The 127,515-nt window shown below is 47.4% G+C and overlaps 4 protein-coding genes across 4 annotated transcripts in view; 2 read left to right on the forward strand and 2 right to left on the reverse strand.

The window, feature by feature from the left end:
• The window catches only part of LOC125939921 (male-specific histamine-binding salivary protein-like), a 14,610-nt gene extending 13,878 nt beyond the window's left edge, over positions 1-732 (forward strand). The window contains exon 5 of the mRNA XM_049655452.1: positions 390-732. Coding sequence (XP_049511409.1) covers positions 390-544 — 155 coding nt within the window. The 3' untranslated portion in view covers positions 545-732. The remainder of the gene's footprint in view (positions 1-389) is intronic.
• Positions 733-14,053: 13,321 nt separating this feature from the next.
• LOC119463976 (solute carrier family 22 member 7) lies at positions 14,054-15,850 on the reverse strand. The gene has a single exon (XM_037724799.1). The coding sequence runs from the start codon at positions 15,848-15,850 to the stop codon at positions 14,054-14,056; it is 1,797 nt and encodes a 598-aa protein (XP_037580727.1).
• Positions 15,851-21,111: 5,261 nt separating this feature from the next.
• LOC119463978 (serine-arginine protein 55) lies at positions 21,112-50,798 on the reverse strand. Its single transcript, XM_049655453.1, has 18 exons — positions 50,641-50,798; positions 49,876-50,000; positions 49,299-49,369; positions 49,003-49,089; positions 48,360-48,431; positions 47,850-47,919; positions 44,770-44,843; positions 44,580-44,681; positions 44,280-44,450; positions 43,549-43,859; positions 35,679-35,738; positions 34,564-34,697; positions 33,529-33,599; positions 32,394-32,534; positions 31,058-31,130; positions 26,992-27,065; positions 23,452-23,571; positions 21,112-22,100 (listed from the first exon to the last, which is right to left on the reverse strand). Exons 2-18 carry the CDS (start codon positions 49,996-49,998, stop codon positions 21,860-21,862), a joined length of 1,995 nt encoding a protein of 664 aa, XP_049511410.1. The 5' UTR covers positions 49,999-50,000; positions 50,641-50,798; the 3' UTR covers positions 21,112-21,859.
• A 622-nt stretch (positions 50,799-51,420) lies between these two features.
• LOC119463979 (chromatin-remodeling ATPase INO80-like) lies at positions 51,421-107,666 on the forward strand. The gene is given in 34 exon segments (XM_049656082.1): positions 51,421-51,578; positions 56,561-57,045; positions 58,877-59,003; positions 61,929-61,984; positions 62,874-63,080; positions 64,721-64,774; positions 65,982-66,230; positions 67,759-67,903; positions 70,140-70,207; positions 71,691-71,763; positions 74,434-74,534; positions 75,059-75,172; positions 75,741-75,836; positions 78,560-78,765; positions 80,917-81,001; positions 81,932-82,135; positions 83,749-83,916; positions 84,637-84,736; positions 85,553-85,639; positions 85,753-85,803; positions 85,806-85,848; positions 86,909-86,992; positions 88,232-88,598; positions 91,310-91,441; positions 91,751-91,970; positions 92,675-92,802; positions 94,229-94,323; positions 94,817-94,889; positions 95,862-96,020; positions 97,426-97,528; positions 99,115-99,203; positions 102,025-102,183; positions 104,471-104,582; positions 107,325-107,666. Coding segments are annotated over 33 exon segments (4,770 nt in total). The 5' UTR covers positions 51,421-51,578; positions 56,561-56,568; the 3' UTR covers positions 107,663-107,666.
• Positions 107,667-127,515: the final 19,849 nt, after the last annotated feature.

Here is a 127,515-nt window from a genome sequence, read left to right on the forward strand (position 1 = left end):
GTGCTTGCTAAGTCTCCGACAGGATGCGCCTCACGATAGCCTGCACGTTTCCCTAGCAGCAATGTTTAATTTATATCGCCGCATGCCTGGTCCGTAAGCTTTTCTCCAAGATAATACACTCTCAAGCAAAATAACTTACATATACATTTTCTTTGGAGTAGTGTTGTGAACAGTATTTGTTCTTCAAATTTTATTTTTCACTGTCACCTAGAAGAAGGCAAAATCATAATTTGCTAGCAAGCAATTCTCCGTTTAATAATTTGAGTGCCGCTTACTAGTGTCAATGAATAATAAACTCTATTATAAAAACAAGTGTCAACTTTAAATCTCACAATATTGCTCATGGCGCCGCAACTGTAATGCACCCGCTTTCACCCAACCGCTTTCAGGATGCGAGCTTTGGGTCATCGAGAGCAGCATTGACAAAGTCCCTGCCTGCTGCCTCTTCATGTTTCGTCTGCTGTGTCCAAAGAATGTCCTGTACAACGTTTACGACAACACGTGCAAGAGTGTCCTGAACCGCAGAAAAGCACCGAGGAAATGAAGCCGAGGATACAAGAGACAGATGGAGGAAACTGCCATTCGCACATACACCTTATAGATATGCTCCGACACATGTATAGTTTTCTACATTTTACATACATTTTACGCTGACAAGTGCGGCAATTTGACGTGGTTGGCAGAATTGCATGGTGATAAATGAACGGCGCAAGGAATAACGCAGGCTCACACAATAAAGGGACAAAACAAACGTTGTCTTCAAACCAAGTTTCATTTCGAAACGCAGCTTATGCGGCTTATCCCATTTATCTCACACGTGCAAGTCAAAACGAAATCAAAACAAAGAGAAACTACAAAGACAAGTGAGTACCCCAATGTTTTGTATAAGAGTAGGCCAAAAGGCAATTTCATGGTTACAAGCATAACAACAGAAACACACAACCACCCACGAACAGATTCAATGCGTTTAACTAAATACTATAACACATTTAATGTTTTTATCGCGTTTTGCGGCTTAGCTATTTGCCCGGCAAGACGCGCAGACCCCCACTATGCGACCCGCATGACCCATGTATTTTAACCCACGCCACTGCGGACTACTCTGTCTCCGGGATCGAAACAGTTTTAAGCACACCATCCGGGGAGTCGCCCAGTTTTGCCATTACCCTATCTTCTGGATCGGCTCACTTGGCGAGAAATCGACTGAGCATACGGGCCAGACCCCAGTAAACAATTTGTAGAAAGGTTCGCTTTATTACAGAATTGTAAGCGAATGCATATAGGTACTCTTTCTGTTCCATCGCGTAATTCTCCAGAAAACAGAGGCGGACACCAACGCATCTATAGGGTTAGTACTGATTGCTCTGTATAATCATATTTGTTATATGAATGATGTGACGTTGTGCCAGCTACTCGTCAAAAAGCAGCTGCAGATATACGGTCACCATCCGCGGTCAGCAAATTCCGCGTCCGTTCGCAAAGAAATGTTCACGTTAGCATTGTAGAAAGGGGACCGCATTGTACAGCACACGCGCAAATATGGCGGTTGAACAGTGCAAGCTTTAGTCAGCTAGTGAGCTTGACCAGCTCGGACTAGAAGACCACTAGTCAGCTTGGAGGCTGACTAGTGCACCGCCACGGTAGCTCAGAAGCTATGGCGTTGTCCTGCTTAGCACTAGGTCACCGGTTGAATCCCAGCCGCGGCGACCGCATTCTGATGGAGGCGGAACGCAACAACACTCGTGTCCCGTTCATTGGGTGCACGCTCAAATGCCCCAGGCACTCAAAATTAGCCTGGAGCCCTCCACTATGGGGTCCCTCATAACCCGATGTATACTTTCAGGACGTTAAACCCCACAATCGAATTCTAAACTAGCGTAGGCTAGTGGTAGGATGGAACTCATAAAGGAACTTCTGAAGACGAAGAAGGGGTTTCCATCGGACAGCAGTAAGCAATAATATCCGCCAAGATTGACTGGTGACTTGGTTCTTTTACAAATTTGGCGCAGCCGACAGGATTGACTGTAGTCGGTACATAGCCCTATCGGGTATGTACCGACTAGCCCAAGCCTCTACGGTCTTACCGAATGTTCCACGCGCTCTTGAGGAAGCCCTGTTCTCGTGCTGTCGAGGAGCCTTTTCCTTTCAGAACAGAAGCGCGTCAAATATCAGATGAAGTGCTCTACATTGTCCAATTCATTGGACTATGTGCAAGATGGACCAGCAGCACGGTCGACCTTAAACTGCCACGCTGGAGTGGAGGCCGATCCTGTTCTTATAGGAGGTTGGCTTCCACGTGGCTGATCAGCAGGCTGATCGGCCCTGTAGGCCAGCAGCTCAGATGTTTCACGAAGCGGATTGGCCAGGACACGTCCGTAAACGGAAAGAAAAAAATCACTTATTGAAAATAAACACTCATCGGGTCCTAGTTTCTCTGGACCAAAATAAAGTTCTTGCCATGCCACGCCATATCGGCATATCAAAGAATTCAGCTGTGTCATGTACATACACGAATCTATAAAGAACGTGCCATGTGAATGCCCTCAGTACATGAAAACCTGACAGAGGTTGACTGATGCTTTTGCCCACCTCGACAGCCCAACCTTTGTATAGAACTGTTCATAAATGTTCACTTTTGCAATACGCGCATTGACATTCAACCACTGCGAGAAAAAAAATTCAAAGCTTGTGTTACTCATCAGGACCTTCCTTGCTTCGATCCCTTAGCAACAGGAAAAACACGCACTGACGTCATCGCTCAGGACGCCGTAGCACGCAGCACCCTGCTGCGGACACACGTGTTTCCGTGAGGGCACCGAATCCGCACTGGGAAATTACTCTCCTTCGTAGGCAGATCGGTTGTTAAGAAAGCTGGCTGAAATTCCTGAACATGTCGACGTCCCTCAACGTTCACAGATTCACTGCTCATTAATAAAAAGGCCCCTCGACAAGCATTGTCGGAAATATTGGTTATCCACACCGGTTACGTACCATACCGTGAACAGCGTTTCCTGTTTCAACCACACAAAAGAAAATTGATCAAGAGCGCCAAAAGGACGAGTTGGTATGGAAGCATGGCTAATTGGAAGTGCAAACTACTGGGACACAAGCGCTACGTCCCGTAGTGCTGTATAGACAGTAGCGCTGTGTTCTATCTTTCTCGTGCCTTTGGTTGTGTCCCAGTAGTTCGCGCTCCGAATAACCACACACAAAAAATTGGCGGCGCATACATCCTTTGAAAACGATTGGCGACATTAACGTCATTACCAATCTTTCCTATGATGAGTTTGTAGTTGGTGATGGCTATGTTTTATATTGAAAACTGAACCTGGCAACGTTCAACACGCGCACCATATCGAGGGAGGCTAGCTTAGCAGGGCTATTTGAAGAATTATCAGGTATTGCCTGGGATATTATTGGCCTTAGTGAGGTTAGGAGAACTGGTGAGGCTTATACAGTGCTGACTAACGACCACGTCCTCTGCTACAGAGGTCTTCCAGATAAGAGAGAATTCGGGGTAGGATTTCTAGTCCCTAAGGACATAGCGGGCAACATTGATGAATTCTACAGCATTAATGCGAGGGTAACAGTCCTCGTAATAAAGCTGAATAGGAGGTATAGAATGAACGTAGTACAAGCCTATGCCCCAACCTCCAGTCACGACGATGAAGGTATACCACAGTTTTATGAAGATGTTGAATTAGCAATGAGAAAGGTGCACACTCAGTATACTGTAGTCATGGGCGACTTCAATGCAAAAGGGGGGGGGGGGGGGGGGGGAGCCAGCAATTGGAAACTACGGCATTGATTCTAGGAAAGCTGGAGGAGATATGTTGGTAGAATTCGTGGAAAGGAATAGGCTCCGAATAATGAATACCTTCTTCGGGAAGCGCAGCAACAGGAAGTGGACCAGGAAAAGCCCTAATGAGAAACAAGGAATGAAATAGATTTCATACTCTCTGCCGATCCCAGCATAGTGCAGGATGTAGAAGTGTTAGGTAAGGTAAAGTGCAGTGACCATAGGTTAGTGAGGTCTAGGATTTCTCTCAATTTGAAGAGAGAAAGAATAAAATTAGTCAAGAAGAAACAGGCCAACTATAGAAGCAGTAAGGGTAAAAGCAGACCAATTCAGGCTGGTGCTCGCAAACAAATATGCAGCTTTAGAACAGGAAGATGAAGACGACATAGAGGTAATGAATGAAACCGTAACTAGGCTGGTCTCAGAAGCAGCAATTGAAGTGGGAGGTAAGGCACCAAGGCAACCAGTAGGTAAGATCTCCCAAGTAACAAAGGATGTGATAAAGAAACGGCAAAACATGAAAGTGTCAAGCTCGAGAGTCAGATAGAATTCGCTGAACTGTCGAAACTGATCAACAAGAAGAAAGTAAGGGATATTCGAAATTATAACGTGGAAAAGATTGAGGAAGCAGTAAAATATGGACGCAGCATGAAATCAGTGAGAAGAAAACTTGGCATAGGACAAGGAAAAATGTATGCGCTGAAAGATAAGCAGGGTAATATCATCAGCAATTTCGATGAAATAGTAAAAGCAGCGGTAGAATTCTATATTGACCTGTACAGTTCCCAGAGCAGCCAAGCTATTTTCATTCGAAGTAGTGAACAGGATACAGAGGATCGTTCTATAACTAGCGATGCAGTTAGAAGGGCTTTGAAAGACATGACCAGGGGAAAAGCTGCTGAAGAAGATGGAATAAGAGTCGATTTAATCAAAGATGGAGGAGATATCATGCTTGAAAAGCTTGCGGTCCTTTATACGCAATACCTCACGACTTCAAGTGTACCAGAAAACTGGAAGAACGCCAACATTATACTAATACATAAGAAGGGAGACGTTAAAGAATTGAATAATTATAGACCCATTAGCTTGCTTCCAGTATTGTATAAATATTCACCAAGATAATTTCCAATACAATCAGGGCAACACTTGACTTCAGTCAACCAAGAGAACAGGCTGGCTTCAGAAAGGGATATTCTGCAATGGATCGCATTCCATGTCATCAATCAGGTAATAGAGAAATCTGCGGAGTACAATCAACCTCTCTATATGGCTTTTATAGAATATTGAAAAAGCATTTGATTCAGTAGAGTTACCAGCAGTCATAGAGGCATTGCGTAATTCACGGAGTACAGGAGGCATACGTGAATATCTTAGCAAATATCTACAAGGACTCCACAGCTACATTGGTTCTCCACAAGAAAATTAGAAAGGTACCTATCAAGAAAGGGGTCAAGCAAGGAGACACAATCTCTCCAATGCTATTCACTACATGCTTAGAAGTATTCAAGCTCTAGACTGGGAAGGCTTAGGAGTGAGGATCGACGGCGAATATATCAGCAACCTTCGGTTTGCAGATGACATTGTCTTATTCAGCAACAATGGTGGACGAATTAAAGCAAATGATTGAGGACCTTAACCGAGAAAGTGTAAGAGTGGGGTTGAAGATTAATTTGCAGAAGACAAAGATAATGTTCAATAGCCTGACAAGGGAACAAGAATTCAGGATCGTCAGTCAGCCTCTAGAATCTGTAAAGGAATATGTTTATCTAGGTCAATTACTCACAGGGGACCCTGATCATGAGAAAGAAATTTACAGAAGAATAAAATTTGGTTCGAGTGCATACGGCAGACATTGCCAAATCTTGACTGGGAGCTTACCACTGTCGTTGAAAAGAAAAGTGTACAATCATTGCATTCTACCGGTGCTAACATAAGGGGCAGAAACTTGAAGATTAACAAGGAAGCTCGAGAACAAATTAAGGACCGCAGAAAGAGCGATGGAACGAAAAATGTTAGGCCTAACGTTAAGAGACAGGGAGACAGCGGTGTGGATCAGAGAACAAACGGGGATAACCGATATTCTAGTTGACATTAAGCGGGAAAAAGTGGAGCTGGGCAGGCCATGTAATGCCTAGGATGGGTAACCGGTGGACCACTAGAGTTACAGAATGGATACCAAGAGAGGGGAAGCGCAGTCGAGGTCGGCAGAAAACTAAGTGGGGTGATGAAGTTAGGAAATTTGCAGGCGCGAGTTGGAATACGCTAGCGCAAGACAGGGGCAATTGGAGATCACAGAGAGAGGCCTTCGTCCTGCAGTGGACATAAATATAAGCTGATGATGATGATGATGATGATGATGATGTTTTATATTTTATGATAATGATTGTGATGAGAATGATGATGGAAGTAACGAGTCCGAGACAGATGTGATATGTGCAATTGTAGAGCGGTAATCAGAGCTTGGCATATAGTATCTCTAATGGTTCTATATACATAGATACCTTGTGGTATGTACGCGTTTACCCACTGGCCCGAATTGTCTACTAGGCCAGACAGCAGTCAGCAGCAAGTTGCGTATTCGGACACATACCAAATGACGGATGTTGTCTGTTTGGCAAGACAGCAGCCAGCCCATATACCGAGTGGCCCCAAGCTAATAGACAACTGGGGTCGCTGCGTATGTGCGTGATCCAGACGTGATTGCACGAGGCTCTCGAACAAGTTCCTAAGAATGCAAATCCAATTAAAAGTACGGTTAATTATTTTTACTGAATCTAGTTTCTGACCGAAAAGTGGTCAGTGACAGTAAATGTGCCCAGAGAGGTAAGACGGTGATCGGCGCGCTACTGCGAGCCCACGTGCAATCAGATGCAAGAAGCCTCGCTCAAGTAAACGTCACTCATCAACTTGCCGCCCGAGCAGTATTTCTATTTTTTTGTTCCTATTTTCATCTTCATTGCCTGCTGCTGCGCCCAAAATGAAATTCAAGGAAGGGGACGCGGGACGCGCAGGGTTAAAGTGAGTAACTTCACTGACGCGAACGCGGTTTAATGGCTATCCAGTCACCTTTTAATGCAATTAGCTTTATTAAGGTACTTCACGCGCTTTCCGTGGCCTGTCAGTCTGTCTGTCTATCAGTCTACCCATCTATCTGTGTCTCTAACCGTCTTCCCACCATCTTGGGTCACTGGTTAGGTATGATGCGCTCCCGATTCCATGATCTAATGGGTAGCGAATCGGGGTTCTGTGCTGAAGGAACAGGGATTGAAATCAGCCCTTGCACCAGCTTGGGTCACTGGTCATGTGCCGCTGTTTGATGTATCTCTTTCGTGCCAACTTGGGTCCCCGAGTATGTGCCACGAAAGTCCCTCAACTCTTTGTCCATTCTCATATGACATGCAGTGCGCAATAATGGGCGTCTGACGTCATTAATAATCTAAAGGTGTTTATTGGGCTTTTAGGTGTTTAAAGGTGTAGTGAAGAAGAGAGACGCTAGTGGGTCGAGCGCTCTCGCTCAGCAACGGCTCTCGTGCTTAGAAGCTGTGAGGCGCAGCCGCAGGAACGCGCTGGTGGTGCTCAGGCAAAACCTCGTGCAGTTCTTGCGCTATGACGCGGCGAAGCGGAGGCGCAAAACTCGGCGTTGGCGCGTGTACCGGCTGCGGCTGTGCAAAATCCATCAATGAGAGTTGCCGGGCAACTTCCTCGCGGACGAACGCCTTCATTTCTGCGAGCAAAGCTGTCTGGTCGGACATGGCAGCCAAACCAGCGAGGTAGGTGTTCGTCACGCGGTAGAGATCGACGGGTCAGATATCGCTGCCTGCGGAGTTCTTTATAGCTCTGGCACAGTGTGACAATTTCGGCCACAGAGCGAGGACTTTTGGCCAGCAAAATGTTAAAGGCGTTGTCTTCTATGCCCTTCAGGATGTTTCGGATTCGATCAGACTCCGCCATGGTCGAATCGACTTTCCTGCATAGGTCCAGGACATCTTCAGTATAACTGGCGAATGAATCGCCTGGCTGTTGAGCTCGTTCTCGCAAACGCTGCTCGGCACGCAGCTTGCGAACAGCAGGGCGACTAAATACATTGGCGAGGGAAGTCTTAAATTCGGACCATGTCTGGAACTCGGTTTCATGGTTGTTATACCACAGGCTGGCCACTCCAGCGAGGTAGAACAGAACATGGCTCAGCTTGGCCGCTTCGTCCCACTTATTATGTGCGCTTACCCTGTCGTACGCCGTGAGCCATTCGTCCACGTCAGTGTCGTCCGCTTCAGTGTAGATAGGAGGGTCGCGATGACGAGGCACCCCGGGACACGTAGTGGGTGCGGGAGGAGGCGTTTGATGGGAGGCGCCTTGGGGCATGGTAGATGGTAGGGTGCGGGACCGGAGTTCCAGGATGATTGTCTGAGGGTACTCAGCACACTCCACCAATTCTAAAGGTGTGTATTTGGAAGAGCTCGGAGCAGCGCAACGTCGACGGGCAAAGCAGTCACAGCTTCTAAGCACGAGAGCCGTTGCTGAGCGAGAGCGCTCGACCCACTAGCGTCTCTCTTCTTCACTATAATATTAATTAAAAAATGTCGCAAGTTTCACTATCTCCTATCGCTATCTTCGTATCACTATCTTCCCTTCTTCGCTTCCACCAATACTCTAAACGTCTCTTGCTTAACTCTACTGATGAGCGGTTGATGCTTCCGTTCACTTTAAACCCAAGCGCTTCTGCCAGGTGTGCGTTACTGTTGTACCATAGTACGTGCCCGTCTATCATCAAGGCGACAGGAACTCCCATTGACAGGGGTAACAGTTTGCCAATACCGTCTGAACAGCACTAATTGCGATTTTTTCACGGGAAATTGTCAAAAAATGCGCTTTTTGCGAGTGTGCAGACGATTGCGCGTCTTACATCTTAGTTGCAGTACTCAAAGGCGCAAGGAAAGAAAATGGTTTGAATAAAAGTGGGGGTTAACTCGGCCTCAGGGGGGGGGGGGGGGGGTTACAACCCCGAACCCCCCCCCCCCGTCGGTGCGCCACTGGCAAGGCCCCTTGTGTCATCGTACAGATTTCTCATTCTAATTTCTTCCCATTCTTGCAAATCTCCATGGTCTTTTTGGTTTCATTGTCTGCATCCAATTCACTGTCTCTGTTTCTCTCACTTACGTTTTCATGACTTCTAGTTGTCTATTTTCACTTTCAATTACCTTGTAATTGGTTGCCCATTTTCTTCACCTCCTCACTCTGTGTCCAAGCTTTTCACTTACACATACTTGTGCTCTTGAGCCGCCCATTTATTTTCACAGATGTTCATGAGTCTTTCTTAAAAACTAATTTTGCTCTGCGCTTGTCTGGCTTCCAGAGAGGCCTAACCCATGTCACCCTGCACTGCCTCATTTGTGGTTTTACCCTGGGCTCCCAAAGCCAACCGGCCTACTGATCTTTGGCTTAACTTCCAACCCCGACAAGATGTCTGATTTTAAGCATAGAATGGCATTTGCGAACGTTGGCGCTTGCACCATTACTCTTTTCCAGATACCACGCACCACCTTTACTTTATTTTATTTATTATTTATTTATTTATATTTATTTATTGTATTTATATTTATTGTAGCCCCAAAGTGCTCTGTCTTGGTATTGCTGTATTCCGCACCCCCTTTATTTTCAGATTATCTTGGTGGTTACTCGAGTAATTCTTTCCTTTATGTAGTATTTAATTAGTATCATGTAGTATCATGTAGCCGAAGTATTTATATTTGCTTGGCTATGGGTATGACAAGCTGTTAAGTTGACACCACGTACTTACTCGTCTCTCCATTAAAGATCATAATTCCCGATTTCTCTGTGCTAAACTTAAGGCCTAAATTTGTTGCTGCGTTGCCACACATATTCGCAAGTGTCTGCAAATATCTTGCATTGTCCACTAGTAGCATTACGTCGTCCGCATACATCAGTCCAGGGACCTTCTGTTGCACCATTTGTCCAATGCGCATGTAGGCTAAATCAAAGCAAAAGTCACTTTTCTATGCTTTTACCATAAAGCGTGAACAACAATGGAGACAGAGGACATCCTTGCTTCAGTCCTTGGTGAATTTCCACAACTTAATTACTTTTTCGACCTTCCCACACCATTTGTACTCGATTGACTCCATCTCCCTAAGCAGCTCCACTAAATCATCATCTATGCCTTCGAGCTTAAAAATATCCCATAATAATTCCCTGTCTACGTACGTTGTCGTAGGCTCCCTTAATATCTATAAATGCTATCCATAAAGGTCGGTTCTGAGCTACTGAAATCTCTATGCACTGAATTAGCACAAACATATTGTCTTCTAAGCGTCTGCCTGGCCTGAACCCATAATGTAGTTCCCGCAGTACATCATTTGTTTCCGCCCATTTCAACAGTTCTAATTTTATGGCTTGCATTGCCATTCTTTATATCACCGACGTTACTGTAACTGGTCTGTACGAGCTCGTCCTTTCCTTATCACCTCTGCCTTTGTCAATGAGGTTCATCTTGCTTTCACGCCATCCAACTGGAATTTTCTTCGTTCTAATCACTTGCTCTATGGCATTGGTCAGCAGTGTCTTGCTCTTCGGACCGAGGTTTTTGATTAGCTGTATTGGGATTTCTTCGGGTCCTGCGGCGGTGTTATTAGGAACATCTTATTCTGCTCTTTTCCAGTTAAAAGTTTTCTACGCTAAATTTTGACATCTCTGGCTTCTCTGTTGCTGGATCTGTTTGAGTCTGAACTGCGCTTTCTTTTGTGCCGAAGTTAGCCCTAACAGTGTCTGTGAGGCACCGCAGCGCATCGTTTCCTTCGAAGATGTTACCGTCTTCATCCCTTATAGCCGTTTGCGAATTTTTAGTCGGAGCTCCGAGCGCTTTCTACATGGTTCCAGAATCTTTTTGGTGCGCGCCTTTGCCTCTTTTGTGAATGTTGTGCACCCAACGTTCACTTGCGCATTTAATTTTCCCTTGCACGAGCTCAATCGCCACCCTTTTCTTTTCTCGGTATTTGTTGCGTCTAAGGAGCACCTCTTCTTCGTGTAATCCCAACGTTTTGGCCATCCCTCAGGGACATGCTACGACATCCTGTGGCGCCGCCTCGAAGTTCGCGCGTGGCGCGTGTCTTAATGCATATTCAGACAAGATTGCCCGAATTTAGTATTTGACGCAGGTTTGATTCTGCCCAGCATCGCAGAAATTTTTTATTATCTTTTTTTTAATTGCGGAGCGGCACATACACAGTGGCACATACTTAGTGACAAAAGTTGGCAGTAAGCAGGTTCATTCAAGAGCGGGTAATACCCAGAATTATTTCGAACGCGGTTCCTTCAGCCCAGCAACCCGATGCTAATGCAGCAGAAGGATAACGTGCGGAAGTGGTTAGGATGTTCGGCCCTGAAGCCAGCTAAATACTGGTTACAATTCCCTCGGCAACGCGCTGCTTCTCGATTTATTAGTATCGTTCGAAATTCTTGCGTACCCGCGGACGCGTCCAGCCCGTTTCTTAGCTCATAATTGCTGTTCGCGGTCAAAATATTGTCACCCGGGTCTTTCGACCTTCCCGTGTGACGCCACCGCTCAAAGTACTGGGGGCATTCTTTTGCCTCGGATAAAGATTTTAAAAAATGAACTCAGACAAATCAAGACAATAGGAAGCAATGATCACAAAATGACGCTGTCGTCTCCCCCCCCCCCCCCCCCTAATAAACCTGTATTTACACAGGGCTGGTCTGGCGATATCGTCACTGTGTCAATTCTGCCAAGAAATGGAATCCAAAGAGCGCTGTTTTTTTTTTTTTTAATATGTCGCCGGTATAAATTACAAAGCAAAACACTTCTTGAAATTCGGCTTGCTAAGTTAGGCGTAAATTTAACATCAGAAACAGTACTAAGTTTCGGTGCCTCAGTACTGGGCTTTAGCCACAGGGACGTATTTTATGCCGTTTGTGGTTTCATTCAATCAACAAAAGGAATAAAATTTTAAAACCCCTACCTTTAACAGTCTCTTAGTGATATTTGAGTGTTCGATGATAGCATTAATATTATAAATTGTACTGTCTGTTTTCATTACTATAAATTGCACAGTAACTGTAGTTTCTAGAAACACTATGTAAAAGTTCAGGTGCTCAATTCTTTGTCAATCCTCCAGGGTGGGTACTAGCCATGTTTTAAGGACATCATCACCATCATCAAATCTGATCACGTGAGTGGCCCTGCTCCGAGCTTAGGCAGCGTGAAGCGAAAGGCGATGGGCTTGCGTGCGAAACGACAGCAATTTTCTCCAACCTCCTTCGGGACAACGAAATAGAAACGTCACGTGTCACTAACGGAGAACGACGTCTACAGCTTCGCCAATGTCCTGTGCTCACTTCTTTGCCCATGCGACGACCGGGCGAAGATGCATTCATCAGCTGCCGCGTTTCCGCTTTAACCTTTGACGTCTTTCTTCCTTTCATTGGTGCGGCTTTTTTTTTTTTTTTTTTCGTTATTAGCGGGAAGGAGGAGGTTAGGGGGGCGGGGGGTGCGCTAGCAGCAGCAAGCAAGGAACAAAGATTGCCAGTCTTGCGAGAAGCGAGACGTCGCAAGTGACGGGGCTCAAATTTCCACCGCGGCACTTACGCGACAATATCAAATCGCACGCTCCAGCAGACATCGGCGCGTGATGCTGTAGAGATAAGAAACGATGTTTTTTTTTTTAATAAAGAATAAAAAGGGGTTGGGTGGAGGGCGGTCGATATGCACGCACCGGAGGCATGTTGGGAGTGGAAAAGTGTTAGTCTGAAGCTGTTTCGTGACCGTCTCCTGCTCTTTCGGTGAGGGTAATGTGTCCCAAGAGGTACGTTTTACAAGCTTACCTGTGGTGCTGGGTAATCTGGTAAGTAACGATCGATTGGTAGAACCTTTGCTTGTCGTCCTACAGTGCCCGGCCGCGGACAACTCTCGGTCACTCGTGCAAGCTACGACGGAACAGAATCTCGGGACACGTTTCTCCTTTTAAGTGAAGCTTTATAGGGCGCGATCGGGCCGTCAAGCTCGGCTTGGCGGTCCCTACCTGGGACTAGCCGGGTGACACGGAGTCTCCCCTGCGCCTTCTCTGGACCTAAATAAAGTTATTTCACTCACTCACTCACAAGTGTCGGCGGTGGTGCTGGTGTCACGCTGAAAAGTGGGCCGATTCTGGTGGTATAGTGCGGAAATGGTCCAAGCTCAATGGTACATACCAGGGACCAAAAGGAAGAGAGAAAGAGAGAGAGAAAGCAAGAAAGAGAGAGTGGAAGGAAGAAAGAGAGATAGAGAAATAAAGAAAGAAAATCGCCAGGAAGGTCAGACACACACACGACAAGCTTGGCTTACCACCATTTTCTCGACAGGAGTAGGGCTGGTGATATTTTTTCTTTCTGTGTTTCTTTCTTTCTCTGTCTTCCTATCTGCAGTCGCGTAAATGCGACGGCCAGGAACCAAACCCGTAACCTCGTTTCCAGGAGAAGCATGCTGCATAGAAGACACAGTTGATACCACTCTACTACCGTTATACACTATACTAGACCGTTATACCACTCTACTACTGCCGCACATTGCCAGGTACCAGCAGCACGCGCCATCGCTAATCCACGCGCATGCGCATACGGCGTCCGATCGGGCTGTAACGGTAATAGCACAACAACAATGAGATAACCATGATATGATAAAAGCATCCTCTACTACGCATGCACCACTCGGATTAGATAGCATGCTTGCACCGGCGACTGCTGGCTGCGCGACACCGAGGAAAAAGTGCGCGATGCAGTCAGGCCATGCATTGTTTTGCTAATGGCGTGATTTGTCATTGTCAAACAAAGGTTATCGTTGGCTCTTCCTCACTGCTTATCCCGATAGTCTCAAAGGTTTTCCTTAAGACAACCCGGGGAAAAAAACACAAGGGCGAAATGCTAACTTCTGGAAAGTTAGCAAACAACCAGCAAAGCGTTGTGCTAAAACCAGTGATTTCTTCTTTTTTTATCCATGCGGGAGAAAAATAAAGAGGTGATTCACATTTTAGAGTAGTCTATACTACTTAGGTAAATAAAACCGTGCGAATTAGAGCAGCGTATTGCGCTACTCGAGCAGTCTACATAATATAGGTCGCAGTAATATATAAGTCGACCGTGACGTCCACTGACACATGCGCAACCACAAACACGTCGATCGAGTACAATACTCATGCTATAATTGTTCCTCTCCTTTGACCTCACCATCTCAGGTGCACGTTCGAATCACTTCGACTTAACGTGCGATTTCTCTCGACGGCATCTCGTTCCAGCGACTGAGAAGCTCTTCCGCGTAGTGGGCGAAGTGATCGTCATCTCCAACGTTTTCTTCATGTGCTCCACGTCCCGGTTGGTCATTTCGGCGTTGGGGCTCACGGTCGCCCTGGCGCACTCGACCGTCGTCGTGCGCGGAATGCCGCACATGGCCAGCAACGAGCCGAACAGCAGCAACGCTGGTAGAGCGAACGCGAGCTCGTAACGTCTCTGGCGGTTGAGCAAAAGGCCCAGCGGGGCCGCGCTGGCGGCGCCGAATACGCAGAAGCCGTAGCCGCCGCACACGGTCAAGCCGCGCACGGCGGTCGGGAAGAGTTCCAGGGAGTAGCAAGGAACAACGACGGCGGTGACTACGTACAATGCCTTCGTCACCACCAACAGAACCTCGCTGACGATCACCGGCGCACCCACGACTGCGACGCTCAGCAGGCAATGGAGTGCAAACAGCAGCGCCAGCAGTCCGGTGATTGTCGACAGCATGGTGACACTTCTGATCAGAACATTCGTAGCGGCGTACGCCAGGACCGCCGCCCCGAACGCGAACCAGCGAAGCGCCGGATCGTCTTCCCAGATCGGCGAAATGAGCGTGATGTAGTAACCGAAGACCGTCGTGAAATTGCAGGCGAATAGGATGACCGCGTGCTTTCGGATAGCCGCTTTGCCCAGCATGGCTTCCTCGGCCGCCGAGAGTCCCCCAAAGGGGGCGTCGATGTCCGCCTGCAGTCTCTCCAGCAGGCACTCCGTGTTCGAGAGAGGAAAGTGGTTCACCTCGGCCGCTGCCAGCATGATGCTTTTCGCTTCGGCGATCTTGGACTTTGCCACGAGCCAGCGCGGTGACTCGTCGATGAAGTAGAACGCTGGCAGCACCAACAGCGCTGGCAGGAGGAAAAGCGCCAATCTGAGCTGCCAGTCTAGCCCGGCGCGCTCCAGAACTGCCATCGACAGATCGGAAGAGAGCAGGCCGAACGTTGTGGCAAAGACGTTCATCATAGGCCTGTGCGCGTGATTGGATACCTCGAAGAGGATCAAGCAGGAGACGGTCATAGCGACGGCGTTGGATCCGGCTGCGAAGAATAATGTCGCTACAAACACGGGGTAAGCCGTGGAACCGCACAGATTGACCGTCGACAGCAGCATGACCACCAGTGACGGCACCGCTACAGACTTGCGACCGATGCGGTCCGCAAGGTATCCGGCTGCAGACACGCAAAAAGCGGCTCCTAAGTTCTGGACCACGATCATGACGGTGATGAGCAAGTGCCTCGAGCAGACCATGTTCCACGTGGACACCGCGCTCTCTTTGGGCCAGCGCTCTTCGTACTCCCAGTCCTGGCAAAGCACAGTCGTCGCGTTGTCGGGCTGCTCGGGATTTTCGTACATGCTGCATCGGCTTGGCTTCCCAGACGCGTCCAAAGGAATAGCCGCGTTCCTCCAGTCGGCCTTGGATATGTTGGAATGCGGCGGCCTCTTGCACCAGTGTCCGACGTCGGTCGAGATGAACGGCACGATGTTTATGTTGACTGCCGCGATGTACACGCAAATGGTGGCGATGAACAGCATCCGCTTCTGCACCATGCCATTTCCGATCGCGTCGAAACAGTCAAAAGACTCGCTCACGTACAAATCCTTGGTTGTGAGGTTCTCCGGGAAAAGAATACCCATGCTTCTTCGTTCCTCCTGGTTCTCTTCTTCTTCGCCCTCTCCTCGTGTATCGCCCCGCAACACGCCGAACTCGTCCAGCGAATGCATTGCGAACAAAAACGAATCTTTCTGTTTATTACTACCGTGAACTTCAGATAAAGGAATTCCGCATAAATGAAACTGACGCAACGGCTGTGTAATTGGAAAGATGGCGCGTACATCATATTGTTAGCCGAGCATATGCGCAATGATCTTTTTTTTAAGGTTATGGTTAAGCAAAACTGGAGTCTGGTACCAAAACTAACACAGCCCTCGCTGGCTGCTGAACAGAACATGAAATAGCATCAGTCCGATGACAATGTAGGAAAGCTGCTCAGTAGCCAAGCCTCTCCAGAAAAGGAAGTTGCGTTAGTTTCGATAGTGTTACAGTGTACTAGAATAGGGGTGACTAGACTAGAATACTAGAATAGGGAACTCTTCTAGTACACTGTAGATAGTGTTAATTACTGTACTAGAAAAATGGGGTCGTGCGAGCCTGCCGGCACTACTCGCTCTCGCTCGGCGTAACGAAAATTCCTCCCTCCCGTGCGCGACATTGAGCCGCGATTGCCGGCTAACCCTCGTACGCTTTCACTGTTCTAGAAGCTCTTCTAGTGGGCTTACGGACCCATCCTTCGTATGCTCTCCACCGTGCTCTCCACTGACGCGGCCGCTGTCGCCTGCCAATGCGCCCGCTTGAGGCGCTGCAGCAGCTTGCCCCTGGGTGCATAACATTCACAAAAGAGACAAAGGCGCTCCAAAAAGATTCTGGAACCATATAAAAGCACTCGGAGCTCCAACTAAAAACTCGCAAACGGCTATAAGGGATGAAGACGGTAACATCTACGAAGGAGATGATGCGATGCGCTACATCACAGACGTTATTAGGGATAACTTCGGCACGAGAAAAAGCGTAGTTCAGACAACAGATCCAGCAACAGCAGAGAGGCCAGAGAGATCAAAATTTAGCATAGAAAGCTTTTATTGGAAAAGGGCAGCAGAAAATGCCCCTAACAACACAGCAGCAGGACCCGATGAAATCCCAATACAGCTAATCAAAAACCTCGGTCCAAAAAGCAAGGCACTGCTGACTAATGCCATAGAGCAAGTGATTAGAACAAAGAAAATTCCCGTTTGATGGCGTGAAAGCAACATGAATCTCATCTAGAAAGGCAAAGGAGATAAGGATAAGACGAGCTCGTACAGGCCAGTTACAGTAACGTCGGTGATATATAGAATGGCAATGCAAGCCATAAAATTAGAACTGTCGAAGTGGTTGGAGAAAAACGATGTATTGGGGGAACTACAGAATGGGTTCAGGCTAGGCAGACGCTTAGAAGACAATATGTTTGTACTAACTCAGTGCATAGAGATTTCAGTAGCTCAGAAAAGACCTTTATGGATAGCATTTCTAGATATTAAAGGAGCTTATGACAACGTAGACAGGGAATTGTTGTGGGATATTCTTCAATACGAATGCATAGATGACGATTTCGTGGAGCTGCTGAGGGAGATATATAGAGACAACCAAGTACAAGTGGTATGGGAAGGTAGAAAAGGAAATGAAATGGTGGGAATTCACCAAGGATTGAAGCAAGGATGCCCTCTGTCATCATTGTTGTTCACGCTTTACGTCAAGGGTATAGAAAGACGACTGGAAAACAGCGAATTAGGTTTTGATTTATCCTACATGCGTAATGGACAAATGGTGCAACAGAAGGTCCCCGGACTGATGTACGCAGACGACATTGTGCTACTAGCGGACAATAAAAAAGATTTACAGATACTTGCGAATATCTGTGGGAATGCAGCGACAAATCTAGGCCTTAAGTTTAGCACCGAGAAATCAGGAATTATGATCTTTAATGAACACACGAGTAACTTCGTGGTGTCAATTCAACAGCAAGTAATACCCATAGTGAAGCAATATAAGTACCTCGGCGTACACATAAACGAAGGAAAGAATTACTCAAGCAACCTCCAAGATAATCTGAAAATAAAGGGGAGGCGGAATGCAGCAATAATGAAACACAGAGCACTGTGGGGCCACAATAAGTATGAGGTGGTGCGTGGAATCTGGAAAGGAGTAATGGTGCCAGCGCTAACATTCGCAACTGCCATTCTATGCTTAAAATCGGATATATTGGCGGGTTTGGAAGTTAACCAAAGATCAGTAGGCCGGTTGGCTTTGGGAGCCCACGGTAATACCACAAATGAGGCAGTGCAGGGTGACATGGGTTGGGCCTCTTTTGAAGTCAGAGAAGCACAGAGCAAAATTAGTTTTGAAGAAAGGCTCAGGAACATGGATGAAAATAAATGGGCGGCTAAAGTGCACAAGTATCTCTACATGAAAAGCGTGGACACAGAATGGCGGAAGAGGTCAAGGAAGTTGGCAACCAAGTACAGGATAATCGAAACTGCAAATAGACAACCAGGAGTCATCAGAAAGAAAGAGAGAGAAATAGAGACCGTGAATTGGATGCAAAGAATGGAAACAAAAAGGACAATGGAGATTTACAAGAATGAGAAGAAAGAAATTAGAAGGGAAAATCTGTACGATAACACAGAGGGCAGTGCCTTGCTATTTGAGGCTCGAGCCGGTTGCCTAAGGACGAAAACATATCGGAACAAATATTCGCAACTAGATGAGACATGTGCATGCTGCAGTAAAGATCCAGAAACCACTCAGCACATCCTGATGGAATGCGACGGGATCCACCCAGCGAGAACCTTAGGTAACGTGCAACTCCCAGAGGCGCTTGGTTTCAAAGTGGAAGGAAACATAAACAGATCAGCCGTAGAGATCAGCAAGAGACGATTGGAGTACTGGTGGAAAAAAAAGCAGGGGAAAAGATGGATACGACCTGATCTCTTAAAATCATAGGCAGCGGCACAAGGTAAATTTTTGAAAAAGAAAAATAATAATGAGAGGTATACAAAAATGCTAGATAAAGAACATGTATTATATAGTATACCTGATTAAATCAAGCAGGCTAGGTGACTACTTGTCGCCGCCCCGTTTCAAAGGGGATGCCAATAAATCATCATCATCATTATCTGAAGTCGCCAATCCGCCCGCCCGCTTCGCTGTCTCGTGTGCGGGCCCGGTTATTTGTTCTTCTAGGCGGCAGTGCTGGTCGGTTGGCTGCGACTTGGTTGCTTGCTGCCGGCTTCATTTCCGTGTAGCGCCTGTCAGTGAGTGTCGCCCACGTTGCAGACGTGTGCCCCGGGTAGGCGAAAATGCCTAACCGTCGCCGCAACTATTGTTTCGCGCCCGGGTGCCGTACGGGGTGCAGCCGCGTGAAATACGCACCGAAGGCGTCCTTATTCAAAGTTACGCGAGACGAAGAACGAAGCAAGCAGTGGGAACGGAGCTTGCACCGTGCAGATAAAGTATTGGATGGGACATGCGCAGTCTACGAGTTACATTTCGAGCAGCGACAGACAGGGCGTCCCAACTATCATGCACAGATATTTAAAAAGATGCAAATGATGAATCGCACCTCTCTCTCTCATATATATATATATATATATATATATATATATATACACGCACACACGAGAGTGAGTTTGCGCGCTATACTGGTCGCCGCCCTATCAGGACCCCTTCACCGCCCACTTCTTGGCCTTCTTGGTTGTGGGTATGTGCCACTGTAGGGGCATCATCATAGCAAGTGGGCGGTGAATGAGTGGGTGAAATAACTTCATTAGAGGTCCGGCGAGGACGCGAACTCGTCGCGCACCCGGCTGGTTGGTGGTGCGACTGTGGCCCAATTGTTAGAGAATCGAGATGCTGCCTTTTGTGGCCGAGGTTAGAATCTCGCCACCGGCCTTTCTTTGAGAAAGAACCCACTGAGCGAGAATCCGACCAGCGACCAACCAACCCAGGTGAAACCAGGGATGGCAAAAACGTTTCACTTCAAAAAAAAAAAAAAAAATGGACGACGTTAAGCTTCGCCTTTTAAGAGTGGAACGAGACAGCATTCAAAGATCCCCAACTTTTTGTCAGGCTTCCCGGCAACTGCAGGTTTCTTATCTGCACCTTCGCCTCGGCGCGCCGCTGCTATGGTGGCTAGAAGGGAGACTGTGCTTCTAGCCACCATACCCTTCTAGCCACCATACCGCTGCCAACGCGGCGAGCGCCATCTGGATGTTTTTGCAAGGAACACCGACCGGGGCGTGCCGCTGTATGAATGGTATAAATGCTGGAGAAGGGGTTTGCGTTTGAGTTGCCGCCGTAACAGAATTATGTTTTCTCATATATTCAAATTACAACGCCATCATACCTGTAGATTGTGGTTAAGTCGTAGGGACTATGGTCGTGCTTCAATTTCTCTGACGCATTTTACTTTGAGAAATCCTAGTTGTATATGCTCCCTACGGGAGCCCCGTAGGGAGCAGAAATCCCATTCAACAGCGCCTCTGCACCACGCGGAGGGCCTGCGTGGTGGGGGTGGTGCGGGACGATTACCATGGCTGCGGATGCAGAGACCGACGCCGGATTTCCTGCGACACGGGGTCCTTAGAGCTATCGCGTTAAAAAGAGGAGGCGGGCTCGTCGCGTCAACCAGACGTAGTCCCTCGGCTCCAGTGATGGAGATCACGGGGAAGGTACGTAGCTTGCGGACGCTACTCGCAGCACCGTCCGTCGCGACACATCTCATGGCGGCATGTCAACCATGGCATTCGATCTTTCACCTACTCCAATATCAAACGAATTTTAAAACTTATTTCGGTAAAACAATCCCTCGGGTGTTTTACAAGTTTCGGTGTATACTAAAATTTGCAATTGAGCCTTGCGAGGGGCCTATACAATCTTGCATCCAGTCACAGCTCCAACAGTCTGCTTTCTTGAAAATAGTATTTGCAGACACTTAACATTCCATCAAACTTTTACTAAACAATGCAAGACAAATTCTTGGTTCATTTAATAGAAATATTCACAGAACAGTTCTGAAGATTTGCACAGTGGAATATAATCTTGTTGGTTAAGACTTAGTCAATACTTAATGGGGAGGTAAATTACTTGTAAAATATGACTGTATGCATGGGTATGTCGAGTCCGGATTTTATACTGCTTATGGTGGCAGTTTTGCTCTGGTCAAATAAGTTGGAAGAAAAGTTGTACTGAATTACCACGAATGGATAAATTTAAGTTTTCATACCCCGTTTGACATATCTCATGATGACATGCCGTTTTCTACAAATTAGCTTTCAATGTCCAAGAACGTGTGATAGCAACACTTGCACCAAGTGGGGCACAGCGCCCAAGACCCTCAATGCCCAAAAATGCAGCGAAATCAGCACAAAAACGAGAAGTTTCTTGGGAGATTTTATTACACAGGTGCAAAAACAATCTTTTACAAAGAAAGTAACCTATTACATGGTTCACCCAATGATTTCTTTACAAAAGGATACGACAGACCTCACCTTTCTAAAAGGCCTTAGGCGGTCTCACATTTCAAAACAAAAAGAACTACTTTCAGACTCACAAAAGAAACTTCCTGATGAGAAAAATACTGGAACACAGTACGACTGCTTCAAGTGCGAATTTCTCCCCTCTGAACATAACTGAACCATGAACTGGGTAGAGCACGATAATTGGGAACCTGAATAACCTAATCCCTTTGTTCGCAAAACCTGCTACCGCAACCTAGAAAAAAAGGTCGAACAGATGGCTAGTTTCATTCGGAGTAAACCTCCACACAATCTTTAAGCTTGCAATAAAAAAGGGATCAAAACGGATGAAGCTGCGCTTTGTCACGCAGGGCATTGCAGCCCTTCATGCTAGCATTGATGGCAAGATCAAATTTGTGAAAAAAAGAAAAAAATACAGGTAAAAAATGGTTTCCACATTGTGCACAAGACTGAATGTTACGATGTTTTCCACTTCCCCTCTCTCTGAGCAGACAAAAATTGGTAGCAACTTCCACAGGCATCAAATGGGGTGACATACAAGAAATCATGATGAAGGCAACAAGAGCCTGGGCAAGTATAAAATCAAAGAGGCAGTCTGCTAAGCAGGAAGCATTGCTTCGTTGCTTGAAGCTGAGGGGAAGGAAAATGCAAAGCCCCTGCTCAGTCGGGGCTCTGCCGCTTGGAAGGGGGCGACTTGGAAGCCGAACGGCGCTGCGGCGACGTGCTCCTGCTCCTGGAACGGGAGCGGTTGCGCGGACTGTCGGAGCGGCTCTTCCTGCGGACTGGAGACTTGGACGCCGACCGGGAGCGAGACCGAGAGCGGGACCTGGAGCGAGAACGCGAGTCCGACGTCGAACGGCGGGACCGGGAACGAGACCGGGAGCGGGACCTTGAACGGGACCTGTAAACGAAATGAGACAAGTTGTTCTGCCTGAAAACCTGGCCTTGCTTGCTAAAACACACACTGTATTCACTCAGTAGGCAAAGTGGTGTCCAACGTCCTGATGCAGTAACCCAGCTTGTAAACAAAACACCTGTCTTAAACGAGCAAACATTTTTACGCACACGGAATGAAAAAGTGCTCGAAAGGCCTTCGTTGCACAAACCACCACCAGTCACCACAAACCACCATTAGTTACCACAAAACAATTGCTCCTTACTCCAAAGATGCCAATTAGATCGGATTGTCTCGATTCATAGGTTGGATAAAACTTAATCCTCGAGTTTCGCTTTCGCTTAGCCGAAACTCGAGGATTTTTAAGTGCTCTGTAGTAAAACTCAAGTGTTTTCAAGGCCATGAAAGTGAGTTTTACATGCAAGGTTCTGAAAGACAGCTTCGAAGCCTCGCTCCATTTCCCTCCCACTAAAAGCAGCAAACTATCTACCACCTCCCGCAACCTCAACAGTAGAATGGCTGCGCATGGAACGTGTGCTGCATGTTTCAAGACACATTCACAGCATCTGCACACTGATACCCACAACCAGTGAAGCAGAGCACTGGGAAAGATAAGCACGGCTCACATTGAGACAACAGGCGTGACTGGCAGGTCCAACAAGTCCCTGCCAAAAAGTCACAGGCCTGCGCGACACACGCCGCAGTCACAGCGTAAGCTGGTTGAGCGGCACTAGAGTAGCTCCAATTTTGGCACCACGCACAAGGTCTTCGCGGCGAAGTGTCTTCGCCTCAATTTTGACGAGAACGATCTGAACTGTCCGCCTGGCGTCGACGGCGAACTGCGGCTTGTAATGCTCTCGGCACAGCAGTCTTCTGAGCCCGATGATGCCTGGTTGTAGCCGCTCACGTAGCTCTACGATTCACTTCAGCAGCGGTTCGTACCTTGCGAGGAGATGCCATAACGTGTACCGAAGAGGTACCCAGAATACGTGGCGCACGTCGAACATCGGGATAGCGTTGATTGCGCCTCGTCTGAATCGCATCTCGTCGCACGCAGCGGTTGCAGGCACGTTTACTAGATAGCGCCACCATACTGGCGGAGGCTCGAGTCTGCGCCTGCGTGCGTGCCTATAGGGCGCATATAAAGGGAATTTTTCTTCTGATAGCAAGCGCTTGCGTGGCTCAGTGGTAAAGTATCCAACTCCCACGCAGCGGGCCTGTGTTCGATCCCGGCGGAGAGCGGGTACTTTTTTTCACATTTCCGGCGATATCGGTTACGGGGCCGGCGACGGCATCAACGCGACCAGAAACGGCTATTAGAATGAGCCCATAACAGCTTACGCTGTAAAACCCTTACCGGTTTGATGCTCGGCTCTTCTTCGACTCGTACAGCTTGATCCGGCGACCACTCAGGTCCGTGTTGTCCAGCTTGGCCAGGGCATTTCTCATGTCCGCATAGTTGGAGAACTCAACAAGCCTGTGTAGACACGGAAATATGCCGAATTGATACACTGTCTTACACCTCGAAGCACTGTATTTACAAGAATATACCGTATTTATTCAATTATAAGGCGAGGATGCAGTTGGGGGACCCAAGAAAACAGTACCCACACTAATATAAGGCGATATTCAGTAGCCGACAGATTATTTAGAGTCGGCAGGGATTACCCAAAATACTGCATTAGCAGCACAGCCAAAATGCAAAATGATGACCATGAAATAAGGGGAAGGGAGCTTCAACACGCGGAGTGCAGGTTAATTATACGCGAATTTTGCCTTTAGGTGTGGCTCCACGGCATCGCATCGCGCACTGCAAGAAGACTACATTGTCAGGCGAAATTCGCACTGCCATGAAGTCACAGCTAAAGACAAAATTCGCGTATAAGGCAGGGGTTATGTCGAAGCTAAGACTTCTAGGAGAAAACCTCATATTATATTTGAATAAATACGGTAAGGCACATTTTTTTTTCTCAGAATCTTTAGCCACAAAGCCACAAAAAAAATGCCATAGTTTCGCCTTAAGGGCGAAGCAATGAATGCGATAGCAACACAGCAATGTCATACGAAGTAAGGTGAGCGGCTTTGGTAGCAATGTGAATTGTAGTAAACATGAGCTGATTAAGTAAGCAGGTGTGCTGCGGCGTAAGTAGACCGACATGAAGAGAGACTCGATGACCACGAGAAGGCGCGAGTGAAACGGTGGTGTTGATGAGAAGCGCTTCCCGTGGGCAGCGCGTGCGAAGGGACACACCTGTAGCGCTGCACTGCCGATCCGGGCAGCATTGCATGTGTAGCGTGCGTTGGAAAATGTGACCCGACTATTATTACCAACTGAATGAACAAGCGTGGTGTGAGCGCGCACGAAGAAACACGAATAGATCACACTGAATGACTGCAGACGACTGTCAAAACGCTGGCAGCAAGCATACGCCGCAGCGAGCGAAGGTACGTGGTCTATCGCTTCAACGGAAACTGAGCGACTGTCAAAACGCTGGCAGCAAGCATACGCCGCAGCGAGCGAAGGTACGTGCGGTCTATCGCTTCAACGGAAACTGAGCGGCGAATGCACGGCGCATAAAGGTCAGAGCCGTGTGGAGATAAGAGACGGTGCGGACGAGCGCTGTTGTTGAAGTAAATGTGCCCCCCCCCCCCCCCCCCCGCTCCCTCCGGCGCTGGCTTCCTGCTTCCTTGCTTGCACGTGGGAGATTGAGTGCGTTCGCTCTCCGTGATAGCACGCGTCCCCGCACGCTTCCGCTCGGGCATACGGCGCGCGGCGAAGATTTTATCTATAGGGAACCTTACGGCGACGCCGACGGCAGAAATCCGGTTGAAGTGTCCATATAATTGCTATCGCAATAATAACTGCAAGCCTAGGGGTGCCCTACATAATTTCCTACAACGGCTTTTCTACGAGGCAGTTTAAGTTTTGTTTATATATAAAAGACAGACTTGTCTCAGTACACACAATGCATCTAAAAGGGACACTAAAGATGAACATTAAGTTTAACCTGCATTTGCAAATTACGCCTGTGCAATACCAACAGTCCCTCTTGCTCAGTCGTGCTCGATCGCAGAGTCGGAGACGCCTATGCGCGAAATGCTTAGCCACGTGTAAGAGGATTCCGTGTGCGAAGCTTGGTCGCAAGTCCACATCGCCAATGCTCGGAATGCCTAGCCACGGGTCTAAGACATCCACAAACGGAAGCACCGCGATGTCCTCGTAGCGCCCGTTTTGACATTCATAGAGAGCTCGCTAGGTTCAAAGACCGCAACGAGCCGAGCAGACGATGCCATCACGGAGCGAGCACCGAACCAATGGCAAACTGCGCTGGAGTCGCGGGGCGGGCACGGCCAATCGGAGACTCGGGAACGACCTTCAATCGTATGTTTTTTGTGTTCTTGTTTCTGCACGGAGGATAGCTGCAGCGGCAAATTTGAAGACTGAGAAATGCGCTTTCCGGCGAGACCAAGATGGCGACGCTCGGTTGTGCCGTTCCAGAGATATTGTGGCTTGAAAAACGCTGTTCTTTCGTGATTTCGGCAAAATTTTGCACCACCTTGGCTGATACAATTTTTTTAGAGCACTTCTACGTGGTTTTCGGAGATATTTCGGAATCAGATAGAAAAAGAGTTACAGAAATTGAAAATGTATGTTCAAGAAATCTGTATTTTGGCCATTTTTCGCTATGCGAAAGCTGCATCCACCCTTAAGCCAAACAAAACGCAAGAAATGAGAACAGGTGAAACTCCTGCCCCTATGCTACAGCACCAGCCTACTGCGATGTCATTTCGGCAGTACCTTCTCAAAAATTATGGTATGGTATTATGATATGAAAGGCCTGCATTGTATTCTAAACCGAAATGGGGCCATATTCTGAAACGTTCCACTAGGCGAAATTTCTTTTTTCGCTTTCAGGCGCGCGCTGATTGGCTGGTTGAGCAAAATTGAATGACGTCGGGCTCAACCACCCTATCAGCTCATCCAATTTTGCTAAAACAGCCAATCAGTGCGCACCTGAAAGCGAAAAAAGAAATTCCGCCTAGTGGAACGTTTCAGAATGCAGCCCCTGAACAGCTCAACCTAGCAGGGCTAGAAAACTTCTGCACCCAAAGTGACCTGAATACAACACCTTGAAATCCACATCACGTAGACATACCAGCGCTGCGGCTGCAACGCAAGATTCGAGAAATGACGAGTTCGGACTGCTTTCTACCCCTAGTAATCAACCGCAATAATCAATTTGGCTTTGAAAAACTACTTCACCTGCCTAAACTAACTGCTACTTAGTATCGTTTTAAACTGAAAGTACAACACAATCGTTCCTGCAACTGCGCCACTAGATTACAGCTGCCCAAACCCAAAAACGAGCCAGCAACCTTGCTTTTGCCAAGATGGCACCTAATTTTAGATTACGTTTGTTCAGAATTTCCCACAAATTACTAGAGGGCACCCAGGCACGAGTGGCTACGCAAGCTGAGGGTACCAGCGGCCCTCAACAGCATGGGAGTAACGGGACCCAGTACATGAATTTGCCGCCTAAACTTCATCCAACTTCAAATGGCATTGAGACTTTGCAAAGCGATTACATCCAAGAAAATGTGTGTTATAAACAGAACACTTTTGCAATGATTAGGGGTGCGTCTGCAAAGACCTTGCTATGTTTGAAAAAGCTACGAGTGCTTAGGAATTTAGAAAGCTAAAATGTAATAGGTGTAACATGACGTCTGAAGCCGCAAGCACGAAGATCAGACAAATCCATTCACTAACCATGCTTCCCTTAGTAGCTGAACGATTGCAGCGATGCACTTCCATCGAGCAATTTTTGTAGTAGACTATCGGTTTTGTCTGGTAAACAGTGACTAGCCACTACGAGAAGCGTTTTAGCACAGGACGTACCCTTCGTTGGGCCGGTTGCTGTGGGCATCCGTGAAGGTCACCTCGCCTGCCTGGCGCATGTAGTCCTTCAAGTCCTATGAGAGTCCAACCATGGAAGGAAAGGGCAGAGGGAAGACGGGCAGGGGGGGGGGGGGGGGGCAAATGGTACATACAGAAAGGTCAGTACCATGACACAGCCAAAGGTTTGTTCCTGAACGCATTTTTCAGCAAGCTGAACGAAGAAAAGAGAAAGCTGCTAGGCGCCAGTCATTCGGTATGAAATTCAATTATGCTCGTAAACAGTCAGCAAAGCGCTAAGTGCCATTCCTGCATTGTGAGGTCGGTGGTCGGTAACTGTCGACGTACTCTAGCACATGGAACACTTAACCCATGTGCCACGGGCAACGTAAGCAGTAACAATCCCAAACCCAACATTCTGCCATTATAAAGCTAACCTGGCAACTAAATACATCTGGAATGCAACCGCTACAAGAGCAGACTGATACTATTCGGTACTTTCAGAACCACGGGTGCTCAAGCACAAGGCTAATAAAAAGCTGACATTGGCATGATCACAACGAGGAGTCAGTCGCTTGTATCAGATTTAGGATCAGTGTTTTAGTGCACCTTTCGTTGAAACCCAACTTCAGCAACAGTTCATGATGCAACTTAGCTTTTAATGTGAATGCAATGCACTTCGCAGGGGAGCTTGGCTTTTCCCAGCACACCACATAATGCAAGCACAATGTGTAATACCAACCCAATTAATTGCTACAAGTGAAGGTTGGATCTGCACTAGAAAACTTGACTGCAGAACACCTGCATATAAATTATCTGCTAGCACAAATCTTCTGTCCCCCTTCCATTTGGTAGATTCCATTCAAGGAATCTCTTCAGCCTTCCCAATAACGGCAGAAAGATGTCATGTAGACTTACTTCCTTGACCTATGTGCATAAAAATGCATCTACGAGAGATACGTGCATGTATCTTTTGCAAGCATACTGCAGACTGTGTGTCTGCAAATCTATAAGCATAGATCTAGCACTACCCGCCAAGCAGATTGCATTGAAGTCTGCTTTTTGTACCTTGTGCTAACTACAAATATCGGGGTGCGAGAAAAGAAGCACAGTGACCGGAAAACAAGAGGCAGTTTTCTTTCTCTCGGGGTCCGTTTTTGAGTTCAAACTTTGTGTTTACTTTTAAGAGGAATCTCTCGAACAGTGTGACACAAGGGCTGCATTGCACTAGCTTTTGCTACCTAACACTTCCTCCACCTAGCACCAAGCCCAACATTTACCCTACAGAACTTTTGATACAGCAATTTAGAAAAAGTGTTTCTACTTCATTCATGAAACGTTCCAAGTCAACGAGGGAAAAAAAAAAAAGACTTGCAACTTAAAATACATTTCCCATTATAATGCCTATTTGATAGCTCTAGCTTGCTCCAGTGGCCTTGCGACAAGCTCAAGCTTAAAGAGTGCATCACCACCTAGTTACGAGTTGTACCCAGGAAGGTACAACCTATTCAATCCCTTTGCCAAGTAAACGAATCAGCCTCAGACTTCCCAAGTAATTTCCTAGTAGTGAAGTTAGTAACGAAGAATACCTACGTACCTGTGCGCTAGGCATAGTTGCCACGCACAGTCCTAAGCCACTGAAAATGTTCCAGCAATACCTGTTACTGCAGGTCCCGACCCGCACTCCCGCCCCTGGTCCGCAAAAGCCACCGTACAGTGCAGCCCACGCACAAAGAGAGAACAGCCCGCCCCAACAGCCGCGGGCCACTGGGGGTGGCCTCGGCTAGGGGGCGCGGCGTCCGGTGGGAGATTTACCTTTTTCGGGGGGAAGGGGGAAGCCGGGGGTGGTCCCGATCCACGGACCACCCCCCCACCAACCAGAGACCGAGAGAGCACACCCATTGCGAGAGAGACCACCCTTGCGCACAGAGACCACCCAAGACAGAGACACCACCAGCGCCAGTGAGAAGGTGAGACCGCGGCCGCCAGCAATGACGGCGCTGCACTACGGGCCGGTAGTAGCCAAGCCACAAGCCACAGCAGCCTTCCTTAGTGCATCCATCCATCCAACGAGCGATCCGTGACTGCCGGCTGTGTTTCTGACACCTAGATTGCATGGGGAAGCCAGCCAGAGGGCGGCGGCGCGGAGTTGGCGAGCCCTCCGAGGCCTGCCCAGCTACGGGCTTGCTTGCAAAAGCGTAGCCGCCTTATGATCCCTTGGCACACTGTAGCCAGCCACTGGGCTTGTGGTGGTAGCCACATCCGTAAACCAGTGTTGGTGTGCTAGACACAACCTCCTTCAGTCAGACGGCGACCTTCTTAGTTGAGGGGAGAGGGGGAAATGAGGAGAGTGATGCAGCAACAGAGAGAGAGAGAAACAGGTTGTCACTCATGAGGGCACGGGGAGCTGGAACACGGCTGAACGTCTCGGGCAATCCCTCCTACCGGCAATCGCTCGCCGAGTCACCATCGTACATGGCAGATTTAGATGTCATTGGTTTTTATTGAAATAACAAAATAGTGTTAACAGCAAGGTACCAGTCTTAATTATGTTCCATTGAACTAATACCTTCTGTTCTGTACAAGATTCATTGCAGAAATTTCCACCAAAAAAAAAAAAAAGAATGGTTCCCGCAGGAGCCCCGACCAACGCCTTCCCGCCCGCCAAGTGCTGCGGGCAACCAATTCGGAAAACCTTAAAACAGTTAAGTTCATCCGAGACAATCAACCGTGTTCTAGTTCACCACACAGTATGGTGAACAGTTACGATGTGAGCTGTTAGCTCGACTTAATGGCCAATTAAGTAAGATGTGACCACGTAAGTAACCCCCCATTCCCCCCTCCCCCTCATCTTCAAGGCCATGTGCATCTGCAGAACACAGTATGCGGCTGTGTTGTCAACTTCCCATGCTGTACTTCCATAAATTTGCCTCTAAAGTGGCCACTATCTTGGGTTAAAAGAAACAAAGCAGTCATATTGATAGCGGGAACCAAAGCCTAAACTTTTCTAAGTGGAAGACTATGAACAAGCACAGTTCCTGTAGAGTACCAAGACGCACGAAGAAACCAAGTGGCTCGGTTTGCTACAAAGCCCTCTTTTTTTTTTTTTTTTTGCAGTGCAACCAAACTGCAACTGGAAGCATGCAGCCAGTCGAACTAATTCTGGCCGTAGTCGCATACTTCAAAACCAAGATTTATTCCCTCAATTTTAGATTTAATGTTTTGAAACTGCACGGTGGGCAGTGATAAATTAATTTCAACATGAGGTTGTTTATCGTTCACCCAAAGCATAATACGAAAGCTTTTTTACATTCTGCGCAAATCAAAATGCTACCATCACCGTCGGGAATTGAACCCACGACCTCGTCAGCAGCAGTCGCTGAACCACTGCGGCCGGTATGCTTTGAATTGAGCGCAGGCTCTTTAACACAATGAATCCGGTCACACAACTGCAAGGCTGCCCTGTAGCACAAGCAACAGCTGCACGTACACGTACACTATCACAGCTGGTAACCTTCGTAGCTGCTATTTTTGTCTGCGTACAGAACGTTCCAGAACAAAGCCCTGTCGCTGCTATTTCAGATTCCGGCACAAACATTTTAGGAACAGCCCAACTGAGGCAAAAATTGTTTCACTTGGTCTCACAGGGCCGCATCTCAAGCACTAAGCTGCTATTCAAATACAGCCACAGAAATAACAACGGGGCCAGCCTTTTCTTTCCTTATTTAGCCACCGTTTTAATAAACCACTACCTGAATTTTAGGAGAAATTGGACAAATGCATTTCCTTCCTGATCTAAAAAAAAAAATGGGGGAGCAACAAACACCACAGCCGCATACAAACTGCCAGACGCAAACTTCAGCAGGCATTCCAAATTAAACTAGTCTGCGAGTTTCCCCTTTTTTTTTCTCCACCACCTAGTGCTCAAATTCTGCTTACAACTTGGTAGCAATTTTGTAAATTTTGCCCATTAAAGCGCATGCAACAAGAGCACTGTGAACATGCACACACAAGCTCGGATGGCGTGACAATGATACCTCGAGACAGTGCGGCTGCCTCGGTCATTTACCTGCCAGCTGACGTGACTGCTCAGGTTCTCGACGACCAGCTGGTAGTTTGTCCTCACCGGAGGCCCAAACCTACTGCTGGTACCAAACGGAAGAAAAAAAAATGGAAATGAGATGAGAACGCTGCATTGGGCACACACTGGCAACAGCAACAAAAAAAATTCAAGAGTGTAGTAGTGCAGGCCAGTTGGTGCAGCATTGTCGAGGATAATATAGTACAATACACAAGACAGAAAGCACAACCAAACAATGCAAGCACTAAAACTTGCAACTAAACATACACTGGTAATCCCTCACTTTGTCAAACAGTTAGGCATGCATGCCTGAAACATTCTTGATGTGATCTTTTTTTAATGTCTCATAGTAAGGTGAGTGCCTTATAAATTGGTTCACTCCATTCCTGAGATAGCTGCAGCTTACTACACCCGAGCGCAGAAAAGAAAAAAAAACCTGAAAGGAGGCTTGATAAGCAAGAAAAGAAACAAACCGGAAAGATGGGTGGCCCAACACCACCTTGAAGTTCCAGCAACAGCTCGTCATTACGCCATAGATTTCAACTGCGTCTGGCGGGTTCAGTTAATTTTTTATCAGCAAAGATAAACTGCACTGTATTTTTAAGGAGCCAAAACGTGAACTCTGAAAATTTCGAAAACCTTCCCAACGGCAGACCAGCCCAGATACGTCGAAATATTTCGAAGTCAGCAACGTCAGTGACTTACCAGCGCAGGGTTCAGGTGTTAAATTTCAGAAGAATGAAAGTTTGAACTCCATTTTCTCTAATAATCAACCAATTACCACAAAATTGATGACAATAGTGTTTTCAAAATAATTTACCAGTATTCTTTAGCAAACTGATTCAATGTTTCACTTTACCGTCTTTTAAAAAGGTTAATGCAAACAGACTTGCATCGCTTGACAGTTCAAGTTATAATCCAAATGGCTCTAAACAATGCCTTAGCCAACTTTATCCAATCCTGCTGTTGCTCTCTCAGTTTTCAAGCGAGGTGGTTCGAAAATAAAAGGCATGGTATAGCTGCAGCGGAAAAAGATTAGCACAAGTGACCGATCACCTGATCAAATAAATTGAGGCACACGACGCTATTGGTTCCCTAGCACCCCGAAAACGCACCCCCCCTTCTTTGAAACATGAATCATGTGGCAGCTTTAGATACCAGTGTGCACGCCAACAAGAGCGCCGCGTATCGCAATATCCTTGCTCCGGTCATCGGCCACTTGTGCTAATCTTTTTCCGTAGCAGCTGCACATGCATCCCACACAGTTTTGCTACCCCCTGTACAACACAACTACACTGCTATGCACGCTGTGACTCGTGCTGACCTGTCCCTGGCTCCGCCCTGGTAGCGCCCTCCACCTCCTCCTCCGCCTCCTCCTGGTGGCGACCTCCAGTCCCGTGAACCCGGTGCAAGGATCCTGCCCCCAGGTCCACGACGACTTCCGTGAGCCAGCTCCACGGAAACCCTGGCAACGACGGACAAGAAGCACAGTTATGCTCACTCCCTGCCTCCCTCTCAAAACAAGTACACACACACACAAAAATACACATAAGACCTACGACGTTATGGAAAAGATAGAGGGCACATGCAGCTGCAACCAGCCATGTTCCGGTAAATGCTAAGCTGTTGGTTTGCACACATTCCCGTGTGCGTTCTTTATGTTCTCGCTCCTTTTATGCACCTCTCCTAGCATTATTCGTCACCGAATTGCCCAGCATGCCCAGTTTATTTGTCCATGTCACATTTTGGCAAATCGTATTTCTCTGGCCAAGCCATCCAAACAATTACTATCTCTGCCTCATCTTGCATACCTATGTTGACCACACCTCGCCAGCCCGCCTAAGAACAGCCCACAAACCTGGACAAGCATTAAGCCTTACTGCTCCTCATTGCCTATGACCTTTGGAACACTAAACCTGCAACTCTATATCCACAGTAACGATATTAATAACTGATGTTCAATCATAGCTTGGCTATGATGGACACTAATGGCATACAGCTCTCTCAAGGTTATAAATGCCATCGGGACCGTCAACGACAATGGCCAGCGCTGTGTCGGCGTCTACGAAAACAGTGAGGCCAGGCACGTGCACCCAGAGCATACTCTTGTTCAGGCATAGTGTGCGAGGCTATTCCAGTAAGCCACACCATACCTCCTGCTGTCTATCCACTTTCAATGCAAACTGAAGTGCACACGCGTGCTCCTACACACACAATGGTTACGTAACGAGTAGTTGCAAATGACAGATAAGCCCATAAACAGCAGTGGCTATGCCAGATTATTTGAAACAGCCTAGCAGACGATCAGCACACTCAGACAATCAAACGCTCAGCATGTGTGCCTTGCCTCGCTACGTTTGCAGGTGCGCTCCACGACCCAGCGCTTATCAGGCTCCAATGAGACTTAAAACAGTGTAGAGATGCACATCAATCTCCCGTGCGCTGACCGCTCGACGTACCTTTCTCCAAGCAGCTCCTTGCCATTGAGGTCCTTGATGGCATCGTCTGCATCTCTGTGGTCTTCGAACTCCTGGAAACACCAGGAAAAAAAAAAGCATTTGTGACCTGTGCACTGCCAAACACGCACGTCCTTTTCACACCGGCTACCAGTTTTACGTGGAGGTCGGGCTGCACACTTTTCATCGCAAGTGAACCCTATCGGGATCAAGGTTCTCAACTACGACTGGCTTCCTTGCACAAGCTGCGAAAAGGAGCCATACCTTGATTCAAGAAATTCAATCCTGATCGGGCTCAATCACAATCAAAAGTGCACCGAGTGACAGCCACAGAAGATGCGGTGACAAGAGAGTTTAATTACACTAGATTTCCAATGCACGAAACACCAGCACACCATGGACGATGGGAACATCGATGCTGATAGCACAATCTTGTGCACCCAGCCACGACACATTGCATAAGTATTCTCGACGAAGAAATTTGGCCTATATACATTCGTGACAATTATGCTGCTGCAAAAACTTTCAAGTGGCTGCTATGCAAAATAGTCCCTTGATTTAGTAATACTGGTGTCACAGGGTCACTTCCGATCGCTATTGAACCCCATAGGATCGAATTTCTAGACCGCGATTGGCTCCTTTGCACAAGGTATAGAAGGAGCCTATCACGGTCGAGAATTTCCATCCGCATCCGGCTCGATCGTGATTGGAAGTGGCCTTGTGACACCGGTATCCAGCCATGCTCCAGCTTTCTTTGAATTAGTACGGAGTTCCTAGTCCCTTTTAAACGCAGGACAGGCGTTTTAGCTGCCACAGGAAAAAATGCATAGTTTTTGCTGTCTCACAGTTAACTTTTTTTTTCTTTTTTTTGTTCCTGCACTGTCGTTTCGCAATTGAGGTCAACGCTACCAGATGGCGCCAGCAGCGGCCCTGCTCACCGGGTCCAACGTCTCCGGTTTCGCCGAACTTGGCATCTTTAACGAGCACCATTGAACAAGAGAGAAAGCACCAGAGAAAGCGCAACGCAAAGCGACTCACCACAAACCCAAAGCCGTTCTTCAGGTGTATGTCACCGACGCGGCCGTAGCCTTTGAAGAACCGGTCCACATCTTTCTCGCGGACCTGATAGCTGAGGTGCCCGATAAACACCCGGGTCGTCATGGCTCCCTTGTCTTGAAATGAAAAAGAGGGTGGAAGTGCGTGCCGCAAGTTAGCGGTCAGCGCGACGGCTATGTGAGAAAAACAAAATGGCGCCAATACGGCACAGCAGAAGTGCTAGTCAAGGTTCGTGCAAGGCACGTCAACTCCAGCGCTTCGGGCGACTGCGCTACATACGCTGCGAACGGGAAAACAAGATCGCGATAACAGCTGCGGCCTCTCGCTAGACTTTTTTTTTATTATTATTCTTTATGCGCCGTAGGCCAGGCGGTCGGACGGGACTGAGGATGGAAACGCGGCGTTTTTTATTTTTTTTTTTTTTTTCTTGTCGCCAGTATTTTTCCAGAATGCAACTTGCGCCAACTGCTGTGAAGCTTTTGTTCCTTCTAGACCTTTTTTTTTTTTTTTCCTTCTTTCTTTCTTACGGGTTCGCTGGCTATTCGTGTCGCTTAGGTAGTCGAGAAAAGCAACTGGCCTCTCTCCCCACCCCCCTCCCCCCTCCCTTCCACTTCTTACCAAAGCGAGGTACTGAAAATTTGTGGGCATCTCAAGGAAACGCAATCTTCTTTAGTCGGCAGACAAGTTCGTCAGAGAGCTTTGATCGTTTCGAGGAACTACAAACTAAGCTCCATTAACCGCCAGCGTTAGCTATTGCGCATATGCCAAGTCAAGAATGGAAAACGGGAAAGTGGGGGTGGATATGAACGCAAAATCGAGAGCGCTCTGATCGATGAAATATTTGTAAATAATGCACAGTACAAGTCAACGACGGCGAAATCACTGGTTCCTGAGGAATCCAGCGATGCTCAAGGCACAAGGGGAAAAACAAATATGTAACCGGCTTCAATAAACAGGCCAACAGTGGCGACCCTACTAAGCCTTTCCGAGATATGCGTGTCCCGATTATGCCGCTGCACACAAGGAAATAAGCTACGCAGATACGGTTTCGCCAGGACACGGTAAGAAAGCGATCAGTCGATCAGCTCAGCACTTACCAGAACTTCGCGGTGCGAAATAGTTAGCGTTGCAGATGGTTAACCATAGGCCTCTCGACACTACGCAACAAGCAGCGACTCAGCTCCTTCCCAGACAAAACAGTCGTGACGTCACGCTGTCACCTGACAAAAATAACAACAAGAAAAGTAGCTGCAAGTTTCGTAAACAAGCACTCACTGCGCCAAACTTTTGAGAGCAGCAAATCGCAGCGTACCTGCGTTATTTCTGTGCGCTGAAAAGTAATGGCAGAATTACAACACCTGAGCGTGTTGCGCGTACGCCATCTCCTTAGGTGCTTATGGCCTCTAAGCTCGCTTTCTTTATGAATGGTTATCTCAGAGGCCATAACTCACTAGGTAGAGTTTCGCTAGGAGGGCCCTGTAATGGCCCTGTAGCACTTTGCTAAAAATCATCACAGTGCAGCGCTTCATTATAAAATTCAGAAAGTACTATGTGCAAAATTTTTATTACTATTTTTCCTTTCTTTCCCTGCTATTTTCAGCTGAAACGCAGAACGAGCGCAGAAGTTGGCACGACGAGTTATCTGTGACATCACGAGGAAAGCGGGAATTTCAAGGTGGCGTCGCCACGTACGCGTCTGTCGTGGACAGGAGCGCGTTAGTACTTACAAGTTAGTACTTACAGTACTTACTTACAGTTTAGGCCCAGTGAAAAACTTTGTGTGTAGGACATCCGAATCATGTCCCGATGTCCGAGCACCGTTTCGGAAATATCTGCTGGACTTCCTGTCTGAGATATCTTACCATGGATGCTCCAAGGTTATCCCAAGTGATCCCACTCGGCATAAATGCGAAAAGTGTCCTCCAAATGAGGCTTTGTTTTAAAGTTTTCCTCATAACAGAATTATATGTATTCTCGAATGGTCGAATTACAATTCAAAGCTATCATGTCTGCCAATCGATTGTACGTCGTACTTTGCGAATTTTCTGCTGCAATTTACTTTGAAAGGTTCAGTTAGATCAATGAACCACCTGCGTTGGAAGGCCAAGAAGAATGAGTATATAATGCGCTCGCCTGCGCGTGATGCATCTGTCCTTTATGCGTGAGTGTCACACGTACGGCGTGTGCTGTGAATGTGTAATAGGCTTTATAGCAAACAATGTACTGTAGTTCGGTAGCTTTTATAGCTGGGTGAGTCGGTAATTATTACTTACAGTGCGAACGAATCAGCGCTCGTGCTTCGTCTTTCTTTGTCTCTCTTGATTCGTTCGCGCTGTAAGTAATAACGTAAAATGTATACAGCATGTACAGTGTCGTCCACTCTTAGGGTGAACACGCGAGCGCCTGGCTGTGCTAAAGAACACTTTAGCTGTGCTCCGCGGGGCGCCACTGCAGCCAGCGCGGCCGCGCATCGAAGCAAACCTGCGCAGGCGCGGCAATGCCTGCAGACGTGGCTTCGTGTCGTCTGCTACAGTGCTCGCGCTCTCGGGCGCGTCGAGCTTTGCAATGCCGTGAAACAAGCTTTGCTTGCAGTGTCATGTACTTGGAGCAGCGAAGACAACCTTTCGTTTTAGTGTTACAACTTGGAGGCACGCTAAGCGGAGTGAACTTCATAACGCAAAGTAATTTCTGAGGAAAAGTACAATTTCGTAGCTATGAATTGATAGTATTAAAAAAAAAACTCAATTTCGCGTACGCAGTGCTACCAATTTTTTCGTTTCTTAAGAATCCGCAAGGCAACGTTCGGATGAACATTTTCTCGTCGGCGCTACTGAGCAGAGTGAGTATGGGAGCTGCGTGTGTATTTTTACAGGGAACGTGTGGGTCGTTCTCTTGCGGCTTTGCAGGCAGGCGTGCGACGTCGTGAGCGGTATCAGCCGCTAACCTAAAGAGAGTCGGAGTTCCGAATGTTTACTTTGAAACGTAGAGATGAACAACTACAAAGAAGATGCCCTGCGTCGAACTCAGTAAAATAGAAAATTTATTTACTCGTTTTATAGCCAGTAATTTGTAGTTTTTTTTTTTTTTCTCAAGTGAAAAATGAAGTGACACATTGGAGCGAGCTAATACAAAGGAGAATAGATAGACAGAGCTCCAGCGAAATATATTGACGTTGAAGTTTATTGACGAACGAAAATGGCCAAGCATTTTCCTGGCTGAAACTGAATTAAAATTTGCTGGCACCACAGAGGGACTTCGTGTGGACGTCGTCATTTTTGCTTCAGTGAAAAGTATTTGCTGTCGACTCGAGCCTCGCTGAGTGAAGTTAGGCAAGGTGCCGGGCCTGCTTTTTTCCCGTGGCAAAGCGAACGCGAGACGGATCGCAGCTTCACGGCAAATACGTTGTTGAGTGCTCATTCAATTTTAGTAATGGCGTCTCCGGTAGCGTGAATGATGGCCCACATCCTGCCTGGCATCTGAGCGGTACAGGGACTCACAAAGGCCGCGGTTGGCTCTAGCCCGTTCCCATTCTTCTTTGACAGCGGCCCATATAGCGCATCCGCAGAGAGTACATGGAGCAACCTGCGCGCCATTGACACTTCCGTGTTGGCCCACACGTTCTCAGTAATATTCAGGTCCGGAGATTGTACAGGCCACTCCAGAACTTCCCCTCGCCGATATTCCAGAAATGCCACAACCCTTCTGGACTTGTGAATCGGCGAGCTGTCACTCTGCAAAATAAAGTTGCCGTCAGGGAAAGGTCCGCCCAGAAGATATGGCAACATAACATCGTCCGAAGATTAAGCAGTACATGTCAGCGGTGAACCTGTTTTCAATCCTAACTATAAGGGTCCTAGGCCGGTGGCCGGGTGTGATGGCGCCCCAGACACATACAGAAGAACGGCCACTGGCTGCCACCCGCTGGATGAGTTCAGGCAAACAACGAAAGACAAAAAAAAGATTTTTTTTTTTTTTTTTTTTTTGGGGGGGGGGGGGGGGGCTTAACTTTCTTATGTATAACATGCACGATACAAAAAAAAAAAAAAAAAAAAACATTAAAAAATGTAGGCCTGTTCTGGCTTCCTTATATGTATGAACGCGCTCAGTAAACTTCTTTAAAAAAGCCACGAAAAAATCTTTAAACTTTTATTCCAACAAAAGGCAGTGTGTCTTCATTTGGGGCTCTTAACAACCATTGTACAATGAGAGATGTTTGACCTAGGTCCAGAACTGAGTTACGGGTGTAGGTAAAAATTAGCAACGCAATTTCATGAAAGCGTTGGTCATATAGTCATATTTCATGCTTACTCCCGAAAACGATTATCGCTCTGGCTTTCAAGACTTTGTATTTTAAATTTCAATTAGAGTTATTACCAATATCCGGAATAAAATAAACATAGGATATTACTCATTCGGTTTAAGCAGTGCACGCATCCGTAATTACATAGAACAAACTTAATCTACACGAACAATATTCCTCGGATAACATGATCTTGCCGACAATTGCCTGGCTGTCATACACGCCGCCTTTGGTCCCATTTTGTCAGGTGAAGACGACGTTTTTCCACTCTTCATTCCAGTGCTCATGTTCCAAACATGAGGCGCCCCTCTTTGTTTGCGGCGCTCACAATCGGCTTTTGGACGACTCTGCTGCTTGTGAGGTCCGCTGAATGCAGACGACGCTTCACTGCTGTGTCCAATACAGCCGACACCCCCCGCAATCTGTTTGATTTCTCTTACGGTTGATGCAGGAAAGTCATTCACCGCCGATACTATCGACATGTCATGATGTTCGGTAGTCACCTTCACACGGACCATCCGGAGAGCATCCTTGACCCTACGTTCAGGTTCTCTCCGCTTCAATAATTCTGTTCACTGTTTTCAGCTGCCTATTAGTGATACTTGAAATTGCGCTCTGAGAATATTCTTGAAGGCTTAATTCAACAATACGTCTCCTTTCTTTTTTCCGGAACGCGTGACATCGCCTGATCACACACTCGAAAATGTTCGCAGGGAAAAGAAATACCCTTCAACTGTAATCGCGTTTTTATCACCCCTAGAGCATGGAGACAAAAACTGTATAAAAGAATAATTTTTTTAACTGATAGTTTCGGACGTATAGTGTCGCGGTAGGACCGTCTGCTTCGCACTTTAGGGATATGATATATAGGGCGCGCAGTATTTTTCATCTTCAGCTGGTCAAATATGTGAGAGTGATGGCAGCGTAATACTAGCATATGAAATTCCATAGCCGATGTCCCAGCCGAAATGCGATTGCGAGCATCCAATACGCTCACGTGGCTAGTGTAAAGGCAAAGGAAGCGGCCCCTTGCTTTGTTACTACACCGATTCAGGAGAACGTGAAAACACGTCCGCTTGTTTGCCTTCTTTTCATTTTGCAGCAAAGTAAGCCCGGCGTCATCCCTGTTTCGGGCGCAACTGCCCCCCCCCCCCCCCCCCCCCATAAAAAAAAAAAAAAAAAAAGAGGGCAAAAAATGTCGAAGATCACGTAATTTTTGTCCACAGTGCCTGACAGCGTGAAAATATGAGAACAAATCAGTTGGAAAGACGACATACGTGTTTGTATTTCGAAGGGAACATTTTATTCGAGTCGATAAGGTTACGTTCGCTTGGCGTCTGCCGGCCTCCAAGTTGCGACACGAAAGCGAAAGGTTGTCTTCGCTGCACCAAATACATGGCACTGCAAGCAAAGTTTGTTTCACGGCAATGCATCACGAGCACTGTAGCAGACGACACGAAGCCACGCCTGCAGGCATTGCCGCGCCTAGGGTTGGTAATATCGATGAACGATTCATCGATTAAAAGTATCCCGCAAAAGGACTAATCTTCATCGATGTTCACCTTTAATTTATTCGACTTAGTCGATTAGACTTGTTCGATTAATAGTTTTCGAGAGTTTGACAGGAGTGGCGCGAAAGTTTTGAAACCGTACTGGAATGGCGGAGCACGAGCAGTGACTGTGCGGTTGTAGTAGAGCGACTGTCGACTGTTTTTCCGAGTGATGCCGAGCCGAACGCTTCCCCTTTCTTTACCCACACCGTACACGCCACCCAAAGCCGAAGGCTGAAATGCCCTCGCAATTCAAGGCACACTATATAGCAACCCAGTCGTTGGTCGCCGTGCCACTCCCAGTACACTAAAGACGTGGCACAGCATGTGCGCCAGTTTGGAACACGTATTTGACATAACGATGAAGTTCATGTCAATTCCAGCAAATCTGCAGCTTCCGAGCGTCTATTCTCACATGCTGGTTGTGTGGCCATTCAAAGAAGGTGTTGGTTTCACCCCCGAACATCCCAGCCAATTGACATTCCTTCCCTCTATAGAAAAGAGCACGTGGCTTAAAATCTTAAACCGTGGTTTTTGGGGTGGTGGTGGTGTTGCAGGAAGCGGGGTTAGCGGCTAGCCTGCATGGCATACATAGCCGGCAATTGTCACGCCCGAGCCTCCTACGAGTTGAGATCAGGAGTGTGTCACCAGGTGTCGATGAGCCCCGTGTCTCACGGGAAGGCAGTCAGCACTCGTTGCACTCTTTCCTGATTGCCGCGGGCCCTCCGGCCGGGGAAAAATGACGTCTTCAAAGGTCCTGTGCGAAAGACCACTTTTTTTTTTTTTTTTTTTTTTTGCAGGCTGTCGACCATCGCGTTTCTTTCTGGATCGAACTGTGTGCATAGCCAAATGAAATGTTCAATGTCGCCGATATCACCACAGAATGCATAGAGCGGGGAAGCGCAACGTCCAGTCTTAATTGAATGACCAAGCCGGGGTACCCCATACGCGGAGTCGGTTCTGATGCGGTAAAACAGCGTCGCTTTCTCGCGAGTATGTCCATGGATCACACAGGTTTGGTGCGGAGTCTTGTGGATAGCCCCAAATTGATTACGAATTGCATCCTTAAGAGTTCTGAGAAATGCTTGGCGCTCTCACTTTTGGGACACACGTCAGCGCTATAGGCGTGCAAGAGCGTCAGCTTTTTTGTTTCCTTCAATTCCTACGTGGGATGGGATCCAACGGAATTTTACGTTAAATTCCTTGCTCATTAGATCTTTGATCAGTACTAGAGATTGCCTTGTAAACTTTTCTACAATCGTATAATGCTGACTTTGAGTCCGTCAGCACCACGATACCTCGTGCAAGGCCGCGGTAAATGCGGCGCTTTGTACTGTTGTAGACGAAATTACGCAGTCCAGGCGGCCAGACCACGATACGTCAAGGGAGGGTATGCAGAATGCCGCTGCGCAGCTATATATCTGTGTACACACCGACCCATCTGTGCACGCTTGTAGGTGTCTTTGATACACTGTGCTCAAGTGGTCCAGTTCGAGGAACTTAGCTTCGGCAGTTGGAATGGTGTGTTAACGCCGGTAGCCGGGGTACATTGAGGCTGCAGGTAACGTCCGAAAAATACCATGGTGGGTCGAGACAACACCGTTTAGGCCATTCAAATCCTGAAAATCGGAAGGTGTTCAGCGCCGCGTGGAAATGGGAGTTCTTGCTCCGTCGGAGAAGCCGCCATGCCTTCGGGGGACTCGCCGTGCCTTAGTAGCTGCATTAACAAGGCCTGAGATGCCAAGAGGCAGAGTGGAAGAGACTGCTTCATTATAACCTTCTTGTTTGAAGCTGCCCGAGGAACTGCCATCGCCAAGCGAAGTCCCTTTCTATATACTGCCTCCAAGCGCTCGAATTGACTTGGTGATGGTTATATATGAGCGGCAACTCAGAGAATGCGGCTTGTTGTCAGTGCAGCGTTCAGTGTAAGAATCATTAACTCTATGGTAAGCATGGGCATTGGATCGTTTTCCCGACGTACACCTGCCAAGCGACGAAGCCACAAAACTTTCAACCACGCGCGTCGCCACAGTATCTTGCCGTCTATGGTGACGCCCAGGGGAAGAACACTAGTTGCACGACGAATTGGATGGCTTCTGATATCCGACGTCAGACGTGTTCACTTCCACCACACTCCAGTAATATTATCCCCGTGCATATTATAGTTGAACTTCACCTTTCACTTCTGCCATTTTTCTTATTTCTTGTTTAACTGTATTGAACAGGAATTCACTAGTACACTATGGACATGGAAAGTGTGACCAGACGATCGTAGTGCGAGGGGCGTCCGCAGCCTGCATTTGACACGATATCCATGTCCTGGCAGTGGATGTCCACAGATATTCATACGTAGTCTTTGGCGTCACCTTAAGATGTTCTAAGCTTGTTCTTTGGCATGCCACATCGGTTCATCAGCGTTTTTAACAAGCTACACAAGAACCCAAACTTGACTCGAGTGGTCCTGCGTGCATAGCCGATCGAAAGCTAGACAATTGCTTAAACGCAGCTTAATTTATCCGCTATGCCATTCAACTCCCTGCAACAACAATGACGCCAAAGGGATATCCTGCAGAAATCTACTGCCAGCACAGGCGCCATATTGGCTTGACGCGGTGGTTATGCTTACTATTTGCGTGAATTTGGTTATGTCAAAAGTTTTTCCATGTTTTCACTACTTCAGAGTCAACGGGGTATTACTGTATTTGGCCAGATTATAAATATTCAAAAAATGCCAAATAGCTCCTTAAAATACAAATACTACTTAGTGTTATATTCTATTTCAATATTTGCCCACACCCGACTGTAAAAAGAAAAACCTCATCAATTCCTGTGCACATTTCTCGCAGTAGCTGCAGTGAACTGCCCCCTTCAGGAAAATGCGATTTGCACAGTGTACAAGTACACTACAGTGCAAGGAAGTTCTGATAGCAATGCATTGTGCGACATACATGATGGGTTTATTACATGCCAGTAAATGAAATATACAGTTCACTATATACAATGTCCAGGACATGTAGGGGAGGCCCTGAGAACATGAAAGGGGAGCAAGGACAATGGCAAGAGAGCAGTGCACAAGGACTGCCTATGTTTAGTTGTGCAAACCGGTCACGTCACTTCAACTGCTATCATTGGAGTTGTCATTGTTGTTCTTGACGGGAGACTTCGACCGGGAACGTGACCTAGACCTGGAGCGAGATGCCGAGTGGTGGCGGTTGTTGGTCTCGGGAGACTTGCTGCGGCTCCGGGACTTGCTCTTCGACTTGGATTTTGACTTCGAGTGGGACCTGGAGCGTGATCGGCTGGCAGATCGAGAAGAGGCGCGCCGCTTTGGGGGTGCACTCCGTGAGCGGGAACGCGAGTGAGTTGGCGATCGCGAGCGGCGCTTGACGGGTGTTCGGGAATGGCTTCGACGCTTTGCACTCCGGGACCTGCACAGTTGAAAAATTTGCACCGATAAAAACTTCTGCCAATCTCAGGATGTCATAAGACAGTCTAACCACGCACTGCGGAGAGAATTCTTTCAGAACGTTGGCACCAGTTTTCCGCACAAAGAGTTGGTCCCGAAAGATAAGTCATCATTGAACTCTCTGCCACAGTGCTGCCACCTTGTGAAGCAGCACTTCCCACACAAGAATGCTAAATGCAATGAAGTACATACACTAGATACAAAGCACTGCTCCCGAAGTAGGTGCAGTAGCTTATGGGTCTACAAACGAATGGTGCCATCACTACACCATCCAAAGTCTTACCCAGCACCTCAATGTAGCAATGTGAAGCTTTGCCTTCGCCACAAGCACGCTAGACAGGACAACCTATTGTACGCTCCCTTAATGAGAACTCGCACAAACCTCGATCGACTGCGGCCACGGCGGGCTGCACTCCGGGACCTAGACCGGGTTCGAGACCTGCGCTTGACCGGGCTGCGGGATCGGGTACGGCGCCGACTCCTTGAGCGCGAGCGGGTCGGGCTGCGGCGACGCCGAGAACGAGAGCGTGACCGCGAACGGGACCTGCTACGCCTGCAACACAACCAATCACAAGTCAGAACAGACAGTGGTGGTACTGGAAAACAGTTATATACTAAGGGGGCGTTCGTGCAGGATAGGGGTTCCCAGGGATCAGGGGGCGTGAGCGCACTCACGAGTTACCTTTTTTCTTCGATGAGGCGGATGCGCCGCCCACTCAAGTCAGTGTTGTCCAACTTGTCCAGTGCATTCTTCATGTCTGAATAAGTGGCAAACTCCACAACCCTGCACAGATAAAAAGAGGTGAGCTACCTACAGACACCCGACCAAGCAATGCACGCCAAATGGCTCGGGAGGGGAGCAAAATGCGTACCCTTCATTGCGCCGGAGGCGATGGGCATCAGCATAGGTCACCTCGCCAGCTTGCCGCATGTAGTCTTTCAAGTCCTTTGCGGAGAAGAAAAGAAATGGACGACAAGATTACACACAGCTAGATTTAAAACCACTTACAACAGCATCCTAGAAACGCCACGCATGGAATACAACAGGTACCTTGATAAGCATCACGAAATGAACAAAGCACGTGTTGGATGGGTATACAGTTGAACCCATTTGCAATATTAGAGTGCCACAAAAATTCCATTGTTATAAGCAGGCTGCATGAAAAAACATAGGGGGATGGCAGAGCTGTTGCAAGAAAACTATAATGGTGGGGAGGACATGGCCCCTCCCCACCACCTTCCTCCATCCGGTTGCCAATTGCGCCGACTTAAGTTTAACTATGATGCCTGCGCGCTCCTTCCCGTGTAAGCTGCAGCTGTCGGCGTTGAAGAATGACACTGCTATAACAACTGCAAAGCGGGGTAACAGGTGGCAAGTGACATGCTAGGCATCACTTCGGTGGCCTCAAAAGGGGCCTTTTAAAGAAGGCCATTTCTTCTGGATTTCTCGAGCTGGCTGCAGAAGAAATGGAGATCACCACATACTTCTCACTGGCTTGCACAAGAAAAGCCAATGTCCGTCGGCTTTACTTGCTTGCCGACAACCTTCTCATGAAGGTCCCTCGCGAAAACAAGGCCCCAGAGGGACTAAATCATCTGCGGGGCCTCCTGCGAGGACGTTGTCAAGGCAGCCTGCCCTACCGTTTCCTCACTGTCACTATCCAACGCAAGCATGTTCGCAACAATCTACTGATCGGTTAGAAGCACTTTCCAAATGTATAGCAGTGCACTCTTTTCACCGGCTATGTCGTGCATTGCCGATGATCAGTGGGCAGATCACCTATCTTCCGTTTTGGCGGGGAGTTAAACAGCGCCGGGAATGACTGATGCAACAAAGACGAGCACGAGCGACAATCTGTCGGCAGAACTGCACAGAATGAGGGGCCAGTGAGCAATCTGGGAGCAGCACCCAGCGCAGTCCATAGTGTTTCGAAGCGTGGCGCGGCACAGCCCGTTCGTGTTCAGACGGGTGGAAGGGCAACGAGAGGTGCGCGTGGCTGGCGATGCGGAGAAGGCCGGAAAACAGCACATGGTGGCGTGCAGCGGCTCAAAATTTTATTTTCAAGGATTTTGCATTCCATTCCCTTTCGGCACGGTCACCCATTAGCCAGACTTGTAACCGATAATGCGGCATGGGGGCATTGTAGAAAGCGGGTTATTTCACCAGACAAAAGTTCGCTGTGCAGCAGCTTCTCACTCCTATAATGTATATTGGTAAAACCAGTATTGTTACACAAGTGGGTTCGACTGTATTGGCAAAGCTGCCACAGGCAGCATCCACAACAGTGATCCCCAGTGCACTGACCACAGCATGTGCTTCAGTTACGTGAGTGAATAATCTCAAAGCCCACAACCAAGTCTTGCTAGATACTGTGGAGCAGATGTGTGAATGCAGCCTGTGGCAGAACAGCACTGAAGGTTTGTACATTCGAAACACTGAAAGAAATGCTATCTGCCACTGAAAATAAAAGCATGATGTGGCCACCCGGTCCCAAGAGAAGCTGCAAAAAAGAACTGCCGCAGGCGCCCAGACGTCCATGGCTGGAGGAGGCTGTTCGCGGAGCACAAAGTGGAAGATTTTTTTCTCTCGAAAAGGTGAGGCGTCATACGTGATTTACCTGGCTCCGCCCCAAGAACCCAGGCCCAGACAACCAAGGCGGGGGGGTAGGGGGCGCAGCCAAGAACACCGAGCCAAGCCCTTCACACGAAGGCAACGCCACACCAGGCGGGGGGCCGCAGGCCTTCCCACAAAGGGGCTCTTCATCCACGGCGGAGGTCCATTGGCCAGGCCGCGCGCAGTCGCCCAATCAGAGAGAAAGAAGCCCCGCTGGCCGTCGCCACTGCCATCTACGGTAGGCCCCTCATCTTTAGTTGAGGCAACAACAATGCCCACACACGGCCCCGTTAAGCCAGTCGAGTAGGAAGAAGACGCCAAGGTCCCTCCAAGCGGTTGGTCCACCGCAAACACTCTAGGGGGGTCCACCACGCTCTACCGGTCCTCCACACCAGGATGGGGGGGCGCTCATCAAGGAGTAGTAGCCTTCATCGCAAGGGGGGTAAAGGAGGGAAGCCTGTCGCCCGATCCGCGGGTAGGCGGCGCGCAAAGGCTCGCTCCCCCTCTGAGCAGTGCGAGAACAGAACACACACACGGCCCGTTATTGCGTTGCTCGTCACATGGCGACACACAGCAGCAGCAGCCATTAGCCTCCACCAAAACTGTCCCCCTAGCAAACGGAGAACTTTGCAGAAACTGTTGTACAAGCAAAATTTGCATGTGTGCCCAGACATTGTCACGTGCGGCCGTATACTACGATCATTACCTTTGGGATTCTATTTCCCCAAATACTGCCCCAGATGGAAAAGTGAACCACGAGCAAGCCTAGCCTGGCGAATGTGTTCAGCGGATGCGAACTTCTGGCAACTGTTGGTGGCAGCCGAGCAGGGCCCGACATACGCAAGTTCCCATTATGCATTTACTAAATCTCTGGTGCGAGATGCATGAACAGTGCAGGAGATGGTGGCTATGGACGGTGTGTATTGTACAACAATAGCCATACTGGAGCAACATGGTGAGAAATACCACTGTGGGCGAGCACATGTGATGAAAGTAGCATTTTACTGCTTGGCGTTTCAATGTGTCACAAGATAGGCCATGTGTCAGAACGATCTAACCTTACCCGACAACAAAATTTGGGTGAAGGTATTGTAGATGGGATATTAGTGTTGATCTACAAACCTCAATGTGTTACTGGGACACTGCACTAAGAGGAAAAACCTTGTCTGGGTCACACAGCAAAATGCAGATTAGTTGCAAATACCGTAGGCTGCGCAGCCTCCCAACCTAGCCTGAAAACATTAAGGAGTCTGTCAAGACAGTTCTCTAAATTTCTTGCAAGAGAAAAACTGGCTACACAAATGTGGATTCAGCATGCAAACTAGCAGGAGGCCTTACCTGCCAGCTCACACGACTGCTCAAATTCTCGACTGTCAGCTGGTACTCCGTCCTTGTCGGTGGGCCATAGCTGTAAAAAAAGTGCAGTTCCCAATTGAAGACATCCTTTACAGACTTGAGCAAGCTTGTAGCAATTTCCATATGAAAAGACGAAGCTCAAATTGAACAGCATTACAGTATGAGAAGCATGGAGTGTGCCTAGTGAAGGCTACTAGTGCAGAAAGTGAAAAAAAAAAAAAAAAGTGAAAACGGGTGCAAGATGACATGCTACAGTGGAACCCGGATATATCGAACTCGCATATAACGAATTATTGTGTATAACAAACAGTAGCAAAATCCCCTTGAAAATCTGCATAAAATTTTTATTTTATATATCGAATTACCTATATATAAAAGTCATCCCCTTCAGATTTGATATATCTGGGTTCAAGTGTAGTTAGGTATGTGGCAAAGAAACATCAATGGAAAACTATGAAAAAAAAAAAAAAAAGGCCAAAGGTTAGCCCGAACCCTTTGAACTTTTCCCTTGGTGAAGCTCCTTTGCAAGGTTTTTTCGCAGGCCATGAACTGTAGGCAACATGGCTAGACAGAACATTTTCCACAATTAGCTGTAAAGCATAACGGGCAGCTCAAAATGGAAGGCACTTGGCTATGCAGTAAGCGGACCATAAAGGGAAAAAAGCTAGGAGGGAACATGGCAAGATGAGAGGCAGGGTGTCATTGCTAGAGAGGAAACATGGCACCCGGAACAGAAATCGCCACGAGGACGCTGAGAATTCATCAGTTGGAAGTTTTCCACACCACAGCAATTGGTCCCGAAAGATGGACATCACGTGAATTCTCAAACGCACTGAACATGCTGGCGTCGAAGTTCCGGCAAGACTTTGCACATGACCCTCCAATGCTGTTCTGCCCCTGCGCTCTAGCATTTATATAGAGAAACAAGGACATCGCGCATTGAATCCTGGAAACAGCATGCAATACATAGCTGCTCACGGCATCCGATGCTGCGATTCCGTAGTTTTCTGTATGACGAGGCTCTAAGACTGTCGCGTGATGCTCCCTCCTAGTTAATTTCCTTTCGTCCATGAAACCGACCACGCACGGCTAAATGTAAACGCGGCAGTCAGAACGACAAGGAGGGACCACAAACCGGCGCCTTGGCGGTGACCTGGATGCAGCACGCGAGCGGTAATAGTCTGCCCCACGCCGGATTCCACGAGCCAACTCCACAGAGACCCTGAAGAGAAGAGAGAATGATTGTGATAACCAACAAAATTCAGTGTGCCTGCTACTGCGATAATTGAGCGAGGGCGTATGCAGAACCTTCCTGAATACAAACATCTTGCAGCAAATTCCGACCAATTTAAACGCCCAAAATGGGATCTAGCCTATGCACAGTTCACATATAGCCCGTCAAAGTTGCATGACAATAACAAGACCACTTACCGGTCTCCGAGCAGCTCTTTCCCATTCAATTCGTACACAGCATCATCTGCATCTCTGTGGTCATCGAACTCCTGCATAAAGTTGAACGCACAAATAAGCGTTGCTGTCCCAGACTGCGAATGGAAATGCAAACTAAGCTTTTACATCAGCAACATTGTTTCCGGCAGCGTCAGTTGGACCCGAAAGATGATTGGTGAGCTCATCACAAGCAGCAGCAGTATCGGTGACCCTCTAAGTGCCAAACTTCCAAGCAACTGTAGACATTTACAGCCCTTTGTGTACACATATGTGCCGAAGCATTTTACAAGTTTCTAACCGAAGCCTACCTCCGCAGGTGCTTGAAAATCTGTCATCGCAAAACCGCGCGCCATCTGTATGCATGAATCGCTGAACAATCTTCTGCTTATTTCTACAGACGTTTTATGACTTAAGTTTACGATACATCAGATCGAACAAAGGCTTGTTCATGGCGCTTGCAACAGATGGCGCTGTCAGTGAAACGAGACGGTACTACCCGATTCGTGCCACACGCACAAAAGGAATCTTGTTTCGTACTATTCCAGGAACGCCTACTTACCACAAAGCCGAACCCGTTCTTGATGCTGATCTCACGGATCCGACCGAAGCCCTTGAAGAAGCGCTCCAAGTCACGCTCGCGGACTTCGTAGTTGAGGCGTCCGACGTAGACGCGTGACGTCATCTCTGTCAGCAGCACAAGACAAAAGAGGGGCAGGTCATTACTAGAGGGCGGAAACTGACATCCAAAACAAAAACGGTTATTAGGACGCCGAGAATTCCATCAGTTGGAAGTTTTCCGCACCAAAGCAGTAGGTCCCGAAAGATGGACATCACGGGAATTCTCAAGGCGCGCTACCGAACATGCTGGCGTGGTGGGAGTGGGTGGGAGTCCCAGCACACCATGCGCGCGCAGGTACTACACCACGCCGCATAGAAGCGGTTTATGCGGCGGGCAATTAGCAGCTCGTAGACACGTTGATAGAAAATTAGCCTAAACTATGAAAGGTTTAAAACCTTCGTTTTCTCACTTACAAGAAGCGCACATACGCACACGCGGACAAAGAGTCGAGCATTTCTTCATGCCGGCAGAAAAATTGAACTCTAATGATCGCAATTTGCCGTCGATAAGGCAACGGAAGCGCAATTCGGATACTATCAAATCCTGCAAGGTACTAGGGCAATAAGAGATAACGGAACAAGATGTCCTTGGAGTAACACGCTACTGTGTTAGGGTTAGCAAGGCAGCGCGCGACATGCAAGATGCAGCCTGTTGCGTACAAGAAAAGGAGGATCACAAAAATACACGCAGGCACCGTGTACTCACCCAAGCCGCTTCTGTCGGTGCGACTTCGATTGATGCCGCGGTCTACGTTATTTTTATACGAAGTTTTTTGGTAATATAATAGAACCGTGCTTAGAGCACGAGTACGCCGAAGGTCACCTTCCCACCGCACGCCAACTACGCCTCGCAGCAACGACGGGGATTACCGGATATCGCCAGGGCGGAGGTGATTTTGTTATATTTATACTCTCAACACCAGATGTCTTCAAGCGCGTTTAGTGTGTATCAAAGCGTCGCCTAAACTGCAACATTTTTAAAAAGCACAAAAAGACTCATCAATACATTTGAGTTTTTATTGTTATTAAAGTTGTAATATTTTTTTAAGCAGAGGACAGCACAATGCAAGCTGCTTCGTTTTATTATTAGGCTTATTGAGTAATATATCTATTATATATAAAAAAATATCCCAATAAATTAATGATAGCATCACGTTATAAACTCGAGGCGTTGTTTTATAAAAATAATCTTTTAGCTCCATCAATTTTAAAATTTTATTTAAAAAAACTAGCTTTATGACCTTAATTAAGTGTTTGTATTCTGCGTTTGAGGCTACGCGACAAAAGCGTCGCGTAGCGCTATTTGTTAAAAAAATCGTCTGCTCAAACATTTATCTCAAAATATATATTTTGACAACCTCATACCAAAATTAATTGCTCGCGTCAAAAGCGTCTCCCGACACAATTTAAGTTAGACCGGTGAAACACCGCGTTTAGTTTTTCTCAGCGGGGTTCGAGGCTAAAATGGATATGGCGTGTGCTCGGTCCGCTGCCGAAGCGAAGGCGAGGGGAGTCATGGGACCCTTTTCGCCCCGCATCTGCGAATCAGCCGCACCATTCCGAGATCGCCATTTTGTGCGCAACGCCAGTCGTCGGCCGCGATTCCATGGCCTCCCGGACAGCTTCGCCACTGCGAGCCAGCAAGTAAGGGCCGCTCGGCGTTCGAGCCCCCGTCTCGGAAAAGTGAACCGCGATCCGAAGGATAACCCCCCGCACCCTACCCTTCACTTCGATTCGACGCGCTGGCCAGCCTTTGATGTGCATCGCGCGCGGTTCTGGCCTGCTGGGTTTTCCGTTTCTTTTGAAGCACGTCGATTGGGGTGCGCAGCTAGCTTACGACGCGCGTCTCGGCTCACCGTAGGCCTAGACGGTTCGCGTTTCGGTTCCGAACCGAAGAACTCGAACTCCGTGTTTTGAAAAAAGTAGAGGTCCCCCCCTTCTTTCGTACCGCCGAACATGTGCGTTTCTCAAGCGGCCCGGGGCAAACCCCAAGTACCCGACACCCCGACTTTCCTTTATTCATTTTTTCTTTAATGCCGTTTAACCTCCGGCGCTGCCGTTCGATGTTGCACCGTTCTGAGGGTCACCTTTGCACGGAAACAGCCGGCGAGATATGTTGCGTGCCGGAGATCGTTGCTAGGCGAGGTCCTAACAGTCTACTCGTAAATGCCGGCAGCCGTGCTTGCATGTGTATTGCCTATCGCGCGACGTCTGTACTTTGCTGTGCGCGACCACGTTTTTGCTGGGCAGCGCTCGTGATATATCAGGTGCGCACGGGCACCTGGAGTGTTTCACCGGTTCGATCGAGTAAGGAAAGACACGTAGTTGTATGGGTGCCTGTCGCGACGGATGCCGATCCGGCAATCAATGACATTTCGCGTTGGGTTTGCGTAGCGCGCCTGCTTTCGGTTGGCTCGGGTTACGCGCTTTGCCCGCTTTTGGCCGACGACGCGAACATTTTCGGGGCGAGGCACGGCTTGCTGGTGTTTGAGGCGTGAGCGGCTTTCCGATCTGTTTTTTTGCTGTCTTTTTTTTTTTTTTTTTTTGGTTGCGACAGCCTCTATGACTTGGAGATCGCCTTTGGATTAACGTACGGGCTACATCGTGCCTCGAGATCACACCTGCATCCTGGGAGTCGTTTTCGTTGTCGCAAAATAACGAATAGAAAAAAAAAAAAAAAACGGAAAAGGGTGAAATGTTTTCGCACTATTAAACTTAGTCTGCCAGCCTAGCATGAGGGCTTGTTCGAGGATCTCGTCGAAATGCTCGCAGTTGGCCTCTGTGAAGCTGGAATGTGAAACTGTTAACGTGGGTCACTTATTGAAGACTGACCACAACAGCATGAATTGTCCATCTTTTCATCCCACTGCTCAACTTTTAATAGCCCTTGTACTCTACAGTTGTGCTGCAAAGCAAGGCACAATAATGCTTCCTGTAATTTTTTCTAATTGGGCACCACTGCAAAATAATGAAAAGTATTTAATCCACAAATTTAGCATGGGAACATACCTTCACACAGTCACACTTTTGATCGCGATCAAACCTGATCCGAATCAAATTTCTCGATCGCGACTGGCTCCTTTGCGCAAGCTGCGCTGGGAGCCCAACCGCAGTCGAGAAATTTTATCCGGATCTCTACGATTACTGTTCAGTTCTATGAACTAGTGACTTGTGTAATACCGGCGTCACATGACCACTTTTGATCGCAATCAAGCCTGATCCGGATAAAATTTCTCGACTGCGGTTGGGCTCCCAGCGCAGCTTGCGCAAAGGAGCCAGTCGCGATCGAGAAATTTGATTCGGATCAGGTTTGATCGCGATCAAAAGTGTGACTGTGTGAAGGTATTAATGCCACTGCGCACACCTAACCTAATGAAGCTCCCCCCAAACAAGTGTGGTCATTGAAAAGCTGACGAGGAACCTCGGGGTTCGCTTTTGCCTGTGTTCATGTTTTACAGCTGTGAGCTAGCCGCTCATGCTAGGCCATATCTGGACAGCGTGTGTGGCCAGCAAAGTTAGTGAAGCGCAAGCATTCTATTGCAGGACTGCGTCGTGTGTCAAGTGTGAAATGGTTGTGACGCTTAGAAATGAGGAAGCAGCAGTGTGGATTAGAGAGCGGGGACAGGCAACTGATGCTCTGTTTGGCGAACTTTAGTTGAGCCTTGTTATAATGCAGCTATATCCAACATCGTTCATCCATTCACATTACCTTACGGGCTCCATGAGAGCCTTGAGTGATGAAGCTTACAAAATACAGCAAGGATGACAAGTGCTCACATGTGCCAGGTGTTATGCGAAACTGAGAACCAGCAGCATATCAGTAGGACAGAGAAACATGAGAAAAAGGGCCTTACTCAATCTTAAACATGTGTAAATGTACAAACAAAAACTTTGAATTTTGTAACTAAGGAAAAGAAATCTACATAAAACTTATGACAACAATATAGTGATGACTTCATTATATCCCATATTTGTTTGTTCCATGCTGATATTGGCAAGAAACATTTTAGACATAGTTGGTTATAACTTTGGTTTATTATATTGAGGTTTGATTGGCAATCATTTATCTCTGAGTAATTGAATGAGCACTGAGAGAGGTGAAAGGCAGTCGGGAGCAATAGAACATTAGGTGTCGTAATGCGATCAGGAAATTTGAAGGCAAGGAACAACATAAAGTGTTTGTGCATAATAAGTTTATGCCGTTTTTCTACAATAAAAAAAAAAAAAAATTAGGCAGACCTGCTTAAACCAGTTCAAGCTGGTTTCAACCATTTATTTGCTGTGGAGTTGAACCAAAGTGAAAAAGGTGTCACTTTGACACTCTGATGGGAAATGGTGTTTATTGTTAGACGAGCCCAGTTATTTCAAAGGATTGAATGAGTGTCGTCACTGACAATATTGTCAGTGCAGCCGTTGCTCTTGAAGCTTAGCCCCGTGCTGGTTGTATTGTGTGAGACAATTCATAAACACCACCAAGCAAACACACAATATTTCTGGCTCTGAAATAGTGATACCACTTATGCACTATATACCAATCACATTCTTAAATTACCCGCACAGAGACTGCTTTCAGTTGTGTACACAAAAGAGAAAGAAATCGAGACGTATTATGCATACTTGCTAACGTGCTGCTTATCTACCTCCAATGGGTCAGCCGTTTGGCAATTTGTTTTTCTAGCAAACTTGAAAGGTTATACTGTGTAGAAAATAAATGGCTGCATCATCATCAGCCAAGTTTCTGTCCACCGCAAGATGAAGGCCTCTCACAGCGAACTCGGATTGTGTTGGCATACTCTGGCCTAAGCCTGTAGACTTCCTAATGCTATGCCATCCTGTAGTGCGTTACCTTACCCTTGGCACTCATTGTGTGTGCCATGAGTCTGCTTCGCTGGCTAACCCTCCTAAGGCCAGAGCCTGGTACACATGCACAAATACCAAAGAGGATAGCTGCCTTTATATCTCAATAAGCAGAGTCTCGCACCCGTAATGCGAAATGTGTGGGTTCAGCTCCCACCGGTGGCAAGTTGTCTTTTCGTCCATTTTCATTTCCCTTTTTCTTATCACTTTTACGATTTGATTAGGAACCTCAGTTAATCTCCTCTATGCTTTCCTTGGCTTCGTACGGTCGTGACTAACCATGGTCGGACCCCTTCGTTCCCTTCCCTCTCTGATAGACCACGTATTTTATGTCGTGCATGTTACATGAATTGCCCAATTCTACTACTTCTCAGATCTCAGTCAAAATTTCATCTACCCACGTTTGCGCAACCCGCTGCGGTAGCTTTGTGGCTATGGCTTTCCAATGCTGAATTCGACGTCGCAGGTTCCATTTCTAGCCGCAGTGGCTATATTTCAATGAGGGCGAAATGCAAAACCTCTCACTTAGATTTAGGGGCACATTCAAGAACCCCAAGTGGTCAAAAATAATTCGAAGACCTCCACTATGGCGTGCCTCATAATGAGGTAGCTGTTTTGGCACATAAAACACCAGAATTTATCTCCTTTAAAAAAAAAAAAGCGTTTGCTCTGTCAGCTATGCTGCGTCTGTCAGGGCTGCATAAGCTAACGAAAACACCATGTTGAACAGTTGCCAGCTCTCTAATGTCAAGAAGATCGCTGTGTGCGCTTCTCAGAGGGAAGAGCATCACTTGACGAATTGGTCAAGTTGGATACCATTCGTCTTCAAAACTGAGAGCACACGAAAGGAGCGAAGAAGACAAGTTGTCCTTGCCGAAGTGTTTTGGCTACTGTTGATAGTTACAAGGCTGCATTCTAACACTCGATGTAGACGGTAACCTTGCCGGAATGTTTCGGCTACTGTTGATAGTTCCAAGGCTGCATTCCAACACTCGATGTAGACGGGTAAATACACAGTCAAGCGGCGCCTTAAATCTCGTTCCAATTCTGACAACCGTGGAAAAAACATACAGCTTCGCGGAGTCAGCATCGAAGTCAAAAGCGATGCAGGCTACTTTGCTGTTCAAACAATATGGCAGTTGAGCAGAAGGCTTCAAAACTTGACAAGAAAGTCGTCTGCTCACAGCATAACGTAGTCATGCTTTCCGAAGTGCTTAATATAAGCTATGTTGTGTTTTTCATAGGTTCGCACGCACAGAGAGCTAGAATACAGTGATAATATGTGCTTTGCTTAGTTTTTTTTCTTGTCAATGTGAGGTGGTGTCACATTGCAGAGACGTCTTCCAGAGGTTCCATCATTTATTTTGTTGATAATACCTCAAAGGTCCCTCATCAAGGACTATACGGGTTATGCCCACAGGGTTTTGACGGGATTTCCATGGCGCGAGGTCCATTCCCATGACAATACTTGGGCGCAAAGCTGTCTTCTTAGCTGTCAACGTAGTCTGTCTCTCCTATGCTGGCTGGTGTTGGAACACACCCCACCTTTCTGTGACCCCTTCGTCCTGTGAAAAGTGACGAATAAGAAAACCCGACATGTTTGGTGACCCATGTCGCCGCTTCCCAGCTTACGCACCATTATCCTTCAAGACGAAGTAAGCAGTAGCTCATACTTTGTAGAGAGGGAGTGAGAAAGTTGACGTGTGTTTGAAAAACTTCGACTTATTCGAGTGCTGATAGTGTCCTTGGATGTTTTGGGTTTCCGGCAGGCTGACCCATGGCCACTAGTCGTGCGGCGGGAGGCAGTGGAGGAGACGAGCCGTCGACTTCCGCCGCGGATGACCAGCCCCCAGGGCTGGCCAAGCCGTTGCACCTGCAGCGGATCGAGCGGGCCGTCAAGCTCGACAACTTCATCAGCTTCATCCACAACTACTTCTCGACGCCCCTCAATGACGACGCCGAGGACACGGAGGCTGAGAGCTTGTCGGACATCGACGAGGATGGTGATGTGCTCAATGGTGGCGGTGGTGGCGAGAGCACCACCCAGTCTGAGACAGACCGGCGCGCAGAGAAGATGAAGCTGTACAACTTTGACAATGTGAAGAAGAGCCGGCGCTGGCTTAAGAACGTGCTGCTCAGCGACACTTCGTCCTCAGAGGAGGACAACTCGCCCACTGAGGACGACCTCCAGGACTGGCTGCGCTTCCACAAGCTGCGGCAGATCGCCAGGGCCGAGCTCAACGCTGACCCTGAGGTAAGGGCTGTACACATTAGGTGCTTGCAGCCTTTGTAACAAAGTATGGCTGAGAAAAAACAAAAATGCCATAATCTTCAAAGATATATGTGCATAGTGAATAGCTTCTTGTTCCCAAATCCTGCGGTGTCATATTTGGGAACGTAAAGGCTCATTTCTACCCTTCTCAGACCCTGTGTTCACCCTGAGAGACATTGACTTTCATCCTATGCAAAATTAAACAAGGAATGAAAACCTGAAATAGCTAGATTCAGGCGAGGGGGGGGATCACAAGTCAAGTTTGTAATAGTTTTGTGGCCACTGGTCTTTGAGAAAATTGATACTTTGTGCGAGATGAACCTCTGCATTGTCACAGATGACAAAAAATGAATGTGTAGTTCGTTTCAAATGCCATCAGATTATGTGGTGATCTAGGATGAAAAGTGAAGGCGAGGAACTGCTTTGTGACGCTAAACTTATCTATGTGTTCAGGCAAACAAAAGGCGCTCTTATGAACGAACTCAAGAAATTGACATTTTGTCCATATACATGGAGCTGCTGATGTAAGCATGTGCCCTACTCGTCTGATAAAACTAGTGATTTTTCATATTCGTGATTGACTGACTTTGGAAAGTGTGTCAATAGGATATTGTTGGGTCTGAGCAGGATTCGATAATGCTGCTGCTGACTTGCCATCCTGTGTGCAGCTAAATACTTTTTCAATACTTATAAGCAACTTAAAGCGTTAAAAAAGTTTTGCAGAAAATTGATGGCAGCATGCTGCTTTAATTGAATACAGTAGACTACTGTTAATTTGATCCTGGTCGGCGCCCATGCATTTCTATAGACAAAAATTTCGTTATTTCGATCTTAAAATTGGCTTTCGCCGGGTAATTCAAACTTGACCAGTCAGCACACATGCACCTGACCCCTGTGGTGACTCCGATAGCGAACACTTCGGGGGCAGTGTCTGTCTTGGTGGAGCTTACGGGACGGTGAATGCTTTGGAACACTTGTCATCTCTCGTCAAAAACAGCTACTTTCGGCCCGTCTTACAAAAATTTTCAAGCAATAACTGTAGCTCAGAATGTCTGATTGCTGTATTTACCCAATTCTAACGCGCACCTTTCTTAAAAGAAAAATTGGCCTTAAGTTGCCTGTGTGATGCAATCAGACACGAAACCAAAACCGCCCTTGCAACATTCGTATGCTTAACCGCATAATGCAGTGTATTGCGGCAGAGCTGACTTCAAGAAAACCGTGTGGCTAAGCTGCCTTTAAGAAACCGGCCGCTATTGTGCAACAATTTTTCTTGCTGAAAAATCGGGCGTGCATTAGATTTCTACTTTGTTTAGGAGCTTTAATGTCATTTCTGCGTTAGTTTTATACTTTGGACACATAGAAAGTGGGGGGTGTTTTGTTTCGGGGACGTGTCAGGCAAATACTGCCAAACGAATCAATGGTGTGTTTTGCCATTTTCTGTGCATCTTGCCTAATTCAACCCACTGGATAATTAGATCAATTTCGTCGGTCCCGTCAGGGTCGAATTAACGGAAGCCGACTCTAATATCTTGCAACCCTGCGTGTTCCCGCCGGCTCAGTGCTCTGGGCTGATCTCTAACGTTGTGCGCTTGGTGATATTAGATATGCCTGCACACTGTGGGGATGGAGGTTCACCTGGTCAGTACTCCCCTGAGATACGAGACCCCCCACAACGTACGGAGAACCCAAAACCCGTGTAACGAACTGTCAGCGGCTGATCTCCATAAATGAAGTGTATGCGTAATATAAGCGAGCTTGCGTGGTGATTGCCTAGCTCAGTTGCTGTTGTGTCTCTCCTGTGTCTGGCCAGCTGCGGCAGTACCAGTACTACGGTGTGGGCATGCTCTCCCAGCACGACCCGTTCCCCGAGCACCAGAAGGCGTTCCTGGGAAACAAGAAGAAGGCCAAGGAGAAGAGGGCCATGGAGCGGAAGAAAGGTGAGGGGGCGCCACCGTTGCGTGTCTCGCTGGTGGCTTTCCTCATTTCCGTTCTTTCTTTTAGCGTAATAGCATTGTTGGCGTAGTTAGACCAGTTTCTTTATATGTAACCTAACCAAAAATATGAGCCGATCCCGAAGATACGGCAGTCTATCCGTTCCATGGATAGACTGCCGTTCCATGCCAGTGGGCGTGTACTGCCACTGTGGTATGTGCCGCTCTTTAATGAACCTCTTTGATACCAACTTGGGTCACTGGGTGTGCTGCTGCTAGATAGCCTAGCACAGTGGTTCGTCCGCAAAGTCATTTTTGGGAGTCCCGCGAAACTCGCGCCCGCGAAATAGGGGTGTTCGAATATGATATTTTTAATATTCGATTCGAAAATGTTCGAATATTCGGTTGGATACAAACATTCGAATGAAATGAATATATTGCTGGCTGTGCGGGAGCAAGCACTATCTCAGCATCTGTTTCTTTTTGAATTAGGAATATTGGGGCGATACTGTGCTGAATGTTGGGATAATTTTGTGCTGCTAACGCAATTTTGCCTGTAAAGCACACTTAGCCACTAAACGCTTTAACTTTGTGGAAAAGCCAGCCTCTCAGTAGAAAGGGGCACGTTTTGGCAAGGACAGCTAGTTGGAATTACTCAATTTTCCAAGTCAACGTGAGCCAAATGCACAATGGTTTAGTATAATGGCTTACTACTCTAGTTTTGTACCATTGACAATGTAATTGCAATGTTCCATGATATCAGATTAACCCAACTTGCTAATGAATGCATGTGCATGTTGTTATTCGATTCAGTATTCGAAGCTAAACTATTCATATTCGGTTGCTATTCGAAAATTCCGATATTCGCAGACCCCTTAAAAAAAGTGTTAAAAATTGCGCGTTTTTTGGAGGCCGCATTTCAGCTTTTGACGCATTTCAGCTTTTTGTGTACTTGGATAGACGAGTTCTGCCCGAATTCTTTTTTTTTGTCATAAATATTCTAATTATTAAAGAGTTTCAGCTTATCTGCGAACTTCTTACTGTTTGTGGCTTACCGGAGCCCTGGATCCCAGTGGCAACAATGACAGCGACATGTTGTGGTGCTTTGTCCAGCCACAGTGCACTGAAAAGTGTTTCTGTGATATGCATGTGTTGTTGTCGAATGAAAATAAGAAAGGACTTGGTGTTAAAGGATTATGACCCTGTCACTTATGTCAAGCGTAAAATGTTCGGTTGTTGCAATACAGTTCTGCGTCTTCCTCCGTTTTAACTCTGCTCCACAAGATGGTGCCGCCAACTCGACTGTCTCTGGCAACCCGGTATTCCGTAAATGGCAACATCTTTACGGACAAGCTAGATCTCTCTATTGCGCATCATCTGAACTTTCTCGGTTTGCCATTTTTGGAAAACAGTACGCCCGCAAATCAAATCAACAGACCGCCGGCAGGGGTTGCCTCTGACGAGAAAAACACTTGTGTACCGTGTTTACCCGAATCTAACGCGCACCTTTTTTTCCAAGAAAATGTGTGTGAAAATTGCGTTCTTGTTACAACCGAAAATGAAACCAGAACTGCATTCATGCCGTTGGCATCAGCCTATCATCAGAGCCGTCAGAGGCAGCGTCATTGCCATCGAAGGACGGCGACAGAGCATGTTATTGTGAAGGTTTTGCTGTGGGTTCATCGTATGCTCAACTACGATCTTGAGTGGTATTCTTGGTCAGTCATTTTTGGTGATATCACTTTTGCGAGATTTCACACGACTCGGCACCGGATGTGTCGGTGCATATGACTGCCAGCGTTTCTGGCACGATGCCAAGACCAAATCCTGGCCACGGTGGCCACGTTTCGAAGGGGGCAAAATGCAGAACACACCTGTGTACTGGTGCATGGTAAAGAATCCCAGATGGTCCTAATTAATCCGGAGTCCCCCACTGCTGGTGCATGGTAAAGAATCCCAGATGGTCCTAATTAATCCGGAGTCCCCCACTGCCTCATCAAAACCCCATGATAAAATTTTTTTAAAGCTCGCTATCGGTTGCACAGTGCCAGAAATGCTGTTGGCCGTATACTTCTACAAGTCCAGTGCAGGTACGTTCCTGCAAACGTTGTGGTAGATCTCTAAAAGCATTTGCTCGAGAATACCGCTCCTGTGTGCTTGGTATTTGTGGCGAATGAAGCACAAATGGCGACGATAACACACCAATTTCATTATGAAAGCTCATTAAAAAAGCTTCAAATTTGTTCTCTGAAGATAAATTCTGCACATCTTTTTTTTTTGCTACTATATTGCTATATAGCATGCTATGCTTTTTCTTTTATGAATTTGGTGTGCATTACGTTAAGGTGCACTTTTATTATCGTACTTTACACCCTGCGAATATTTGGTGCACATTGGGCTTGAGAGTGCGCTAGAATCGGGTAAATATGTTGCTTAGATTAGTGTGCGTATTAGAGAATTCCAAGTAGTCAAAATGAACCCTGTGAGTTGGTAAGACACAAGACATTAGTGTAAACACAGAAAGAGGGCATCTATTGCTCATCATGTACATCAATGCCAGGAGCAAGGAATAATTGCTTGATAAGACATGCTGAGGAATTGAAGTTCGATTTATGAACTATGTATGGATACTGAGTGAATGTTCGCTCGTTCCGGATTCAGGGGTGCAGTCTCGTGAACCGAAGCACATATGAGTGATCGTGTTTGCCAGTGCGAGTGCCGTTGAAGGATTAAAAACAAAGGGGGAAAGGGAAAACCATTGCAGTTGCGTCCATATGCTGCCGAACGACTTTGTGGTGGGGTCTAAGCACAACAGAAAAAATAATATCATCTAAAACAAAAGCAACAGTGATGGTGATTTTTGAAGCCACGCTTGTCTCTTGTGGAAAACTGTAACTCGGTTCCTCCTCCTGTTCTTCTTTTCACTTGCAGCCAAGCTAAAGCGGATAAAGGTAGAGCCCGACTATGACGACGACTCGTTCAACCAGGTAAGCATAGTTGTTAGAGCCATGAGCGTGCATTGTTTAAAATAAAATTCAAAATACACCCCAAAGTCGTCATAGGGCATTACATTGAGGTGTTAAAGTAAATCAAGGATCATTACAGTGCACATTGAAACAGATAATGCTTGTGAAAATGAAACAAGAAAAATAGCAGTACATCGAACTTAGTGTTAACCTTAAATGAAACCATGTGAACAAGGAATGTTAAAATACGGTAAAAAAAAGTTACTGTGCCTTCATATTCCCTTCAGGTGCCAATTGGTTCTGTCGACTGAAAACTTAGTTTGATGACATTTCTTTCATTTTTGGAATCGTGAAAACTGTACAGCTGCAGAATCGATTAAGAATTTTCCAATTCTTCACTGTGCTTTGTCAAGTTCACAAGATGTGGGCTTTGTGTGAGAACTCTCTACAGGAGTGTCGCATATTAAGGTGTCAAGTATTTAATGTCTTGAATACTTGAAAAGCACCTACCCAGACTCTAGAAAAAAAATGGCTGATGTAAAAACATTGTGGAAAACAATGAAAAAAGTGAGCCTGCTACTGCTATATGATGACATACTCGCACCTAGAGCAAAGACCCAGCTGTCTACCTTCCAGGTCGTTGTACTGGAGCTCCTTACACAGGACCAATCAGTTATCTCCTGCTTGTGTGCAGGATGGATACCAAGAGAAGGGAAGCGCAGTCGAGGTCGGCAGAAAACCAGATGGGATGATGAAGTTAGGAAATTTGCAGGCGCAAGTTAGAATACGCTAGCGCAAGACAGGGGTAATTGGACATCGCAGGGAGACGCCTTCGTCCTGCAGTGGACATAAAATATAGGCTGATGATGATGTGTGCAGAGACCTTCATGACAACGTGCTATTCTTGCAGGACAATTCGGAAGGCGAAGCTGCCAGCCTGGACGACTCGCGTCGTAGCCCGGACAGCATGTGCGGTGATGGGCCGGGTCCCAACAACATGGCCGGCGGGGGGTCACGACCCCACGGTCGCAAGAAGAGCGCCGCAGCCCATGAAGCCTCCATGAACCTCAAGCGGAGGCGTCTCTGGGTGGCCCTGGCGAAGAAGGAGATCGCAAGGGTGAGTTCTCGGCTGAACGCTGCAGGTTACAGGTTTAAGTGGCTGATCGCGCATCAAACCCGGTTGATCACATCCACTCGAATGAGTAGGCAATTTAGACAGAGTAGTCATGTAGACCTGGTGCTCTTAAAGCCAGTTGTAACTCAATTTCACTTTGAGTAAATTGGCCTTAAGCATGTACAGTAAAACCTCGTTAATTTGGATTTCATGGGACCGAAAAAAATGTCCGAATTAACCGAATGTTGAATATCGAGGGTATCAAGATAACAAAAAACAAATGCTTGCTTCGTCAACACGCCTTTATTTACTGAACGAATCAGCAAATCCTGTTTCTATTTTGCACAAAAGCAGTGCGGACGCTGCAATGCTCGTCATCTCGTGACTGATCAGCGCTCGCAGCGGCGTAGGCCTTGTTTCTTCCTTCACTACGCGGCCGCGGCGCGCTTCTGAGACGCTTTTCACTGCGTGTCAATCCCGGTTATTTATTCAGCAGTGTTGCCAGGTCGCTGCCCATTGCGATGTAAACTGTGCTCTTCATCCTTGAAAGCTTTGCACTCAGTAAAAACGAAACTGCTCTTTTGCTGCAACTGCTGCGGACGAAACCGCGGCCACTGTCGACGCGATCATGGATGGCGACCTTGCGGTTCTGAAGGCGCGCAGCCAACGCAAGAACTGAGTCGGCCGATGCGCACGCCGAGATAAAGCGGAACTACTGCCGCAACCGCTGCGGACGATACCGCAGCCGCTATCGACGCGATCATGGATGGCAACTACGCAGTCATGAAGGAACGTGGCAAACGCGGTGCTATGCGCGGCGGTGAACACAAGAATAAAGGCTTTAAAGGAACAAATAGGCACGAAGCGTTTCGGTGTTGCCGTCATTCACGTATGATTTCTTCTGATGACTATGGTGATGCGGACTCCGCCGTTTCGTTTCGGTTGAACGCTAGCGCTGTTGTTGCTCTTTTGAGTCGCACATTTGCGGCGCTCCTTGCTCGCCGAGCTCCAAAAGTTGTCTGAATTAACGAGAGTTTGATTGCATTGAATAATGCATGCACTGGCTGGGACCAGAGGATGAGTCCGAATTATCCCATTTTCTGAATTAACAAGGATTTCTGATTTTCTGAAATAACAAGGTTTTACTATACTATGTAACTAGTGAAGCAACCTTGGCAAAGCGGCAGAGCTGGTAATGGCGTAATTTTCTGATAAGCGGCATATACAAGTAGACTGCACGCGAACCTGGTGGTTAGCAGATGTTACTTAAATCCCAGCACGTCTTAAATCTCGGCGCACCACAGGCAGTGCCTAATCTCGGACGTCATTACAAGTAGCCATGCGTTCTGGGTCATGCGTCACTTCCAGTAAGCGGTAAATATAACGTTTGTTTCAGCTTCGTTATCAGAAATGTCTACTTTTGCGAGCCTTTCATGTCGCATTCACTCGTATTTCACACAAATTTTTCCGAGAGTCTGTTCGATATCTGTGGTATCTGATACTGGTCTTTTTACATGGCCCCAAAATTTGTTTCCACTTGGCCTTTATGCAGCATTCCAAATCACTGAATTTATTACTTCCTAATTTTTTTTTCTGTACATGACCTGACCCTGCCCTTATGTTCACCCTCCTTTTGTTTTCAGGCGCAGAAACAGAAGGTCAATGCCCACAAGGAGATGTTGACAAATGCAAAGAAGGTCAGTGTTCTTTGCCTCACCCTAAAGAGTCACCCTCACCAAATCCAGTGGTAAAGTTTTCGCTGTGCTTATGATGGTCAATCTTTGGCCATCTTAACCCTTTGGAATTAATGGGCTCATGCCAGAGTCCCTAGACATTAGTACCTGGGCCTATCCCGATGGAAATACAATCCGTATATCGTTAGCTGGCTATCAGGAAAGCATTGGAGAATGTGGACCGATGCTGAAAGCAATACAATCTATCACAGCATTTCAAGGTATATGCTGACACGAGGGAAGAATGCCAGAAACTGACACACTCTGGCTTTCATAGACAACTTGTTGATGGGCAACTGTGACACCCACTGAAAAACAGGGGTATGTCTTTGGCCGAATGGAAACTGGCACACGAGAGCATGTGCTCTTGCTTGTGCTATATAACATGATGCACATGACATTCGGCTCAAAAGAGCTGCTTGACATTGGCACAGAACTGTGCATGCAAGTCGTGGCCTAATGGTATGACTTGGACCGATCCTAAATCTCACCATTGGGTGGAAACCTTTTTTTTTTGTATTGAAGAGTCTTGAAAAGATGTGTGTGACTGGAACCCATCGTAATGTGCCTGGGATGAGTCAGAATGCTTTGCATTGAACAGCAATTGACAACACTTAAAGTATGACCACTGCGTGACACGGATCTACGTGCCGCTAAGAAATGTGAACTCTTTATCACTGAGGCTTACGGACAGGGGGTGCTGGCTCGCGTTGCCCTACCTTAGCAATGCGAAAGCGTGTAAAATTTCGCTGCTGTTTTTCTTGATTTTTATCAGTTGGTAATAGGGATACCAAAGCGAGGGAAAGGTGCATGGACCAGGAGCTATGTTCTTGAAGCTGCCGTTTGCAGTAACCGAGTTGACGGAGTCAAAGAGCCACTGGGGTGTTCACTGCACAAAGAATTTATGGGCTAGATATGTGGCTATCCCTGTAACAACATGCTCAAAGTTTTGGAAACGAAAATGAAGCTTGGGATAAATTTACCCACTTGCAGGAGGGGCCACAAAGTGACAGCAGTGCGCAGTGGCATTTCAGTGAAGACATATCTTGAGCATATGTAGACATTCGTTGAGTTGTCTGACTGGGGTCGCTAGGTCTTCTGAAGGGGGGGTACGTAGCACTGATTGACAGGGTGGTTTGTTGAGTCTGTATCTTTCTTTCGATCGCTTCAGCTTGCGGTGGCATGCCAGCGAGAGGTGAGGCGCTCGGCGCTGGGCGCCCAGAAGACTGGTCGGGACGTGGCAGGGGGCCGCGCCCGGCGACTGGCGCGGGAGATGGCCCTCTACTGGAAGCGCTACGAGAAGGTCGAGAAAGAGCACCGCAAGCGGGCCGAGCGCGAGGCGCAGGAGCAGCTGCGCATGGACATCGAGCTGCGCGAGGCCAAGCGGCAGCAGAGGAAGCTCAACTTCCTCATCACCCAGGTGGGTCGGAGCGCCGTGGCATTTCCTTAAAAGATCTCTAGACGGTAGGTACCCTGGCGCCGGTGTCTGTTGGAATGGCGAGCAGGGCAGTTCAGTCAGCGCGGCAGTAGTGGGCAGTACATGGATGAAAACGGAAGTTACCATATTTATTCGAATATAAGGCGAGGTTGGTTTCCCATCATGTTCAGCCTCAAAGTCGCCCCCCCCCCGCCTTATGCGTGAATTTTGCCTTTAAGTGTGGCTTCACAGCAGCGTGGGCCGTGGTGCCGTGAAGCCATACCATAAGGAGAAATTCACACTGCTGTGAAGCCACACCTAAAGGAAAAATTCTCATGTAACCCGCACTCCGCGTGTTGAAGATCCCCCCCCCCCCCACCCCCCCCCCCCCCCCTATTTCATGGTCGCCATTTTGCATTTTGGTTGTCTTCAGTATTTCAGGCGATTCCCGCCGAGTCTCGATAATCCGTCAGCTACTCTGTATTGCCTTATATTGGTGTGCATACTGAAGTTTCTTTGTTGGGTCCTCCCAATTGTACCCTCGCCTTATAATCATGACCACCTTATAATCGAATAAATACGGTAAGTAGCCAAGGAACGGAAATTTAGATGCATGCGTTGCCTGAAGCGACATTGCGAAAATGGTCGAAATAGGGACTGACCAGCTTGCAGGCAAGCATGTGTTTGCGAAGCAAGGCATTGACAGGATTTGTTGGCCACTTGTGAAATAAAGCTTGCCGAATCCAGTACTTCACACTGCCGATTATTCGGACACTTAGGCAGTCCTCGCCGAGTCCGAATTATTGGTTGGCGACTGTACTAACCATGATTCCCAGGCTGGGCTGAACGGCCGTGCACTTGCACCTCCTGCAGGTACTAACGCCAGAGTTCTCGCTAATAATTTGCAGAGGAAACTCGTGGTTCGTACATTCTTATCCGGGCCCATATTTTGCAAGGATTCTTTTTGTCCATCCTCACTGAATTGGTGATACTGGCCATATCAGCGATGCAGCTTCGTGTAGGAAAATGGCGAAGGGCAAAAAGAATCGCCGCAAAAAACTTGGAAATTTACGACACAAAAGGCAGACAAAGCTTAATAAATAGAACCACAGGATCATCTGAAGTCACATCGAGGAAGATTAGACAAATCTGTGTACTAACCATGATTCCCATGGTAGTGGAATGGCTGCAGCATCATAGTTTTCTTTAGTAAATTTGACAGGAAATTCTACGGTACTGATTTGTCAGTCTGTCCAGTGTGCTATGTCAGCTTGTTCAATGCTGGAGTTGAATGCGGGCCAGTTGAAACGTATTGCAGGGATTTCTTTAATGCAGCAAATTAATAACTTCAGTACGGCTATGCGGACAAATGCGGACATGTGTAGGGGAAAGAATTTTTCAACAAATCTATGAAAGAAATTCCTGGTGTCCAAAACTGGTCCGGAGGCCTCCGCTACGGCATATGTCACACCCCTTGTGTCGCGTTGGGTTTGCTGGACTCAATGAATCAATCAATACTGATTTACCCCAGACGGAGCTGTACGCGCACTTCATGAGCCGCAAGATATCGGGCGGCGGACCGGATCTCCGTCAGGACGAGATCCTTCAGAACCTGGATGAGTCGGCTTCAGGCTCGCGGTCCAGCTCGCTCCTCGATGCAGAGGATGACGATTATGGTGAGTTCCGACGGCGGGCCTCGTCAACATCACGCCCTTGGGCCGCTCGGTGCTTTTTTGCTGACTGAGCATTGTTCACATAAATGCCGTGGGCATAGAGTCTTTTACACTCTAACCCAGAAGGAAGTGTGGTAGTGTCCACATCAAGTTTCCTAGGCAGTGAAACGTCATTTTATCCGCTAGGTATTGCGCCTGAACAACCTTGGTTCTTTCTTTGGTCTTCAGGTGAATGCAAAAACAAAATAATGAAATTGATGCAGGAAACCAAAAGTTATTTGCTTTACCAATTTAAAATAAAAGCCGACAACAAAGAGAGAGTCTACCTTTTAGCACTTCACTCACCCAGTGACATCTTGTGCTGCTTCCAATCAAAACGCAGTTTATGTTCACGTAGGGGAAGCTGTCGTCCCGTTGTGGTCTCCCCACGAAAACCCGCAGCCTTGTTTTCTGATAGGCACCGTTATTATGGTTAATAATAGCCCCATGCGCCACACATGTTAGTACAGCATTGGCAGAGATATCTTGCTGCGGGGGGGCAAGAAAAAAAAAACAAAGAAATTCAGTACAGTAGGTTTCCGTTAATTTAACTCTGGGTAATTAGATTTTTTGATTAATTTGATCCTATCTGAAGGTCCCAGCCAGCGCCCATCCATTTCTATGGGCCTAAACTTCCGTTATTTCGATCTCAAAAGGTGGCCTTTGCTGGATAACTCGAACTTGATTGGTCAGCTTGGCCGCAATAAAGCCGTGTGATGCGGTGAAGCATATGCAATTTATTGTGGGGAAGCGTATCAAGAATGGAAAGGGGCTGCTGTTGCGGTATATAGTACGCATTGCTTAATTATACAGGCGTGCACGCGCAGTCTCCGGTCACATAACGAGCACCTAGATGCCTAATAAGCCTACTGGCAGCCATTCAGAGCTGTTTCTGTTGTTGCTGTGGTGATTTGAGCCCTCGTTTCGTGTCTCGTGTATGAGACCTTTAACGGGGCCTAGTATGCGTTGCTTAATTATACGTGTGCAAGCGTCGTGCACCAAGAAGCGGACAAAAATCATCTGCGTTTTGGGTAAGCTAGCGAAAAGGAAAGTGCTAAAATGGAAAAAACTGAAGTCGAGGGGATGTGTAAAGCCAACAAAGAGCAGGTGTCTGTCTATTTTACTATCGTACTTTAGTACCAATTTCTTACGACAATTTAACCGTAGCTAAAACTGCATAATCAGAAGCCTTTGTACTTGAACGTTCTAACTGCTTTTATATTATTGTTTTATGTTCATTTGCTGCAACCCACTCCCCTCTTTAATGCCTTTGGCCCTGAGGGTAATAATAATAAATAAATAAATAAAACTGTGAAGGACTGCCAGTAAACATATGAGGTGTCTTGGTGCTCGTGTTGTGACCGGAGATGGTGCATGTGCATGCGTAAATTAAGCAAGACGTGCTGTGTCCCATAAGAGTAGCACATTCCCTGCTTGGTGTGCTTCACTGCAAAACTTGTGGCAAAGCTCATTTTAAAGGCAATACTGCCAAGTGAATCAACGGCGTGTTTTGGCGTTTTTGCTGCCTTTTGTTTAATTCAACCCGCTGGATAATCTGAATAGTTTCATCGGTCCCGTCAAGATCGAATTAATGGAAGTCTACTGTATGCACTAATAGAAAGGTTTAGCTTGTCCGGTAATCGGGTAAGCGCGGGCGGACCGGGCGTTGGGGCGGAACCGTAGACGGTGAGCGGCCTGTATGGTGCTGCCACGTGGTGGCGCAGAGCTCAAACAAACCAAAAACAGCTAATATTGCAGTAACCAAGTGTATTCTACTTTGCTGCTGGTGTACATTATCAGCAGCAACACAATTACGCTACTGCCAAAAATTTACACCACCAGGGAAGTAGAATACACTTGGTTACTGCTATATTATCTGTTTTTGTCTGTTTAATCTGCGCCACCAGGTGGCAGCACGATACAGGCCACTGACGTTTACGGTTCCGCCACAACGCCCCAACATCCGCCCATGTTTACCCAATTACTGGACAAGCTAAACCTCTCTAATGATATTGCTGCCAACGCCTTTGCACAAGCACATAGTAGATAGAACATGGTGGTCTCTATTATAGTTCTGTGTGCTGTAGATGTCATGAGCTTTCGCAACATGGGGTGTCACCGATGTTGCTGTGTCACTGTTCATCCGTGTCGTCGGACTATCCAACCCTTCTGCGCCCATGTCTTGTCTCCCCGCTTGCAGATAAAGAAGTTGTGAAGGCACAAGCTTTGAGGAACGCAGAGGACGCATATAGGGCACACCAGGCTAAGGTAAGCAGCTCAGTAAATCACAAGCGTGGTTCGGGTGCGTGTTTTAATGCAATTAGCATTTTCAGGGTACAGTCAAACCTCGATATAACGAAGTTGTACTTGCATCGAAAAACTTCGTTATAACGAGAATTTCGTTATATCGAGGTTTCTTTAATTTATTGAACTAAGATGAAGAAATAAAGATAGTTCGTTACATAGCAAATTTCATTAAATTGAGGTTTGTTATATCGAGGTTTGACTGTACTTCACGCATTTTCCGGGGGCTGCCTGTCTCTTTGTCGGTGTCGCTAACCGTTTTCCCGCCACCTTGGGTCACTGGGTAGGCCATGGTCTAGTGGTTAGCGCATCGACCTGCGGTGCTGAGGGAGCTGGGTTTGAAACCAACCGTCCGGCCGATTTGGGTCGTGAATGTGTGACATTTTGGTATGTGCTGCTTTTCAGTGAACCTTGTTCACCCCCATCTTGTGTCAGTGGGTACGTGCCGCTCTTTAACGACGCCGAGAAATACTTAAAAATTTATCCAGTGCTTGGGGGAAGCAAACCGAGATCATATATATTGATACATTTTAGTGTGAATTTGTATTTACTCACAGGGTAGCCTGATCATGAGAAGGAAATTTACAGGTGAATAAAACTGGGTTGGAGTGCATACGGCAGGCATTTCCAAATCCTGGCTGGGAGATTACCACTGTCGTTGAAAAGAAAAGTGAACAACCATTGCATTCTACCGGTGCTAGCATATGAGGCAGAAACTTGGAGGTTAGCAAAGAAGCTCGAGAACATGTTAAGGACTGCACAAAGAGCGATGAAACGAAAAATGTCAGGCCTAACGTTAAGAGACGGGAAGAGAGCGGTGTGGATCAGAGAGCAAACCGGCATAGCCGATATTCTAGTTGACATTAAGCGGAAGAAATGGAGCTGGGCAGGCCATGTAATGCGTAGGATGGATAACCGGTGGACCATTAGGGTTACAGAATGTATACCAAGAGAAGGGAAGTGCAGTCGAGGACGACAGAAAACTAGGTGGGGTGATGATGTTAGAAAATCCGCAGGCGCAAGTTGGAATCAGCTAGTGCAAGACAGGGGTAATTGTAGATCGCAGGGAGAGGCCTTCGTCCTGCAGTGGACATAAATATAGATGATGATGATGTATTTACACAAGCGCCATGCGCATACTTCATGGCGACACTGCTAGATGGCACAGCTTCAGTGGGAAGCGCCGTGATAGGGGCCCAGCTGCTACACACCTCGTACATGGTGCAGTTAAATACGCATCCAAATCTCCCGTATGTTTACCTTAGCTTAGTAAAAAACTAAAAAATATATGATCTAGTTATTGCTGTTGCCCAAGGAGAGGTGGTCCTTATGTGGGCTTTCTGTAATGCCGAAACTTGGGAGTGACCACAGCTTATAGTCTGGGGATTGCGGTTGAGACGCACTTTGATTTGTATACTGCTTTTGACACTGTTCCTTTGGGTTGCAGACCGAAGGATTCGACGCGGAAGTGAAGTGTCTGAAGAGTCAGACAAAGAAGGGAGCATCGTCGCAGAACGATTGTGAGTTTCTGTTTTCTTTGATTTTTTTTAAAGCGTTTCAGTTTTGTAGCTGAATAGTGAAGCAGTGACACTCGTGTGAAACCTTTTGCATTCATCACTTTTGTGAAATCTTTCACCGGGGGCAAGCTTTTCCGTGGTATAAAATTTGTTGTGCAGGCTCCCCTTGTTAAGGAAGTTTATGGTCTATGTATGGTTTATGGTCTATGTATAGCAGTTGACACTGCTGGAGCTACTAAATAGTGCAGTCGTAGAAGGCTCACACCACACGTTTCACAGTGCGTTTCTTTTTTTTAATTTGTGGTGCTTTCTACGGAATAACTGCTTCGTATATTACGACAGCAACTCATGTGCACGAGGTTACTTCTATTGACATATTACTTGAGAGCCTTTGGGCTTCCAGTACGTTCCACACTGTCTTTTGGTCACGAGCGCAGGTGGTGCGCTGTGGCCAGCTGATCGCAGAAGCGTGTCGCTCTGCTCGTTTCGTGGTATATGGGTTCAGATCTCTGACGCCTTCCATGTTATAAATACAGTCAAACCCACTTATAACAATACCGGTTTTAACAATATATCGGTTATAACAATGAGAAGCTGCTGCACCGTCAACTTTAGTATGTTTTCTATGGTGAAATAACGTGCTTGCTACAATGCCCCCATGCCGCATTATTGGTTATAACGATGAAGTCTGACAACTGGGTGTCCGTGCCGAAAGGGTATGGAATACGAACTCCTTGAAACCAAAAAAGAAATTTGAGCTGTTGCACACTGCCACGCTGTTTTGCATCCTTCCCTGCATCTTCAGCCTCGCGTGCCTCTCTTCCGTCGCCCTTCCACCCCTCCGAACATGAATGGGCGGCGCCCATAGCTCTACACCGCGCCACCCTTCGAAGTTAGAAAGAACCGCGCCAACTGCGCTGATAGCGCTGGGCTGGCGGAGCGCCTCAAATGTGCGACGCAATAGAGCTAAAATGGTGTTAGTCTCCACCGAAAAGACGACCGAAAAGATGTGACGGAGTTCGCATCGCCATACTCGATCATCAGTGAAAGTTGTACTGGAATGACAGCAATGCTGGAACGCTTCGTGCCTATTTGTGCCTTTAAAGCCTTTATTCTTGCGCTTACTGCCACGCATTGCACCGCGTTGGCCGCGTGCATTCATTACTTGCGTAGTCGCCATCCACGAGTCGATAGCGGCCGCCATTTCGTCCACAGTGGTTGCGGCAAACAGGAGTTTCGTTTTGACTCGGTATGCACGTCGGCCGCGTGCCTTCATAACTGAGTAGTCGCCATCCACGATCACGTCGATTGCGGCGTGATCGTGGATGGTGCAAACAGTAGTTTAGTTTTTTACTCAATGCGTAGTGCGTGCGTGGGCCCGTGCGCCTTTAGAACCGCAAGGTCGCCGCCCATGATCGCGCCGACAGTGGTCGCGGTTGCGGCAAACAATGGTTTCGTTTTTACTCAGTGCAAAGCTGTGGAGGATGAAGAGCACTGTCTACATTGCGATGGGCGGCGACATGGGAAAAAAAAATTATCGGGATGTGCGGGCGGTAGTGAAATGCGTGTCTCAGATGATGCGCGCCACGGCCACGCTGTGAAAGAAGTCATGAGCACGCCTTCGCCGCTGCGAATGCTAATCAGTCACGAGATGACGAGAATTGCTGGTTCCGCACTGCTTTTGTGATTGTGACAGAAACAGGATTTTGCTATTTCATTCAACAAATAAAAGCGTGTTGACGTGGAAAGTATTTGTTTATTCTTTTCTTAATACCCTCGATAATTAGACATTTGGTTAATTCGGACATTTATTTCGGGCCCGTGAAATCTGAATTAACGAGGTTTTACCATAGCAGTGCCATTCTTGAACGCCAACAGCCGCAACTTGTTACACGCGATCAGAGCGCGCAGGATAGCAGAGTTAAACAGTTAAATGAGTCAACACAATCGGCAGCCTGATGGAGGAAGGTGATGGGGGAGGGGGGCAGTGGCCGCCCTGCCATTATAGTTCTGCCATCCACAGCTCTGCCATCCCCCTATTTTAATTTTTTTCTTGCATCCCGGTTATAACAATTATCGGCTATAACAATTTTCGTGGCACTTGAATGTTGTTATAAATGGGTTTGGCTGTAGTTCACATTTCGTGACACAAAAGTATGTTTACATTGGATTACACGAGGCGTACCTACATTTTTATTCCATGTGTGACACATTAGCAGTTAAAGTCTACTGTTGTTTCAAGCTGTTCTCCTTTTTTTGTGTGTAGTAATAGGTCGGCATGTTAACAGTGAAGTAATGAATGTGAATCCATATTCGAGAAAAAATGTATATTATTCTTCGATTCTGAAATGATTCTTAATGTAGCATCTAGAAAGTAGGCTAAAAGAAAGTGAGAAAATGATGTGTGATGTTGTTTAAAAATGTGGGTAAATGAAAGCATAGGCAAATGTCGAGCAGCGAGTGAAATTTGAAAACAGTGTTGTGCGTCGGTGGAAATAGCAGTGAAGAAAACAAGCGAACATTGTGTGACTTTTGCTCATAAGAGAACATTCATTTGTGTGTTAGTTAGTCTAACTGCAGCTTAATTAGTCTACGACTGCAGTTGGGCTTGCGTGTTATGTACACTCCGATATAGCTGCTCTGTTTGAAAGCTGTCAACTGCTTCATTTCCAGTGAACGAGGACTTCAGAGTGACGGCCGACCCGAACCTGGCAACCGAAGACATCAGCCAACCGCACATGTTCGAAGGGAAGCTGAAGAGCTATCAACTCAAGGTACGATTGGAACAACAAATAACGTTGCTCAGAACATAATTTATTTCCTATTTGTCAATACTTCGGCATGTGGATTTTGTTGACGTGACATCGCATTCTGCAGCGAAACCATGTTTGTGAAACATTAGCAGCAAACTGCCGTAGACACTGGAGTGAGGGCTGCACCCTCAACTCAGCAGCCCGAAATTTTAACAAAAGGTTAGAAAAAACAGTATGCAGGTTCCATACACTCTGAGAGTCAACATTATGCGAAACGTTTTGCAGGTAGCTGGCTATCCAGCCCCATTTCGGTTACTTAGCAGAGTTATCAGAAGGACCAATGGGTTTGTGTAAACCAACTTGACCGGGGAGAATGAGGGGGCCCTGGCACATTCTCGGTGTGTCGCCCAGTGCCAGAGTTGCCTGTTGTCTGTGCTGTGCAAATGCTCTCGCATAAGACGGTCGTCGTAGATGGGTTCTGTTGGATTTGTTCTTCGTGAAACTGCATGCCGAGTGCACTGACGTTTCTCCGTTTGCTCGCCCAGGGCATGAACTGGCTGTACAGCCTCTACGACAAAGGCATCAACGGCATCCTCGCCGACGAGATGGGCCTCGGCAAGACTGTGCAGACCATCGCCTTCCTGGCCGCACTAGCCGAGGTTTGTTCCCATTCAGCTGTTCCCGCGCATTTTTCTGCGTTTTAGCGTTTTCGCAGGGGGCACTTCAATCCCTCTTCACACTGTTGAAGCTACTCACCGGTGCAAAATATTACGTGTGAAAGTTGTGTAGATGCGTCACAAATGGCTTGTTAGACGTTTTTGTTACTGAAACTGGAAAAAAAAAAGAAGCTGCCATTACTGCTCACTGGCACTGACACATGGCTCAGATCGCCTGACTCCTTGTCATGACCTCCGAAATTGGTTACGACCCGCGGCACGCCAAGAAATCTTCGAGGCGATGGTGCTGGGACTTGCGTCATAGCAGCTATCTGCCATGTGCAATGTCATTTGTCGAGATGTTGGTTAGAGGCTGCTAATAAAGAAACTATACTATTACCAGCCCCATGGCTTTGCCAGGATTGCTTAACTGCTACATACTACTCATTTATTACTAATTTAGCCGAAGTGAAATTTCGTTACAGTTGCCTTTATGTTAGAGTGATACCTGTCAAACGGTCCACAGCAAGTGGTGTTCCCATTGCTTTTGTTTTGTGTGTGCCAACCGCAGGTTCAGAACATCTGGGGTCCGTTCCTGGTCATTGCCCCCGCATCCACCTTGCACAACTGGCAGCAGGAACTAACCAAGTTTGTTCCCAAGTTCAGGGTGAGTGTGAAAGGCAGGGTTATCTTGGCACACTGCATTGTGGCATTGACCTTTTAACCCCCAAATGAGGATAAAAGAGAAACGTGCGCCGACCAAATAAAACTTGTACAGTAGAACCACGCTGTTACGTTCCTGGGTGCTGCGTTTTCCCGGCTGTTACGTCGTTTTCGGCCAGTCCCGGCACAGCTCCCATAGAACGCAATGCATTGGACCCCACTGTTGCGTCGCTACTGTGGGACCGTTCCCGCATCATATGTTCTGAAATGCATCCCCGCGCCGGCCCGAGCGGCCCTTTTGACTTTTCATGTCACTTGGCTTGGTGGCTTGACGATGGGATTGGCCGTCCAAAGAGCCGGGGGCGACACCTATGACGTATTTACGGTTTCCGCGAGCAAAAGTATGGCCTTTGAGATCCATGTTTGCTATCTAAAGATGCTGTCTATGACGTGTTGTGGCAAGTTGTGGCCCTAAAATTAGTTTTGGCGCATAAGTGTTCCGTATAAAGTCCAAGGGCGATAATGCCGTCGCCGCGCACTATATTCTGTATGTGTGAGTGAAAGCGTGCGAGGGGAGCCGACGACTGCGTCTAAATCTCGCGCGCGTCAGCAAGAAAAGCAGAGAGGGAGCTCGCCTTCTTCCGTTGTGCTCGAGGCACTAGCGAGGGGGGAGGGGGGGGGATAACTGGCGGCGTTGTACTCTGGCTAGCTACCCTACTCTGGCATAAACTGTTTACTGCGCGGCGCTGTGTGGTCGTGCAGGCGGTATCTTGAAAGCGATCTGTGTTGAGGGCAGAGTCTAGGCGGTGTAGGTGCGTTGGTGGCTCGTAGCTTTGTGCGTGCTGTGTGTTTTCGGCGCTCAGTTTGCGTTGAAGCGATAGACAACAGCACGAAGGTCACTTCGCTCACTTCTGCAGCAGTGCTTCTTCACGCCAGCGTTTGACAGCGCGGGTCCACACTCATCGAGTGTGATGTGTTCATGTTTGCCTGCGGGTGCTGACACCGTGCTTGTTAATATAGTTAATAAGCGAATGTTTATAAGTTTATACGGACGATAAAACTACTATCCTTACATTGTATAGCTGCTTACTAATTTGCTATCGCAATCGATGCTTCGGCTTTTGGGCGAAACTACGACTTTTTTTTCACACGTAAGAATTAAAATAATATTGTGTGCAGTTCAACACTACTCTCATTTCTCAGTTTTTTAATTTCTCGGCGCTTGCATTTCCCGGCTCTTACATTTTTTTTTTACGGAACCATGAAAAACGTATTTACCAAATTTTTTATGTAGTCATTACTTTTCCATGTCATTCTGACTCTGAAAATATATTACTCGACTGATTTCTAGTTAGTATTTAAAAAAATCTAAATAAAGCTTTTCTTGAAGGCAGCTTTCGATCAATGCCAACCGTAACTCTTTTTTGGTTGGCTGAACGAGTGGGACTCGTCCTTGGCGATATTGGTACAACCTCTCACGACAAGTACAGCTCGGGATTGGGGGTTTGGGGGTTAAAGGGCCTTTCACCAGGTCTGGGCATTGCAAACCGACAAGTGTGGTGCATGGATAACGCGGTGGCAACGGTGTCTGTGAAGTATCGAGCGGTTGCAAGGCTTGAAAACAGCTGGGAACTTAAAACGAATGCCTCAGGGCCCTTCCTCTCGGGAGAGCCTCGGTTCAAGCCAGGGAGCCAAGGTGACAAGCCCAAGTGCCTCTACGCGAGACTCGTTGCCTGCAACGTCACCGATTATGGCATGTCACCTTGTCCATTACAGAACTCACAATACTGCCACTGGGAGTGCATTGCACAGCTAAAGGAGAAAGAGAAGAAAAAAAAGGGGGGGGGTTGTTTTTGGAGTGAATTTGACGTGGCCCCTCGGTACCGGTATGAGAGTAGGCAGGGCAGGTGTGTCACTTGTGGAAGCTAGTTGAGGCGGAACGTGATTGTGTCTTTGTTAGCAGCGAAGCTTACTTCTCCTGGCAGCATGGTAATGCGTCATTTCAATTTCCTCTATATCCTCTAATTTGAAAAATAAATGATTGCAGTAAAGCAATCAGTGCCTTACAACTTCCAGCGTATAACCAAAATTTGCAGCGGGGCCTGGTGAGGGGCTCTCTTGTGAGGGACCTAAGGAGCTCCTATCTAAATGGGAATGCAGAAACCTGTTTGCTCGACATTTGCTGCACCAAATCTGAGAAGGCTTGTTGCATTTAAATGAGAAAGCTAATTTCTGACTGTGGGGGGCAGATTTTTTACTTAGGCCATTTATTTTTTTTTACAGAAATTGTTGTAATAAGAGAACTGTAAAAATCTGCAGCATGAAGTTTACACCTCTGTAACTTAGCAATAAGTAGCGACGTCACAATTAGTGTGACGACATCACAATAAGTGTTGTTAACACATAGACGTCACGACGTCAACACTATGTGTTGATATGTCTAAAGCAGATAGGACTTATGTGATGCACACTGCACTTTGTGTATCTGTGTGATTATTGGGCAATTTTCGAATTTGATGTGGCAATGCATTTCTAGAAAGGGAACGTGCTCCATCCAATGTATTTCTCATGCTTCAAGAATCGTTGACTCAGAGCTTCTTTAAAATGCAGCCAGAGGAACAGTACCGCTGCTCGTGTGTGTGTTTCTGGTATACGTGCGTGCGCAGGCGCAAGCTGAAGCTTGGTCCGGTGTGTAAAGAGTTGGGACGGGGGTGCTCGTCTTCGCAGGTGGTGCCCTACTGGGGCAACACGAGCGACCGCAAGGTGCTGCGCCAGTTCTGGAACGGCATGCACCAGCTGGGGGGCGAGCGGGCCTCCTTCCACGTGGTGGTCACCTCGTACCAGCTGGTGGTGCAGGACGTCAAGTACTTCCAGCGCATCCACTGGCAGTACATGGTGCTCGACGAGGCACAGGCCATCAAGAGCACCTCCAGGTGGGCGTCTCTCTCTCTTTTTTCTTTCGGGACTTTCAACGAGCTTGCATTCCGGTTTCTCACAGTACTACGTGGAAGGAAATCTGTGGCCCTTGTCCGGGTGCAAGTTTCACTGTTATTAAGCCGAAAGCCTTAGAAGATCGTGTGTTTGAGTGCCCTAATTAAGATAGTTAATAAAGGCACTTGAACCGACATTTGGTGGGAGTCGAACCCGTCAAACCCTATACCTTTGGTGGGAGAGTAACAAGTAACGGCAAGTAACAACGCATTTGAATGAAAATCTCAAGTGACTTAATGAATGTCTCGTGAGCGCGCAGGCTTTCGCCTTCATCCTCCGTAGCGTATGCTAAAGCAACTGTCAACTTCTAATGCGATTAGCACTCTTTATGAACTTCACAAGCTTTTTCGGTGTGTCTGGACGTATGTAACCTCTGGGCGTGTAGCCGCTGAGCATGTGTCCGAATGGACAACTTGGGTCATTCTCTATGTGCCAGCAGGCGTGTGGCACTAGGTGTGTGAACATTCTCGGTAAGTGCTCCAGAATGGTTGTGCGCCACTATGTAGACAAGCGGCACAAGAGGTGAAATTGGCGACAAGTTGGCTGCAATGAAGTGAGAAAGTTGGCTTCAAAATCAGCCGAGCTTGGAGAAAGAAGTGAAATGAGCGAAATTGGACCAGAGCGTGCGTTGAGTGATGAGTACCGAGCTACAGAGAAGTGAAGAAGACGTCGGTAACAAAAAATTTCTTAAGCTGGCTGCACGGAAGTGAAGAATTCGGCAATACGGTGTGTCGCTACATCTCTTCAGTGGTAACTGCAATAATGTCGGCATTCATTGTCAGATGGGTTCTGCCAGAATTTTTATTGCCACGCTGTCTCACTTTCTGGTGTTTACGTTGTGTGAGGGCGCATTGGTGGCGATGATTGACAAAAGTAGTGTCGCCGACTGGGAGTTGCGACCAAGGGCTAACTGTGGTGACGACATTCTCACCAGAAAGCGTGACATACCAATTCTCAGAATTTGTTTGAAATGGATGCACCTTGCGAACTCATCGGCTGCAATTCTTAAATTGAAATGTGTGACGAAGTAATTTGTTGAAAACTTAATTAGCGAAATGATTTAAATTAGTCAATTGTGCATTTGGACTTTTCGTGCAAGTAGTGTGTTTTTTTAGTATATTCCTGCTCAAAGACTAAAATTATGCTGCTTGCCACAGGTAATACTTAAAAATTCTGTGTAGTCTAAAGAAGAAATAACACCCTCTATAGACGTAGCCCTATTGGCATGGTCTACAGTCAATGACTGAGTTTTGAGATGCCCGATTTTTTGGACATGACTGATAATTCAGACACCTGATAATTCGTATGCCTTCGTGCGACCACTACGTACCTCATAGAGCCAATGTATGAGGACGGCTGAAATTTCGGATGCTGAAGGCCTTCGCTGTCTGTTTTTTAAGACTTCTTGCCATGACAACAGGTCCAAAATAGTATTAATTGAAGCCACCACTGACGCCATTTTGATTATCTCACAGCCTCGAACCAGAGCTCTCGCATGCCGATCCGCTGGCAACCGTGGCATCATTTTCTGCGGTCGTTAGGCCTAGCTGCTTCGACGTTCGCTATCAGGCTTCCTGCTGTTTGGTGCCGCATTTTTAATTAAAGGATTTGCCATCATCATCCTCGCCGATGGCGTGGAAGCATGAAAAGCGCAGCAAGTGTCTAAAGCGTTCCATAATGTCAGTTCCCGAAAGTAATCTTTGCCGCAATACAGCGCTGTTACGCGGTCAAGCATATGCAGTGTATTCGGGTGAAGCATACCAATAGTGCAAAGGGCCCACTGTGCTCCCGATCTCTCCACAACTATACACCCGTGCACCCGCAGTCTTCTATCACGGTATGAGCACCGAGACACCTAATAAGTGTACTGGCAGGCCTCTAAAGCTATTTTGGACATGGCTGTAGTGATTTAAGCACTTGAGAGCAGTTAAAGGCATACATTAGTTTTTTCAGATGTTTTCACAGTCCCTAGGGAGTCCGAAAAAATGGGACGTTGACTGTATAGTAAGAGGCGACTAAGGGCCTCTTGCTCTCTACTTACTGCAAATGTTTCGAATTTACAATCATGGACATGTGTTTTTTTCTTTGTGCAGCGTCCGGTGGAAGATCCTGCTGTCGTTTCACTGCCGCAATCGGCTGCTCCTCACGGGTACACCAATCCAGAACACCATGGCAGAGGTCAGTGGCCTGGATTGGCGTGTCGCGCGTACTTATGTCACGTTTGGCTGCCAATAGGTGGTGTCCAAATCCATGCCCCAGCGAAGGCTCTCTCTGGATTGCTGAAACAAATCTCGAAGGCAATGCTTTTGCTGACTGCACATGCTGGTGGAAGCGATTGCTGTAGCTGGAAATACGGCGGGCTCACCATGTTTTGGAGAACACCTATGCTGTAGACATGAGCGACATTTCGCACCGCCTGCATTTTAAAATAGCGTTTGAACAACTTACGTGTCTGCATCTTTTCATTTAGATATTTGTGACTTAGGGTGCAAGTAATGTTCAATAGCCTGTCAAGAGACTGAATTCGTGATTCGTAGGCAGCCTCTCATCGCTGTGCTACAGTGCATTTACCTAGGCTAGTTTGTCACAAGTGATCTGAATCACGATGGGGAAAGTTCCAGAAGAATAAAGATTGGTTGGCAGGCAGTGTAAAGTCATGATCGGCAGCTTACCATTATCCTTGGAAAGTGTACAATCATTGCATTCTACCGATACTTACATACGAGGTAGAAATTTGGAGCTTAACCCCACTGCCGTGACAAATTTCGAAATTTTTTTTAGCAGTGCGGAATTTTTTCTGAAACGTATGATACCAGGAAGGCCTATTGCATTTTTACTGGTCTTGTTGAAAAAAATAGCAGGAGTCATTGTGTATTATGTATTTGTCAAAATCCAGAATCCAGAAACCACACTTATACACATGTGCAAAAATTGTATTGCTTCACATGGGCAAAAACGTGTTGGTTCTCCAATTTCAAGAGAGGCGTGGAGTGTCACTTGATGAATTGAGTCTTTGTAACGCGGGCAACCAATCATAATCTCGCTGCTACATGCTCGATTGTGTCTCATTCCCGAAACCTCTTGACCGTGCCCGACATTCCGATGCAGCTGTGGGCCCTGCTTCACTTCATCATGCCAACACTGTTCGACTCGCACGAGGAGTTCAACGAGTGGTTCTCGCGAGACATTGAGAGCCACGCTGAGAACAAGTCCACCATCGACGAGAAGCACCTGTCCCGCCTACACATGATACTCAAGCCCTTCATGCTGCGCCGCATCAAGAAGGACGTCGAGAACGAGCTCTCGGACAAGGTCAGTCTCTTGGCTTGCACGGTGCGCGGCCTCCGTTGAATGAGCACTGGCCATAACAGCGTGTACTGCCGACTGCCAAAGTTTTTTGAAGCACGGAAATCGTGAGGAAACTAAATTTTCTCATGGCCTTGCCATGACGCCTGTAATTTAGATTAGCAGTTGGGCGGTTGTAGCTAAAAGAATTGACTGAGCCTTTTGATTAGCAGGCAGCTGCACATGCTAAAACAAAAGTTTTTCCTCCCCCATGTTTTGAAAACTTTTGTAGTTAAGCCCAAACCGCATGAGAACGATTTTGTGCGCGACAGCGACGAGCGACGACTTCGAGCGACGAAACGGGCCGTCACGTGAACAGGGGCCGTATTCTGAAACGTTCCATTTGGGCGAAATTTCTTTTTTGCTTTCAGGCGTGCGCTGATTGGCTGGTTGAGCAAAACCGGAAAAGAAGTTGCGCCACCTAGTAGTTCTGGTGTACGTCACTTTGATGTCACGGTGTCAGTGGGTGCTCTCGGCATGTATTGAATAAACGGACACGCCTGTGTCATACTGCGGCCGATACATTCGTATTGAATAAACGGACACGCCTGTGTCATACTGCGGCCAATACATTCGAAAACAACACACCCAAGCCGCTCTGCGCTCGCACGGTGCGCCCTCTCGTGTGTTTTGCGAAGCGTTCGAGTGCGCGTGTTGGTAGTGCATGCTGACGTCACGGGTAAGCAGCCGGTTCACATATTGAACGTGACTTTTGCCTAGGCGAAATATTGCCGAAGTGGAGCATTTCAGAATACGGCCCCAGATCGCTTGTTCTTGTCGCTCGATCGCTCAGTTCTGGAAATCTAAAATTCATCGCTCGTCGCCCGGAAGTACTAGCGCGAAGCCGGAACAGGATGTACTATCGACCAGAAAAGTTTATGGACCAAGGGATCTGACAAAAAACTGAATATCTCTGCAGCCTCAAAACGCAGCGTGGTATTCCCATTTCCAGCCTCTACTGGTATATGCGAACAACATTGTGATGTACGGTTTTACTGGCTACTTTTAAAGGCTGCTTGTATATTTAGCGTTTTCTGAGATCCCGTGGTCCGTAAACTTTTTTGCTCAAGTACTACCGATTGTCGCACGGAAAGAGCAAATAACCTGATTTTGATACGTGCAAGGATAAGAACCTAGTGTAAGACCTTTAGAAATATTTATGCTGCTCTTTACAGTAAAACACATAAACTTATATTAATAAAGCACGCGTCACGCCAGTTTTGGCGCATATTTGCTGCCCTCATACCGGCAACACTGGGGAGACGTCGCTCAAAGTCATTGCTCGCGTGTGGCACGACTTGTAGGCGACAAGCGAACACGACAGCCATCTCCATCACGTCGCTTGTCGCTGTCGCGCGGAAGATCGCTTACATGCGGTTTATACTTTAAGGTATGCATGTGCACGTTACCGGAAGATCTTGCTTCAAGAACCCAATTGGGGGAGCCCCGACTGGGCCCCCCTGATTGGGTGCAGAAGGTTGTTTGTGTGCTGTTGCCATTGTCTTACCAGTTCACCGTCACGGGGGGCATTGCGAGTGACTAAATTCAAATGGCCATCGTTTCCCTCTCCGTTTTTGCAGATTGAGGTGCAGGTGTACTGCTGGCTGGCGCAGCGCCAGAAGGCCCTCTACCAGGGCCTGCGCAACAAGATCTCCATCGAAGACCTGATGCAGTCGTCGGGAGCCGCCTCGTCCCAGGCGCAGTCGGCCACCTCCTCTCTCATGAACCTCGTCATGCAGTTCCGAAAGGTCCGTGTGCACATGTACTTCGTCACCTGTTCACTTATAAAGGGGGCGAAAGGGGATGGTCAACAGTCCTAACCTTTTCATGGTGAAACAGTTCACGAAACGAAGACGGACAGAGGAAAGAAAATGCTCACCATGATGTGCTCATCAACAGAAGGGTTTATTGCAGTCCGTGGAAATAAATAGCAATAACGACCAAGCATGTGACAGCAAGAGCTCTGTCGGTCTTCCCTTGCTGCGCTGTTTTAGCGTTAATTAAGGTCGCGTGGAACTAACAAACTAGCCCAGTGTTGGCATGCTTCTGTAACATTGCAGTGTCCCTCACCTTTGCCCCAAAGGCAAGGTTAAAGGTAACCGATTTATGGTGGCTTACCTCTAAATGTAAATTTTTGTGCTGGAACTTTCAGAAGACGAATTGTTTTAAAACACTTTTTCCTAATTTACCTGTTAGTCCCATATTTTGTCATTACAAACCTTCTCCTGTTGCACACTCTACAAGAACTAATCTCCGACAAAATAAGAGATACAGTGGTGTCACTAGTGGAACCTGAGGTATTGCTCCTGCAAAATATGCAAATTTCAGTATATAAAAATGCATGAGCAGTGCAGGTTTTAAGAAAACTATTTTTAAATGAACATAGTTTTCTTTACTCTTTTTGTTTTAGTTGGGTGTGCGGAAGTAACGTGAAGCTCATTTTGCGTGCCCCGTTCCCGTTCTTGCAGGTCTGCAACCACCCAGACCTGTTTGAGAGGCGAGAAGTCCGCTCGCCGTACCACTTGAAGGGCTCCACGTTTGAGCTGTCTCGATTTCTATTCTCCCGGGGTGAGTTGTCGAAATAGGTGCCCCAGGAGGCTCACGCCACGACTCCATTTTAGCGCTTCTTCATGCTGGTTTAAAGAATGTTCTGTCAGTTGGGGTTGTCTGGGTGTGGTGCTTCTTTGTATTGTGGGGACGCTCAACTATCTCACGTCCCCTGGCATTTGTTTTTCCCATACGATGCTCTCATCTTTGGATGCTTGGCTTCTCTGCGTGTCGCATGTGGTACCGAGAATCGGTGTCACAGTTACGTAGCCGCAGTGAGAGATGTCACAAGCGCTGCTGTGCTAGTGACACTTGACGGCCTAAAGAGCCTGGGCGTGAGACAGCCTTGCTTCTTCCTCTTTTTTCGTTCTTCTTTCCTTCTTTCTTTCTTGTTTTATGTTTTATTTGTTTATTTATTTATTTTTGCTGAGTGTTGGAGTGCATCAACAGACCACGTGATTGTCAGTCCACTTTGTGGGACTATCTCATGAAAGGGTGGATGTCTTTGACATTTTGCTTTGGAATGCAACACGGGTGTATGGTAGGACCCTGTTGACGTGTTTATCGTTGGACTGCGGAAAATTACAAGTGCCATGAAAGTGGAAGAACTGGACATTGCTCGCCTGTAAGCTTTTGAGCTAACGAACCCCTGATGAAGGCAAAACAGAGGCGCACGCCATGAAAGAACATTTGTGTGCTCCTTCGTCTCGCATGCAAACCTGTCACGTTAGCAGTGATTGGTTATTCTTTCCCGACAACCGAGCACGAAATACACTTGGGTTCTTCTCTATTCTTCCTATGGTCACCCGGTCACGCATGCGACAATGATTTACACAGGCGTCCTAAGTGGCTGGAACGACCACCACAGCCGATGGCCCAACATCTTCCACCCGAGCCACGTTCACCACTCGATTTTCAAGCAAGGTGAGCAGCGTGGAGGAGCGTCTGCCGCGTGCGGCAGAGGTGTCGGCAGTGTCCAGACGTGACGCCTAATGCTTGCCGTCTGCCATTGCCTTTTTTTGTTTTACATTTCTCAGCAGAAGGACGACCCGCGAGCAGCTTCTCCTTCTGCCGGTTCGTCGGCCTGTCCCCGCGGAACTCGCCAAGATCATGCTGTGTAGCCTGCTGGAGAGGTGTGTATCGTTGCCTTTTCATTCACTCGCCACTTTCGTATCCGTCCACTTGATCGCCTTGTGGCTGTGTTATGGCTGCTTGTCTGTCTTGGTTTCCGTCTGCTTGTCCGTCTGCGGTTACATTGTGTACAGCTTGTACATTGACCTGCATTTTCATTATATAACAACTTTGTGAGGGAAGGTTTCACATGTACCTCTGATTCGTGTCCATTCAAATAAAAAATCATAAGTAATTTCTGCATTCTCCACAGTGGTTCAGCATATATGGTGTTCTGCTGCTGCAAGCACAAGGCCAAGGGTTTAATTTATGACTGCAGCAGCCATATTCTGAGTGGGTGGAATGCAAAAGTGCTTCTGTACTTAGGTGCAGTGCTCGGCGATTGAAACATTGACTCTTGGAGTGTGTGGTTGACGGTGATTTTTGCACCACCGATGGCCTCTGGGGAAACCGATGGGCAATGCATTGTGGGGTACGATGAAAGCAAGAGCCTTAGTGATGCATTGTGACTGCATTCGGTACCCCAGTGACTATTCAGCACTCACCCGTGGCGCAAGAAGTGCTGGCCTCCGTCGAGTATCGAGTTTCAATCGCCGAGCACTGTACGTTTAGGTGCACGTTCAATAAAAGCACAGGTGGTCTGAATTAATCTGTGTCCCTGTGCAGGTTGTCTATCGTAGCCTCTGCATTGCTTATGGGATGCTACACTCTCAGTCAAATCAAATCAAGTTGAACAAAACTCACGACATCAACTGCATTCAGTATTGGGCCCCTAGATGAGGAGGCATGTGTCCTGCTAAGTGGCACATTGCTTTTTTGTAGTTGGTCATAGCCTGCACGCGCTTATAAATCACCTAAAATTTGGCCAGGTAATTTTGTGATGCAATCCTGGCAAATTAGATTTAGTTATTGTGTCCTTAACAAATATGACTTGCGGTGCATGAATTTTCTTGCAAAATAGACACGCTCGAGGCAATTCCTGCACACACCTATGGGCAGGCCAGGTGGTTCACAAGAGCTAGATGCTTAAGGACCGTTGACCTAGATGGATGTCACTTGCAGGTTCCTTGCCATTGTGAAGGAGCTCAAAGAAGCACAGCGGAGGCACCACTGCTACGTCTGGCATAGGCACGACAAGGACTCTAGGTGAGGTCTTCTTTTCTTTCTTTCTTTCTTTCGTTTTTGAAGAAACAAGGGACAGCAGATAACTGGCAACTGTCATGCCCAGCAGTACCCGATAAGCCATGCTCAGATGGCGAGACTGCTGATATTGTCCATCTATTCTAGTGAAAACAGTTTCTAAACAACAGCAAAAAAATTGTCTCGATTAGCACGATTCTGCCACTTGGGGCGAATTTACTTGGGGAGGCAGGCATTATTTACCCAACAGAGCAAATCGGCAAATTAACAATATTTCAGTGAAAAACTTTGTATTTACTACGGTGGCATCTCGTTGATAGGAACTTCACGGGAACCAGAAAATAAAACATTCGAAAATCGTACTCTCTGAAGCGAGCTCCAAAAAAGCATGAAAATAGGCGTACTCAGTGACACTCAATAGCTAAGGTTCGTGTGGCATCGAGTGATACTACTCTGCACAACACGTTTTGCGGAGTAGCATCACTTGACGCCACACGAACCGCAGTCAATGAACTTTTATTCAACAACGTTGAAATAGTTCATCACTTAGCGCTGACCTTTTTTCTTTTCAATGTCCGTAAAAAAGTTCTTCTGGAAGTAAAAAACAAAATAAAAAGGAATCTGTCATTTCTTGTCGGCGTGGCCTCACTGCCGCAGCAGCGTTTTACCGCCGGCGCCGTGCTGCGTGCAGCTTTACTCCAGTGTGGCTGGGGGCTTAACACGTTCGTGGGTCATCGGAATTTTATTTGAGTAATACACTGAAATATAAAGCTACGAGTTTTAGAAATACCAAGAAAAGCCCACTTTTGCAGCCGTATTATCCAATTTCAGGTGAACACATGATTACAAGAACCGTATGAAAATATGTTGCTCCTATGGGACGTTGGAAAAAAAAACAACATATTATACCGAAAAACTTTATGTAGATTCGTATCAAAGAGGTTTAACTCGTTGTGGGACGTGTCTCACAATAGCGGAATCGAGGCCTGCCAGGGCTGGAAGTCACCTTTTAGGAGGAATTCTGAGTCTTGACTCCAGTTTCAGGATATCCCATCATCCTTCAAAAATCTATCGCGAAATACATTTCCGTTCTACTTAGTTTTGCACCACAGTGCGTGAGAGAAGCTTCTAAGGAAAACATTGAGTGACATGCAAATGTATTGCGCAGTAACTTTTGTCACATCTTGTCCGCAGTGTTGTAACGGGAATGTGTCCCCTCCCCCCCTTTTCACTTTTCGTCGACAGCAAATCCAGCAGGCGGGTGTCTCCCCAAGACTTGCTCGTGAGCCGGCACACCCCGCTGGGCGCCGCATCGCTGGCGCAGGGAGGCACGCTGAGCCAGCTGGTGTTCGCCACGGACCGGCGGTGCTACGGCTTCACCGACCACCGCATCCATGCCATGGCCGAGACGACGGCACACCGGGAGATGCGGCGTCGCAAGCTCCGCAACCCGCGCCACGCGCACCACCATCACCACCACCACCATCACCATCATCACCACCCCCACGGCGGCGACGGGGCGACTCCCAGTGGCAGTTCGACAACGGCAGCGACTGTGATACCGACCTCTCCAGTTTCGCAGCCTGGTACGAGTGGGGAGGCCCAGTCTAAGGTACGTTGAAGTGGTGGTAGTGAAGTGGTGTCAGTCAGCTCTTGAAATCACACTAAAGTGAAACAGGGAAACAGTTTATAGATGGATAAAAATTTCTTTCAAAAGTCTATTTTCGTTGATTTCGTGGTAATAGGTTAGAAAAAGAAAAGTTGGGGTCAAAATCACACGTTTCGAATTTTGCGCCGGTACATCAGTGCTCGGTACGTCAGCATGACATCACACTTTTCGAAGTGTTTTTTTTTTATATTTGGGCCATTGTGGCTGTGTAGAGGTTCTTGAAACTTGCTAAGTTCAGTCTTTGGTTCTTTTAGAATATCATGCAGTACGTCTTCACCGATAAAAAGTTAACTAGCCCTGAGCAGACTCCGTCAAAATTCATGACGTCATGGCACGCTGCTGCAGAAACTGTAATGCAGCATTGCCAGCTGTCTTTCTTTATTTATGCGTCTCCCCTCTTACTAAGCCTTCTGTCACGGTAAGAGTGGATTTTTTTTTTTGCTATAGTTGAAGAACAATTCACTGATAAATTTAGACTGTTTCTCTTTAGTGTCCTTTTAACCTCTTACAGCCAAAATTTTTCCGCTTGAAAAAAAAAAAAAAAAAAACATTTGAATTGCCCTCAAAGGTATGCAATGTTAGAACATCAGAGATTAGTTTTGTATCATTTGCTGTCAAAGGGTCTCTTGGGACTCTTACAAAAAAACATAAGAGGGCGTCCTCTGCAAATTAGTGTCTTTATGTCTGCTTGCTTTTTCACTGCATGTCCTTTGACTCAGAAGGGGAAATAGGGAGTTTTAGTGTAGTGTACTACAGTGGGAATCTCGATGATATGATCACGGCTAATACGAATTTCCGGATGATACAAATTTTCTTGTGGTCCCGGCCGAGCCCCATTACTTTGCAACGTGCTAGAGAACAGTTGTTACGAATCGATTTTCGACCCGCGTTGGTTGATACAAATAAACGCCGCCCCACCAACGGCCGCGAAAGAGAACAGCGCGCAGTCACGTGCTTTTTCCCTTTCTCTTTTGGTGCGGAGGCGCAGACGCGGCGCCGGACAGCGCGGAGGCCTCGACTGGGCGCGAAGAGTTTGAAGCGGTGGCGGTTTTGTTGCTTTTGTGCTTTTCTTTTCGTGCTTTTCCCCACGCAGTCGTGGCGAAGCGCGGCCGCCGCAGCGAGCGAAGGTTCGTGTGGTCTCTCGCTTCAACGGAAACTGAGCGGCGTAAGCACAGCGCATACAAAGGTCAGAGCCGTCTGGAGATCGCTTCCAAGATACTGTGCGCGTGACAACACCGACAGCCGGCACAGGCGCAAAGTACAAGAACACATTTGTTGGCCCCCCCCCCCTCCCTCCCTCCCGCGCTGCCTTCCCGCTTTGCTCCTTCTGCGTGGGAGATTGCGTCGCCAGTTACCCTTGTGCCCGGTTGCAAGATACGCATTCGGTGCCGCAGCACAGCGTCGCCCCCCCCTCCCTCCCTCTCATACCCCCACGGTCTTTCGCGCGACGGAAGTCGCGTTTGCTCTCCATGAACGCGCGCGTGCCCCGCGCGCTTTCACTCGCACATACGGCGCGCAGCGACGATTTTATCGCTCTTAGACTCATGCTTCACGTCTCGTGCTCCTCCTCCGCATCGTCCTCGTTGATCTCCTCTCCCATCGGTGGGCGCACCTCGTTGAGAAGCGTGCTCGCTACCGCCCTTGTCAGCGAGATTTTCCCGCGGAAGCCGCATTATAATCGGTATTTCGTCTCGCGCAGCTGCACTGTAAGAGGTATGCGTATACATGAAGTGCTATGGGAGGGTAAACGGGAGTCGGAAAAGGCCGCGTTGTAGCCAGTTCTGCACTATAAACAGTTACATTATAAGTAGTCTATACTGTAAATGCTTTTTACGTGCGTGTGCCTGAGTGAGTTCACCTCTGACTCTTTAATTTAGCTAGTTTTAATTGTGTTTCGGTGTTAGAATTTCAGCTAATACGAATATTTTTCGTGACCCCGTGAGATTCGTATCATCGAGATTCCACTGTATATGCAAAACCCTTGCATACACTGTAATAAAACAGGCTAGGTCCAATGTGTGCATTCATGGGGCTGAGTAAAGAACTTTGCTTATTACGTACACCTGCTAGATATCACATGAAGCATTGCAGGCTTTCTGCATGGCTTGCCGGCAAGTCTACGTGGGCGGCGGCCAAGGAACCACTTTAACTTGAATTTGCACTTGTTACTTGCTTTTCATGGAAATCATATTAACTAGATGCTAAAATCAGCTTTCGTTTCATCTTGTCTGACTTCATAGACAATTCACAGTAATGTAGTCAGATCTGACACGGAAATATCTTCGTTGTGTTCGATATGACTTATTGTTGCATCCATATGATTGCTACAGGCTGATATTGGCAGGAAGCTTTTTGGATACCAATATTTGACTGTATTGGCAATGATCGAGCCCTGTTCCTTAAAAGTTGTCTGTTTTGATGCTGCTTGGCCTAACGAAGGACATCACTATTGCCGTGAAACTGTTCAGATCTCTGTCTATCAGATGTTGCCACTGCGTCTTGCATCGACCGCTTGTTGGCAGCGCAAGGTGCACTGCCAAAAGCCTTTTTGTGAACATATGTGCTGCAGGTTTGTAGTCGTATCGCGTGCATCTGCATAACAAGCGAAACAGTTATGATGGCAGTAAAGTTGATTTCCCCTGGCCCTATTTCAGAAGCCGTCGCATCCTCCACCGGCAAGTCCTCCACCACTGCCCGAGTTCCCGCACCGGCAACGACCGGTTCAGGTTCGGAAGTGCATACCGACGGATCTGCCTCGGTTCCTGGTCTCCTGCGTGGCGCCACGGGTGAGCTTGCTTTCTTACTTGGTTCTTTCTGCATGTCTTGCTGACAGCACTGGTCACGCCAGCTGCTGGTGCCTTTGCAGAATACTGTCAAGAGTGCACGGCATGCTTGCAGGGGTAGTTGTAATAACTTGGACAGACGCTAGCGCTTGTGTCTGTCCTTGTTATTCATCACTTGTCTCGTTCTGCGTGGTATCAAAATTGGCACGTGGCGCTCCCTCCTAGTCTTTTTCCTTCTACCATGCTTTTGGAGCCATGCTTGGGAACCGGCGGTTACGAACTGCCGGCTTATGTCGGCTGGTGGCTGCACAGGTGACAGCAGAGCCCTGGAACATTGAGTGCCTGTCGAACCGCGCCCTCTGGTGGTGGCGAGGGGTGCAGGCGTGCGGCAGCCCCGATGCCCAGCGGTGGTGGCGGACTGGTTCGATAAGCCCCGAACCTCCGGCTCCGGGGTTCGAGCCCCGGGACCCACCGGAAGGGGGCATTGCGTCTGCCAGACCTTTCCACGGGTGGTCACACATCTCAATACCAGGTGAGGGACCGGCTTTTACCTGCTTCTTCAAAGATAGAGGTGAAAGTGTCGTTGAATGGGTGCTATTGAACGGGTGCCTCTGTTTGGTAGTTGGTGCTTGTCAGACTACTCTGTATAACCTGTCATGTTAAAGGACCCTAGGTGGTCAGATCCAGAGCCCTCAACTATAGCATCTGTCATGGAGCTTCTGTTGCTTTGGTAAATAAACAGGGTTAATGAATTAATCAATTAAATAATCTTGAAGGTGTAAATGTTTATGCTTATTGGTATGGAGCGTTTAGCATTGAGCAGTGCATCTGAAGACGGAGACAAGACTAACACATCACTGCTTGTGTCTTTGTCTCTGTCTTCCTCTTAGGATACGCTGGTCAATACTGCGACTTTTGCTGCAACTTTTGTGAGAGGCTGAACGATTTGCCAAGCTCCTGAATTGGCTTTTTATTTTTCTCAGTCCTCCTCATGTACCCATTGAACGGATAAATTTCAGGCTCTTATTTAGGCAAACTCCCTTGCGTAGTCACAGATGGTTAGTTTAATGTTTGCTGTTAGTTTCTCTAAATATTTAAGACCTGGTGTGCAAGGAGATGATCTAGTTACAGGCGCATGTGATTCGAGTGAGCACAATAATTCACTGTGACCTGCTGGATGCATTTAATTTGTGTGTGTGCATGTGTGTGATACCTTGTTTCCTGCGCAAACCACAGACAAGGAGACTCTGGTGACGGACTCGGGCAAGCTCCAGGTCCTGGACCAGCTCCTGCGGAAGTTGAAAGCTGGGGGCCACCGAGTGCTCATCTACTCGCAGATGACACGCATGATCGATCTCCTCGAAGTGAGTGACCCTCGTTTCTCCTTGCAACCTCTCTTAGCTCATTCTCAGATTAGCAAGGAAGCACAATTGCTTTCCTTGCAAGCGATGACACAGAGAAGACTTAGAAAATGAAAAAACACTGTCTGTGTCGTTGTTTGTGCTGCGTTAGGAAAATAATCTGTACTAACTAGCTTAATTCAACATACTTCTAAGCAGAATTCCTTACGAGCCCACTAGCACAGCAAACAGGAGAGTTGTAAGTGCAGTGATGGGCCACATTGACTATACGTCGGTCACTGGGCAGATTCAAAATGTAGCAGCACGACTTTGGACAAGGACACAGAATAAAGAGCAGAGAATCAGTAAGAGTTGCTTTTGTCTGTTCTTCGTTTCATGTCCTCATCCGAAGACACGCTGTTACGCTTTGAGTCACGCAGAACCAACTAGCCCAATGTCTGACGTTAGGAAGGACACCTTTAGGTTAAGGAGCACCTCGCCAGGCCCCATTGCAAGTTTTGGTCACCCAGTGGAAGTCGTAAAACACCACATGGGGAGCGTTTTGCCGAAGTAGTTTCTCAAATTGGCTCGTTATTAGTGGGGATAGGAGAAATTAAAATGTCACGTTGCCATGATGGGGGGGGGGGGAGGCAGGAGGCGAGGGTCAGAGGCGACCTTCCTTCCCTGCCTTCTCCCTTACTGTAGCCACGGGCCCCTGTCACGTTCATGTGATGAGCCCCACCTCCCCTTCTTTTTAAAATGAAGCTTCCTTTGGGAATCCTCCCGGACTTTCCTGGCTGTGGTGAGCCCCTCCTTAAAAAATAGAGAAGGGTCCACTGGCATGTATGTCGCTGGCAAAAGGCATAACAACAACATAAAAACAATATCCAAGGACTAAGGCATTAGGCTGCGCTCTCTCCGCTGCTAAGTTGATTGAGCAAAGGGCGACGGTGCATCTACGTGGCTTTGTTGTATTGCAGCCAAGCTGACTGTGCGTCGCTTGCGTCTCTGGTAGACATGCTTATAAAGACAGGAAAAAAAAAAAGAAATCAACACAGTTCTATGTAGTGTACGAGAACGTGAAATGCAAGCGAGGTGTACCGTAAGCAACACCACACTGAAAGTCTAATGTTGGCCCAACATTGGGCCAGCTAAGCTATGTCCCAGCTTTGCTAAGTCGCAATGATGTCGTTTAAATTTGACAACTTTGCTGGGTCCATAATGACAGTATAGCAGTGCTCATTTTAAAAAATTAATTTGTGTAAGTAACTGCTAACAGCATCATACATGCCGCTAAATAAAATTCATGTGAAAGCAGGCCAAGTCAGAGCGCAAGGCACTATATCAAAATAATAAATAAGTATGCAGTAGACTCAAAACAGTAAGATTGTTTCTCATCATTTGATCTTCCCTTTGTGTCGGTCATCATCATCTGATCCCTGTCGTGCAGGAGTACATGTGGCATCGCAAGCACACGTACATGCGGTTGGATGGCTCCTCCAAGATCTCTGACCGGAGGGACATGGTTGCCGACTTCCAGGCCAGGTACGACTCAGTTCCTTTGGCTCAGTTCCTTTGGCTAAGTTCCTCCGACTCGGTTCCTCCGGCCTGTGCTTGGTTCATGGCATCACGCTATAATGACTGGAATGGAACGCAATGCTGAAAGCAAACACTGGATCAATCAATCAGCCAATCAGTCTACCTTCCTTTAAATATAATAATAATTAATTCTGGTGTCTAACGTGCAAAAACAAATAAAATAAAATCAAGTATAAATGAAATAGAAAAGGCCGTTTGATTGTTATTCAAAATCTCGAACATTCACAAACACCTGTTCAAAGGTGACGCAGTTAACTATGTTAGCAGGGTCGACTACAACACACCAGTCGTAAATAAAATGAGAAAAAACACATCTATGTGTTGTTACGAAACTTGGTGAAACTAAGTTGTCTCGAAAGGAGCATGTTCGTGTAGCCACTATGGCGCTGTGTGCCTAACCTAACCTAACTGCTCAGTCTATTCGCTTTGCTGTCTGCAGGTCGGACATCTTCGTGTTCCTCCTTAGCACACGTGCTGGTGGTCTTGGAATCAACCTCACAGCTGCAGACACGGTGAGTGGGAGCACATTAAACACAGCTGCAGCCTCCTGCCCTTTTTTTTTTTTACATCACTCCAGCATTGCTTTTACTCTTTTCAACGGAATAGTGTCGATGCAGGTAAAGCTGCAGACTATGCAACAAGGGATGGAGCGAGAAACGTTAGGCGCAACATTAATAGACGGGAAGAGAGTGGTGTGGATCAGAGAGCAGATGGGGATAGCCGTTGTTCTAGTTGACATTAAGAGAAAAAGAATGCAGCTGGACAGGCCGTGTAATGTGCAGGGCAGATAACCGGCGGACCCGTAGAGTTACAGAGTGGGTGCCAAGACAAGGGAAGAGCTGTCAAAGACGGCAGAAAGTTAGGTGGGGTGTTGAAATTAGGGGAAATTTGCCGGCATAACTTGCAATCAATCGGCTAGCGTGGAACGGGGGTAGCTGGAGATCGCTGGGACGGAGGCCCTTGTCAAAACCTGGAGTGGGACACAAAATGGGGTGGTGGTGACGACGATTCATGTGGCTCAGAACTACCGCTAGTGGTATTTTTTGCATTTGTGCCATGGTGTAGTTTTTCCACGAGACCACAAAATTCATGGCCACATTTGGCTCCTATATTTTTTGCATTTGTGATGAAATAAGGTGTGCATTGTTTGTGTGCATGGATTCTGCAGAAAGATAATTCTGTTCGAATGATAAGTGACAACTTGCAAGCCGGCCACCCCAGCCCCTTAACCAACAAAGAAAGCTAAACTGTGGGCCCGTGCAAAAGTACCCAAGAAAATTAGCTAGGTAATGCAGCCTGTACTAAGCTTTACATTTGCTCATACGTAAACAGAAGATTGTCAGGGTAATACAAAACTATGGAGACGTAATACAGGTACAAACACCAATGCAAACATTCAAACAGGAAGCGCAGTACATATAGGACGACGCACACAGAGAAGCACCATGAAGGAATTTTCACGAAGTGGCTCCTTCTGGTCACAGGTGATCTTCTACGACAGCGACTGGAACCCGACTGTGGACCAGCAGGCCATGGACCGTGCCCACCGTCTGGGCCAGACCAAGCAGGTGACCGTGTACCGGCTCCTCTGCAAGGGCTCGATCGAGGAGCGCATCCTTCAGAGGGCGCGGGAGAAGAGTGAGGTGAGCGTTTCATCGCTGTCTGTCGGTGATGTGAACAGCTTCCTTTTGCATGGTGACCTTGTCTTTGTTTTTATTTATTTACATATTTATCTTTGTTACGTAGAACTTGCTTGGGGACAGTTCTCGCAAAACTCGCCAACTCGCTGCTGAGCTCAGGGTTACCAGTTTGTTCCCTGCCGCGGCGGCCGCATTTCGATGCGTGCGAAATGCAAAAAAAAAAAAAAAAAAGCTTGTGTACTTAAAGTTGAGTGGGCGTTAAAGAACTCCAGGCGGTCAGAATTAATGCTAGGTCTCCTATTACGGCGTTTCTCATGATGAGGTTGCGGTTTTGGAAACTTGGAAAACTCTAGAATAAACATTTTTTTTTCTTCACAAGAGAAAACAGAGAGGAGGTTAACGCTAGGAGGAAGCTTTAACTAGGGGCCAACTCCAATTTTTCCATTAAAATACGTATGAAATTCTGAAATGCTCGCTAGGCAACCACTCAAGTGATTCGAATGAAATGGTTACATTTTAGAGAGAGAGAGAGCTAAGTTTTACAAACTTAGCAGACTAAATTTTGATTTAGGGCCTCCATTGTTTTTTTGCAAAAATTGTTGGAAATTGGCAAGTTTAAAAAAGTACAAGCATAAAGTTTACAAATCTCCAAGTCTGCACCAAGGACAGATATTGCAGTTTCACAAACTGCGTCTCTTAGAGAATCTAAAGGGGACAGAGGGGACGAGTTTACAATTGTGCAAATTATTACAATGCTTACAAGTGTTTTGCAAAAGTACTGCTTACAAATCGGTGTTGTGTTTGTTACACAGCAGTGTACAGTGCATCAGTTTTCTCCGCTTTAAATTCATTATTTGTTGCTGAGTTATAGAGTTGTAAACTTGATTTTTTTCTTTAAAGAATAAAAAAAAATAATTGATCACCTATAAAAAAATTTTCTCCCTACAGTTGGCAGATTAACTTTTTCTTCTAAATGCAACAGACACATCAAATTTGGTGCAATGCTTGTCGAGCACAACGGTTTTTGAATTCACGTGTATTTAGATAGGATCTCCTTAAAGACTGCAAAGTTTCATTAATGATGAACAAAATGGTGAATATTATTTGAATAGCACTGTCCCTCCTGAAGCTTACAAGCTGGATACAGAGCAATCGCATATTGTACTGAATCGTGTTTATGCATAGCAGTCTTTGTCATCAGATTTTTCTGGCCCCGTGCTTCAATTTGTGCTGATGGTACGAATCTGCACAACAGGTTTCTGTGTTAAGCGGAAGCTGCAGGAGGACAGAGAACCTTGCGACACTTGCGTTTTTTTGTCAGGAACCACTTTGTGCAGCAAGCTCGCGGAGGCCATCCACACATTTCGCTTCCTTTTTCTCCATCCTCGCATGTCTCGTCTCTCCGCAGATCCAGCGCATGGTGATCAGTGGCGGCAACTTCAAGCCCGACACGCTCAAGCCCAAGGAGGTTGTGTCTCTGCTTCTGGACGACGCCGAGCTGGAGCGCAAGTGTGAGTGCTCCGTTAGCTCGGACGTGGCATTTTGGTAGTAAAATTAGGGAATAGTATTGCACCGTGAGCAAGCGACCAGACAGACGAACACCAGCACACAACTGTGCTGCCCAAAATGTGCACCCCTTAAAGGCCCACTACAAGAAAATTTTAGCTCATGTCAAAAAACAGCCTAGTTTCACAAAGCAAAGATATAGACAAGCCTCCCTGCAAAATTTCATGCCTGAAATACAAGTGAAAGCCTTGCAATAAGGCATTTTTGACACCAAAAATTTAATGAACACACCATTATCGTGCAGAAGGGGTACAGAACCCAAAACTTCGAGAATTAGCATAGCACCTGGGTATGACTTCAGAGATCAGACATAGCCTGTGGTGCACTGTAGATCTCTGAGGCCACGTTCCCAAGACCTGCGTCACGTCTGTCAACCGTCACATGCATGCGTCGTTTGCTTTGATGCTTTGGCATCCGAAGCTGACGAATCGCTGGGCAAGGAGGCGGGGGCATATTACCAAAGCTGGAAATTCACCAGATGGGTGGTAGTGATGATTCATGGATGGGCACGACAGCCAATGTACGCTTGACAAGTTTAGAATTGTCGATCGATGACACTAGGGTGTGCGCTTCAGAGGGGTTTGATTTCTTTCGTTTTTAGTTGACATTTGTAGAATGTTGGCGCATGCTTGGCACGTGTTCGGACACCTATGTGCCCGAAAGCAGCGCAGCGGGCACATCTTTCACATCCGATTCTGCCAAATCCTGGCAAACGATATCCATCGTGGCAGTGAAAAGCTTGCAGTTCAAAAAGTGGGGAAAGATAGCGACAACATGGGAGGGTGTCAAAAGTGCGGGGCTGCTCTCCAAATAAATGCCCGAGTGTTTCAAGCTTTCCCGCACAAAAATGGATCTGTGACTGGCAGTTATGTCTCTGAACGGAAAAATGCTGCTTTATATTGTAAATGAAACATTGATCGGCATTTTTGCCGCATGATTCACGGTAGAGTATTATATAGCAAGCACGACAGCGGAAATTTGCGTGGCACGTGTACAGGGCAAAACTAACTGGTACAGAGGTGATATTTGGTAGCCAGTGGGGTTAAGGTTGTTAATAAGGAACCTTTGAGGTTGTTAATAAGGAAATTAGGCAATTAGAAGCCTTGCAGCTTTGCCAAAATTGCATTGATAATGTACACTGCTCATTTATAATCAATTTAGCCAAAGTGAAAGGTTGTTGTGCCCACAGTGGTGGCTTGGATGGATACGGTTCTCTGCTGCTGAAACGAAATGGAAGAAAGCTGTTGTGTTACTTTAACTTTAGGTGCTCATTAATTAAAGAAAACCAGGTGGCTCAAAATTAATCCAAATCCCTTCCACTGTGCCATCTCTCATAGCCCCAGTGCTAATCACGCTTGACAGTGAAACTTTTTTTGCTGTTCACTTTTAAGCTATGTTCTGCATGTGCATGGGAGAATTCCTTTCATTTCTAACACGAGTTGTTCAGCAATAAGTTCGACTGTTCAGTTGAGTTCAGTTGGTCACCTCCTCCTTAGCAGTAACTTTTTTTTTTTCATGCATCTTCATACAGTCCGACAGCGTCAGGAGGAACGGAAGCAGCTGGAGGACAACGTCGAGAAGCCCAAGGAGCGCAAGAGGCGAAGCGACAAGGGAGAGAAGGTCAGTCCGTCTCTCTTACAATTATTACTGTGCAACGAAACTGAGGAGCGACCTAACTAGGGTACTGTGGCTCTTGAGCTTGATTCACACAACGAGACGGCTCGCCAATTCAGGGTACAGACGAGTCTGACGTGGCTGAAATGCAACGAATCGCGTCGCTAGCAGCTTGTCTGCGGCTATCTCATGTGAGATGTGATGCATGGACACCAAAACCATCTCATGCTCCTCCTTGGCAATCCGAACCGTTGTGTGAATCGAGCTTTAAGTCTGCAACGATGTACACAAAATGCTGAGGGGAGTTTCAGGAATTTGAAGCTAAGGGTGAGCACTCTATTGAGTGAAACAGCAAACTCTGTGCTGAAACTACAGGAATAGCTTAAGCTAGGTTTTTCGTGACAGCATTGTCTAGCGACCGCGAAGGTTTATTTAGTGACACGCTCCGAAGGTCACACAGGTCCAGCGCACTGTGGGAATCAGTGGGTTGCGAAGCGTATTTGCAGGTGGCTTGGCTATCTAGTCTTAGTTGGAATTGTGCAAAGTGTTACCAGATTGCGAGCAATAGTGTGTGGGACAACGTTGCCGTGGCAACGTTGGCCTGTGCTTCGATTTTTTTTTTTTTTGCTCAGGACGACATTGTCCCTGGGTGCCCATCTTAGCGGCAAAGGGTATCCTGGCTACCGTGGCATGTCAACTCGACTTTTCTGAACGCCGATGACCTACATGATGTGTTTTTCAAATGCGACAATGCAATGCGCGGCAAGTTCCTGCCCCGTCGCTCATGCGAAAACACCCGTTGAAGTGCAAACACTCCAATGAAGTGCTTCTCGGAGACATGCTTAGGGCAACTCTATCTGCGTGTTTTGCAGGGAACTAAGCTTCGCATCACGTGACTGCACTCTCGGCTGTCATTAGTGGAAGGTCTAACCTTGGAAGCCTCGGGGAAAATTTGCATGTGCGCAGCTGTGCCTGCTTTGATAAGCAAATTGGTGTTGTGCAATGTGACATGCGTGCCAGTCATACAGTAGAACCCCGCTGTTACGTTTTTCACGGGACCGTAAAAAAAAAAACGTAAGAGCCAGGAAACGCAAGAGCCAGGAAACAGGAAAAATTGAGAAATGGGAGTAGTGTTGAACTGCACACAATATTATTTAATTCTTACGTGCGACAAAAAGTAGTTTCGCCCGACAGCCGAAGTATCGATTGCGATGAGCTATACAAAGTAAGAATAGTAGTTTTATCGTCTGTATAAACTTGTAAACATTCGGTTATTAACTAATTAACAAACATGGTGTCAGCGCCCACAGGCAAACATGAACACATCACACTCGATGAGCGCGGACACGCGCAGTTAAGCGCCGCTGCAGAAGCGAGCGAAGTGACCTTCGTGCTGTTGTCTATCGCTTCAACCCAAACTGAGCCCGAGAACACGCAGCACGCACAAAGCCACGAGCCGCCGACGCACCTACACTGCGTAGAATCTGCCCCCACGCAGATCGCTTTCAAGATACGGCCCGCGGGACCGCGCGCCGCCGCACAGTATGATGCCAGAGCACAACGCTGCCGCTATTCCCCCCCCCCCCCCCTCGCTCTCTCGCTGGTGCCTCGAGCGCAACGGAAGGAGGCGCGCTTCCTCCCTGCTTTTCTTTCGCGCGCGAGACGTGGTCGTCGGCTCCCCTCGCACGCTTTCACTCGCACATTCAGCATACGGCCGCGCGGCTTCCCTCGCACGCTTTCACTCGCACATTCAGCATACGGCCACGCGGCTTCCCTCGCACGCTTTCACTCGCACGCTTTCACTCGCACATACAGCATACGGCGCGCGGCGACGGCGTTATCGCCCTTGGACTTTATATGGAACATCTATGAGCCAAAACCAATTTTAGGGCCACAACGCGTCATAGACATCATCTTTGGATAGCAAAAGCGGATATCAAAGGCCATACTTTTGCTGGCGGAAACCTAAAATACGTAATAAATGTCGCCCCCAGCACTTTGGGCGGCCAATGCCATCGTCAAGCAACCAAGCCAAGCGACATGAAGTCAAAATGGCCGCTCGGGCCGGCGCGGTGTGGCAGTTCGCAACGTATGATGCGGTAACGGTCCCACAGTTGCGACGTAACAGCGGGGTTACGAATGCATTGGGTTCTATGGGAGCTGTGCCGGGACCGGCCGAAAACGACGTAACAGCCGGGAAAACGCAGCACCCGGGAACGTAACAGCGGGGTTCTACTGTATTAAAGTGCCACCTGACACGAGGGAAGAAAAGAGGGGTAACATTGTCACTTGCACATTCCATGCATGCTTTCACGGACTAATGAGTAAAGTGTCTGGCTATTGCGCTTGGGGACCCTGGTTCGAATCCCACCACCAGACACGCTTTCCTTTTTTTTTAACCAAAAAGGCCCCGAATGAGGCGAGACAGCAGCCTGCCCACCTACCTACCACAAAACTCCTGGCAAGAGGCGAAAGCTTCCGCACGTTGAGAAGTGTTGCAGCACCCGTTTCAGGAGTACAGTCGAACCTCAATATAACAAAGTTTTACTTGCAGCGAGAAAACTTTGTTATATCGCGAATTTTGTTAATTCGGGGTTTCGTTCATTCAATGGAACTAAGATCGGAAAATAACAATAGTAGTTCGTTACATCGCAAATTTCGTTAAATCGAGGTTCGTTGTATTGAGGTTTGACTGCATTGGGGTGATGTGAAGGGTGAAGCTTTGAAGGGTGTCGACTTGTAGGGGGTGACGCACAAGCTATAGTTATTCATGTGTTTTGGCGACTTTTTGTGACATTTTTTTCTTTCTGATATTTCTCTTCACCAGCGGGGTCCCCGCAAGAAGAAGATGGTTGAGCACAATGTGACGACCAGTGCCCCCACGCCTGTGACAATGGCATCAACGCCGCCCCCTACGTTACCTTCACAGCAGGACTCGGAGTCCATCGTCAGCCTTGACTCGATTCCACCAAGCCCCTACAGCGAGGTGGGTGCACGTACCTTATGTTGTCGCATATAAGGTCCACCTTTTCACAGCGGATAGCGGTTGATGCCTTACTTTGAACCGTAGCTCTCCAGCCTCGTCCCAGGGGTTTTAACAGTGTTGTGCATACCTAGTTCTAATGTGCACCCATGCAGAGTAACAGGTAATGAAATGAGAAAAAGCATAGGGGAACCTAATGATTAAACTTGTACTTATAAAGCAGCGCTGCAAATTTAAATATACACAGGGACGAAAACAGCACAGATGTAGCTGGCCAACGAGCCCCAATGCAATCCTTAATTAAGGTAATTTCGAGATATTTCTACTAGCCCCAACGCAAGCCTTAACTAATGAGGATGTTTAATTGAAATGTAGAAATGATAAGGTCAAGGGAAATGAAAGTGGACGCAAAGATAAGTTGCCGCAGGTGGCAGTCGAACACGCATTTCCTGCATTACGCGTGTGGTGCTCTGCGGATTCAGCTACCGCAGCCGCCATCCTCCCTTCCGGCCTGTGTGTACAAGGATAGCTCTGGTAGTGTGAGCGAGCACAACATACTTTTAACCGCAGGTGTCACATAGTTAGTGTGTGACCTTAGGAGCAGACGACTGGCTAATAAACACTCCTGTGCTCCTTATGACATCCGGGACTGCCAAATTCGAGGCCCTCGCTGTGCAAACGAGCAAGCAGAACAAGGGGATACGAGGGGCTCGATTTCTTGCTAGTCACGACCGCGCAAATTAACAGGTGTGACTGACAAAAAAAAAAGAGCCCCTTAGATCCCCATATTTTTCTTGATTAATGTGTGCCCAGCTTTTACGAGTTCATTGTAAAGAAATGATGTGCTCCAGTATCGAACACGCACCTGGTTTTATAAGAAGAAAAAGTAGGATGCCTCAGATTTTGCGATCTGAATAAGATGAAACCTCAAGAATTTACCTTCCAATAGTCTAATTTTACTCGCACTTAATGCCCATCGTCGGCAGTCTAGCAGCTCTCTTTATCATGGTCTACGAATCGCATGCCATGGTCCGTACAGTCTACTGCATTTGATATTCTAAATTTCTTGAACGTCTGCACAACAATCGCAAACGGGAATGATTGTCCATGCATCCATTAATCGCTTTGCCAGTTCGTCCTGCAATACATGCTAGCCTTCAGAACACCAAAAACCTGTGACGCGTATCTATTGCTGGTAGCTCAGCATGCAAAATAGCTCATCTTCTAGAGCACAGCTCTTAATGGCCCGTTCCTGTGCGGAACGGCGGCGGCGGTGTAACCGAGCAAATGAGCACAACAGCGAAAGACGAAAGAGCTACAAATGAGCTGTGAACGGTAGACACCAATGAGGGTGGCCCCCTTCAGTGACGTGTGCGCGGGAAACTGGTTTCATGTGGATCCGCCCGACCGCTCGTTGCGTCCAATCGTCTGCTCGCGTCAGCTCTCGCTCGCGCTTGTTTCGATTTTCATGGTTTGCAGTTGTTTTGTCAGCGGATTGTATGCGTGGCGCGAATTGTGTAGTACTTTCTGGAAGCCAAGCGGCACCAGCGATTACAGTGGAACCTTCGACAAGTCATGTATAAAAGCCGACGCACTTGACCTGCAGATAGATTTTCGACGATTGCTAACTCTGCTACATGTCTCTCTCAAATTCTTTGCCTCATTTTATCGCATAATGAAAACACGTATGCAGTCGAACCTTGATATAACGAAGTTGTACTTGCAGCGAAAAACTTCGTTACATCATGAATTTTGTTATTTCGAGGTTTCGTTAATTCAATGGAACTCAGGTTGGGAAATGAAAATAGTTCGTTACATAGCGAGTTTCATTAAATCGAAGTTCGTTATATCGAGGTTTAACTGCGTAGCTGCGCTCAAGTTTCGCATTAGAGAGTATCGTAATCGGCGGTGAATTTTTTTAGGAACTTTCGCAATGAAAGCGCCATGATGTTGTCGCGAACATATGCAAAAACATGTAATGTCACCAGCTTGTAATGACAGTGTCAATGACACTTGCTCTAATATTCAGTTGTGACTTACAGCACTTTCCGGACCAATTTTCTCTTTAAAAAAAAAGTGCACATTAGAATCAAGTAAATACGATGTCTCTCTTTTTGCAGCCAACAGCTGTTAATGGTGTACGTGACATAGCTGTCCTGATCATGTACCGCTGGTTTTAATAGGATAATACTCCGTTGAAGGGGAATAGTTTGCCATGGTACCATCGTCATATCTAATACAGCATTTTAACTGTGTTGGTAAAAGCAACTTCTACCATCCGCCCGTGCAGCGTTCGCTGAGCAGTGTGGCCATTGCACAAGATGATGACAGCAGCGATGGCCCCCTCATCGTGGATGATGGAAGCCCGTCGAGCACTCCTGTGCCTCCCCTGAACACCTCTGGTGAGATGTCCTCGATTCGTCACTTCATGCCTCCTTCGTTTTCCTCTATTTTCTAGCGTGTGTTTCAGCCCCAGACCACTTAGAATTCGCTGTGACTCCGCAGGAAAGCGTAGTCATGTTTTTCATGTGCATCATTTTGATGAGCGTAGAAAAACTGTTTCCGGCCCACTGCCTCAATTTGCCATGATGTTGCCCCTTCAGGTGTTGCCCCCTTCGCACATTCGCAGGTATCCAAAATTTTTCAAAGAGAGAACGTAATCATGTTTGCCCATGTTTTTGAGACATTCTTGGTGCGATTCGTGCTGCAGGATTGGGGGTTGTACTGAAGTACTACATGGTTCGCTTTGGGTTCTGGCAAGACCCAGACGAGGTGCCTTCTTGGCTGTCTTGTGTTGGCTAAACACCAGCTAAACTGCAAGGCCACTAATCTCTCCCAAACTGCCACTCTGGATATTGTGATCAAGCACGTAGGAAAGCAAGCGCGCGTAGTTTTTCTGTTCTTATCAACACACCAAGTATGCCTAGGCATACAACAGCTTCATGGTCATCTATGTACAGTAGGAACCCGCTAATACATTCCTCGTTCATACATTTTCTTCCCGGGTATAATGTTGCTAACGCCCGGTTCCGGCAAGAGGCTCATAACACCTATGTACAGTCGTCTTCCATTGATGCAACCCTTACAGGACCGACGAAATTGATCGAATTATCCGACGAGTCAAACGAAGCAAGATGCAGAAAAAACGCCTGAACACACCGGTGAATAATTTGGCAGAATCAAGCGCGTGCCCACCTTCCATGTGTCCAGAGTAAAAAACTAACATAGAAACAACATTAAGGCTCTTATTAAACAAAGTATAAATCTAATGCACACCTAAGTATTTAGCAAGAAAAGTGGGCAAGGGTCTAATATGTGTTGCACAATGGCAGCTGGGTTCCTAAAGTCAGCTTCGCTGCAGTACATCCATGTAAAGCATACAAACACCGTAAAAGCGGTTTTGGTTTCGTATCGGATTGCACCGCGAAGGCAACTTCCTGAAAAAAAAAAAGCAGGCATTAAACTCTGGTAAATACCGTAATCGGACATTACGGTAATCAGTTATGGTTATTGCTTGAAAAATCTTCCTAGGGCAGGCTGGAAATAGGCATTTTTGACGGGAAGTGACGCGAGTTCAACACGTTCACTGACCCCTAAGCTCTGCTGAGACAGATGTTGCCACTAAAGGGGCCGCCACTGGGGTCACCATAGGGGTCAGACGTGCGTACTGACTGGATGAGTTTGAATTATCCGGCAAAGGGCAATTTTTTTAGCCCCCCTCCCCCCCTTTTTTTTTTGAAATCTCCTCCACATGTTGTCATTTTACTTTTTGTTGGTGACCGGTTTCACCAAAATATCGCTGTTAAGACGTTATAATTTGGCGCAAGACACACTTATACAGTCGAACCCGGGTATATCGAACTCGCCAAAAAACGTTTATTAGTTCGATATATGGCCCACTATAGGATTTGATGACGCAAAGGCACATACCAATAAGAAAAGTACTTTATTAATATGGTGGCTTACTTGCGGGCCCGACTTTGGAACAAAATAGTCCTGGATTTTCTTCTGTTTCAACGACTTCGCTGCCTGCGACGCACGCACGCCTCCACGTTGTCCAACGAGTCGGAGCAGCTGAGGCTGCAACCTTCTATATTCACGCAATAGCGCCGGACCAACGCAAGTGCACTAATCACTTCGGAGGATGTAGGCAACGAGCCATCGTCAATTTCCTTATTGCTGTCGCTTGGCTCGTGATCGGCACGACATCTGCAACGTAGTCCTCATCTTGTAGCTGGCCCATGATGGCGACATCATCGTCCGCAGAGCGCCATCAGACAACAGTTCACAGAGCGCCAACAGGCAACACCACCAGCACGGACCACGCTGAATGAGGACTCAAGGAAAAGAGGCAGCAGCAGGCACACAAGCATAAAGAAAGAAAAAATGGCGCTCACTTGTGCCGCCTCCGCGCCTCGGAGAAAGCACGATGGTCTCTGATTGGCTGTAAGCACTGCGAGCAGGCCAGGATCATTTTTTGCAGGGGGGTGTTCGCCCGTGCACAGCCGGGTCTAAACCACTTTTTCTAGGGTGGCGCCGGCAGTTTTCCCCGCCACCGCGAGGGAAAGCCAACTTGCTGGGGCACTTTGGAGGCACATGGAGTTTGATAGATCGGTTGTCGTTGCTATTTTCGTTCGATGTAACAGTAACTTTTACTATATATTCTCAATGTAAATTTACCGTGTTTAGAAATTGTTCGGTATACGGGATAATTTGATATAAACGGGTTCGATATAGTCGGGCTCGACTGTAGCAGGCGTGTTCTGGCTGAAGTCTGTCTTTGCTATGACAACAGTTTTTTTTTATAGTGGCTCCTCTTCACCCTCTAAAATTGTCCACTCCCCCTCTGAAGCTGTATTTGTGGCGACTGCTTGCTACCACCTGCTTTCCTCTAATTGAGACAGTCGTTCTGTGCCTTCTATATTTCCAAGCAGTTGTCCAAATCCAAGTATATAGCTGTATCCACACAGCTGTGGTATGCACTTGTCATTTCCTATGGCTCCAGGGAAGTGCTCTATATTACTATGCCACTTGTGACAACCATACATTCTTTCTTATCGGGTCTTCTTGAACTAGAAAGCAATTACCTATGTCCTGAACTGGTTTCTGAAAAAATTTTTTTTCGGTTTTCTTTGTTTGTTCAGTGGACAGTCCTGGAGCACCATCTCCGGGCGGCAAGAAGGGCCGAGGCACGGGTCGAAGTCGGGGTCGGCCACGAGGGTCGACACGCAGGGGCGGGGCAGCGCTGCGGGGGCGGGGTTCCATGCTGGCAGCCGCCGAGCGAGCCGGAGCCCAAGCCGGAGCCCAGGCTGGTTTTGCAGCCTATGGCTACAGTGTTCCCTGGAATGGAGCCTCATCAACAAGTGAGTTGTCTTGGCAACACTGTTGCTCCCTTGCATGCGAGTCGCTGAGTTTCGGTAGGCACGAGCCCAGTTCAAGCATTTTTTTAAATACTTTGGGAGATACTTTTTTGCTAAGCTGATGGAACAGGAAATGATAAGACTTGTCATTAAGAGATAAGCAGGTGGCAGTGTGGATTAGAGAGCGAATGCGGGTAGCTGATGCTCTAGTTAAAGTTCACAGAAAGTAGTGTAGTTTTTGCAGGTCACGTAATGTGTATAATGAGCAGTCTATGTTGTAATACAACATCTCCCAGTGGAAAAGAAACACAGCCGAGGGTGGATCAGGTGTGATGAGATTAGCAGATTTGTAGGTGTAGGGTGGAATCAGCTGATGCAAAGTAGGGGTATTGGGAGATTGCTGGTAGAAGCCCCTGTGCAGGTAGTGTACAAAAGTAGGCTCCTGTTGCTGCTGATCACCTTAGCCGAGTGTTTGCAGTATACTCAACTCAGATCGGTGCATCCTTACAATAGAACGACTTCGTGACTAGATTCACTACACCACTGCTACCACAAGACATGCCGGTAGTAGTAGTAGTAGCCTTTTTGCAGGCTGAAGGGCAACCACGGTAAGCAGCGTAGTTGTGTTTGTACCACGACAAACCTGCTTAGCCCTCGAGATCGAAAGGTGGCTAGGTGAGAATGAAACGATTCTACAATAGGAGCAGCAGGGTTGAGGAGATGCACCTCTCGAGTTCCCCCTAATATTCACTGCGAAAAAATTCGCAGTGGCCTTGTCCTCGGCATTCCAGACAACGGTTGCCTTGAACTCAAGCACAGCTGGAAAGCGACGAGCGACTGCTGTCGTTGTAGGGCTGACAGGGCTGCTGCAAATGCGCTCTGAACGTGGTGAAAGTGGGTCTATTTGAACACCGCCGCTCAGTAGAAATGCTAGCATACATGCTTGCAACGTTAATACTCGCTGAGGAATAGCGAACCCTGCCTTCGCTTCACTGCTGGACTGATTGAGCGTGGCGTGGCAAACGCATCTGCTTGTTCTCTTCGTTGGTTTGCAGCCAGCTAACTGCATGTCGCTCACATCTCTGGGAAACGCGCTAGGACATGCTTATCAAAAATGCGAGATGAAGATGAACGCAGCGCTCTGCAGCACCTGAGCATGTGAAATGAGGGTGGAGTTAACCAGAAGCAGCGCTCAGCTTAATCTTTCTGGTGATAAAGGGTGCATGGAGAGGAACACCATCTTCCGCAGTCACCTTGGGTCTCGTCCAGTGCTGTTACTGACAGCCTGGGGTGCGACTTTAGGTACCAGGGGCGTAGCCAGGTGGGGAAAACTGGGTTCATGCCTTTCCCCATGAAATTTCTGTGTACGAGGATACCTGTAATAAAACGACATGCAACAACATCTGCTTGCCCCCTAGCCCAGTCAAGGGCTTAAAAAAGTTCTGCAAAAAAATTTGTGGCTGCGTCACTGTCGGGTATAGATGTGAAACCACACACGCTTTGGTTGGGATTCCCTTCTCCCTACAACTCCAAAAAAGGGGAGGCATGCCTGAAAAGTGGGGTGTTGGGAAGGCTGAAGCAGGTTGCAGGTAGATGGGGAAGACAGCCGCTTAAAGGAAGACTAAAGGTGAACACTAACCCGTATTAGTAAGTTATGGTTATGTCATACGAGAACAGCCACTCATATCATGATAGGAGGCTCGGTAAGCTAAAGGCTGGCCCTCATGGAGTGAATTTGCTTGGCGAAGTTCACGCGTCAGAAAATCTAGCCAGACGTGCCACCACATTTTTGATGCACCAACCCTCGTGTGATGGTTCATTGGCGAACGTCGTCATGCCACTGTAATTGTTGCTAGGCATGAGTTTTTTTTTAATAACCTGAAAAAGGTTTGTACCTTTGTACTAGAAAACAATACCGTATTTATTCGAATCTAGGCCGATAGTTTTTTTCAAATAATCACACACGAAACTCTAGGGTCAGCTTAGATTCGAGGATTTTAAAAAACGCGCCAGTTTTTAACTGAAACTGATAAATATGGTGCATAGTTAGCGCCATCTAGAAATGTCAGTATCGCAGCCGCTACTAGCCGCGCCAGTAGCCAGCTGGCGAGCGACGTCGCCATTTTGACCTGCGTCGTATCGGTAGTATCGGTATGGTGCAGCATCGGCGCGCGGTGTGGCGTTATCGTAATGGCACCAAATGGGCGGTGCCGCTTTCTAAACGAATACTGTATTTACTCGAATCTAACGAGCACTTTCAACACGACCCTAAATCTGCGTCGGCATTTCAAAATGGCCGCCTCGCACGCGCGTCGTGCCTAGCTACCGTAGCATGCGGAAGCTTCCTCCGTGTGCTGCAGTACACGTGCTTAGGCAATAGTCTACCGTCTGTCTTCACGTTCTCAGCGTCTGCTCTATCTATCAGCATGAAGTACCGAGTTCATCATGATACCGCATTTAAAAGGAAAGTGATCATCTGTGCGGAGACGGACGGAAATCGGGCCGCATCACGGGCGTTTGGAGAATCCGAAACTTGCGAGCGGGACTGGCGCAAACAGAAGGAGAGGATTTTCGCCAGCAAAGCAATGCGGAACGGTTTCAGTGGACCGAAGCAGGACGTAATTTGCGACGATCCACTCCGGCGATACGATCAGGCTTGGCCCTATCTTGAAAGCAATCTGCGACTGGTAAAGTCCGCCGCGCGCCGTGTTTTCGCCGCGTTGAAGCGGGAGGCATGCTAGCACGAAGGCGCGCTTCGTCTCCAGCGTTTTGACAGTTCGTTTCCGCGGTCAACGAGCGAGGTGTGTTCATGTTTGCTTGAGCGCGCGTGACACCGTGCTTGTTAATAGCGGTCTACTAATTTGCTACCGAATTCGATGCATCGCCTTTCGGGCGAAACTGCGACTTTTTTTATTCATCGCAACATCAGTGCATCGGGAGGAAATCTATTTTTCCAAATTTTTCCTCACGGAAAACGGGTGCGCGTTACAATCGAGGAAGCGTGAGAATCGAGTAAATGCGGTAGTTGTGCTAGCCGTAGAGGCATCGTCAAACGTTCAAACCGGGCGGAACTTCGGCATCGGTCTGTCGTTGGAGGGGGCCACGGGAGATGGTTTTTGCGTGCGCCGCAACGTGCGCTCTTTCCAAAAATGCAGCATCTCTAATGCGCTGGGTGGTACTGAATATACCGTATTTACTCGAATCTAGGCCGACTCCGATTCTAAGCCGACCCCCCAAAAGTTCGAAGTCCGAAAAAAAAAAAAAACTTACCTCGAATGTAGGCCGAACGAAAAAGCGAGGACAGCATTCGCAAAATGAAACAGCATTTATTAAATTTGAACATGCCGAGCTCATTCTATGTCACCATCGCTGCTAGCCTCGTCGCTATCTTCCTTACTGCTGACATCTTCAAACAGTGCGCTATATTCAGTACCATCCAGCGCATTAGAGATGCTGCATTTTTGGAAGGAGCGCACGTTGCGGCGCACGCAAAAACCATCTCCCGTGGCCCCCTCCAACGACAGACCGATGCCGAAGTTCCGCCCGGTTTGAACGTTTGACGATGCCTCTACGGCTAGCACAACTACCGTATTTACTCGATTCTCACGCTTCCTCGATTGTAACGCGCACCCGTTTTCCGTGAGGAAAAATTTGGAAAAATAGATTTCCTCCCGATGCACTGATGTTGCGATGAATAAAAAAAGTCGCAGTTTCGCCCGAAAGGCGATGCATCGAATTCGGTAGCAAATTAGTAGACCGCTATTAACAAGCACGGTGTCACGCGCGCTCAAGCAAACATGAACACACCTCGCTCGTTGACCGCGGAAACGAACTGTCAAAACGCTGGAGACGAAGCGCGCCTTCGTGCTAGCATGCCTCTCGCTTCAACGCGGCGAAAACACGGCGCGCGGCGGACTTTACCAGTCGCAGATTGCTTTCAAGATAGGGCCAAGCCTGATCGTATCGCCGGAGTGGATCGTCGCAGATTACGTCCTGCTTCGGTCCACTGAAACCGTTCCGCATTGCTTTGCTGGCGAAAATCCTCTCCTTCTGTTTGCGCCAGTCCCGCTCGCAAGTTTCGGATTCTCCAAACGCCCGTGATGCGGCCCGATTTCCGTCCGTCTCCGCACAGATGATCACTTTCCTTTTAAATGCGGCATCATGATGAACTCGGTACTTCATGCTGATAGATAGAGCAGACGCTGAGAACGTGAAGACAGACGGTAGACTATTGCCTAAGCACGTGTACTGCAGCACACGGAGGAAGCTTCCGCATGCTACGGTAGCTAGGCACGACGCGCGTGCGAGGCGGCCATTTTGAAATGCCGACGCAGATTTAGGGTCGTGTTGAAAGTGCGCGTTAGATTCGAGTAAATACAGTATTCGTTTAGAAAGCGGCACTATAGTGGCATCGCCCATTTGGTGCCATTACGATAACGCCACACCGCGCGCCGATGCTGCACCATACCGATACTACCGATACGACGCAGGTCAAAATGGCGACGTCGCTCGTGTACTTCAGCTGGCTACTGGCGCGGCTAGTAGCGGCTGCGATACTGACTTATCTAGATGGCGCTAACTATGCACCATATTTATCAGTTTCAGTTAAAAACTGGCGCGTTTTTTAAAATCCTCGAATCTAAGCCGACCCTAGAGTTTCGTATGTGATTATTTGAAAAAAACTATCGGCCTAGATTCGAATAAATACGGTAGCGCACTGTTTGAAGATGTCAGCAGTAAGCAAGATAGCGACGAGAATGAGCTGGGCATGTTCAAATTTAATAAATGCTGTTTCATTTTGCGAATGCTGTCCTCGCTTTTTCGTTCGGCCTACATTCGAGGTAAGTTTTTTTTTTTTTTTTTCGGACTTCGAACTTTTGGGGGGTCGGCTTAGAATCGGAGTCGGCCTAGATTCGAGTAAATACGGTATTTGTGGAAGGTCATTTACTGTAGTTTAGTAAAATCTCGCTTGAAGGGGTCCTGAACCACCCCTCGGGCTTGGTGAAATATCTTAGTCCGTGGGTAGCGTACACTTCTGTGAACATCGCAGCCAAGTTTTGCTGTCATATGCGGTGCTTGGAGCTTGCACGCGGAGTGCAAGATCACCTATCTCTCAAACGCTGTCGTTTCAACAGAAGCCACGATCCTCACTCTTTTCCGAGTGCTTTATTTCGTAATAAAGCACATTCCAACACACGTCTGCTATTGGTCGCTGCAATCAGCTACACAGCGGCTGCCGCGGGGTGCCGCTACAAGTCCAATGGCTAAGTTCACTGCGGCTCACTGAGGACAACCGCGTTTGGCTTATGTTTAGCACGTCGTAGGCACCAAAATCGGAAGTCGTGGCATCTACGTTAACATCCAAAATTAAATTTGAAGTGTACGCAACGGTGACATTTTGAAGGCGGAGCGTTGTGGCCACGCCCCTCCTCACCACAGCCTTCGCAGTGCAAGGCATTGAAGAAGGAACAGGAGCACAGCGGAGGCCATGTTTGATTGCCACTAACTTCGCTTCTGCTGAACACATTGAAGTAAGTGTTTCTGAAATAGCCTATTTTCACTTCGATGAAAAGTGGTTCAGGGCCCCTTTAAAGCTGGAAAAGCAAGCACTGCCATCTATACTACAGCTACCACTAACTTTCAGCATCCCTGGTTCAAAAGAATGTGGTAAAACTGGGCTATTTATAACTTTTCCTCTAGTCTAGAAATTTAAAAAAAATTAAAAAGAAACGTTTATGCTGTTCGAAATCGAACCCAGGCCTTCTGTGCAGGAGGCTGAGATGGTGCTGTGCACTAAAAGGTCGAGCTCAGACAGTAGTGTTCCGATGGATATTTTAATATGTTGTAAGGTACGTTCGATTAGTACTTTTGCAATGCTATTTTGGGATTCCAGTTTGTTAAGACGTCCCTGCTGTACTATTGTCGGCAAATTCTGCACAACAATTGGCTAACAAATGCGTAATGTGCGGCCACTGCTAAAACCTCCTTTCTTTTCAAAACTGCGGTTTATCGCTGCATTGACATTTGCAATCAAGAAGTACGGTATCGCGGATCCCGTGAATACTTGCTTGGGCGCACAGCTGAATAGTTTATTTGATAGTTGGCTGAGTAGTGTTGAGTTGTGTACGTAACATCACCTTATCTGTTTCTTTACACGCGCGTGCAAGCAGTACAACCATATCACTTCGGCCAAAGCTCCAGCTGCTCGTCGAAGATCGCTACGTTTGTCGTCTGGTTGATGATGACACACATGATGAAATGCAGGTAGCTGCATTTCATCTACCTGCGACTGTGACACGAAGCAGTCATTGAAGGCTTCTTCAATGACTGCTTCTTTTGCCCTTGTGTTTGCTGGCTTTGGACCTGTTTGGCGTTCATTCCGAGTGCAGTGTGCATCGTCTCACAGACTGAATGTCACGCGACGAAATGCGGGTAGCTAGCTGCCTGCGACAGTGCGAAAAACAGCACTGTGGAAGTGAGGCCAACGAACCAAACGTTTGGACCATTGGCCAAACCGGCAATGCGTTGGGGGCAGCCATTCCCGTCAAGAAGTTGGCTGCAAATGGTGGCTCCTGATTGGCTCGTGTTTGCCTGACGAAAATATCTGTCGGGACGGATTGGCAGGCAGCGTCAACTTTTTATATGCCGGGCCTCTGGCTTTAGCTGCTGGGCACTGTTTACTGCTTTGGTGCTTGATATTTGGTCCACGAGGGCCGGCCTTAAGGAAACATGCAGTTACCAAAGGCAAGTTGCGATGCCACGCTTAAGCTGTTCCCGCCCTAGCACGAAATCTAACGAAGGGATGTATGGCCTTCTTTTTATCCTGTGCCAATCGTTTTCACACCAACTCAGTGAAAGGAGGCCTTTGCGAGAATACTTAACCAGCATGGTTCTTAGTGATCCCTGAAAACCTTGAAAAGCCTTTGAATGCGAAACTCCAGTGTTCAAGGCGTTGAAAGCCCAAGAGTTTCACGGAGTACTTTAAAACCCTTGAAGTTTACTTGTTTTGGGCTAAGCTTATACACCAGTCAGACGAGCAAACTTAGTGATACTTCGAGTGAGTGCACTTTGCCTCGCTGAGTGTCACTTTGGCGGCGTGGTGCTCGATGGCAAAACGAAGTGTCATTTGGGATTGATGACAGTGACGATCTGTGAAGTCGTAGGGGTTGATATGATTCTTGTCATTTCAAGTTTTAGAAACGGTGATTGTTTTATTACAGAGGAAATGCTTATGTACAAGAATGCCCGCCATGAAAAATAGAAATACTGTAATCCCATTATAACACGTCTATTTGCTTTGAGCCAATACTAGCAAGATACATAGCATTGATTCAGTGGCAAAAACTCTCATAGGAATTCTTGCTTTATCTTTCCCTGTATTTCGTCGTTCAGATGCACGTAACGTGAAATTTTCACTTAATTGAAAAAGAAATGTGTACCAGAAAGGTGTTAAAGGGCAACTCCGACTATTGCTCGAGGTCAACGGATTTGAATGAAATTTGCTGAATGCGTTCTTCAGCACACTTCCGTCATTTCTTGAAAAGATCAAGCTTGAAAGTTGCGCAGATGATATACAAGTGAATTCTGGTCATACCCTCGAAACACCTGCCATGCCTGCTCCCTCAACTGTACTGGCCATGTTGCATATGACTTAAAAGAATGTATATGCAGAGCATGCTGGGAATGAATGGCAAATGACGGGGCTTAGGAGTGAGCTAGTGTTTGACGTGAGAAGTTGCTGTTGTGAAAAGTTACATTCTATGTGGACGGGTTGCGAAAAGTTACATTCTATGTGGACGGGCAAGTGATGAGAGGCAGGTGGTGTTGCGTTGTTGGCTGCACGCACTTCAGCCCTCGCCATCCGCACACACAGTCACCGAGTTGGTGTGTCTACTGCTGACGGACCTAAGCGACTGACCTGAAGCTAATTAAGCCATTAGGATGAAGAAAACTGCTTCTGTAGTTAAGTTTTGAGCATACGGATTTGAAATGAACCATTCCTCATTTCGTACAGTGCACACACAATTAAAAAGCTCGAAGCGACGACACGGCTCGCTATCGACATCGGTACGTACACCCGTGAGCAAAAGTATACGGACCAGGGGTTGCGTGATAAAGCTGATTTTTCCCTTTGCCTGTGAACTTGAAATTGAGGACTGCAGTCCAAACTTGGCATTGCGAACTTTTCAGTGTACTCGTGAATTCCAGTTTATGCTTGTTAATTACGAAGAAATTCAGTTTTTTCGGCAACCCTGTGGTCCGTATACTTATGCTCACGGGTGTACGTTCCATTCTCGAAGGCGGCCAGTCGCACTCGGCAGCTCTTCCCTAAATTAAATGTAACTGCATACATGGGTGTGTTTTTTACGTATTGTTATGCTGGTTCATTATTTAACTTCTGAGGTGCACTGTTTGCCTCGTATCCCAAATGGGCAGCAAGCGGAGGCCTCTTCGATGCAGCAGCGTAAACTGCCGATGGTGTCAATACTAGAATCGGCGTTACTGCGAGAAAACTGCGCGTTCTCTAAATGAACGATCATACGCGCAGCGTCCTGATCTATGCCTACTTTGCGTAACACGCAAACTGTGTGCACGAAGAGAATACGAAGAATGATAAGTGGGGCAGCATAACAACGCTCCCGTATATACTACGGTCTCCCGCTCGCTCTTTTCGAAAGTGTGTGGTCGCTCATATCAGCGCGACTCAGTGATGCAACGGTGATTACATGCACAAAATCTGCGTGTTTTGCTATGCTCTGACAGTTGATGTCGCTGATAAGCGGCTAGCATTATATCTCAAGCGAACGACGAGCGGTCGCCGTACCTGCCGATGTAAACAAATGGCCGGTCGGTGGTTTGGACTGTCAGCGGCGTTCTTGCAGGATGCAAATGCGGAAAGTCGTGCACCACATCTTGTAGTGAGCATGCAAAGCGCTTTCCCTAGCTTGGGTAAAACACCTACAATAACAAGCAGTGCGCATAAAATCAGTGGTTATAGGGCTACACCCTTGGTCTTCATGTTGCAGCGCGATATGTTGCTCATGGGCGCTGGCTCTCGTGGTGGCGGGTCAAATGCTAACGGCGATTCGTGGCTTTTGAATTCGTCGAAATCGTAGCTGTCACTGTTTGACAGATCCGAACCGCTGGTGCAGCTGAAAGTGTCACCCGAAGTTCCGGCGCGGTCACGAATCAGCCGACCACGTCTGCTCTTCGCCGGTTTCGTTCGCCCGCGGGCGAGACCGGCATGCCTTGCGCGACTTCCTCGCTATTGACCCTTTTCGCGGAGCAGTTTGTTTTAGAAAAACGAGATGGCGCTCACGGCGGCGCGCCATTAAAGCCCCTTGATGTTAGAAAGTAGCGACACGCTTTGATCTACGCCGCAACACCCTCGCCGGCGCGGTCAACCTCCTCTTTTTCTCCCCCTCTTTCGCGGAGGCAGCACATCCGCCACGCTGAATGGCTGCGGCGCTCGAGACTACCCCGTCAGGTGACCCTGACGTCACGAAAACGGCGCGAAACTTGCTTTCGCGCGCCTTTAGTTTCTCCCGCTCGCCATGAGCAGTCCAAGTGGTGGTCGCCCTGCCGCTCCGAACGTGTGTTTCCCAAGTTTTTCCATCCTTTCGTAGGAATCTGAGATTCGTTCTCCTTGAAAATGCCTTGCTGCTGCGCGTTTCAATGCAGCAGCAGGCCAGAGAAAGGGCAAGCCTTATTTTATATCCCCCGAGGGGAACGGGATGTCGTGCGTCGGAAGCAGTGGCTCCATAACATCGGGAGAAGGGATTTCGCCCCTTCTAAGCACGCCGTTCTTTGCGAGGTGAATGTTGCAGCTTTCCTCATATTTGTGGATGAAGTTGCATGGAGATTTTAATGCTCTTCGCATAGCCGGACTCTTCGCTCAGTTTAATACAGAGCACCGATAACTGTGCATATACTTTTTTTTTAAGGGAGTCGGCTGAAATTTTCGTTGACTCTTCGAGCCGTGACAAAGCTTTTTGTGTTTTCGCGCGTGCGTTAGTTTTCAAATGTATGTAATTTGTGAGTTAATGCCAGTAACTCATATTTTGTAGTTGTGTGCGTGTGTGTGTGCGTGTTTGTGTATGTGCGTGCGTGTGTGCGTGTATGTGTGTGCATGTATGTGTGTGCGCGCGTGTGTGTGTGGGTGTGATCCTTGCGCCTGATACTTGTGAAGCCAAGGAACTATTTTACTCTTATTGCGTGCTTATTGTATCTTTGCAAAGTTTCTATACTGCGAGCATTTTTTTTTCTTTATGTACTTTATGTTGCGAAGGCATGAACCGCCATATATGGGTAGATAAGTGGTATTATGTATTATTCGTGCATGCTCATTAAGTACAAGCCACGCGCTTCTGATAATCTCCCTCAATTCTGATAAACTTGACATCTTGAAGTCTGTAAGTTAATTATCAGTTTCCGTGTAAGCAATCAGCCTTTTTTTTTTTTGAGAGAGAGAGATTTAGGTTACTCCCAGAGGTGATGGAATGTAATTTCTCGTCGTTTCATATTGACGGAATACAGGCGCGTGTGTAAAGTTCTATGTTGGCTGTTTCGCAAACACAGCACGTATTTCGCACAGTGTCATTAGTACAAAGGCTTTTGGCCCACTATTTTTGGCGAATTCACTTTAAGTAAACTATCACATTTCTTCTTGAACTCTGAGCCTTTTAAGAGCGAAGATTGTGAACCGAATTCTCGTTTATACTCTACGCTGCTTATATTGTATGCACCCAATACACCTCCGCGTTACGGACAACCCAAGTGGCGACGTAGAGGTAAACAGCTCAGCCACTGCTTGGTACTCATTTTTTTGGAGCGCTTCCGCTTGTATTTATCGAAGCGTCCTAAAAAAAATGGCACGACGTTCTATCGGAAACGTACTTTCGTCATGACAGTTTCACAAGGGATAAATTCCCATACAACGCTTCAAAGGGCCGAATAAACAAGCGCGCGCATTGATTCTAATGCGGCTGCAGCGAGCCACTGGAGGGTTCAGCGCCGCGCCGGCCCGGTGAGGGGGAGAAATCCGAGGAGAATTGAGGAGGAAAGCGCGCGCGCGGGGGAGAGTGTCGCTACTTTCTAACATGAAGGGGCTTTACGCGCCATACCTCTCCTCAGCGACCGCGCACAAATACGAAACCATTACTGCTTCTACCTTGCTTCTGTGCGATCAGCTGTCCGAAATCCAACTGAGTTTTCGCTAACACACTGTGCTCCAATCATGCTAGATTGAATCATGTTGAAGGCGTGTGCAGTAGTTGGCTGCAAAAATAGTGACTGGCATGTTAAGGAATAGAATGAATCTGTGTGGCCAAGTTCGCGGACCGCTGCTGCAACTGTCCGAACGTGTTACCAGCACTTCATGATGTACGGCTTTCCTCGAGGAAACAGAAATTTGCTCATCCGCCAGCCTTGTATCACTAACGTTCAAAGAAAGGGCTTCATCCCCAGATCGTCGGCAAGAGTAGCACTAGTTAAACAATGACAAAGGGAGTAGCGCCGCTTCCTGTCATAGTAAGTTTCGCGCACATTATCTATACACATCTGTCCCAAATGGCAGGAAAACTTACGGCCACTCGATCGCTGACGTATCAAGAATAAGTGAATGGGCGCCCACTTGAATATATGCGCACTGTATACGCACAATAAATGACGGACTGCACCGATGGCGCACGAATAGTCGAAGCTGAATGTTTCGTGGCGGTCCACAAGAGTAAGCGAGTTACTAGCTGTAATATGTATTTGCTACAAGGTATTACGATGTACAAAACAGCTACGTTTCAAGCCTTGTGCGCAGCAAGAACAAATCTATCGGAACTGAGCACACCCGCGAGCGATTAGGCAGAAAATAATCAGATAGTGGCCGCACCGAGGAACTTCACTAAGTCAGAAACTGACAACCCACTGCTTCAAAATATTTGCCGAATAAAGAACAAAGAGCAAAACACACTAATCCTGACTGAATTCATAATCGGAAAGCTTAGATACCTTGGAATACATATTTAGCACCGCTTTTAGAACAAGCATCATATACGCTACTTGCGCCGTTTGGACATAGCTTAATCAGCTCCGAAATCGCTTTTGCATGTTCTCTGAAGCTGTAATCAAAGCTTCGTGTCGTCCACCTAGTCACCGTCTACGATATCTCCGAAAACAGAGGTTTTCTAAGCCGCACCGGCGTCATACACTTCCATTGTAAACAAGGAGGCAACGGAGGCAGTTGAGGCAAGCAATGGGCGCGTCACCACGTGATCAAACATGGCAGCGCCCACGGGATCGCCGCGAAAAGGGTCAATATGTGCCTCTCGTGACGGCACACGATGACGTTCGCTGCTGCTCGGTCAGGTTTCGGTTTTGTTTTTCGCGCTTTTTTTTTGTTTATCTAAAATTATTTCCGAATTTGCGTAACAGTACCAGACGCGTGACAGGGGGGGGGGGGGGGGGGGTCTCTGGAAGCTATTTCATTATCGCGACATGGTCAAAAAATCGCCGGAGTTGCCTTTTAACCTTGATGAAGACGTTAACCGTATCTCGAGAGCTCATATATAGTGAGACCTGGCTCGGAATCGCATTGACCTCGCAACATTCGCGAGAACTGAAATAGAAAACACACGCACGCGTACGCGAAAGAATGAGTAAAAGAAAAAAAGAAAGAAACCACACGGAAACTCGGCAATCTGTCCGCACAGCCCTGCAACAACGGGTGCGAGCAGGCAGGTATAAGCAGCGACTCCCTCCACTCCGTCTTTGTATAATCGCTTAATTGGCGTCAGCTGCGGCGCGCTCCGTCATCCTTAGTCGAGCTACCGTCACGTCTTACTTCGACTCGTCCCTCTATTTTCTCTCTCTTATTTCCTTGCTCTTAACTGTTCCCTGCTTTAATTCGCAGTTTTAATTTCTGTTTATTTGTCACACGGATAGTGTCTGTCCCTAATTTTCGCTATTCAACAGCAAACACGCCACTTTCATTCGGTTTTTGCTGTTTTTCACTACTTGGTGGCGCCGCGGTCGCACTTAACGGCGCTGGCAACATTTCTTTTTTTTTTTTTTTGCTTTCCTTATTTCTTTATTTAATTCTTGCTTCCCTCCTTTTTGCGGTGTTTACACGAGTGGTCAGCGGTGACGCCATTCCTCGCTATATATATATATATATATATATATATATATATATATATATATATGATGGCTTTATGCTAAGCTTGGCTCGGCTCCTAAACAGTGTTCTTAAGAGGAGGCTCGTTATCACATCTCGTTGGAGAATCGGGCTTTGACGCGTTTATTTTTTTTAAGTTTTATTTTTGCTTTATTTTACGGTCTTGCGTCGCATGTCGTGTTGTATATAAGGATGCGCCCATTGTCCACACGCAGTTCGTGTCTCGCTTGCGCCCGACGCGTTGTTGCGTGCAGTGCGAAGCTCTATTATTAAACAGGAAAGTCGAAGTCCGGGCCAGTTGGTACAACGGAAAACAACGCCATTCAAAAAGACGCAAGGATGAATTCACACCACACCAGTCGTTGTGGTGTGAATTCCCTTCTCTTTGTCCTTCGTCTCTTAACGCGGCAGCGTTAAGGGCCCCGTGTCGCAGAAAATGCGGCGTCGGTAAGGGCGCGCCGGCGTCGTTGGCGGAAATAATCACCCGGAACCTCCCCGACCGCGCAGGCCCTCCGCGTGGCGCAAGGCGTTATATAGTCAACAAAAATAGAATTTCTCAAAAGTAAAATCCCTCAGAAAAATCGTAAATTACGACTTAACCACAATCTACAGATGTGATAGCGTCGGATTGTAATTCGAATATCCGAGAGAACATAGATCAGTTGCCGGGGAAGCCTGATAAGCAGACAGGGATCTTTGAATGCTATCGCGTTCCGCTCTTAAAGGAGAAGCGTCCTCCATTTTTTTTACTTCTTTTTCCTGTAAACGAAGAGCTATTAAGTCTCACGGCGCACGGCGTCATCGCAGCAAGCTGAACCGAACTGTTTTGATGCGGGCAGTGACGACGCCGCTGCGACTCGGTGGCCATGGCGTTTACTGCCGAGCACGAGGTCGTGGGTTCAATACCCACCGGCGGAAATGGAAGCGGAACGCAAAAAGCGCTCGTGGAACTCGTATTTAGACGCACCTTAAGAAACCCCGGGTGGTGGATCGATAATAGAGCGTTTTATTAGCTTGTCCGCAAACTCCGTATACCGTTCGCGGAACAACTGGGTTTTACCGGAAAGGTGTGCGGCAGCAACAGCACTGGTGTACCGGGTATTAAAATTTAGCTTTACGGAATTTTTAAAAATCGCCTGTGGCAGCTAGCGTAATTCTTATCATTGAGCTGCGTTATCCGATGAGGCGGACATTAGTAGCACGAGAAATCGAAACGCATGTACAACTAATTAACAAAAATTGACTAATGAACTTTTTAGTTCATGGCACATATTGCAATTTACGAATTGTAGCCGGTGAGTTTGCAAGACGCATACACTTGGAATTTCCAGGATGACAGCTTTTATAATTTTCCTTCGACGAGAACACTTATGCGACACAACTGCTTTTTCAAACGCTTCGTACTTGGACAAATCGTCACTTGGTGTCGCTACCAGCTCCGGTGACTGGTAGCGACCAGTCACCGGAGCTGGTGGGGGGGGGGGGGGGAGGGGTGATGGTCTACTCCGACGGCGGCTACTGCTTGCGGCGCGGGCGCCGTATCTTGACAGTGATCTGCGGTGTGGGCAAAGTACGCCCAGTGCAGGTAGCTTCGTATGCGCTGTGCTTTCGACGTTTAGTTGCGTTGAAGGGAGAGGCAGCATGAAGGCAAATTTGCTCGCTGCTGCTCCCGCGCTTACTCACTCCAGCGTTTTGACAGCGAGTTTCCGCAGTCATCGAGGGAGATGTGTTCATGTTTACCTGTGCGCGCGTGACACCGTGCTTGTTAATTTAGTTAGTAAGCGAATGTTTGCGAGTTTATATGGCCGATAAAACTACTATCCTTATAAGCTTCGTATATAGCTGTCTACTAATTTGCTATCGCAATCGATGCTTCGCCTTTCGGGCGAAACATTTTTTTTTGTGAGGCAGCCAGAGCAGCGATATTTGTCTGGAGATGATGGGCTTGCGCGGCGCTTCGACGCGTACAATCTGCCGTGCACCGTCTGCACATGCGCGAGGCGCGTCGCGCGCCGGCAAGCGTACTTGTACTTTGGCCTTGAGAAAAGTTACCGAGCCGCTAAAGTTTTTTTTATAGCATTTAGAATTGATTTGTCTCGCAGGCTTGTCTTGGCTATTTACGTGTTTTCTCTTCATGTTTCTAGTGTTGCCCAGTTTTGTACACGCCGTCTGGTAAACACCGCACATGCGCAGTCATGCCTGCCGCCAACGGTATAATGTCGGAACGGTAACGCTATGCTAAAACACTCAAATAACGAACTCGAGTATCACTGGTAAGCTGGAACTTGCGGGAACGTCCACGAACTTCGTAACGATACGGACATTCGTATGCCTTGCTTGGTAAATCTTTATGCTTGAGCGCCGCGACCCATATGACTTATGTTCATGAGCTGCTAGGCGTAGCCTTTTTTTTAAATTTCTTTTTAAAGCTTTCAGGCTGCCGGGGCCGCGCTATTACTCCGCGTCGGATAGAAATCTCGGTCGTGAAGACGTTGGGGTAGGGCAGATGAATGAAAGCCCCAAGTTGTTCGTATACCGCTTATTTTAGAGCACACAGCGCGGCGCGCTGTCTCCAGTTTCATCACTGTCGCGTTGCTTGCGCTAAATGCGCATGCGCGTGCAGTAAGTGTGTACTTTCGACGGTGCTTGACAAGTGTTCTGCTATATCCTGCAGTAGATGGTGTGTCGAGGCAGGCGACGGCGGGAAGTCGCTTTTTCGTCCGTCGCCCGGTGAGTTTGTGCTCACGAGGGGTCCTCGAAAATAAGACGAAAAAAGAAAAAGCGCTCTCTCCTTTTTCTTCGTCTTCTTCGCGGCTTCGTCCCACCCCGGTCGCTCGGGGTTTCCTGGCCGTGAGAAAAACGGAAGTGGTTCTGGAGTCGAAACCGGGCTACGCGTACTACGTTTCGGCTGTTCCGGATCTGGCTGATCTTTTTTTTTTTCTCCTGTTTTAAGTCTGCGGCAGATGTCGTCGTCTGCTACGCGTTGGCGCGCGCAGACGTAGCGCCACCGTGAGCGGCGGACGAAGCAGACGACGCGCGCGCGTCGTCTGCTAGGCATGGGCTGTTGCAGACGACGACGACGACGACGATCTTCGTGCTTGATTGCAGACGATTCTTCGTCGCGTGGTTCCGCCGCTGGCCGAGATATGTCGGTGCAGAAAGAAAGAGCCAGAAGTAGTAAAAAAAAAATATGAGAAAAAAATGGCGAAGGAAGTAAACATCACGGTTTAAAGGGAGAGCAATGCGCGCAGAGACGGATGCGGTTGAATGGACGAGGTGCCAAAACGTTGTGGCGCGTCTTGTATTTTTTTTTTTTTTTTTTTGTAAACGCTTCACCGCGGTTCTTCCATGAGCGGATTTCCGTCTGCCCACTTTTTTCTTTCTTTTTGTTCTCGGGTTCTTTTTTCTTTTTCGCGTGACGCGTATATTTAATAAGTGATGCACTGTAGACTCGTCGAATGTGATTTGTGTTTAAACCACGTGACTTTCATGGCGCCCCGCCAGCACGTTCCGAACGTGCGTGGTGGCCCATGGGAATCGGTTCGCGTTTCCGGCTGTAGCTGTCGCAAACACTTCACGTATAGTCCCTCGCTACACTGCATTCCAAGAAAGGTACTGGCATCAAAATCTGGCTCTTCTTTTTATTGTCTTTTTGTTTTCTTTCGGGTAGGCTTCGTTGACTCTCTCGCCCGTTTGAGTGGTCGGTAATCGGATACTGCAGGCGTTAGCGTTATAGTGTACGTACTGACGCTCGCTAAAGTAACAGACACCCTTCAGTATTTCTCGAACCGCGATTGGGCATCACTTAACGGAACAGTAACCGTTGTGATTCTTGTTTAACGCATAGCGTCACGCCTGCAGAACATCTTCAAGTAGACACAATGACGGCGTCATTGCTATAGCTGGTGCAAAAATCGATGTCAGAACCAGGCTATGAACGCTGTGCCACGTATGATTTATGGGCTACGAAAAAACACTGTTATACTTTCGCTGGGCTTTCTGTCGTTCTAAGCCGTATAGCGTCGGTGCTTTGCTTCGCAATTAGTAAAGAAAGCTGGTAAATAGAACTATAAGAGTTGACTCGCCATCCCGGCCATGCGAAAGTCCAGCGAAGCTATTGCAAAATGCAGAGGGGGGTGTGCGATGCTTTGCTGATGGTTCGGATGCTTGTTTTGAGCTTGTTCCTTATTGAAACTTATGCTGTTCTGTGTGTTGTATGGTGCGGTGCGGTTGTATGATGTGGTGCATACATCCAATGAATGTATACACTGTTCGCTTCACTTTGCTGAGCGTTTGTAAGCTCTGCATTTGGGGGTATGACCCATCGCATTTTTTTGCTCGCTTACCGGGGGGCATATTTAGAATATCCAGTAGGTACAACGCATGGCAACCGCAGAGCCACGCTATTGGCTTACACGCCTGCGGGACGCTGTGATGTCACTCCTAGCAACGGCGCCAAGCGACGACTCTCGTTCTCAGTGCTTTATCGCCTGGCTCTTCTTCCCCAGCGCCACGGCGGTCACTCTAGCCACGGCTGTGCCGCGGCCGCTCGATCGAGAGGCCATGGCTGTTCCAACGTGTTGCGTTCGGACTGATCGGACTGTTTTCTCCAAGTGTGTTGTTTTTAACCGCTGTACAGACGTGTTCTGCTGCTATACTCGCGGACAACTTTTTGTGGCAATGAAGGGAAAGCTACGGAGACAAAGCGCGCACAAGTGTCACGCCTGTCTTTTTTTTTTTTTTTCCTCCGGCTGTGCGCACGTGTATGTTCGGACTGGGTTTTTTTTTTTTTTTTTTCCTCGCTCGCTCCAAGTGTTTTGTTTTCAACGGCTGTACGCACGTGTTCTGCGGCTAATGCTAGGCCTGACTTTTTTTTTTTCTCCGGCTGTGTTCGCATGCGATATTCGGACTGTTTATGCTATTGGCTGCCGGCTGTGGGGACGCCGCCGCGGTGTCAAGCCTAGCAAGCGCTCTCATCACCAGCGCCCTTCGCGTCTCTTGTTGCGCGTCGTGGCTGGGCTTCGCGCTTCGACGCCCTCACGTTTTCTAGAGCGAGACTTTCCGTCCTAACCACCAAAGTGCCCTCGTGCCCTACCGACCGATATAATTGACACCTGTGTACGCCGGTGCAGGAGCTTACGCGGCGAGGATCGATGCGTGAAATCCATCCCGACAAGATCGGAACCTGTGAGAATGAGATGTCGTATTCCACCACTACTGCTAATGACAAGTAGCGCGACGCCCTCAAAGTGAAGCAAAGCACCCTTGCGATTATTCTGCAGCTTACGTCCTATCAAAGAAATTCGACATCGACACGGCATCAAAGCACTGGATATTGTTTTAACCTCGAGGTGCTTTTGCACAAAACGTAATAAACAGTCCTAGAAAGAGCCTATTTTGTTTCGATGTTACGAAGTTCTCTCAATAAATGTTGCAGGTATGTGCCAATTTCTTCACGTTGAAAAGAACTCTCTCGGGTTTTATTTTGTTTTTCTGGTTTTCTCCATGTCGCGATATCCTTAATGTAAGATACTTTGGAGTTCCAGATGCACAATGTCAGTTTTAGGACGTAAGTGGTGTGCATGTTAAATACTGTTTAAAAAGTGCTTTGCAAAAAGCAATTCCCATTATTCTACAACGGGGCTAAAAAATTTTAAAGGCGAACTGCCATTAATAGCATTGGAAATGGTGCAAGCTAAAAACTGTAATTTAAGAGCACTGCTTTATGTGAATTTCTAAAGCACAGCAATTCGAAATGGTGGACACTGACTGGGGACACTTTTTTTTTATATACTGGCTGAAACTGCATTATCGGAACACTTTAGTAGATAATACGTGTCATCAATAAAGCATCCCTTCTAAATGATTTGGTCTCCACCCTTATTCATAACGTTCCATGTATAGCTTGCTTCTGGCCTGCGGATTGTTCAGAGGGTATATACTGTCGCAATTAGACAATGTTTTCTGCGACCACTACATCACGTCAAAACCAAGCAGGAGAGGGAAACATTTAATTTGTTGCGGTACATACTATACAAACATTACCATATCTAAAAAGCTGTGGGCAATTCTCCACCGCAATAAGGACACAACCATGGCATACAGTTTTCAATTTATACAGTTTCCGCTTTACACAATATACACACAAGGAGTTAGGAGCACAGAATTATTGGGCATGAATTAGAGATAAATCTTGGAGAATAGAATCTATCGAGAAGCGTCATCGACATTCGTGATGTTGGAACGAAGGACTTCAACACCAGCGCATGAATTGACGTGGTCCTTCACGCATTGCATCGCGAAGTGCGTCGACGTCCGACAATCACTGTCCGCAGCGGCTATAGCCGCACAACCGCGTTGGCACAGCCGGTAGTGCAAAACACGGGCGTACAGGCGTTAAAAAAAACTGTCCAAATATCACGTGCGCACAGCCGAAAAAAAAAGTCAGGCCTACCACTAGTCACAGAGCACGTGCGTACAGCCGTTAAACACAAAACACTTGGAGAGAGCGAGGGAAAAAAAAACAGTCCGAACACCAACGTGCGCACAGCCGGAGGAAAAAAAAAAAGTCAGGCGTGGCATTTGCCGCAGAACACGTGCGTACAGCGGTTAAAAACAAACCATTTGGAGAAAAACAGTCCGATCAGTCCGAACACAAGTCACGGACGGCCTCGACCGAGCGGCCGTTGGCACATCCGTGTCGCTGGGGAAGAAGAGCCAGGCGATAAAGCACTGAGAACGAGAGTAGTCTCTTGGCGCCGTTGCTAGGAGTGACATCACAGCGTCCACAGGGTGTAAGCCAATAGC

The sequence above is a fragment of the Dermacentor silvarum genome, chromosome 9 (assembly GCF_013339745.2).
Source record: "Dermacentor silvarum isolate Dsil-2018 chromosome 9, BIME_Dsil_1.4, whole genome shotgun sequence".
Taxonomy (NCBI): domain Eukaryota; kingdom Metazoa; phylum Arthropoda; class Arachnida; order Ixodida; family Ixodidae; genus Dermacentor; species Dermacentor silvarum.

Bases quoted from the DNA above. Each gene is read 5' to 3' on its own strand.
- LOC119463976 (XM_037724799.1), bottom strand. From the start codon at position 15,850: ATGCATTCGCTGGACGAGTTCGGCGTGTTGCGGGGCGATACACGAGGA.
- LOC119463978 (XM_049655453.1), bottom strand. From the start codon at position 49,998: ATGACGTCACGCGTCTACGTCGGACGCCTCAACTACGAAGTCCGCGAG. The intron at 35,739-43,548 runs GAAGTGACGTGA...CTTGTTGCGTAG, and splicing joins CAACTCCAATGATAGCAGTT to TGTCGAGAGGCCTATGGTTA. The intron at 27,066-31,057 runs GTAAATGACCGA...GGACTCTCATAG, and splicing joins GCAGTCACGTCAGCTGGCAG to GACTTGAAGGACTACATGCG.